Source organism: Pipra filicauda, unplaced genomic scaffold, assembly GCF_003945595.2.
Source record: "Pipra filicauda isolate LSUMZ 115617 unplaced genomic scaffold, ASM394559v2 scaffold35_size7292922_pilon, whole genome shotgun sequence".
NCBI lineage: Eukaryota > Metazoa > Chordata > Aves > Passeriformes > Pipridae > Pipra > Pipra filicauda.
In genome coordinates this window covers 3,715,457-3,836,500 of record NW_024104487.1, presented here as the reverse complement: position 1 = coordinate 3,836,500, position 121,044 = coordinate 3,715,457, and the positions used below count along the sequence as shown (strand labels likewise).

At 39.3% G+C, this 121,044-nt stretch overlaps 1 protein-coding gene and 1 long non-coding RNA gene across 6 annotated transcripts; one reads left to right on the top strand and one right to left on the bottom strand.

The window, feature by feature from the left end:
- Window positions 1–29,242: 29,242 nt before the first annotated feature.
- Window positions 29,243–40,327, bottom strand: LOC120323871. The gene is made up of 2 exons (XR_005564784.1): window positions 40,248–40,327; window positions 29,243–29,720 (listed from the first exon to the last, which is right to left on the bottom strand). It is a non-coding gene; the product is annotated as an uncharacterized LOC120323871 (long non-coding RNA).
- A 2,467-nt stretch (window positions 40,328–42,794) lies between these two features.
- On the top strand, window positions 42,795–113,066 carry ZNF366 (zinc finger protein 366). Of its 5 annotated transcripts, XM_039384543.1 has the most exons (8): window positions 42,795–42,825; window positions 44,682–44,798; window positions 58,063–58,295; window positions 90,881–90,950; window positions 95,253–96,581; window positions 98,665–98,856; window positions 104,404–104,578; window positions 107,127–113,066. In XM_039384543.1, the coding sequence occupies exons 5-8, from the start codon at window positions 95,283–95,285 to the stop codon at window positions 107,660–107,662; spliced, it is 2,202 nt and encodes a 733-aa protein (XP_039240477.1). In that variant the 5' UTR covers window positions 42,795–42,825; window positions 44,682–44,798; window positions 58,063–58,295; window positions 90,881–90,950; window positions 95,253–95,282; the 3' UTR covers window positions 107,663–113,066. The 5 variants fall into 5 exon arrangements, with proteins under 5 accessions (XP_039240477.1, XP_027565534.1, XP_027565528.1 ...); XM_027709727.2 differs by lacking the exons at window positions 42,795–42,825; window positions 44,682–44,798; window positions 58,063–58,295 and adding an exon at window positions 75,394–75,477; XM_027709729.2 differs by lacking the exons at window positions 42,795–42,825; window positions 44,682–44,798; window positions 58,063–58,295 and adding an exon at window positions 76,599–76,685.
- Window positions 113,067–121,044: the final 7,978 nt, after the last annotated feature.

Below are 121,044 nucleotides of genomic sequence, written 5' to 3'. Positions count from 1 at the left end.
TGTAGACTGCAGTGAGGTCTCCCCTAAAGCTTCTCTTCTCCAAGCTGAACAGACCAAGTGACCTCAGCTGCTCCTCATACAACTTCCCCTCAAGGCCCTTCACCATCTTCTCTGCCTTCCTTTGGACACTCTCTAAGAGCATATATAACTTATATTGTGGTGCCCAAAACTGCACGCAATATTCAAGGTGAGGCTGCCCCAGTGCAGAGCAGAGCAGGACAATCCTCTCCTTCGACCAGCTGGCGATGCTTTCCCTGATGCCCCCCCGGACACGGTTGGCCCTCCTGGCTGCCAGGGCACTGCTGACTCATATTCAACTTGCCATTGACCAGGACTCTCAGGTCCCTTTCCCAGACACTGCTTTCCAGCATCTCATTCCCCAGTCTGTAGATTTATCCAGGGTTGCCCCATCCCAGGTGCAGAATCCACCACCTTTGCTTGTTGAACTTCATATGGTTGGTGATTGTCCAGTCCTCTAATTTATTGAGGTCTCTCTGCAGGGCCTCCCTGCTTTCAAGGGAGTCAGCAGCTCCTCCCAGTTTTGTGTCATCTGCAAACTTGCTTAGTATCCCTTCCAGTCCTCTGTCCAAGTCATTTTTGAAGATGTTGAAGAGCACAGTGCCCAAGGTGGAGCCCTGTGGAACCCCACTAGTGACAGGTTGCCAGTCTGATGTCACCCTCTTACCCTCCGTGTCTGACCTGTGAGCCGATTGCTCACCCACCACATGATGTGTTTATCCAGTTGTGTGCTGGACATTTTGTCCTGAAGGATCCTGCGAGAGACAGTATTGAAAGCTTTGCTGAAATCCAGAAAGGTTACATCAGCTGCTTTCCCTTGATGCACTAGCTGGGTTACCTTGTCATAGAAGGAAATCAGGTTTGATAAGCAGGACTTTCCTCTCATGAAACCACGCTGGCTGTGACCAGTGATTGCATTGTCTTTCAGACCTCCCAGAATAATCTTCTCCATAATTTTAGCAGGCACAGAAGTGAGACTGATGGGTCTGTAGTTTCCAGGGTCCTCCTTCTTGCCCTTTTTGAAAATTGAGACAATGTTTACCAGCTTCCAGTCATCTGGAACCTGTCTGGAATCCCAAGACTGCTCAAAAATCATCAAGAGAGGTTTTGCAATGACATCAGCCAGCTCTTTGTGGATTCTTGGATGAATCCCATCAGGCCCCATAGATTTTCAGGGATCCAACTGGAGCAGCAGGTCCTGCACAATTTCAGGTTTGACTGGGAGTTGATTGTTCTCGCGGTCATGGTCCTCAAGCTCAGGGCACTGAGACCCCCTTGGTCTGTGATCTGTGTTGAAGATAGAGGCAAAAAAGGCATTAAACACCTTTGCCTTGTCTCTGTCCTTTGGGAGATGACCATCCTCATCCTGGAATGGGCCAATGATATTTCTATATTGCCTATTGCTGTATTTGAAAAATCTCTTTTTATTGTCCCCCACATTTCTGACACAAATTTTCTCTCTACAACAGCAAGTAGCATCTCTGAATTCTTCTCATGTCACTTGACCTTGCTTCTACTGGGCATATACCTTCCTTTTGTGCCTTATTTCCAAGAGAAGATTCCTGTTCAGCCAAGCTGGCCTTCTGCCTCACCTGCTTGACTTCTGACATTTGGTAATTACCTGCTCCTGTGCCCTTAGGAGGTGATGTTTGAAAAGTGACCAGCACTGATGGATCCCAGCACCTGCAAAAATATTTTCCCAAGGGACATTATTTACTAATTCCCTGAGCAGCTTGAAGTCTGCTCTCCTCATGTTCACAGGTGGGACATGTCCCATGTCCTGGGTCCCACCATGCTCCGAAGGCTGGGATCCTCTCCCCACTCCATCTTACGCCCCCAACCCTCCAGCACCGGAGCTCCACAGGAGGTGTCTGACACATGTGCCTAAATTCATAAAAAGTCAAAAATGAAGCTATAGGCTAGACAGCAAAGGTACAGCACCCTGGATTTCATCCTAGGTAGCCAATGTGAGTGCATGGCAGGGTCGTCCTGGACTCCACTGGGAGTGAATGGATTGAGAGCAGCCCTGTGGAGAGGGACTTGGTGGTATTGGTGTATGAAAAGCTGGACATGAGCTGTCCATGTGTATTTGCAGCCCAGAAAGACAATTGTATATGGGCTAACATGAGGGCCAGCAGGTTGAAGGAGGTGATTCTCCCCCTCTGGCTTCTGCACTCAGCTCTGGAGTCCTCACCACAGGAAAGATATGGACCTGTTGGAGCAGGTCCAGAGGAGGGCTGGAAAGACAATCAGAGATTGCCTCTCCTATGAAGACAGCCTGAGAGAACTGTAGTTGCTCAGCCTGGAGAAGAGAAGGCTCTGGGGAGACCAGAACTGTATACCTATAATATGTCCATCATCTATTCCAACTCGTCAATTTGATAATTTTCATGGGATGTCTTGTGATCTTGCAAGTACTAATATTTCAGTACTGTGTCTAGATCTCCTCAGGCTGCAAGATCTATATGTGCATATTCAAAAGGCTTCTTCCCTCTGTTGAAACCCCTACTCACACAGTCAAATTAAATACCTGTTATTTTTCTCAAGTATTATTTTGCTGTGTAATGTTCTGAGCAGACTGTAATGTAGTTATAGGCTGTATTTAGTTACACTGATTTATGTCCTAATACTTACACCTACAGCAATCACTGTATATTCACAATCTCACAATAAAACCCAATCTTTCAGCTAACAGGAAAGTAGGTGTGTAGGGCTGTATCTTCCAGTTCAGCCTTCCTGAGTACAGAGACATATATCCTATAGCTTACCTCAAGATTTGCCAGCAGTCTGCTGGCAGAATCCTGGCCTGCTTTCCTCCCAAAAAGATTCTATGTGATCATGTTGGTCTGGATGCCCAATCCTCTGCTATTCTTTTCCTGACAGTTTTCCACCTTTGGTCAACTGCAGTCAAATCTGACTGACAGGTGAAGGTCTTCAAAAGATAATGAAATTCACATCTTGTGACAGAAAGCAGGGAGCTAGGTATAGAGGAGGGACTGTGCTAATGACATGTTGGAAACAGTAGAAGGAAGGGACAGTTTCTGCCTGTTAGATATCCTGCCAGTATATCAGTACCAACATACTGGTGAGTCCACCCTATGCATGTAATTTAAAATGAGACTTGCAATACTGTTTCAGGCCCTGCTGTCTGCCCAAAGATGTGAGAAGGAGCTCATGGTAACACAGGTTTAATGGGAACGGGGGGAGAACTATAAATACTCAAGTTGTGGTGCATGTCCTGATACCTGATATAGGCATTTTAAACCAGTTCGTAGTACAAGAAAGCTACAAAAGTAGCATAATCAACTAGTCAAATATTCCTGCTAAGAAGGACAGAGAAGCCAGTGTGGCCACACTGTCACTGTACTTCACAATCTCCAATTGTAGAACAGCCTTTTTGGTGGCCATCACAATTAAAATGATACAGGCCCAGTGTATCCTTCTGCTCGCTAGAGACCAAGAGGTTGAAGAATGAAAGATGATAGTTACCTTTGCCTGACATTAACCATATTTAAGGTAAATACAGACTTCTAACTTCCTGACAACTTTCTTAAGATTTCTTTGTTTTAATAAAATTAAATACTACAAGGAAGCAATTAATTTTCAGTTAACTAGGTCCCATTGAAATGCACTTTTCATTGATGCCCCGGGCTTCTGTACTTAAACAAAACCAATAAAACTATATGTTATGTATCGATTTTGCTCTAATGATAGACTGCAACACAGTAGCAATAATTTTGCTTTCCATGCCCACTTGACGTGATCTATCAAAGACATCTTCCATGCAAAGGAAGGTTCTTCCCTGGTAGTCCATTTCACATGCTACTGATGTTCTATCAACCAGAAGTCCCAAACCCCCAAGATTATATCTGCTCAGGTTCAGGTGGGAATGCCCAGTACCTCCCCCGGGGGGATGTTTCACATGGGTGATTTAACTCTGTGAGTCATGGGATATTTTTGGAGTCTGATGGTCTAGGTCGTTACAGCTGCCTATTATGCCAGTCCAGTAGTGCCCATTAGCAGAGATGACCCCTCAGGCTGAGTGTGAAGGTGCTAACGCCTCTCCAGAGGGAGTTATCGCAGTTGAGTCATTAGTGTGAAACAAAGAAACACTCCTTGCAGAGTTCTTTAACACCCAGCTTGTAGCTTGAGCTGTCAGGTGTGCCCTGGGCAGCTGCTGCAAATGATCCATTATTAACAGTCCATCAGAAATGACATAGAGGGTGTAGAATACACAATTTTTGTTTTACCCACATAGTGGGGCCCGGCTCCTGTAACTAGGACAGTGCTAAACAATTCCTAGGTTTATCTGAAGCCAGTTCAATCATTGCAGTGATGGTGCATTATACAGACACTGATTTAAATTTTCTTTTCACTTAAGGCTGCAATTCTGTGTAACTGCAGTTTTGGTTTGTTTTTTCTTTTTTTTTTTTAGAAGCAGTTATTTTCACTATCATTTGTTATCCTAATCAATAGCTTTTTAAGCACCTGATTTTCCTTGGTAGGATCAAGCAGTGGAGATAAATCATCTGAATGCAAGAGCAGTTTTCTTAGTAGTAAGGGAAGCTGTGCAGTGCCCATGCAAATTTGTCCTTCAGCTTACAAAGGATGAATTAACTGAATTTTTGGGTTTTTGAACAGAGGAATAGGAAACAACCTGACGTGCTCTACAGATGGTGATAATGTGTTCTGTGATTCCTCCAATTTTTTGTCTTCTATTTATAAGTAAGTGTAAAGTTAGGACTGAATAAAACCTAGAAATTAATGTAAGGATATTTTGGTATTTGCATGAGTTTGCAATTTTGAAAGCAACAGGTGGAAGAGGTGTTACTGTCCAATATGTATCAGTGAGATGTCAACATAGATAGTCACGGGTGTTATTTAAATGTTATTTAAATGTTAATATTACTGTTTTCTTGATTATCAAAATCAGGGAAAAACAAAAATTGTGATTCTTCATCATCTAGTTGCTGGTATGTTTATTCTTGCTTAATATTGGTAGTGTTGTCAGAAATAACTGAGGCAAAGAAACCTAGCAAAGAAAAATGAGAAATGTGACAGAAAACTGCTGCCATACATAGGATTGAGAAGGTGTAAATGTGAATATTTGTGTTATTACACTGTCTTTAAGGTAATAAGAAGAATAAGAAGGAAGGAAGGAAGGAAGGAAGGGAGGGAGGGAGGGAAGGAAGGAAGGAAGATTTAAGTAGTTAATGAAATATACATGAATGTATATTATTCTAATAAAATAAAGCAGGATTTTTTCAACAATATATAGTTTACGTCTTTTGGAAGCATTAAAAACATCAGAACAGAGTAAGAGGAGAAACCTGCTAAGATCAAATCATTAACTGTGAGAAATACATTAAATAATTTCATGGACAAAATGTTCCATTGAAGTTCAGTATGTGCAAAGTTACTTAGTTAACTATTTCCTCGTCTGAGAGTATAAAAATATCACTGCTATTTTGCCTATCCAAACACTGTTTCTTCTTAGTGTAGTTCGTGAACTATCTCTATTAATGTGGGGACTGAAAGAACTCACTGTTAAGAGAAATTACATCTTAATTTTTTATATATGATCATTGCTTCTGAGAATGTTATCCACTTTTTTTCAGCTAAAAAAGTATTTTTTCAACTACATACAGGCAAGATGGTGTTTAGTGTTAGCTGTTGAGGTCTACTCTGGCCTCCAACCAGGAGGTCTGGAGACACACCATCTATAACGCTGCTGATGCCTTTGAGAAAGCACGCAGGGTCACTCTTGAGGAGAAAAGGCAATGCAGGAAGAATCGTGCCCTGCAGAATATACCACCTAAGGAGTCTTTCTGCTGTGCCTTTTGCAACCGGGCATGCCTGTCTCGTATTGGCCTTTTTAGCCACCAGCGTGCTTGTGACAAACGTGGGTAGAGCCCTTCCCAAATCTTCGTTCGCGAAGCCCAGCCATAATATCTCAACTTAGTTTCTGTTTCATATCACTACAAAGGAATAGGCTGCTTTCCTAAAGGTTTTGATTCACAATTGAAGATAAATTTAGTAGTGGCAACTGAAGATCTTATTGCCTGAAGCAATCTACCCCAACCATTTCTCTGAGATTAGTCATAGGATGCCAAGTACATTTTAAATGGAATTTAAAATATAAATGCTCTGGAATAAATCTAGAAGTGTATTGATTATAATGTGTTTAAACTGAAACAAATTAAATATGTGCTTTAAGGATATGGTTTCACTAGGCAAGCAGAAGGTCAGAAAGGTTAAAAGCAGGTATGTTAAATAAATGTATAGGAAAGATATGTGAAGCAGGCCATCAACATATAAACCAAGGCTGGTGGCAGTTGCAGACATCATCATCATCATCATCTGTCTAGGTACTATTTTTAACAGAAAATTCTTTATGAACATTTTCTGAAATCTTCATGTTGTTCTTAGTTGGCCAATGAAGTTTTTTCAATAGAACACTGAAACCTATTTGATTCCTGTTTCCTGAAGTTGCTGTTTGTCCATCTGGAAACAGCAGGAATTTTTGAAAGAAATCTTTGGAGATCATCGGAAGGAGCTGAATGAGCTGTGTGGAGAATGTCATCTGTTACCACTGTGACTTTGTTTTTTTCCAACTCCTTTGCTGTGAGTGGAAAAGAGACAGTAGTAGAAACAGCAGAAAGCATGTAGGAGCTTACCTGTCGAAGATTTATTACATGGGGATGACAAAATTTACAAAGCGGTGTATAGACACAGGCGTAATCATCCTACTTTTGTCTTTACGGTGAGTGAAGGAAACAGCAGCAAAAGGGTGCTGAAAGTCCCTTTTCATCTTTTCAGGAGCAGTACTGCTGACTACATTAACCAATTGTGAAGGTCTATATGTGGGCTATCTCCAAGATAGCTGTGCTGGAGGAGATAGAAAGAAAACGTTATGAGAGGTTAGAGATTGACCAACTTGAAAAAGATGAAAAAAATTTTGTAGTAGAGAACTAGAGTTAGTTAGTGAAGATGTCAGGTAGATATCAAAGATTTGTGAGCAGTTGAACTGCGGGCTCAGTAAAAGGGAAGAAAAGAGGGATTGCCAGCTTCCTCATCTTCCTTTTAATTTACCTAGTTCTTTCTTACAATAAAGTCTTGTATAATTTAGTTTGTTGCTCCTTGTTTTACATTTTTATGAATTGTTATAACCTAAACCTAAAGGGAGTTTAGTTTCAACACATTTCAACAGCAAGACTATCAATCTTCAGTAGTTTTATTTGTTTGTTTGGCTCAAGCTTTAGGATAGGATTTTCCCATATTTTCAGTTACTTGTTTGTGATGATTCAGTGTTGCAGTTAGAATTATGATGCATGACCACTACTAATCAAAAAATTTTTGAATTTACCGATTTTTGCAATTCCACGTTGACTAAATGGAAAGCTGGAGAGGAAATGGAGATCTTCCATGACATTTTTGAGAGGTTGGTTGTTTTAGTGCCCGTTTTTGTAATTATTCAAGATAATGGATTTGCTGACAACAGCAACAAAAAATTATTATGCCTCACTTAAGCCTAGTTGAAGATGTCCCTGCTCATTTGCAGGGGAGTTGGACTAGATGACCTTTAAAGGTCCCTTCCAACCCAAACCATTCTGTGATTCTATGAAAGCGCCACTTTCCAAATGGTGAGGTCTGGAGTGTACCTGGTGAAGCTGTCTTGGCCCTGAAGAAGCAGCCTGGGTACTCCTGGGACTGATGTGCTGGGGAGGCAGGGCATACCTGACTGTGATGCTGATGAAGGGTCCTGCCTGCCTGCCTGGTGAACCGGGTTGGGTGAGAATTCTATCAGCACCAGCAGTACAGCTGACAGGGTAAAGGAGAGGTGGCGACAGGTATGGGATGCTGAGCAGGCGCTCTGTGGAATGCTACTAAATTTTTTAAGAGTGTCTTTGGCTAAAAAGTTTGTGGGAAAGGGTGGCCTAGAAATTGCAGAAGCTATTATTGGTTTTTGTGATAACTGTTATGTCCCACACAGAGAGAATACGCTGTCTCTGGGGTCTAGAGTGAATATCAAATACTTTATAAATGGATCGTGGTCTAGATACAAGAGATACCCAAGGACACATCTGTATGTGCCCCAAAATGTTCTGATAAAAATATATATTGCATTATTTTTCTCAAATAACAGAATAATTTTATTTTCTTCTCACAACTCTGCTCAAAGACATGGCAATGAATCTTCATCTAGTGAAAGAAAAAAAACCTCACTAAATTCCATCTGTAGACAAGTCAGCTAGATTTGTGCTAGCTTTGACACAGCTGTGATTTGTGTGCCCTCTTATACATAATGTTGTATTAAGAAGAAACACAGTTACCGATCCATTAGGATACATGATCTCAAACTTCTCAACCATGATGACATAAAAATAGAGAAATCGGTTGCTTACGTTCCGGCAAGTCATGTTTGTAAAAACTTAGTACTGAAAGCCAAAATGATGACATGACAAATGTGACTCTCATGAAGTATAAGAACTATATTATTGAACATCTCAGTATTACAAACAAGGCTAGGTTGTTTTTCTCTCCTGTTTAAATTGAGGCTTTTTGTAATGCTTGCAAATATAAAGAAGAAATTGTATGTGTTTCACAATTACAACTTAAAATATGTTACAATATTCAAGTCATATTTGGGTCTAGGTAGTCAGGAAGGTTGTATAGTAAATATAAAATTATGACATCGTCCCTGACTAACTCTGGCTTCATCAAAGGCGTTGGCAGCATTCCCACATTTTATGTGGTACTAGGAATTTACTCATTGCCTAGTGTAAACCAAAAGGTCAAAGAGATGAATTTCTCAAGGGTGTCAATTTTTTCAGTATGGGAATATCCACTTAGATATAATCATGAGGATAAATATGTAATAAAATGCTTGTTTGACTTCGAAAAATAATTCCAAAGTACTGCTGTGGCAACAGTTCACAGTAAGTCTAATAGCATCTGTTGAGACAGGCACCATCGTTGTAATTTAAAAAGCGGCACTCTTTTTTCTCCCCAATAAAAATGACTGTTGAAACAATCAATTTAAAGCTGATTAAAAAAAAAAAACAGTATTATGAACATGTTAACTGTGAGAGAAAAAATTACTCCCTCACCCTAACCCCACAAAAGACAGAGAGATTAATTTGACTTATGATTGCTTGGGTGTTGGAAATTTGTCGAAAGACAAGCACTCTGGAATGCTTTTCAGTACAAGATGTAAACATTCTTGCTAAGGAAGCATGTTTGGAAATATGTTAGCTGACCCTTCCTGGACAAAATATACTGTTATAAAATATCGGAGATGAGCCTGAAAAAACCTCACAGTTCTTAACAGACGTTAACCAAGCTAAGTTAATTTACAATATATGAGACATTAAGTTTGGCTGAATGGCAGCAGAGCTCTTGATTTGACATGTATTTCATCATGATCCCCAAAGGCATTCTGACTGCTGGCCAGAGTCATCCCAGAGATTACTAAAGGCATTTATTGCACAATCCCTTTTGCACTCACTGTTGCAGTTTGAAAATATTATAATTCCACTGTTTGTGACCAAATTGTGTCTGATCTCATTGCAGATATAAAATGAGAGGTGGAAGCTACACAATGTGCTTTTATTCCCTTTGCATATCTTTGGGCATGGAATATTTCTAGTTCTCACCTCCATCTCAAAGGTGGAGGAGGGAGGAGAAAATGGTAGCTGTGGTCCTCTCCCACATGCCTTTCCAATGTATCTAAAAGGCTGGGCATTGAAAGGATACTTCCAGGAAGACACATGAGGCTCTCAAGAGTGGTATTTCATTCTGCACTGGGTACACTTCCCTCGGAGATGTGGGAGCTGAGGAAAGGAATGTGCTCCATAAGGGATGAAAGTCAGCTGTCTGTATCTTTCAATCTTAGCAGCACTGTGTTATTAGATAATGTTTTCATTTACAAAGAGAAAGTCTGTAAGCTTAATCTATTTTTATGCAACGTCTGTGGCTCTCTTTCACTGGCGTACAGTAAAAGGCTCCCATGATCTTCATGCAGTGCTATTTTCTAGTTTTGATTGTTGAAAAGAAAAACAAACAGCCACAATGGGCAAACTTTTAGAATTCTGGATTTTTTTTTCTGTTAGGAAATTAATATAAGCATAAAAAACTTAGACACTAAAAGTTCTAGTTTGAAATCTTTCCAGGCTGTGAAATCCTATTTCTCTTTTGTAAGTTATTAACAGGTACTTTTCAGTTCCAAGAGATTCTCCATGGGAAAATTCTTTAAGTATCATGCTTTATCATATTCAGATTATGAATTTGGTTTATATGTAGATCCTTTTGCCATAAAGGGACATCAGATCTCTTTGGAGCTTGTAATAATTTTGCAGACCTTAGACTCTGTCAATTTCCTGACATTAATGAAAATGCTTTCCCACAGACTTTTTAACTTGTGCCAGCCCTCTAATTTTCTTGCAGCCTTTTTTTTCTGCACAGTTCAACATTGCATTTTTAAAAGCCACATTTGGGTTTTTGCTGGCTTATATTGCTCCCTATATGTCTGTGACCAGTTATCATGACAACGTGGATCATTGGTTGTTTCAGTTTAGAAAACATTTCCCTGGACAGCAGTTGGTAGCAGAGCTCAGCAGCCAGCATGCCTATTCCATAAGAAATACTGCATACTAGTGAACCTATTTGTTCCTCTCTGCACAGGGAGGTGAACATCCTTTCTGCCTGCTATCTTTAAATAGCATTTAGAGTCATCAAATATATTCACTTCCATAGCAATTGAAAATGAAATAGTTACTGAAGTATCTTCTCACAAGATTTATATTACTGCCCAGTTGAAGAAGTATTTCTTTTTCTTTCTTGCTAATTATTTTTCTAGCTATGCTAATTATTTGCTTTATAGATATAATTCTTCAAGACTGACTTACCATGTTTGTAACTTTGTGCTACATCCCTTCTGAAAAATAATAAAAACCCCTCAACATACCTATCAGAAAAAAATTGTTAGGAACCAGAAAATGTGTTGAAGTACAATGAATCAATTTACTATGTTTTTTTCATTCCTTTGATATGCTGAATTTTAGAACTGACAGATAATTTGCTGTCAAGAGAAGAAACATATGGCAGTTCTGGGTCAAAAAAATCTCATTTCTGAATACGTAACAGAATATGATTCCATATGAACTTCAGAAATGGCTTTATTTTCTTTTGGAGATATTTTTCAGATCATAATGTATTGGATACACAGAATGGTTGAGGTTGGAAGGCACTTCTGGAAGTCGTCTGGTTCAACCTTCTTGCTCAAGTAGGGCCACGTAGAACTTGTTCCCCAGGACCATGTCCTGATGGCTTTTGGGAATCTCCAAGGGTGGAGATTCCACTTACTCTCTGGGCAACCTGTGCCAGTGCTCAGTCGTTCTCACACTAAGATAAAAGTGGTTCCCTACATTCAGGAGGAACCTTCTGTGGTTCTGCTTCTGGTCCTGTCACTGGGCACCACTGGAAAGAGCCTGGACGTGTCCTCTATCTACTCTCCCTTCAGGTATTCCCCTTGAGCATTCTTTTCTCCCCTCATCATGTTCATGTCCTTTCTCTGGGTTCCCTGCATCCCTCTAGCAATGCACTACCCAGAATTGGACACAGCACACTGGATGCAGTTGCAGCAGTGCTGAGGAGAGAAGTATCACCTCCCTTGACCTGCTGGCAATACTTCTAATGCAGCCCAGGATATCATTAGCCCTCTTTGTGGCAAGGTCTTTACATAACAAATAATTGTCTTGCGCTGCTTTTTTTGGGGGGGACTTGTCTGTAGAAAACTACCTTTTTTTTTTCCCCCCAGCATTTAAGACATTCCTTTTGTTGTTGCTGTGCTTTTCTCAGGGACAATGTAGTGATAGTAATTTCTCTAAAATCAACCATAAACAGGATCTACTTCATTATTTAACCTGTAGTACATAGTTTCAGATAATTTCCAAGTAATACCACACCTCTAGTGCATCAGTTTTGTAGTTCAGCACAGCCAATAATTTCCCAGAAAAGAATCCGTGAATGAATTATTATTGACACGCACAGTGTAATGTTGTCTTGGTGTTCATATAGTTCATACAGATTTGGAAATTTGTACCATGGTAAAACTCACTTTAATCTATCAGATCTGAGACTTGCACTTTATAACCACAAAACTATGGATGCTTCATTATCTGTCATCAGGTTTCGGCCATTGTCTTTTCTTGTACCAGTGTTGTCCATTATTAAACAATCACAATATAACACCTGGCAGATGCTATTTGTGTTTATGTTTTTATTCTTTGCCTTCATCACCGAGACCAGTAAGAGTCTTAACACTTGTATGCCGTTTGTCCTTCAATGAAGGCAGCTGATGTACATTCTTCCTCCACTTAGATAAAGAGCAGTTTAATGAGATTTGTGTGCTGTTTCTGGTAAGAGGCCAGTAACTGATTAGTGAACTAGCAGTATACTGACCTCTTCCTTTAACCTGCTTTATATTCATTGCATGTTGACATACCAGTGTAAAACACAGAGCCAAATATTTAATGATGTTTCAGTGATTCCACACCCAAATTTTCACTCACAAGTACTTTAATGAATGCAGAAGGCTTACTGAATATTGATATCAACAGTTCATCTCTGAAACAGAATATATAAACATAGAGGCCAGTTGTGTAGAGATTCTATGCCTCACATTCTAGAAATTATCTTTGATTTTACATATTTCAAAGTATCTTTAAAATATTTTGATAATTAAGATTTTTTAAACCTTCTTTCTTTAAGTGCTTAAGCATGACTTGAAAAAAATATTTGAATTTTTCTTCGAGTGATGAATCATACCTGTGCTGGTATTTTATCTTATTTGAAAGATAAAATTTCAGAGGTATACCAGAATCTTGTAAACTCCACTAAACAGATTTTTAGACTTGGCTTGTGTTAAGTAATGGATAGAAAAGGGTTACAGTGGGATACATCTAAAAAAATTCTTCTCTAAATCAAACTATGCTGGAATGTAACAGTTGCTGCCTTCGTGTCAATGCTATTTGCTGATGCAGCTCAGTGCAGTTGAATCACCACAAGGGAGACATTTCAAGAGCTCGGTGTTCAAGCGTCTCTTGGATGAAATCCATAAAAGAGCAGACATGAGCTAGTAATAAATCCTGTAGACGTGTATGCTGGTGCCATGAAAAGGTAGTAGTAATCCTATCCACAGTAGCAATTAAAATATCACAGCGCTAGTCTACCAATATTTTTCCTTTCAATAAAAATTCTAATAATGAAAGCATCAAAGAAAGACATGACAGAAATTTTTATGTAACAATGATGTTCTATTTCCAGTTATTAGTATGTCATAATGGTGAAATATCTGATTGCCTCTCTATCTCTTTCTTTCTGTAAAAGCTGAAACATAAAAAATATGGCAGTAAAGACCAGACCATTAAATTTTTTATGCACAGAGGCAAGCACAAAAGATTCTGCATATATCCATTAATGTGCTGGCAGTCTTAAATTCCGTAGGAGTGTCTAACAGCTGGTAGTGTACACTGCAGATTGAAGGCTCTTAACTCATTAAAATCTACAGAAGACTTTCAAGCTTAAATAGCTGGAAAGCTGCAACCTGGTTTTTGCAAGGCTATGAGTCAAAAAACATTGGTTTTCAAGCCTGAGCATAGTGGGCAAATAATTCGGAATTTCATAACCACTGTTAACAGGCTTTTATACAGGAACAAATCCATCCCGAGCCACCTGTGACCCTCTTGGTCTCTCCCAGGACTTCTGAGGCTGCTCTGACAGCTGTCGTCTTTGACAAAGTACTTCCTAAAGATCACATCTGAGGATATGAAAGTTATTTTGCCAAAAACATAGGTAGCATGCAAATTAAAACAAATAATAGAGAGAATTTTCAATGGTAGATATGTAAATGGTAATTAGATTGCATTTCAAATAAGGAAATCCTAAATCACACATTGGTAAATTATACATAGCAAGAAGTTACCAAGTGTGTCCAGAAGAGTTTTCAAATTGTCTCCATCACAAGCCATTAATGTGTTTCTGTATTAACCTTGCTAACCTACAGATTATGGGCAGCTATTATTTGGGCAGGAGAAACACAATTCCTTTCACATGGAATATTTAAAGATTAGGAACAGAAAGATATTATTTTCACCCATTTTTCATGTCATTCAACTTTCTTTTCTGAGTGGTTCACACTTTTTTATTGTAAATTTGACTGAACTAAATTTGATCCTTCATTTCTAAGTCAGTATTTTCATTTAGTTCCTGTAGTGGGCTGGAGTCCCACGGCGTACATTCCGAGCAGCACTAATCATCTCTGTACTTACATTTTCCTGTACATATGCTTTTCAAAAAAGTGATATTAGAAATGCCATCATAACATAGACCATGTTCCTAATGCAAGGAAATTTTATACTTAGTTTCGAATGTGTGTTTTGATTTATCTTCTAGTCCCTCATTAAAAAGGTAACTCCTGTTACATAATAGGTGCATGAAGGATTTCAACGTCTGTGTGTATAAATGCTAAGATATGTGCACAGGGCAGGACTGTCTTCACTACTGTTTTGTTTAGTAATTTCTTCCCAAGAAATGCAGAAGGATCAGTGGGTTTTGCAGTTGGCTGCTTGTGAGTAGGGTTATTTTATGTGCCAGACTTTCTTGGAGAATCACTTGGAATGGACTTGCTTCCTCTGCCTAGCACATGAGATCTTATGGAAGGGACAATTTGGTTCACAAGAGGAACTCCAAAGGGATTCTTTCCCTTCAGTACAGTTATGACCTGTTTACACTGAATTTCATATAGCTGGGCAGATGTATGAACCTTTTTCTGCACTATATTCCAGGGAGAATCAAATCTCCAATTTGCCAAGAGAAAATGAAGTTGGCTTTGTTAAAAGTGTTGGAAGAATGTTGGAGGAGGGAAAAATGGTCAAGATAAAGATATATTTGAAATTCATTTGGGTGGAAAGGGTAAGGACAGCAAAACCCCTATACCAAGACTGCTCAGTATAGTCAGTGCAAGATCCTTTAGGAGTTTGAGTTTAACTAATCTTTTCACGCTTCTCTGTATTTATGATGAAATCCACACTGAAATCCACAATGACTTAAATACATGTAGGCCAACAGTTGTTGTCTTGACTTAATAATAGTTTTTGTAAAATCTGATTAATTTTTAATTTGTAACACACCTACATTTCACAGGGGTAATCACATAATCCTGATAATCTGGAGATAATCTCTTGATGACCCTAACCCAGACTGCACTGTGTTATATTCTGTGTTCCTGTCCATTCATGAAGCTATTTTTAACAACATAATTAAGAAAACAATCTTTACTATAAATAAATAGGCACAGCACCCCATCGCAATTTAAAAAAATGGACTTATGCTGATAATAATTAAATGAAATAAAGGCTGAAAGTAGCCAATCAGGAAAGCCATATGACAGCAACAAAACAGTATTTATGCCTTTTATTTATTACTGAGCCCCTTGTTCCATTTTATCAGTTAAAGAATGCCTACTTACATATTTTTTTCTTACGTAACAGTTCTTCTACTTTTTGAGTCAGGAAGAGAATATTTGGCCATGGGATAAGAAGTAGCTTCACTTTCTAAAGATTAACTTGTTTTAGCACATACAAACATATTGACCTAATTGCTTGGATACCTTTTAGCCCCAAGATAGAATAGATGACATTTTGAGACAGTGTTTAGAGACATGATAATGGATATGAAAAGTAAAGAAAGAGAAGAACCACCATTTGTTTAATTTAAGAAATTAGCATTATTTTATGGCCTAAGAGATTGCAATTAAATAACTAATTTATCTTTCTAAGTGGTCTGCTGTTTCCCTGCAAGTTAATATCTGAATTATCTCATCAAATCTGACAAATTGACTCTGTGGTTTGTTTCTTGGATCAATAGTTCAACTATTTTTTCAATAAATCTAGGACACTTAAAATGGCGTTTGGATTTGCAAATGCCTGACTGAATTTGAGAAATCAATATAATAAAAATACAATAAGAATGCAGGACAAATTTACCTGAATTTTGGGATAATTTTGTGGCATAACTTCAGTTATTAACTTTGGGGTATAAAAGTGCAGTGCTGATAGCATCATGAAGTGCTTGTTGAAAATGCTATATGCTGATAAAAGCAAGTTTTTCCTAATTTATAGCTATCTGGTAATTAACATGGCAACCAAAGCAAGCTTGTATACTAAAATGACTAGTTACTTATTAAAATTATAATGTAGTATCTTCTGCAGAAGTTTCTCTGGAGCATAATAATGAAAAAGCAGTTTCATACAAGCTGATTATTTTTCTGGTTACTTTGCTTAAGAAGTTTGCATTCGCTCTGTGCTAAAGGATTAATTGAGTCTTTGGGGCAATCAGAGATGAGCTGATGAGGTTTTAAATGAAAATAGAGTGAAAATTTTAAAGTGACGAACCATTCAAATGTGTAAAGTTCCATCTGAAGAGAAATGGTTGGGAATAAATTAGACAGACTGTGAAGCAGGTGTACATAATTACCTAGACTCAATAGAACAAAAAGATATATCTTTGCATTACTGGGAGAATGAGCCAGAATTACCATCCTTATCTACCGTCTTTTCTTTCTCTGTTAGTCTTTTCCCCACCAATAATGTGTGAGAGAGTAGAAGAGCAGTAAAGGGTAATAGCTACTGCAGTAACAAGAGTTCTGTTTCTACTGCCATTTTAGGACTTGCATGGTAATAAAGGGCATCTCAACTTCCATTCTGCCTTGATGAGTATAGAGGTGTGTTAAAAACCCCTGTTCATTCAGCCAATTTCCTGGCCTGCCAAAAATCACATGGTGTCTGATGCTCCGGAAGTTGACTCCTTTAGCTATGCTGAGCTGGAAGTTTACATGAGAAAAAGGAACAAGTGAAAACACCCACTACAGCATTTTCAGCATGGCAAATATAATACCATTACCTGCTTCCTGTTGCAGGGAAATATTTATTTTGATATGGGCAGACATGGCCAATGACAAAGGATATTCTAGGACAAGAGATCTCCAGAAGCTACTAGGTAAATCAGGGTGAATCCTGGTAAGGAAGTGGAGAAATTTGCACTTTTCCAAGAATTTGTGCAGGAGCTGCAGTCAGAAGTAAGGCTGAAGGTAAATCAGCTGCAAAGCCAACATACAAAACAGGTTTCAAGATAAAGGGAAAGACAGCACTGAAGTCAGGAAATCAGAAGGAGATACCAAGGCTAATGAAATAGAAAGGGGAGAAAAAGATCAGCAATACCCAGATGGCACACAGTATTTGGGAGAAGAGTGTGTGGCTCATGGCCAGTATTTTGTTCCTCTTCAGCCAGGTCTCAGTTTTCAGGTCTTATTCATCACAGGTAGTAAGTGTAGCTAACTTGTCTGTTGCCAGGCAGATTAATAAATATGCAGTTGATTTAAAAAAATAATCCGTATGCAGGCCTGGTACTCAAGATACATACAGAAAAGTGAAGCTCTGTCTTACATATGAAGAGTGTATGTGTGAATTTTTGGGACGGGGACACTGAAGAAAGCTTCCTTGCCGTAAAATACTGGCCCAAACCAAAACAAAACCACAATAAAACAAACTAAAAAACCCCCAAATCCTAAGCCACAGGAAAAAAAACAAAAGGAGGCTAGAAAGATTATTCTATTCTATAGTGTCTTGTCTGTGGTAAGCAGAGAGGCTTCCCTCGAGTAGACATGCTCTGGTTCTTCATAATTACCATGTGGAAGGTGGGCAATTTCACGATACTGCAGCAACTGACCCCACCTAGGTGTTTCCTCTGCTGAGATGGAAAAGCTTACCTAGACTCTGCTGCGAGAATGAGTTCTGACATACCCATGTTTATCTTACCCATTTTTCTCTGATGAGGAATGGCCTATGTGTACCTTAGAGTTAGACCTGCCACTACAGTCAACATCCACTATGTGTGTTGGAATATATAGAGCGCAACATGTTTGTACTGTACCCTTTTCTGTTGTTTTCTTAAAATGAGTTACTTTTTAGTAACTTATTTCCACTCAATGTATTGAAAAACGTGTGTACTTTGGGAATAATACAAAATCCACTATTTTAAGTATCTCCTATGAAAGTATTAAATATCAAACACCAACTAGAGGGAAGTGTCTACACTTAGGTTTTAGGGTTAGCGTGTAACTCCCAGGTTTATGCATTTGAGCTGAGTTTTGTTTGTTTAAGCCATTGCTTCAATTGGCCATACTCTACAGAATTTCTGTGAATGCTTCACATGTTTTGCTGTGGCTCTTAACATATTTCCCAGATTTTCCAAATAAATCAGTTGTAGTCATCTGTAATCCTCATAGTCAGCAATCCTGATAGTTCAGCACTTTCTGAAGTACAAATACATGATATCACACAAATAATCGCACCTATGATCAAAACCATGGTACATTACTGTGGCGTTAGCACCAAACAGAAGGGACTTCCCACTGGAAAGCTGGTGCAAGTAGGCTCAGGCAGACTGTCCGTCTATCCAATGATTTATGTTGTGTATCATGCAAAACCGACACAAGAATTTGTTAATAGGCATTATGTCACTTCAATATACCACTACAACCATTACTACAAGAGCACATATGTACATCAGATTGTAGGAAACACAGAAGACATGTTAGGAACAAAATTTGTGGCCAGCAAAGTTTATCCTAAACTCACATGTTTAAGTATCAAATAAGAATTATAAATACTTAATATAACTCTCTTATCTCTTTAAATATCAAACACTTTTACAAAAAATTCTTTCAACACTACTTCAGGGAAACTGACAGAGAGATAGATTTAAGTTCAAAGTAGCACAAATTGGTGTCACCACAGACAGAAACAATCCCGTTCTTTCTATATTCCAAAAGGTTTGTACTACACGAATGGGTAAAAGTGAGGGGACAAAAGCCTTGCCAGTCTCTCTCAAATGCCAGTAAAGCCGCAACTAAATAATGAAGGAGAAGAGTTGCACTTTGTATTTCTGAATATTTCTTCCCACATTTTCAACTGTGAATTAATTAGGTAAAGCAGAGTAGTAAAATGCTGTTAAGGTATAGCACAACAAAAAGAAAAACATTTAATTTCTATGCAGTTAGTTTCTGTGACAGGATGAGGGATACCAAGTTTATGCTTCTACAAAATATGGAAAAAATACTTCGTATGTTAAACCCATCACTGCTAAATGTCACAGTCCTAGGAGATGTTGTCCTTGTTTTTGCCACAACAGAGTTAATTTGTTGACACCCAAGTCATTGCTGGGGGCGGGGTGCAGTGGAAGTAGGGGATTCTTGCTTCTGAAATGGAGGGGGTTGTGGCTCATGGTCAGCAAGAAAAGTGTGGGTGCAGAGGGTCAGTCCCCCCCATTTTGTTCATTGTCTTGGGGTTGCACCACACCAGGTTGGTCAGTTGGTGAGCACTTTTTGCATATAAATCACTCTCTTTTGTATACTTCTGTTAATAGTATTGTTGCTGTTACTGGTCATTTTCTTAGCTCATTGCTGTTTCCAGTAAATTGTTCTTATCTCAACCCATAGTCTCTGTCTTTTGTATCCCCAGCTGGAGTGGGTGAGGGGAGGGGAGCGACAGTGCTGTTCTTAAAGCACTGAATCGCTGGGCATCCAGCTGCTTCTGGAGTCCAGCGTGAAGGGATGTAACAATGAACACTTGAGAACCTGTTTTGCAACTCCTAGCCTGACTCCGATCCGGTGAAATAGCCACAAGTCTATGGGACCAGTGAGATACATCCCAGGGTCCTGAGGGAACTGGCTGATGTTGTTGCCAAGCCACTCTCCATCATATGTGAAAAGTCATGGCAGTCAGGCAAAGTCCCCAATAACTGCAAAAATCTTTCCATATTTAGAAAGGGAAGAAAGGAAGATCTGGGGAACTATAGGCCAGAGAGCCTCACCTCTATGCCTGGGAAGATCACAGAGAACATCCTCTTAGAAGATATGCTAAGGCACATAAAAGACAAAGCGGTGATCCAAGGCAGCTAACACTTGACCAATCTGGTGGCCTACTACGATGCAGTGCCTGCAACAGTCAACAAGGGAAGACTGACTGATGTTATCTATCTAGGCTTCTGTAAGGCCTTCAATACAGTTCCACGTGACATTCTTACCTCCAAATTGGAGAGACATGAATTTGATGGGTGGATTATTCAGTGGGTAAGGAATTTGCTGGATGGATGCAGCCAGAGTTGTGGCCAATAGCTCTGTGTCCAGGAGAGACTGGTAAGGGGTAGTGTCCCTGTAGTGGTTTGAACCAGATTTTCCCCCTGAAGCTAAGAAAAAGTGGTAACCCCCAGGGGGTGGTAACCCCTGGAAGTTTTGAAGTTTTGTCCAATGGGTGCTCCTGCAAAATGTAAACATACCACAAGTAAACGGAAGAGATTAGTTGTAGTTGGGTGATAGAAGGCGTAGCCATGTTCTGACACCACGAGGAAGGGGCTCTGAGCCCCTTGGGGCTCTGCCCCCCCCCCCCCCGGCCCCTGGCTGGGGGGACTGCAGAGACTTGGAACAGTGTTAGACTGGGCTAGGTGTCTGTAGTTATGCTGGGAGATGTTTTCTCCACCCTGGGCAGCGGCAGGAGTAGTGACAGACCAACACTGACCGGAGAAATGGTGGCACAGAGCCAGAAGAGATAAGATGAAGCAACAGAGGCATACAGCACCTTAGAGAGGACTCTTGGAAGGAGAGTTGAGAAAAGAGAGTCAGCAGCAGAGCTACAGAGTTTTGGGGGTAAGAACTGAACCAGACCCCCCAAACTCCCTTGAGACCTCCAAGAAAGGAGAGGAGTTTTGGACATGCAGCACTGGAGAGAGAGAGGAGCTAGAAGCTCAGTCGTCCTGAGAGCTCAGCCAGGACGGTGTGGGAGGTTGGCCTTGGGGGCCCTCCCTTGCTGCAAGCTACAAAGAAGCTCGCAGCCATCTTGAGGCAGGGCGCAGAAGCTCTGCAAGGGACTTTGAGTCCCCTGAAGATACCAGACCACCACGAAGACCCCCTGTGTTTCGTGGTATGACCGTGGTGGAACGACCTTTGTCTGGGGTAACGTAGCCCACGGAAGACCCCTTTGCCTGCATCAAGGGGCCGAGGGGGATACCCCCCCTCGTGAGTGCTGGCAGAAATCCAGCTATCAGCTGCTGCATGTGGAGAGGACAGATGACTGCTGCTGGAGAAGATACTTCTGCTTAGAGACTGGAAGGGATCTGTTCTTCTTCCCTCCTGGACTTTTATTTGGAGGGGAGAAGAGATCTGATCCATTGTAAATACTTATTCATGGTAGAGATAGTTGTGACTGTGTATAATGTATTATAATATTTATTTGTACAGTCATTCTAATATATTCCCTTTCCCCCATTTGGAGTCTGGTGTGTTTTGTCTGGAAAAAACCCATCTCACATTGGATTGAGATGTGACAGGGGGCTAGGACTAGGGAATTAGATTTCTTGGAGATCTCAAACCATGACAGTCCCTTAGGGCTTTGCCTTTAATATCTTTGTCAATTACATTGATAGCGAGATCAAGTGGACCCTGAGCAGGTTTGCAGATGACACAAAGCTGACACACCTGAAGACAGGATGTCATCCAGAGGCACCTGGATAAGCTTGAGAAGTAGTACTTCATGAAGTTCAGCAAGTCCAAGTGAAAAGTGGTGCACCTGGATTGATGCCATCCCAAAGATGTACAGACTGGGAGAAGAAGCCATTGAGAGCAGCCCTGTGGAGAAGAAGCTGGGGGTTCTTGTGGATGAAAAGTTGGATACATGTCCAACAATGTCTGCTCACAACCCATAAAGCCAACCACATCCTGGGCTGCATTCAAAACAGTGTGGCCAGCAGGTCGAGGAAGGTGATTCTGCCCCTCTTCTCTGCTTTTGTGAGACCCCACCTGGAGTACTACATCCAGCTGTGGGGTCCCCAGCAGAAGAAAGACATGGACCTATTGGAGCAAGTCCAGAGAAGAAAGCCCTAAAGATGATCAGAGGGCTGGAGCACCTCTGCTATCAAGACAGGCTGAGAGACTCAGGGTTATTCATCCTGGTGAGGAACAGGCTTTGGGGAGACCTCATTGCAGCCTTTCAGTACCTAAAGGGAGCTTATAAAAATGAGGGAGGGGGACTCTTTATATGGGCAGATAGTGCCAGAACAAGGGGGAATGGTTTGAAACTGCAACAGGGAGTGTTTAGTTTACATATTAGGAAGAAATTATTTACTCAGAGGGTGATGAAGCACTGGAAGAGGCTGCCAGGGAAGTTGTGGATGACCCTTCCCTGGAAGTGTTCAAGGCCGGGTTGAATGGGGCTCTGAGCAACTTGATCTAGTGAATGGCATCCTTGCCCATGGGAGGGGGGTTGGAACTAGATGATCTTTAAGGTCCCTTCTAACTCAAACCATCCTATGATTCTGTCCTGACTTGATCCTGGTCTTCTCCTGTCTGCCTTTTATGCCCTGCTGTTTTCACAAAGCATATTTTCAAAAGTAGTGATTTAGTAACCTAAACTGTCAGAACTTTGTTTTCTTCTTTCATGTCTTCTTTGTTTCCTTCCCTTTCTGCAGGTAAAAACTTGTTGTAACAAATTCATCTTTCTGTAGAACTTACTGTATTCTTTTTTTTTACCAAAATTAACTTTTGGTTGTTCACTTCGCTCTGGCTTTTAAACAAATAAAATGCATTGTTCTATGTTTAGATGACTAAAATGATGTTTCAGTTATTTATTAATAATAGAGAAAGCAAGTCAGTACAACAAGCTTCCTTTTGACAAGAAAAGCTTTTTTCTTCTGAATGAATAATGCAAATTGGAGAAATATAACACCACTCCTGCATTTTATGTGTAGGCAGATAATGTCCTATCTTTCAGCAAATGCATTAGGCAAATGAGAATGCTTTGGGGAAACAGTCGTCTCCCAGAATAGAACGTTGTGTTCTTACCACTGGAGAAAGGACTTTCCAAGTAAGTTACAGTGTTATCAACTTCATGTTTTAAGACTTTGGGTGCCTTGCCTTTGCAGTCATGCAGCAGGAGGTGTTACAGATTAATAGTCCTCCATACTGTCAGCAGAAGCAATTGGCTCCGAAGGGCTTATGCCATCCGCAGCAGGTAGGAAAGGAGGATGATGCTTGATACTGATGAAAACAATGAAAGAAAGTTACAGGGAGATGCATCAATGCACCGCAAGTATATGCTTATACCAGCCTTTGTCTTATTTACTGATAGTAATCTTCCCATCAGGTCCTTTAACTTCTCTGGAAAGAGACAAGTTATGCCTCCTTTCACTGAAGAGATTCACTTTGATTTGCAGGCTTTGAATGCCCAGAGGTTCTCAGATTCCTAATGGGCCTAGGTGAGGAAGTCCACACTACCTCAGCTGGCTCAGCATATCCTATTTCCCAGAAAAGCCTTCTTAGGCTGGCATTAACGCCATGGATTTTATACATCTTGATAAAGAAATAACAGTATAAAAACATCCATAAGCCTCACCCTACAGACTCTCCAAGGCAGAGAGTTTCATGACAAGAAGTCCTTTATATAGTCACAGCATATAAAAGAATGTGCATAGAACTGATGAATTTCTTAACTGTTCTGAAATACATAGTAATTCAATTATTATTACTTACATTTTTTAGGTTACGACTGTATTAAAAAAACCCCAAAACAATAAGAAAACCCACCAAAACCAAAACAAAACCACATGTCTATGTCTCTGCCTGAACTATTTAGGAAATAAATGCAGACAAGGTAGAATGTTCTAACACTCTCTTAGAAAATGTCACCATTTTTCTTTTCACTTTCTTCATCTTAAACGTGTGGGTGGTAAAGACAACTGATTACTGTGCCTGTGAGATCACAGACAAACTAGGTCTCTGGAAAAGATGTAAATAGAAAGAAAGCAAGAAGGCAGTATGAACAGAGACAGCAAAACAGAAAACTGGAGAAGGAAATAAGTTGATGCTACTTGACAGCTCCATGATGAGTGTGGGGATCAAATGTGACCTGAGAAGGGCTGTATAGAAGATTAGATATTCAAATGTAGCTTGAAAAATACTTCAGTGCATTAGAAAATTAATCGAAACCTAAAGTTTTTCTGTGAGAAGGTATACTATATATGTGATGCATGTGACATAAAAAACCAGAAATAATTTGGTCACTTAGAACAATTTTCCCCACAGGAGCATAATGAGAAGTATATCCACGCAGAAAACGCCAGGTGTTATTAATGCCCCCTGGAAATCCACATCAAGGGGTGTGGTTCAGTCATGTCCTGTGAGTTTTGCATACATGGTCATGAAGATACAGTGTTCCTTTCTCCTCTGGGACAGCAACTCCTGTCTGCAGCCATTTGCTCAGTACCATGGGCTGTGCCACTGTAGTCTAGTGACCTACTGGAGTTATGTCTGGGGTCTTGGACAGGACTACAGCATTACCTGGTGATCATTTCTTGGCTCACTGCCCAGACTGAAGATTTATTAAAGATTTTATGAGAATTTAAAAGAGACTCTTCAAAAGGAAAATACCCTAGAAGCTCTGACTATGATTCATGTTTTTGAAACTCAGGAGTCAGAATGAGGCAGAAGAGACTGAGAACACACCAGTGAAAATTCTTCCGTGTTGTTTCTCACTTCGTTTAGCAGGAAAGTTGCCACAACTTGATTTTTTTGTCTCTATCACAGATAAACATGATTTTCACCCTGACTTTGGACAAGTAAGGCATCTGGCCAGCACATAAAATCTTCCTGAATATCATGTTTATCCCTGAAATACAGAGGGAGAAAAGATAATGCAGCTGCTAGTCTTGTCCATTTGTATTGCTGCAGTGCTTAAAGACTCAACCAAGTAGTCTCAGCTGAAGCACAGTTAGTCAGCTACAGACTGGGCACAGAAGTCTGTGCACTGTGCGCTCGTCTTTGTGCCTCAATTCCATTGTATTACAGAATTTCTCCAGCTGAATTCACTTTGTTATGAGTTATTTCAGGGCACTGTCTATGAGGATCAAACCAGAAATGTAAAAGCCTTCATATATAACCTATCATTTCATGATAATGTATATGAGAATCAGTGTAGGGCCTTAGTATTCCAAATGGGTTACAGTGTTTTACTATTAAATGTCTTCAGCAAAAAGAAGAGTTATACAAGGATGAAAGAGTATGCCTTCTTACCAATTGTCATCAGAAATTTTGCATTTTTGCACCTCAAGTCTCCCTGCTAAAACTAGAAACTAATTTGAGTCTGTGCGTAAGTGCTCCAGTTTTCTATTTTGTTTATTAGCTATTTTGTCAATATTGCATTTAAAATCTGATTTCCTGCAGTTAAGTCAACAGCAGGTCAGATTATAGCATTTTTTGGTGGAATTAATTAATCTAAAAATGTGTAACACAGGTTTATTTTACACAAATAAATTAAGTTCTGTGAAATAAATCTTTTTATAAAGGGCTATTTGGAAGGGCTAAAAAAGTTCTGTGGCTCTGCTTATAGTATGTTTTATAGCAAAAAAACAACTTCTCTCCCTATCACAGCTCGCATATTTTCCTTTTGTGGCTACTCTTAAATACTATGACATTTACACTGGTAGTGTTTTATGTGGAGCTATAGAGAACTGTCCAGGAGACAATTTTTGAGAGCTGAGAAAAATATGAAACACCTTCTAATAGTAGAACATATGTTCAATTTCTGTTGAAGCAGACCAAAAATATAATTATAATTGGTATGATATGATGTCCACATAATTTTAATAGAAGAAATTTCTAAAACTGCAAAATACCACTGCACTGTACCCCTGAACTGTATTGTTATCACTCATTCTGACTAGTAATTACTCTTTGAAAATACTGGAAGCACTTTACAAAGAACTGCTACTTAATCAGAGTAATGCGTAAGAAAAAGGAGGAAACAGTGTGTATAGTCAGTCCTGAACCTTGTAACAGGTGCACAACAGTGCAGTAGTTGTAGAGATAGGGGTTTTTTGGCAAATGTTCAACAGCTCCAGAGCTGTTATTGGCTGGCAGCCTTGGCATTTACAGTGGCCTAAGCTGTTGTGAACACCAAACCTTGCCAACAGAAGCAAATCAAGAGAACATGCAACCTAGTAGAGCTTAAAGTTTGGAAAGGTCCCACATTTCATCAGAGGTGAAAGGTACAGCTGTGCCCAATTCTTCATTTTAATCTTTGCCTCAATAAGTTGTTTGTACTCACTGTACCAAACAAACAAGGTGCTGTAGAAGACCAACCTGCTCTGAGTTGTACATTAAAATTTAATGGAAAGTTATCTGTAATCAGGGCTAATTTAAACCAGATTGTGCTCATCATATTTCAGCTATAAGCTCCTAGAGTGGTATGCTGATCTAGGAGTCAGAGACTAAATCATGCTTATCACAGCAGCTGACTTTCTGCCCACTTGAAAGAGTGGCTTGAAAAGCCAGTTGCTCATAGCCTAAGTGATGAGTCACTTATCTGCTAATGCAGTGGCAATGAAGCATCATTACAACTAGCAGCAAATTACTTAAAACAACACTTTATCTCAGTTTAATTCCATCACTAGCACAGACAACAGCCATGTTCACCTTTTCTAAGTACAGGAAACTTTGGCCTGTCTAAATTTGCCTTAATAACTTGCTCATCCAGCCTACATTTAATTCCCCGATGTTTCCCAATGCCTAGCGGTACTTTTAGGATCTCTGAACTTCTGAGGCCAATAGAAAATTCACTGCATGGCTCAAACCTGGAGATTTTTGTATCTATTAGACTAACTTTTGACCTGAACTTATGGGGCAGCAAGTGACATCTGCTTAGGTCTCTTGCATCTGATGAAATTCAATGAATCATATAGGTGAGCCTCCCAAAGAAAGTATGTTGTAAACCAGAAGTATATAAATGGTACCTTTCTTGTGCTTGAGCTCTGTGTGCTCAAAGCCATCCAGGTAAGGATAATCCTTACAGAATGAAACCAATTGGAGCAGGACCCTGGTGGGAAGCAGTGCTCCACAGCATCATGTAAAAGTGTAGAAATACAGAAGAATCTCTCCCATTTGGGCAGTGGCATATGCCCAGTGTCCTGGTGGGAGGCCAGAGTCCTGGATAGATCCCAGCTTACAGTGATCCAGGGGCTCTGCAGACAGAAGCACCCCTCAACCCTGTCAAGGTCTTCACAAACAGACAGACTTGTGCCCTGCATTATTTCAAATTGTGAATGAAACAAACATACCTTGTTAGGTAACACAGAGACGGTATCTGCAATGGATTGTGTGTGGCAATGAAGATATTTCTCTCCTGATGTCTACAGCCAAGTAAGGTATTAGTGACAAAGAAGAAAAAGAAATAATGTGTCAAGCTGTTAGGTGCAGTGATGATAACCTTCGGATTTGCCCAACAACAGTGGAGAGGTGATGCCGGAGGGGTCTTGTGTTAGAGACAGCATGTGGGACAATTTCCTCCATAGTTACTTCCACTTTCTTCTGAAAAAGTAGTCATTGGCTTTGTCTGTGAAAATGTTTTGCTTTTAGAGGAAGTCTGGCATTCTTAGCTTTATATGCACTCCTCCAAGTCACAAAACCATAATGTCTCAGTTTGAAGAGACTAGAAAGTTTGCTAAAGAGGATGAGTTATGAGACAAACCAAACTCCTCTCTCTCAGCAATTGTGAATTCAAAATTAAGGGGCTTTAATCGAGGAAGTGTGGAAAAAAACAGAAGAAATAACAACCCTTTATGAAAAGATATATGTATGTTGGCAAGAACAGTAACAGAACACAAAAAAACTAGGCAATAGTCCTGTACCCCCCAAAAAAGTCCCCTTCAAACAATAGAAAGAAAAACAACCAAAAAAAATCTGAACGAATACTTCTCTGTCTCTAGCGCAGTTCTAATCACGGCCGGCAGGGGGCGCTGTTGGATCGCCGGAGGAGCAGAGCTGCCGTGCTCGGTGTTGGCCTGCAGGGGGCGCTGTCGGGCTCTGGCGGTCACCGCGCGGGAAGGGGGTCTGGGGGTGGTCTCGGGTCGCGGGAGAAGCCGAAAGGAAAACGGAGACCCTTCCCCTAATGGGAGAAGGGTAGGAGGAAAAGCAGTCCACCCCCACAGGACTCACCGTTGTTCTCAGATGATGGCGCCCCAAAGCTCCTCCTTTTCTCCCAGCGAGCACGGAGACTCTCCAATGAAAACCCAGTAGGTCCCAGCTGGAGTCACAAGGCAGCGCGTGAGCCAATCGGGGCCGGTGGTCAGGCCTCACCAGGATGAAAAGCCAGAAAGACCGGCTTCCAGGCCCCCTCTCCAAAAGTGCCCGGACACAGACTCTGTCTCTGTCCCAGAGAGAGAACTCCCCAATCTGATCTCTCCCTCCCAGAAGAGCCAGCCACCCCCTCCCAAAACTTCTCCCCTCTCCCCCCAGCCTCTGATGGGCCATTCGGTAGGAATGCAGCTTGGCCAGCTAGATTCTTTTGTAAGGCTAATTGACTTTTTTTCCATTCGGACTCTGTCTTTCTTACAGTGGGGGACAGCGGGAAGAAAATTTTCCTAGATTTCTAGCCTATACCACATAAACTGAAGCTGTCTTAAATATTATGTGAAATACCTTTTTATCTGAGAGGGAAAAACCATACAAAGAGATAATGCAAATATAAACTGCTTGAATCCTGTCTGATTTGCAGGTAGCATGTTAAACCTGATTATTGTAGTGACTTCACAGACGAAGATACTTTCACTTAAGCTTAAGATTATTTTTCAAACTATGATGTCTGCTAATCCTTGTGAAAGGTTATATATATATATGTGTATATATATATTTATATATAAAGGTATGTTTTTAGTGATTCTGGAAAACAAGACAAATAGTTTGCCAAGCTACCAAGTTACACAGCTGGATTATGTTTTTAAATAATCTGCTACCAAAAGTATTGAACATCTCTTTTACAGTGCTTTTCACCAACTACTCAAGATCTTGAGGATGCTACCTGAGAACAATGGAGGATTTCCCATCTCTATCTCAGTCTAGACTCAGAGGTCCAGGAAGATCAGGAAGATCCAGGCAGAGAAGATTATTTTCTTGTCTTATTTTTTCCTGATTCCTTCAGTTAACTTTCTTTGGTTCCTTTTTATTGAGCCTTTAATTGCCTTGTTTGGCTGTCCAAACCTCTTGTTAAAGGGCAATAAGCACTTTATAAAATAATTCCTCTTCATTGTTAATTCAGAAAAGGAAATGCACAAGGTACAGAAATCTGTTCATGTTTTCAATTTTATCACTACATTTATTAAGATCAATGGGAGAAATACCATTAATATAGAAGTTGTGTTTCATTAAATATTTAACCTGGTAAGATGACCTCCATTCTGCTTCCCATTGTTGCTCTAAGTGATAAGTTATTCCGTAAAATCCTCTGGTTTTTTCTACTGAACATTTGGTAAAACAAAATAGGAAAAATTATATCCACAGATGTTGGACCAAAAAACTTTTTCTAGAGCCCTACTGAAATCCATCACCTGCGGAGTCAGCTTGGCTTGCTGCTTCAATCTTTGTTGTTGCTTGCCCTATAGAGGTCCAAATTCCCTTTGATAAATCATGGAATCATGAATCAGCCCATTTTGGAAGGGACTTCAGAAGTTCATCTGGTCGAACCTTTCATAGTCCCTGAGCAGTGTTGCAAGGATCCAAAATTTGGCATAAGGTTAAATTCCATTGGTATACCACAGCTCATCTGCAAAGCAAACAGGAAAGGGTGATATTCAGTTTTTGAAAATGCACTTGCATTTATAAAAGTAGTGTAATGGGTATATCTGTTATTGTTATTATGTCAAAGCCAAGAAATTTCAACTAGTTTGGAATCCCACAGAGCAAAGCATTCTGCAACTATGCAGCACGCTCTGTCAAGAGCTTGGGACTTACATTATTATCTAAAAAGAAAAGAAGGAGTAAGGGAAAAACACAATGGCCATGTGTTGGAACAGCGGCCAAGAAGATTGTTCTTCCAATTTCTTTTCTATGACTTCATCTGCCACATTATCTCATCAATATAAGCAGATGAAGTTAACATCTTGTCACATGAAACTTCTACATGTAACTTTGTATGCACATGGAACTATGCAGACACATCTTCGGTACGTGTGATATTTTGCCCATGAGCTTTGACTTTCACAAGAAACAGAAATACATTGGCTATCTCCTTTCAGGATAAGTTGTGGTTTGATCTTATCCTTTCTATTTCTTGTTTATTTGCTGCTCCAGTAACTTCACTTGTCTTCTGTTGTCTGCAAAACTGTAGAGAAAAAACCAGTCAAAGCAGCAGCACTTCAATAGCAAGCTTGATGCTACCTCCTAGCAGCATGATTTTTGTCTTACCTTGATCTCTACTTTTTTTCATTATATTACAACTATTTACACAGAGGTTATATCACTGCCCTTGCCAACATACACAGGCATGTGCATATGTAAACTCCAGTATTAATACTTTTGAAAATGGTAAGAAAATTAGGTATCTCTTTGCATGTTTGGACAATACATATTTTAAAACTCTGATTATGATATATCAATATATAATTTCTGTAATACATAAAATGCAAGACAGAATTGGTATGATTATCAAAAATATTGACAAATTCATATATGCAATTATTTGCCTTAGGGGAACAATGCCTAATGTTTTAAAAGCTGTAACTGGAATAATTAGTATAGAAACTTCCTGTCAGTGAAGATGTAAGAACTTTCACAATCCTCAGTTCTCGGTGTTCAAGCTATCACTGGAGATCTGTTTGGTGTGTGATGACAGGAGAACTACTTTAATCTATTATAAGGTTAATGACATTCTTGATCTCCTCCCGTCTGCTCTCTCGCATCTCAACTTCTCTCCCAGCCCCTCATCCGCCACCTGAACTTGAAAGATGAATTTGTACATACCATCTTTGAAGGGCCCACATAGATACCAATGAGCTGAAAGTGCACAGATTCCATTAGCTACGAGGATATGTACTTAACCATTCAACATAATGCTCTATTAAGTACTTAAGTATTTACTTAATTTCCAATTACTAGTATAACCAATTACTATATAATCAAGAACTCTTTAAGAGTGTTTTTCCTAGTAGCACACCCCTAAGGTGAGACCAAGGGCCTGCATTTTTAGAGGTATTACTTTGTCCTGTGGTGCAGCGTGGGCGGGTGCACGGTCTTCCCCCTCCAGCGTGCAGCGCGGGCAGGAGCTCAGCCCCCCCCGGCCATAGTGTTGTCTACTCTCTTGTGTGGATCCGAATCATGGGTCATCTACCGCCACCACCTGCGACTCCTAGAACGCTTCCACCAGCGCTGTCTCTTCTCGATCCTAAACATCCACTGGTCAGATTATGTGACCAATACATCTGTTCTAGAACAAGCAGCTGTCACAAGTATTGAGGCCATGTTGCTGAGAACACAGCTGCGCTGGGCAGGGCACGTCTCCAGGATGAAGGACCACCGCCTCCCTAAGATCCTGCTCTATGGTGAACTTGCCACCGGCTGCTGCAAGAGAGGAGCCCCGAAGAGAAGATACAAGGACTCCCTGAAACAACATCTCGGCCTTGGCCATATTGATCAACATAACTGGTCTACTCTGGCCTCCAATCGGGAGGTCTGGAGACACACCATCTATAACGCTGCTGATGCCTTTGAGAACGCACGCAGGGTCACTCTTGAGGAGAAAAGACAACGCAGAAAGAATCGTGCCTTGCAGAATATACCACCTAAGGAGTCTTTCTGCTGTGCCTTTTGCAATCAGACATGCCTGTCTCGTATTGGCCTTTTTAGCCACCAGCGCACTTGCAACAAACGTGGGTAGAGCCCTTCCCAAATCTTCGTTCACGAAGCCCAGCCATGATGATGATGATGATGACTTTGCTCTGTATAACTTTGACAACTTTTTTCCTTTTCCAAAGAAATATTTGGTAGCAGGATTCCTGCAGATTTGGTCACTGCAATAATCTCCGGAAAAATCTCAGGTGCTTCTCCCTGAGCTGCCTAACCCTGTCCCTCTGCCAGAGGCTTATCATCTGCAGTGCTGACAGTGGGGATGCGGGTTTGTGAGGCTCACTACCACAGAGGGTGACATTTACCAGGCTGTGACAGAGCTGGTCCAAGTCTGCCAAAACCTGTAGGAGGAGGCGTTAAACCACCTCTCAGCAACTCATGCTCTAGGGAGTCCTGATTGCTCGCACACACATAGGCACACTCGTGTGCACATACTCAGGTGTGCACATGTAGAATTTTTCTCATGAATTCTTACTGTGGCTGTGGCTCTCCACCAAATGAAGTTCACCAGCTTTGAATGAAGGTGCTGGGATGGAGGCGCTGACAGTAAATTAACCAACACCTGCAGGAATTGATAGCAAAAATTTACATGTAATTGGCAAGTTGAGGTCATGTTGCAAAGTAAGTTCCTGTTTTGTTCCAACATGACTTGGCATTTTCATAACTTTTGTAAGCAATTACCGTAAAGTACAACTTCAAGAACAAAACATATAATGATCATGAAACTCTGCAGTACCTTGTGCTATTGAACTACACTGTTTTGCATTTCTTAGAAACGTTTACCATCTGTTTGAAGATGAGGATACCCTACAGAATTTTTTTTTTCATTTTGGTGATGGAAATAGCATAATGATTCAGTTCAATATATCCTCTGATGGTAAAATACTGGCATGCAGGAGCTGTGAGAAAAATTAGGTTTGACACCTCACTGTATTCTGAAGTCCACAAAAAATAAAAGACCTGTGAGGCTTATTGAAGCAATAGCAAATGGTCATAAATGATTAAAATGAACATGAGCACTGACACTTCAGGTGTAAAAGCTGAGTTTGAATATCATGCTGTGCTGGTTTAAGAGTTAACCAGCAGGGGAAATGAACTCAACTCAAAGGAGAGATTATAAGTCAGAATAACAATTTACTAAAATAATACAGTAGTACAATCAATCAAACAAACAATTGGTCTTAACCCACAAAACCCAAATGTATAACCCAGTACCCTGGGGCATGAACAACGTGGTGTTCCTTGGGCCCCGCTTGAGTCCAAAGTAAAGGGAGAGGGGAAGAACCTGCTGGTGGGAGAGCTGTTGCAGTCTGGTCAAAGTGGTGATTGCAGTGAGATGCTGGGGGAAGAGCTGTTGCAGTCTTTCTCTGGATCCCACAGAGTGGTTGAAAAATGTTCCAAGACTCCAAGATTATATATCCTCCAGTTCAGGCAGAAATGCTCAGTGCTTCCTTCAGGGCGGGGAGTTCCACAAAGGGTGTGAGGACAAGAGCATCCTCCTATCTCACAGGCCTCTTAACACCTAGTTTATAGCCTGAGGAGTCAGGCTCTATGGGCAGAGGGTGCGAATAGTCTGTTGACAACAGTTTCTGGGAAATGGCATGGAAGGCTATAGAATACACAGTTTTGGGTTACACTCATGCCATGATGAACTGGTCTCAGTTGTCCTAACTAGGACACATGCTCATATCAATACATGCTCCAAAGGCTATGCTTCAGTTGCTCGAGGACTGGAAATTTGAACTGAAATAGAATTGTATTGAAACTGTGGCTATTTGGATTTAATGAGTGTGACTTATGCCACTATGATTGCTTCTGCTTTTGGGATACTGCTGCTTTCTGTGTCTGAGAGGTCTGTTCTGCAGAGATTAGTAGCTGTTAGAGGGAGCTGTTACAGTCTGCAGCAGAAGACATAGTGTTGATCCTATTCCTAATACAATTGAAAATGTTTCATGTAGAAGTTGTTTGCTTATTGTAGAGAAACATTTGTACTGTGAGCAGTGATCCAGATAAAGATGTATACAACTTCAGGTATATCTCCAGCTAAAGTGGATTTAGATGTTATATCTTATGACTAAAAGTTGCTGTCTCTTGTGATATAATTCTCTTTTCAGATTTAGAAAACATTAGCAAGAAATGTTAATCAGTTTAACTATCTGAGAATTTTACACCAAAATTATGTTCATCAGAAAATGTCAGCAATCTTACACATATAGTTTTTTTTCAGGACAAAATGCTTTTTTTGTGATTCACATTAAAATTCAATTTTACTGCAAAGAGAATATTTTCTGGTCATCCATACATGCAATGTTTTATTTTGCTTAAATTTTATTTTAAAATAGCTGTATCAAAAATATTTTTTCCAGAATTGTCTATAACTGGGAATGACACTAGAAATGAACATTAAAATCTCAAAGAAAAAACTAGGAAGGTGGTTATATGTTGAGAAAATCTTAGATGATGCAGGACATATACTGCATCAGGCCTGCTTGCACAATTCGGCCTGCGTGCTGGACGGTAGGGACCTGTGTTCTCCAGCAGCAGATGTGTGTCCTTGAGCAGCAGATATCAGAAAGCTGCATAGAGGAAAACAAGGAAGGATGTTGTTATCCAGGGTGTGAGAAACCAGAAGATGGGGGGGCCTGAAAATGTACCTTGGCTAGTAGAGCCAATGAAGTTATAGATATAGTGTGTGAAAGTGAATGTAACCAATAGAAAGTTAGAATAGAGCGTGTGAACCCTGTAGGACCCTTGATAATGTGTGTATTTTTGGAATAAAGTTAGAGCATTGCCTGTACCTCTATGAGGATGTGTCTCTGACTCTCGAGCTCGTTTTTTGCATCTTCTTGTTTTAGTTATAATGATACTTAAAAATCTCTACTTTTTAAAAAAATAAGCACCACAGATATAGAGCGAAAACTGATGTTTTCTACTAAGCTGTTGTTATCAGGAGTTATAGCAACGACTTACAGAGCTTTTCTTCTTAAGTCTGAGAAACATGTGTTGAGTTTTGTTGGTATTGTTGTAAAGCACTATCAAATTCTAGGACAATGGTAGAAAAAAAGGATTTTGAAAAGCTTTTATGAACAGAGTGTTTAAGAATACTGCCACTTGTGTGGTCCGGAAGATTGCTTTGATAACTATAAAAGCTGAAGATTTAGAAACAGACTGAGTGTTTAGACATCATATTACATACTTCATAGCAGAAAACAGTTCACAGTTTTGCATTGCAGGTCTTTAATTAGTGGACTGAGGATGAAACAGCTCTGAAAAGATATAGAACATCAGCAATTAAAGGGTTAATGCCAGTGCTATATGTGTGCAACTGTGCTAACTGTGATGCAACTGCCAGTCAAATGAGATGTTAGTGATAATATACTTTTCCTTTGTATAGTACATCTTCTTCCCACACAGCCACTTTAAAAAAACTTTCTAATATTAGGCACTTTGTCAGTTGGTTCCTATGTTTTGTTAGTAATATATATGCCTGGGGTCTATGCCATTTTTCCAGCTGACTGTTCACTATCTCATATGACTTGCTGTCAGCACATTTTCTCATCTCAGGTCGAGGGGGACTAGAAGTGAATATACTGGTGACTTCAATGAAACTTCTACTCTGAATAAAGGCTACAGGGCTTACAAAAGTCAGTGAACAGGTTGCCCAGAAAGGCTGTGGATTCTCCATCTTTGGAGATACAAAAGACTGAACTCTGCATGGCCCAAGCAGGCTCCCCTCAGTGATCCTGCTTTGAGCAGGAGGACCCTTCTAACCTCAATCATTTTGTGACTCAGCAGACATGCTTTGGCTTTCACAGCTCTGAAGGTAATTGCATGACTTAGGAAATAAATGCTGGCATCCTGGTAGTCTCTCACTGCATTGAGTAAATCCTCAAAGGCTCCAACAGCCTGAAAGCCTAGACCTTATAAGGGGATCCGGTTTTCAAAATAGGTAAGTAATATGACTGTGGACATTTGGGAAAACAGATCAGGAAGCTGCTCAACATTTTGTCAAATCCCTTCCATGTCAATGATTTGTCTTAACTTTCATGGTCCTATGTTTTTTGTCAAGAACTTAAAAAGATGGTATTTTTCTTTGCAACTATGATTAAACACACATAGATATATATATAATTATGTAAATATATGTCTGTAACTACAAATCACGTTGCCCACATTTGGTATAATAGGCCTCAATACGTGACTCCTGTGGTGCTGTACCACACAGAGTTGTTCTTAAATGAGACTTGTAAGTGAGCAGCCTCCTTTAGACATATAGTAAGTAAAAAATAAAACTAAGATGCTCTAGGTTGTATTTGTGTTGACTACTTAGATAGATGGTTTCATCTGAGTTAACATTTAAACACATTGGTTTCTAAGTACACTGCTCCATAGCAGAGTTGTCTCCTCTGTTCTTAACAACTACAACAATATAATGAGGTCTTTGCATCAGCAAATACATCATAATATTTTGACTAAAATATTTTCTTTTTCTTTTTTAAAATAGCTAGTGCACAGAGCTGGTTTCATATGAATAGTACTTTGCACATTGAATCAGAGATTGCACTGCATGGGCAAGAAGGCACAAAAATAATAAAAAAGCCAGTTTTAGTAATGAAAAGTGAACATTCAGGTCTTGAGCAGCTGCTGGGAGTCCTCCTGCAGAAGAACTGGTGTGCATCACAACCTCAGAGTTCTTTGTGATTGCAACACATGGGCATTTCACAAGACATATCTTGTGCTTCTATTTTAAAGGAAATTGTCAGGAAATCAATTAATTAAAAGATTATTGTGTAAAATGAAATTCTGATGAAGGTTATCTTTGTATCAGCAACAATTTTTTTAAAATTTATAAAAACAGTGAAATAAGAGCAGAAAATCTGTCCTACTCCTAACATAATAAACTTAAAAACAATAGGCTATCCTCGAACTGTTGTCAAGTTAGATCTTAACAGCCCAAAGAAAAGTATAGGTGGTGTTGAAAGGTATCCTGTGAAGGGAACCTTATCTGCTGCCTATCCTGTAGCTGAGTCTGGAAGTGAATATATTTCAAGCTCTGCCCAGACTTTGCAGCAAATTAAAGTGGAATAACTGAATATATTTGTCAGTATCAGAACACTCAAGCACTCAGATGATCTCTATGTTGTGTGAATTTTCTAACTGGTGTGTGGAATTTGGCTGCTGTTACACAGAGTAGTTTAAGAGTTGTTTTCTGGATTTAGTCTAGTTATAGGCAAGGCTGCTGCTCTTGTAAGTCATTGGAGTGTCGTGAAAGAATCTTTGCTGGCTGACTAGACCAGTAGGGCAATATAAAGGGCTTTAATCATGAAAGTGGGGCCCCCTGGTGGTCTAGTGGTTAGGATGCAGCACTCTCACCGCCGCGGCCCGGGTTCGATTCCCAGTCAGGGAACTCCCCCGGGCAGATGGAGCTCGTCAGCCCTGTAAGGCCATCCATCTAAGAGAAGGTCACTCTAAACAAACCTACGTCCAGAGGACCTCGCTGCCACTGTCCAAGCTTGCTTGGCCTCGGCAGATGAACCTCAGGATTAAAGGTTGGGCTCAGTTCAGCGCACACTGTGTCTCACCTAAAAAATCCACTGCACAGGCTCGAAGGGTAAAGACCTTTCCCAAATCTTCGCTCGCAAAGACTGGCCATACAGTCATGAAAGCTCTTCCCCAGTTAAAGAGTAGAAGAAACATATTAACCACTGCATCAGCCCTGACAAAGCTGCTACTGAGTTTTCTTCATATTTCTGTTCTCCATTCTTCTGTCTTGCTAATGTTCATAAAGATCCTGTGTTTCCAGTATTTAGACAATGTAAACAGGTGAAATGTGAAGGCCAATGGGAGTTTTGTCTTTGCTATCCACCAGTAGCCCAATGGTCACTATGCTAAATTCTGTTTGGGATGAATTTGGCACAGAAGCAGATGCACAGCCCAACTGCTCATGTCTTGGGCCTTACCAGCACAATGCATTAGATAACAGATCCTGATAGGAATGACTCAATGCCATAGCCCCGTGCAAAACAAAAGTAGGCAGATGGGAATATAACTAAGTCACCAGCTTCAAGGCCACAGCTCTTTCAAAACTGTCCACAGGTGCCTAGGATTCTAAGCTCCCTGTCTCACCTTACAGATCATCCACTGGGAATGCTTTCAGATCAGCAGAACACCATTGTGAAGTACCCTGCTCATCTCCCCTTGGTCACCCTCACCATGCAAAGGTGCAGCATAGCTCCTGCCTTGGCTTGTGCAGCTAGAAGGCTCAATCTGACACCTTCCTAAGGAAAATAGTCCAGAATGGGCATAGTTGAACTTTTTCTGTGCTCTGGCTCCTCTTGTGGTCACCTTCATGCTTCACCAAGGGTGAAGTTGTGTGGTTTAGCTCGTTCTGCCAAAGGGGACTAGAAAAGTACAGTGTCTTCTCAAAACTAATAAATTTTCTGGACGAGTTCTCTGTATGAAGCACAGAAGGTGGAGAGTGTAGAAATCTAACTAACCTTACCAGATAAAAACTGTAGCATGGGTAACCAGAGAAAGTATTTTCTCTGCAGATTACTAGTCTGTGAATTAGTCAAACTCTCTCTGCACATTTTGTTAGCAGACTTCATAGTGTAAAACAAAATTCACACATAAAATAACTTATTGGAAATTTAGGGTTGGAAGTGCTTTACAGCATTCTTACTGGCAACAATAATCACTCATATAGAAGCCTAAACTCTGAAAAAAAATCACAGAAATAGTTTCTCGAAATCAAAACTGAACTAATTTTGCCTCGTGGCAGTCTATTGAGAGTCATTCTCTCAGCCATTTTTTCTAGAATATCACAACTTACTGGCAGTGACTCTCCTTGTAAACCACCTTCTCAATTTCAATAGTGAAATTATCCTTTAAAGAAATTCATCACTACTTTCTAGCAAATTGTTATGTTATTTTTGCAACCATTATTTTTCATTAAATTATCAGATTCCTTCAAAATATTGCCCTTTTTCACTGCACATATAAACAGAAAAATGAATTTTCCCTCCTCTAGGAGAGAAAAGTATGTTCCATACTTTTTTCTCCACAGAATAATAAATTTTTAACTTTTTAAATGATAGGAGTTAATAGAGTAACTCAATGGGATCTAATGGATCATACATAATTTCAGAAATCTTCCTCTGTGTGTGGTACCCAGATGAAATAGTTATTGGTCTGACACATATTTGTATGAATTCAGTATTTCTTAAAACACCCATGTGATTAAGCTCTCTTCCATTAGATCAGATTAGATTATGAACATTCCTTCCTCAGAGGTACTCATGTTATGTAAAATGCAGAGGACAAAATCAACCAATGCTTCCAGGCACTGGAATGAGTACAAGAAACTGAAGATACAGTTTCTGTGTCATTCACTTATCATGTGATCAATAATAAGCATAATGTAATATTTTTTTAAATGTTAAAAAATTTTGCTTTCAAATAATAATTCATAATGAATTTTTAAAAAAATTTGGATTAAAGTAGCTTGGACAAAGTACCCAAACAGATACTTCAAAAATCACAGTGACTATAGTTTTAAAAAATACAGTAAAATTATCAGAATAACAGAACTCCTATTTCAAAGAGGCACTCTAGGAACACATAGTTATTATATTTTGTAATACAATACATATATTACTAATTATATATATTATGCTATATATATACTAATTATTATATGGTCATAACAATGAGGCTTTCGGTAAGGGTCATATAGTTTAATATTTCTCTATATGAGAATGTGAATGATGTGGAATTTTCTTTCCCTTTCAAGATCAAAAAAGTATAACAGAGTATAACAAGAGAATATTTGAAAAATAGTATCCATGGAGTTGTAGCAGCAGGATATAAGCTTCAGTGCGTAACAGAATGTTCTCTTTCCATATAAAAAATGATGATTCTAAAAGCATCACATTTTCTAGCAACTGATCCCATCCCTTGACACTGGGAAAAAACCCCAGTGTTTTGGAAAATCGTGTAAGATCTAATAATGATCTATTCTTAGAAATCTGATGATGTGTTGCAAGAAACTTAAAAAAAACCTATCAATGATGAATTGTCAACAGGAATATAGAAGGACTTTTGTGCTCCTAGGGAAGTTAAAGCCATTCTTTCCTCTCTATTAAAACAAAGGGGAAAGTAAACCAAAAATTGAACCAAAGCCTGAATCTTTCTAGTCACTGCAACAGTCATGAGCATGCTGAGCAAACATGAACACAGCTGTTACAGCTCTGCTGTGTAAGAGAAAAAAAATCATCTGTACATTTGTTTACACAGTCTCTGCTCTGACACTTGGCCAGGCCACACAACTCCCAGCTGAGGTGAAATACAAGCTGCTGACACGCTCAGTACATGAAGGTTTCTTCCCCACAGTCAGCCTTCCTGTGCCTCACATATAAACAGGCAGAGGACTGAAACCCAATTAACCTACCATTGTCTTAGCGCAGCAACTCCCAGTTCAATGTCCAGGAGTCGCCTTCTACTCTCCGATGTGTTGCTGGTGAGGGAGGGCCGTGGGAAGTTAGAGGAAGCCACAGCAGAGCTGGCTGCAAAAGGGATGTGGGGCCCTGAGAAAGGGGCCAGAGACTCATGAAAGGCCCTGAGCTGCACCCTGGCTGCTGGCAGAGGGCCGGGCAGCATGTGCGGGGAGGGTACGCATCTCACTGCCTGCGACCAGGGGTTACGTGGGGACTTTGGTGTTTTTTACTGCTGTACAAATCTATCCTCAGGCTGAGTGTGCTGATTAGAGTGTTGTCCCTTAAAAAAGTGGTCTCCTGCACTCCAAAACTAAACCTTTAAATGATTTCACTATTTATTTCTGGTGCCTTGTCTGAGAAGTAGTATTTATTTCTGGTACCTTAATTTTGAAGTAGCACAAAATGGAGAATTATGGTTCCACAGGGTGCAGTTTCAGGATCCCTAAAAGTTTTCCAGAGGATGTTGAGAGAATATAAACCTATTGACTGCAGAGATGACATCTTTAACTCCTTTTCTCAGAAACCGTAGAAATAGTCCACAGGTCCTCAGGGTCTACAGTGCGTGGATTAAGTGTTGCCAGAAAGAAATATCAAACCTACTTCTGCAAATGATTACATCTTCTCATTCATTTTAATTTGTGTCTGTATGTTAGAAAAACAACCTTGATTATATCTATGTCTAAAAAGTTCCAGCTACTTGCTATAACATCATGGCTGAGTTATTTAATTCTTGGACACTGTTCAGAGAGAGGCAAAATCAACATCCACTTGGTAGAATTTGTTTGTTTTTCTGTTCATCCCACCATTGTTTTTCCAGTCCATCAAGATTTCTACAGGAAAATGGTATTTGTTTTCTTTTGGAGTTGACAGAAAGTACAACATGTTACCCATAAAATAAGTGGAGGCCTTATGTGTTGCTGTTTTCCTGAACTTCATGAGCCAGATTCCATTCACAATTAATTATGAGTAAGTTGAACCTATATATTGTTTGTGCATGCATACCAGCTCTCCTGCCCTCTTTAAATAAATTGACTGTAGAAATAATATGGAAAGTATCTTAACAAAAGTGGTCCACTTTTTCTCCCCCCGCCCCTCCTGATTTGTTTCGAATCCTGTAGGCTTTGATCTACTTGCAGAGAAAGAAATGTATAGATCAAAGCAAAACCTGAAATGAAATTCTAATAGCATGATGGGTCTACAGGTCACATTAAGCATGCAAGCAGAGGGAGAGAATTTGAATATGATTTTAAAACTTGTTGATCAGAAAATACATAAATGTGCTTATATACACATGCTTTTGCTCAATTCCAAGACACTTTTAGCTCATTTAGAATTACTCTGGAGACTTTGTGGTGCAGTAGATCAGATTCTAGTTTAAATGACATCATGTTGACCAAATGGTGTCAGTGATTAGTATCTAAATTAATGTAGAAAAAAATTGTAGCTGAGAGGCCAAGTATGTTAAACCCTTGAAAAGAAACGATCTAAAAATCTTGTCTGGAATGTGGTGATTTTACCAGCCCCTGGGTCAGAGTCTGCAAACAGTTGCAGATGTAGAAATCGGTTTATGACTATATGACAAAGTACTCATTTGACCACAGACAGGTTCAGACTTGGCATGAGGAGGTGCGGAACTGATTCAACCAAATGGAATTGCACCAAGGGGAACTTTCTCCCCAGAGATGCAGAAAGGTCCTTGGTAAGTATACTTCAGCTAACAAAGCTATGTTCATTCACAGCTGGGTTTTGCTGATCTCGCTCTTGCTCTTTAGGACGCTGGCATCTCATTATATTTCATGTATAAAGTGGAAGCGTCACACTGGAATCAGTTCTATGGACTGAGTACTTTTCCAGTGCTTGGGCCTGGGAAAAGGCAGCACAGCCTGGGAGAGAGGTCCAGAAATAAGTTTCTGATAAAAACAGCTGACAGAACATAAATATGCAAGGTGGATCTCAGGACGATACATTTATGCTCCTTGTAGTTGAAACAGATTCACGAAAACCTTTGTTAATTGTGCTTTTAATTTAATGTGGTGTATTTTGCAGCATCAAATAATAAATGTCCTACTTCAATGCTCAATAAAGAAACTAATAAAAGTAGTGAGGATGAAGAAGAATCTGAATGACAAAATGACAGAAGAATCTGAAATAGCTCAGGGATTGGGCTTGTCATTCTTGACTTAGTGTATGTCTGTTGAGGAAAAGACATGATATCAATATGCTGAGATTATTGAAAGTCGAAGAAATGACCCAGAATATACATAGTATATGCAAGCATTAAATTTGTCTTTGTAGTTCAGGACTCAAAGGCAAAACCTGCCATCAGTTGGACACAAATTACCAGGGCAATTGTTATTCTATGAGAGTTTTTCTAAGTGCACTAAGAATGAAAAAGTGAGATTTATATAATTCTTCTTTCCTTTGTTCAGAGGAACAGCTAACTGCTCCTGCCATATCTTTAGTGGAGTCGTCTGGGGGCTGGGCTGTGCGGTAGACCCTCCTTAGTCTCTGCAGAGAAGAAAAAAGGAAAAGGTGGGGAAATCGTTCTGCAAAATATCATCCATAGAGTGTCTTCCAGGAACACCTAAACTATGTCACATTGTGGTACTTGGTAATGCTGAACAGAGATGAGCACTGTTCTTCCTGTCAGGGTGCTGACTGCCTCTGCCCAGCCACAGATTTGGCTGTAGGGCTAAGGGCACCATGCCTTGGCCCCAGGGGTTTCTGCATTCCTGCTGCCATGCCTACACCCAGCCAAGGCCCTGAACCAAGTCCTCACTTCATCCCAGCCTTAAACTTTTCTCATCCTCCAATGGATGGGATATCACCTTGGATCCCCTTACTATGCCTGCCTCCCCAGGTACCTCTTCAGAGAGCCAAAAACTATAATGAGATAGATGTCTCCTTTTACACTTCATAATTTCAGACAGTTTGGATTAAATGTCCTTTACATCACTACTAAAAAAGTCAGTACAAAATCTGATAAAGAGAAACAAAGAAAATAAATTTTGCTGTCAGAAAAAGGACAATACTCACTAAGCAAACGAAGGACCTTAACTCCAAAACTGTCAAACAGTGAAGATTTGACCTGAAAAATATATGGTCTATGTTTTACCATTTCCCTCATGGAGAAAGCAGTCCTGAAAATTATGGCTATGTATTTCCACTGCAAGTATGAAATATCTAAAATCTATTATTTACCTGTGGTATGCATACTGAGAAGAGATTAATTCCCACAACTGTCAACACATTTCAAAGTTCAGTGTTTACATTTGCAATACTAAGGGTGTAATGATAATAGATGGAATATAAGGAAGGTAAAGGTTTTTTGCTTCTATGCAAGGCTAATGGCAGAAGGATATGCTGAAAGACAGGTCAAGATGGTTGAAGTCTTTCAAGAGAAATGAAAGGTCCAGCTGATCACGAAGTGTGCTCTGGCTCACATAGGCACTTGGAACTGTAGACTGCTGTTTTAGTTTCATTTTCTTATATTCTTTAAATCTGTTGCCCTTGCTTTTCAATTTAAAGAAGAAAAATGTAAATAATTTGCTCTTTAAGTTATACACCTCTGATAAAGTGAGCAGCTAATTGTTTGGATTTTTAAATTGTTATTTCAGATGTTAATTATGGAACTCCATTGAAACAGAGGAGGACATTTGAACAGATAAGCAATCTTTTCCTTTTGCTGCAAAATCATCTGATCAAATTCACTGCATCAAAACTGTTTCAGTACCAAGGCGTGATTTTACAAACACAAGATTAAACATTTGCTGCCAGATTATGCAAGCACAACTCAGCTAAACAGTGTGGTGCTGTGGTTGTCTGTCTCTGCAGTCGGTTTGGCCCCAGGGCTTCATACTATAGGCTGGGAATTCCTGATGTGAGGAACTATCTGTCTGTCTGTCTGAGAGATGCTTTAGCCTCTTTATAAATAATAAATAAAATCACATCTAGAAGCCTCAGGGAAGTGGAATACTGGTTGTGAGAGAGATGGTCTTTGAAAAAAAATACAGAAAACTAACCCCCTCACTTCAGCTCTCTTACAGGGACTCAAAAATAAAAAAAAAATAGCTGAAGTATTTATTATGTGTATTGGTTTTTAATTAGGCCTTTAAACAGTGTGTATTTAGGTCTCTGGAGATACTTCAGCATGGGTGCCCCAGACAATGAGATAGTCACTGATAGATTATCCTACAGATTTCAATGTGTTCATCAGGTTTTGGGTAATGAAGGAAATAAATATGGGAAAATCCTTTATGGTCCCTTTTTCAGATGTTTTTGGCAGAGGATTTACTGTGAAGAGTCTGGGAAGATAGGTGACTTACAACTATCTTCTGGGCAATGTGCCTCACCGTGATGTGATGCTGATGAAACCATCTCCTCTCCAGGTACCATGACCACCCTGGTACATTCCCAGCTGGAGGCAGCTGACCAACTTGCAAAGCCACCTCACACAGTCAAATCAAACAGCCAAAAATTTGCTTTGACTCATCAATACTGAACAGGTAAGCAGTGCAGCTCTTAAGAATTAAGTACAATCTGTCACATTTTCCAGGGATTAGTAGAATTTTTACTCTAAATTTAAATAAAATAGAATGTGGGAAAGAATAATCTTTATGAGGAAATGAAGGTTTAGATTCTTGAACTATAACATAGGCTTTTGGTGAATAACCTAGCCAAACAGGCTTTATCTGTACTATTGGTAGTACCAATCTCAAGACATTAGCAGTCTGGGCAGCATGACTTTCTTTTGGAGCACCCTGAGAAAACAGGTGAACAGGAGATTCAGTAGTGTGATAAATACAAGCAGATCACAAAGCAATGACTTTAAAGGAGTGAACTTGTTTGAATACTTATTAAACAACTGTATAGAGGTTGCCATATAGTCACCAAATTATTGGTGAAATTTTGCAAGAGCCTGCTTGCTGCAGAAATTACTAAGAGACAGTGTCTCTTTTTCAGCACAGAAAAACACTATGCTCAGAATTAGGTACAGTGCAAATTCCTCAGGGCCAAATGTAATTCTAACTTATTCCCATAGAAAATGTTAACATGAAATGTGTTATCTATAAGGACCTCTGGAATAACATGTACAGTAATTGTTTTGAGACATATAGAAAATTAGAGACAGATAGAAAAAGCAATACATTTACAGCTGTGAAGACAAGGACTACTACGGGATTTCAGATCCTGCCACTGTGTTTTTTTAATCTTTGAAATTACATGTTAATTTAGAAAATGTATTAATTATCTTATTTCAATTTATGTGACCTCAGAAAAGCTCTGAAAGCCACAGAGATCTTGTGTCAGTATTTTTCTACTGCCAAGAGTGTTAATTTGGACTCTCACACAGAGCTCCTCTCTACATCAATGTGTTGTAGAGCTGTGTTAGAGACACACAGCACCTCCTTTCAGGTTGTTTAATCTGTTTTTATGCATGAGTGTTTTATAAATTCAACTTTGAAGGCCTAGGGAAAAGGTGTTCTGTGTTTTGACATATGAATATCATTAAACACTGGATGAATCAGAAAAAAAAAAGTGTATTAGATGTACAATGATGAATTAAGCATATTCTTCATTATTCTTGAGTAGCAATTGTCAATGAATCACTAGTAATGATAGTGATTCAACTACAGAACTGATTCAATCATATAATGTCAGACAGGTGATACCTCTAACTTATTCTTTTCTAATAATGCAAAAAGTGCTACTATACGTTAAAGTGAAAAACACAACTGCTGAAAAAAACCCCACTTGCTCACGACATATAATTTCATTACTGATCATCTGATCAAATCATCTGCCTTCCAGAGTGTTTATAATATTTTTTGAGAAAAAGTAGCCTTTTCCACCACCCTACAGAACAGACATTTAAAAAAAATCCTTCTGCTAAAAAAAGATACTTCAAAAGAACAAACATTTTTTTTCTATAGATAATTTCAGAGAAGAATGGAATGTAGATTACTGTGAGGGGAATAAGAATTCTGTACATCTCAAAAATAAAACACTATCAAAAATATGTTATTAGTAAAGGATCAATAAGATCAAGCCATTCAATCAAAGAATTCAGTTCCTTTTGCTGTAATGTCCAAGAATCAATTTTTCTCAAATTTATTTAGCCAGTTTAAGTTTGTGCCATTTCCTTTAAGGATTTCGCAGAAGTAAATTAAATCTAATCCATGTTACTCAGTTGTTATGAAGCAGTGAGATTATAGCAGTAAAGTTGTTTCTGTTCCCAGTTGTGAGACCATTTATGGTACTAATTATAAAATTCAGTTTTTGCTTAAGCGTGCAAAAAAGCAATCTTACTTATGAAGTATAAAGGGAATAGCTTATATAAAGAGAACTCCATACATGTGTAAAAATTCATAGGTTTTAGTTTTGAATTGAAATCAACATATAACAGAATTTTTGTTTTGGACAGGAGGATGTGTGTGGGGAGACTCGTTTGCTTTTTTGTTTAGAAGGGTGGCTGCAATTTAATTTTGTGATAGCCACAACAACATTTTGGAACACAATTTGACCAAAAAAGGAAGTTATATTATTTGATCTGAAAATATGTACTTATACAGGTATTAGTATTTCAAATAATCTTCTACAGAAATCAACTCAGGTATTTTAAGCTGAACTAGTAGCTTCTGCTCTGCCGCGGCATTTGTTGAAAATTCTCTCCACTTTCATCTGGTCAAAGAATTAAAAAATAACCAAACCCAAAACAAATCACCAACCCAAGCCTTTCATGCATCCAAGACTGCACTGTTCTTGCAAAAAGGCAGAGAGAAGCAACACAGTTTATTCTGCACAGTTTATACTGCACCCCAGGGTGCAGTACTTGTAGTTGATTTTGTGCTTTTATTGCCAGGCAATAGGAGGTTCACTGAGTGTCTCCTCACTATGAATGTCACTGTGCTCCAGGCTTAAAGAAGTTGTTCATGACTACAATACATACGCACTGCAGTCTTTGTGTCCAGGATACTCAGAAGGACAAATTTGAGAATGAGAAGCTGACATAGAATATTGCTTACAGTAATAATATGAGACGATATTGTGGTTTTGTGGTCAGGTGCAGGCAGAGTGCTTTCTATGAACTTCACAGCCTCCCTCCTTCTTTTTCCTTGTGTGTGAAATGGGAATAATGTCTCACTGCTTCAAAAGAGAATGAAAGAATTAGCAGGGTGTCTGTAAAGCACTGTAAAAATGATAAAACACAGGCAGTCAGTAGAAAACCAAGTTAAATAGCTGTAGAGAAAATGAAACAGAAATCTTTAGAAGGAAGTTCAAGAAAAAAACATCTGCCAAAAGAAGCACGGGAGGCCTGACAAAAGGAAAAGAAAAGCGGCATTTTTGGTTTGTTTTTCCCTTTGTAGATCAAACCGACATGTCAGATGCAATGCAATCTGTTGTTTGTACAGGAGAAATTGGGAGAAGAAAGAATGGGAGTATCTGAACAAAAAAGTGTCTTAAGAATTAGCTGTGTTGTACCAAGAAGTAGATGGAGGGTGTGGATGGAAATACAGGAACTCCACCAGTCTCCCAGGACAGGGATACTGTCAGCTAAGATCCAGGCTGGGCTGATATAAGCAGTGCTTGTGGGTAGGTGGAAATAGCTTTTTGAGTCTTTAAAAGTATGTGAAAAAACATGGCAAAATGCCTAACATCCATGAGCTCAGCTTCATAATATAGTGGTTGACATTCAGGTACCTCAGTGAAATGAGCTTTTAGAGATTGTACAGACTTGATTTTTTCCTGTTGCCTTCTCCCCAGGCTCCCTGTTGTTCTTACTTCAACTCCAGCTCACCTCTTTCGCTCTTGTCTTTTATAGTTTTTCATTTCTCCTGTACTCTTCCTTAGTAATGTTCTGTCCTATTCCTCTTTTTCTCCCTCTTTTCTCCATTCCCTTGTTTATTTCTTCTTTTAATTTCACAGTGTAACTACGTACTGATTTTCCTGAAGTCTCACCATGTGTCGTTCATTCAGTAAATGATAGCAGTGACAGCTATTTAGCCTTGGTGCTCTTCTCCAGTTATCTTGCCTGTAGGTAATGTTCCTGTTAAGGAAACCAAAACCAAACTGATGACCCAAAACCTACAGCTATATAGTGTACAAACAGAGACTTCACTATTAAAAAATTGGCACTTGATGTTAGACAAAATAAACAAATTAATATTGTCAGAAGTGAACTACAAGGGAGAAGAACCCACCTGTTGTAGATGCCACAGTCAAGAAGACAGATGATTAGACTGATCCAAGGCAGACCAGAAGAACCTCTAAGAGATATAAAGAGTAACAAAACATAAAGAAGTGTCCTGTTTTTGGGCATCGAGTTAATTTTCTTTAAAGTGGCTAGTGTTTTGGACTTCTGCTGAAACATATTGATAACAGACATGCTTTTGTTATTGCTGAGCAGCCCTTACACAGCAACAAGGCCTTTTCTGCTTCTCATACCACCATGTCAGTGACAAGGTTGGGAGTGCACAAGGAGTTGGAAGGGACACAGCCAGGATAGCTGACCCCAAATGACCACAGGGATTTCCCATACTATATGACATCATATTCAGCAAATACAGATGGGGAAGAAGGAGGAAGAGGGGAACATTTGGAATAATATCGTTTCCCAAAACCCTGTTATGCTTGCTGGAGCCCTACATTCCTGAGAATGGGTGAACACCTGCCTGCCTATGGGAAGTGGTGACTGAATTCCTTGTTTTGCTTTGCTTGTGTGCATGGCTTTTGTTTTACCTATAGAAGTGTCTTTGTCTCAACCCATTAGTTTTCTCAATTTTGTTTTCCCGATTGTCTCCCTGATCCCACGGGTGGAAGGGTGAGCGGGCAACTGCGTGGGGCTTAGTTGCCAGCTGGGTATAACTGATGACAACTGTGACAAGCAGAAAAGAGTTTGTGCTGAAAATCCAGCACGGGCGCACTGTAAGAGCATCATGAGTGATCAGATGTGGGAGCTGATCTTGTAATGGGAGACCAAAAGACTATAGAAGACCTGTGAAAAGGAGGATGCACAACTTCTGTTGGAGGAACCAGTAGAATGAGAGGGCTGAAATGATTTAAGTAGGTTGGTAGTCCACTTAAGGTTTTTTTCTGCTTCTTATAGTTTAAGCAACTTTGAAAAAGAGAAAAAAATGAACAGTTGGATTCACATCACAGTATTCTTCCAAAAGTTATGTCTAAATTTAGCACCATATCTTGTGCAAATCATAATAGGAGAGCCGAAGTCTGACATGAAGACGAAATTGTGAATGTTTCAGTGTAGAGTTGCAGCTGGATATAAATTTTTCCTAAATAAAAAGAGGACAAAAAAGACATGCAAAATATCCACCTTCATCTGGAGCTATTCTGTAGGATAATGTAGATGGAAAATACCTTTAGGCAGCTTCCCTAGAAAAGGTCCTTATGAGATAGTGTATGTGTTTCTGGGCCACTTGTCTCCAGACTTTTTCCAACAATGTGGCAAGCCCTTTTCCAGTCTTGTCAGGGACAGTCTAATGATTCCAAATGGCATCTCAGTGCAAAGAAACTGCTCAGAACTAGTCTAAGTCTACTCACCTATTCCATTCAGCTCAAGGTCATGTCCCCATCATATCAATGAATTTTATTACCCTTTTCCCTATCTCACACGACTAAATTGATAGATTTAGAGGCATCAGGTCAGCCTGACAACACATGGGCTTCAGAAATCCTGTCATTCTTATCTTCTAAAGTATAATAGCTTTAGTGAAACTCTGATTCTAATTCTGTCAAATCCAGACAACTTTTCAAAGCAAAGATATTATTTAATCTAAATGGGATAATTTCTTTTCTCAATATCTCAATTGTATTATTTAATGTCAAGCATGCATGAGTTTAGCAGCACCTCCTCATCAAACTCCCAAAACAAGAATGGTTGGCAATCAGTGAAATACATGAAAATCAGTTAGATGTTCTTGTACAAAGAGCCTACTTAGATTAAACATACAGTGTTTTTTTAGGTGGAAATCATACGAAATGAAACATCAGAATCAAAGCTAAAAGCCTGTAGTAACTCTATGTCGTGAGCTCTTAAGACTCATTAGCATCAATTGTATGAATAGTTCAAAGATATAACATACAGAATATTTAAATTAATGTAACTAATTGAAATGAAAACCTTAATGTGGGCAATGAAAATATTAAGGATCTTATTCTGCAGTTGCTTTCTCATCTAGTTAACTACCCAGTCACAGTGAATTTAGCTACATGCAGGAGGGCTGACTGAGTCAGGCCCTAATTTTTGCAGGTCAGATCTGTCCTTTGTATTAAAGGAAAATAGCTAACCTTGAAATTATGGTTTTGGAAATACGCTTCTTGGCTATTTTTAACAACACAGTTTAATCCCAATGTTTATCTTTCCTTCCATTCTCAGTTACGATGAGTAATAAGTAAGAAGAATATCAATATGTCACATTTACATAATGCCCTTCATTTGATGATTTTTAAGGGCTTCATGGTCATGAATAAATTAAGCATTTAGACAACAGTCTGCAAGTAAGTAATTTTGTGGTATAAGGAAAAAAAAGAAGTATAAGGAGTGACATCGATCATCTAAGTTGAGTCAGTGACTGATTGGGAAGCAGAACTTGAATGTCTGAGCCCTTATTTTCCTTCTAACCACTAAGCGTATTTTCTGAACTTGATCACTTGGACTGTTACACCAAAAAATCAAAACAGAAACCTTATCAAAGTGTTATGGACAGAAGATAATGAATCTTGAATCAGAAAACATCTGGATTGTGAGAGCTTGAGAAGACTGCCTCCTGAAGGTCTTTCTAGGTACCTTTCCCAGGCAAGAAGAGAGAGAACCAGAATCAGCTATTTTCAAGAAAATGCCATAAGACTCCCCCTGTGGTTTCCTACCTTGCTGTTCTGAAGACAGTTTTAAAGCAAATTCTGCACAAAAGTTGGAGATGAGTGTCTGGAAGGGAAGGGGAGGAAGGGAAGCTATGCACTCACCCACCCATCATGCTCCTCAGAGGTGCCACCAGCTCTTCACCTCACTCAAGATGAATGAAAAATAATCCAGCAATTTGTTTTTGTTTTAAGCTCAGGTTTACCTTAAAACTGAACTTTATATAGAGACCTTCTACTGAAGGACTGACTTTCAGAGTTGGCCCAGTACCACAAAGTCCTCAGACTCCTAAGATCTGCATTAGTCTTTGTTCCAAGCCGTACGCTATAAAGAGGCGCAAGTAATGCAGGCTAATGAAGTTCTAAATTGTTTGTGAAATGTACAGGCTTAGGACAATATAACTTCTGATCTTGTTTAATGGAAAACATTACACTGAACTTGACCTTCTGACTGAATGCAATGCCGCTCTAATTACATGTCTTTCTCATTTGTATTGCTCCAGGACATCCTGCTTTCTGTGACATTAAGTTTTATCTGTGCCACCAATCTCCAGCCAAAAGATGTACAGAGGCTCTGCTTCTGTAAAAATTTTTTTTCTTATTATTAATGCTGAACATAACCACTTTGTACTCGTTATTTTCAAACTTTATCTGTTCATTTTTCTGGAACTTGAGAAAAATATAGTTTTTATGCTTTATTTAACGAACTGTGGTTTGCACTATAACAGAACTGCAAACGACTGTCAAATCACAGAGAGTATGCCATATGTGATGTTATACTAAGCTGTTGGGCCAAATATTCTGGTATAAGTCAGCACAACTTAATTTATATGAGCAGAGCCTTTCAATCAAACTCAAAATAACAAATCCATCCATTCAAATTATCTTTTCCTTCTTCCAGAGCCAAAGTGCAGGCTTCAGAAGTTGTATTACAACCTCTGGAAGTGTGAAAGCACTATGGCAGAAAAGGAAAAAAGGAAAGAAATCAAATCAATCCCTTTTAAAGAAGTTCATATATACCTTAAATATATTTTTTGTGCTTTGTCTGCTTCTAAACATTAAACTGTTCAATCTGTAGTAGAATTTTTATCTCCAGTCATCAAAATTTAATGCATGATTTAATGCAGTCTTTCCATTTCTCAGTGTGATGAGGGTTCTCAGGGACAGGCAGGGAGATAGCTGTGGACAGAAATTGTTCAAACAACCCACAGATCTTGCATCCCTTCCAGTGATGGAGATGTTTGACCAGATTCACAGCAGACACATGTTGGCAGAACCAAAATTTTGGTAAATGTTAGAGGCACTTCCAGTCATTGGATAAGAGAGAACATGGCTTTGCAGTGTCAGCATGGGATATTGTATGACCTGTCTCTGCTATAATATTTTACACCCTGCCTTAGTCACAACTATTGTCATTATCAGGCATTAACAATGATAAGCACAACACGGATGCTGTGCTGGACTGAGGCAAGAAAGTCACAACAGTTCAGCACTTGGGCAAAGGCACAGACAAGTAAGAGATAACCAGCACATGAGAAGAGAGCAGCACAAATGTGTTCAAAACTTTCACAAATTCTGCAATTTATAGGAAACTGGAAAATATTAAAAAAAGACAGTAATTTTTTTTTTGGGGGGGTCTGATCTAGGACCTTTACAAAAGACACAACAGTAATTACAACAGTTAGAGATACACTCACAGTCTGATTAACACTCATCAGCGCTAGAAGTTCCGGACAGAGAGAAAGTGAGAACTGAAGCCCTGCCATTTTTATCATCTAAAAAAAAAAAAGCTTTCCTTTCACCTTGCAGTGTATCAGCACAAAGAGGTCCGTGTCCAAGCAGTCAGAAACACATTGCCAACATTCAATCAATGTTTGGAAAACTGGAAGCTTTAGGAAAGAAAGGATGGGAAGATTTTTCCACAATGTTTGGGAATGCTTGGTATGCAGAAAACCCCTGCTGACTGCCTGCTATCCTGACAGAGGGCCAGAGGACAGAACTGCAGATTCTGCTGATAACATCCAAATGTGTTAATTTTGCTGCTGCTTTGAGTGTTTTTCATCACCCTTTCCTAAAGCAAGAGAAAGACAGGAGGGACTTTTTCCTGTTTCCTTTGAAGCCTACAGCAAGTTTCCTTTCAATGGCAAAGTGTCAGGACCTGTCCTTGATCAAATAGTTTTGTATTTCTGCAGCAGACTGCATTTCCCTAAAAGCTCTTGATTTGAGCCATAGATCCTAGCCATAATCCCTTGACACCGTAAGAGCAGATTTTGGTCCTGGAGCCGGCATCCTGTGCAGACGATGCTTTTTAACTTAGTCTCACTCTGCACAGTGAACCCTGCATATCCTATTGATGACAATGCCCTCCAATTGTCTTTGGGGCCGTACCTTCTCCTAAAGTTGTACTTGGCCCTTCTTTTTTTCCTTTTACACTTACACTCACAGTGGTGCACCAGCACTGGTTGTAATAGCACCTTGTCATGTCAGGTCAAGAGGGATCATCAGGGTGGGTAATCTTCCTTGCAGACCCCTCAGTTCTAGTTCTGTAGCACAGTATTGCCTTGCAGGGAAAGCCACCACAAATAGTGTCCTTATTGAACCCTGCTCTGGTTCTAGTGCCACAGGCAGTTTGAAGGATGTGACCCATGAACTGTGTGCCCTAAGGAGGCAAAGGTTTCTCAAACCACATGCACCCAGAAAGGACACTGGTTATGTTGACTGGAAAAAATAAACTCCAGCCTTGAACACCATGCTCACTCTGGCATAAGCAGACTGGTTCACATCTATATGCAAGGATTGTGCATGCTCCTGTGGTCCCTCCCCATTTTGGCAGGAGGAATCTAGGAAAAAGCCGTAAAGAAGAAAGCCTTTAAAACATCCACCACCAAATTTTCAAAGTAACAGTTTGGAGCTGCTTCCTGCCTCACTGCCATGGGCAATCAAGACAGGAGCAATGGGAAATGGTAACACTCCATTTTTAAGCTCAAAAGCATCAAGAGGAGTATGGCACTGAAATTAAAAATAATATCTGATTTCTGCCCTCAGGAGATGTATGCTTTTCTACTGGGGAGATCAAATTTGAATAGGCACAAAGAAACATTCACATAACAAGAAGGTATGCTATTTCTTACAAGACTGTAAGAAGCAGCATAGTGTAAAGGCAATCTGTAGGCCAGATCTGAAGTGGCTTTGATTTTCTGGTGGTAGCAATACTCAAGCAAATAAACCACAGGGCTCTGAGAGCACATACAATATATACATTAATGCTTAAGGTGTTCAGATGAGAGAAGAAATTAATCTATTGGAGTTATTCCCTATCTGAACAAGATGCAAAGGAGTAGAGTTTGCAAGATGCTTGTGTGCTCAGAGCTAACAAACACAATCAGAAAGCAGGAGGTTCTATATTACACGTTTTCACAATACATGTCATACATAATGCTTTATATCATGATGTGATAAATCGCTTGTTTGTATCCACAGACTCACATACTTTAAAACAATCAGCAAAGGACTGCATTGCAAAACAGTTTGTCACTGCTGATTCTCCAAGCTTTCAATGACCTCTGTTTGGCCAGGTTGTTACTGATTGTCCTTTTAAAGAACATGTGGCAATATAGCAAATATCAGAGCAAGAAGAAAGGAACATTGCTAAGCAGAAGTTTAACTGTGTCAATCCTTTCTCAGAGCAGACCAGGTGTTAGACACCTGCAGCCTGGACTTTAAAGCACTGCACCTTTTCCCTTCCTCCCTTAATATCATGTAACTCGCAGAGGTATCTAAAGGTCTTGCACCCTTCTGCAGGCTATGGTCCCATGTTGTGTCTCTGATTGTTTAAAGCAAATAGAATATGTGTAGATTTTTCTTTCTGCCTTTTACTGTAGTTAAAAAATACCAGGTAGCAAGTCAATTTTATTTTGCTTTTTATCCAAAATTTCATGCAAATTTACAGACACAAATCTCACAAACCTCAAAGGAAAGAATGTATCTGTGCATTTTGTCAAGAGGAAAACACATGAACACAGAGGTTAAAAGACCTAATGAAAAGCATACCAGAAAATTACTGACAACATCAAGAATGAAACAAAAATAAAAAAGTCCTATCTTACCAGCCATCTTTTACCAGCCATTGTACCACAGAGTCTCCATCACTGTCCCTGTAATGCAATGCATAGCAGTATACAACTGCTTCCACTGACACTCTACCGTTAACAGTTTCATTACTTAACTTTTTTTATGCAGACGGGAAAATATTGTGATCCAATTTTTCAATATAGATTATTCCCTGCCTGTAACAATTATGTCTAAAATCCTCAAGTGATTCTTCAGTGTTCTATGCTTTGAAAGCGCCTTCAGCAAATTTTGCTGCTTGAGCAGGAATAATGTAGTGAAATTTTTTTTGTTGGGGGGTAAGATATTATGATGACCAGAAAGGATGACCCACTTCTTAAGGAAAGTCTAATAATGACCATAATTTTCTTAAATTATTACCATGCAAGTTGAACACTAGGGGTCATATTTAGATAACTACTGACATACTGCAGAGCATATCCAGGAGAAAAACAACCACTCTCTCACTCACTAATGACCTATGAATGTTTAACAATTAGCAGAGGAACGGTTGTGATTTTCATAGTATACAGTGCAAATGCTGCTTTGCTGTGAAGTGCTAGGTTGACCCTTGTATTTCCGTGCTTTCAACAGAAATCTGAAAAAGAAATAGGAAGGCTTGTAACATACTCATGGCATCAGATGAGTTCTATCTTTTTCCATAATGGGGAATGCCCCTGCACAGACATCTCAGGGCTGGTGGTCTTTTTGTATTTTCAATACCACAGTAGTTCCAGTTCAGGAAAAGTGGGACACAACACTTTTGTTGTTGAAACAAAGTGCTCTTGGAAAGGCCACGAAGCTCATTTAAGAGCCAAATTCAGAGGCAGCAACATTGGTTTTTTCATTAGTTTTACTAATCTTTTGTATACTTACATTTCCTGAAGTTAAAATTCACCACCTATAACCTCCAAACGGAAGAGAACTGGCTCCAAGCAAAGTGCCTTGAAATTAACTTTTCACCGTTCTTACAGCAGTCGAAATAGACCACAAGGAGATATGCAGATTTGTGGAAATGCAACTCTACTTTTGCACAGTCATGTCTCTACAGACATGTTCCTTTTGTAACCAACAAGAAATGCTAGAAGTGGCCTGGTGAGTGTCTTTGCATTTCCACTAACTCCAGCGGTGCTGTGGTTCCCTGATGAATGTGGAGGGCTTGTATGCTCATGCTGTTATGGATTGTCATAATTCTGGTTAGATCTCAACTTGCAGTGTCATGCAGTTCCAGGCAATGAAATGCAGATGTAGAATATAAGCATTAGCTCATGCCTAACACCCTTCTGTCTGCATGGCTTGCTTGTTTTCAGCATTTCCTCTAGGAGACTATCTCACAATTTGAAATATCTTGCTGTGACAGAGGTTTTCCTGACATCCATCCTAAAATTTCCTTCTCTTAATTTCATCTCATTATTCCTAATTAAACACCCTCCCACAACTACAGCCAGGTTGTGGCTCTTGTTTTGTGCACATGCTGAAGAAGAAACAGGGAAACTTAATTTAACCTAGTCCTGTGAGGTAAATGCAGAACCAACAACAAGAGACTCTTTAAAGGAAATTCTTTCAAATTTGAAGTGATAAGCATGCTAATACAAGCAGTTTAGTTTGAACTCAGATGCTGTAAAAAACGTGAATCCAAACTGAAAATAAATAAGCAGTTCAAGACAAATAAAAGGTGCAGAGGATTTTCACCTAAAGGCTTTTTAAGAACCTTTACTGCTCTTTCATACCAAATATATGTCACATGTATGTCTTTCAATCTTTCTTTGAAAACATACTGCCACACTTAAGTATCCCCACTGTTTTGTGGAGTTTCTTGTGAAACTCCCTGACCAGTACAACAACCGTCTGAAGTGGTTAGCAAGTTACTCCAAAGCCTTATTGCTAGTAACTTATTAGTAACAGGTTATCCCTCAAAGCATGGATTTGCACTCAGACATGGCTGTAAGAAACCCTGGATGCACAGATTTGACTAAAACTCATCATCACTTTGTGCAATAATAAGAGATTATTCCATGTTGTCCTGGTTAAATTCCAATTTACCTCTATTGTGCTGACATTTAGTTCTCCTGTAGTTTCAAATTGAGAGGGCTGCTTTTAATCTCCTTTCTCAAAGATGGTTGCTAGTACATAACAGCTAGTTATGTTACATCTGTTGCAGACATTGAGCCTCAACGCTGAGTGGAATAAATGGTGAGATACTTCAATCCCTAAATACTCTACAGGAAGTCAGAAAGTTCTATCCACCTAGAAATTTAGCTGTATAGACATCTTTATGTTAAAATATATAGCTGTTCACAAAGTTTGTTCTTCAGAAACCCATGTTATTAAACAGAACAAATTTATCTATAATTTGATTTCAGAAAAGTCAGAATATCAACTGAGACCCAAAAGGACTAAACATTTCACGGTCAAAATCCTACAGAAACAAAAAGAAACTTCAGGAAGTGCTCCAAGTCAAATGAAATAACAAACATTTCAAATGTTCTTTTTTTCTTTAAGACCTCTGGGAAGAAATCAATGTGTCTTAACAAACGGCTCTATTTTAAAAAGCACATCAAAGCACAGCAAATACCAGCTATTGAGTCCTAAGTCTGTTGACTGGGATACCAAAAAAAAGTTTTATTTTCATTCCTTTTCCTGCTTGGAGCAGAGAATCTCCACACAGCTAATGGCTGAAACACAGCCTTTCCTATACCATACATAGCTGGATTTGTGTATTTGTTTGTAATCCTAAGACACACAAAAGTGCATTGTGTAACTATCCACCCTATTTCATCTCAACAGGGTGGATTTCGTCTGGCAATGGGCAGTAACATGAAGCTGACCCTGATTTCAGAGTGGGTGAGGAAAGTACACGTCCAGGTCACGGCCTCTGTGGATTGCAGGTGGAAAGCCTGATACGTGGTCTGCCAGTGTGTTGCAAAGGGCCTTGTCTGGAGAAATGCCAAGCAGGCAGTGAAATAGAAAGAAAACATCTGGTTTCTTGGAGTCCTACAGACAGTTCATGTGCAAAACAGGTATAGTAATAGCATAATTTTATATTAAAATTTTTCTTTCTTGGGTGTGATGCAACAAGGGAAGCATGTAAAGAGTGAGGCTGGTAGTTGAAACAGTATTCTCATGTGAGTTTTCACAAGCTTTATTGGTAGTACTTTCATGCTGGTAGGTTTTAAAATGTTTGCTATACTCTATCATTGTGACCCATTTCAAATCATAAGGGGTGTCTTGTTAATTCTGTCAAATGTCATTTCAAAAAGGGAAAAGTTTTACAAAACACTCTCCGAAGTTCTGTGTTTTGTTACATCTGAGTCTCAGAACTAGACTTTTAATGCTAGGATCTCCACCCCATACTACTTAGAAAATTATTTTCAATGAAAAATTATGTTTAACATAATCAATTTCTATAAGATGGACCATAAAAAGAAGATAAATATTAAGCTACAGAGTTTCCATCCAGTAGTGATAGAGAACTATTTTTATCAAGTGTGTAACTTTGGGACAAAATAAACACCTGGTGTATTAAAGTAAGGCACATGGGACAACTTATCAGAGGCAGGTCAGAGGCTGGAAGAATTAGCATAAGAGTCTTATACAGATCACCTCTACTTGATATGTTTTTGTATTCCAATAGGAAATCACATAAACAAAATCTGTGCACTTAAATATTGAATTTTGTGTTTCAAATCACAAGCTAAACACATTTTAAAAGCTGGTGAGAATGACTTAGCTTGGGAGCAGCTTATGCAAAACACTGAAGCATGGGCACTTGCTGTGGCAATGAAGAGAGTGACTCATCTTTGGAGTAGCAGCTTCAGTATTTGACTCTTCAAATCACAGTTTCCCTGCTTGGGAGTAACAGAGGCCCCTACAAAGCACACGACTGAACATCCTCACTTCTTCTTTTCAATGAGGATTGGTGAATTCAGCACCTTGCAAGAACTGGGGGTAATGAGGAACTACAGTGCTGTCTTTTGTTGTAACTTGTTGTAAAAAGCTGAGAAAACATTCCTTCAGTAAACTGCGGTTGGAGAATTATTTGCATACTGCAAGTCAAGTTTTTGATACTGTAAAGCACTAGGACTATACCCTGCAACCTACATATCTGGAGTTTTGTCCCAAACACATTATTAAAATTTACTGATTCATTAGGGAATGCCCCACCAGTATATTTAATCAAATGTAACTGTTCTGCTTTAGCAAACAAGGATATAAAAGTAGGAAGTCCCTACATTTCTATGGGCTTGTCCCAAGACACAAGCAGCAAATTAGTGAGACAGCTCAGGATAGGGAGAATTAAAGACCAGTTGACTGTGGACTTGCTCAAGGGAAAGAGAGAGTGGGAGTCTCTGGTAGTCCCAGGAGCTCTGTTTGCTGAAGATGAGGAGCTGTTGATCAAAGTCTTCTGCAGGACTGCAAGGTGGCCTTGGGATGAGGGACTAAAATGTCACCTCTCCCCTTTCTGCCACATCCACCTTTCAGAAGGTGGTTGATTCATGAATCTGTGGCTTCCTGCCATGACATTTTGGTGGCAAAGCCTGCTCAAGGTGTTGACACCCTCATTGCCCCACGCTACACTCATGACACCTGGCAATGCTGCAGTTTCTAAGAGACCTGGAAAACAGAGACCATTCCTTTGCTTTGGGATGGATGAATCATTGCTCCAGGAATTACTTTTAACCATAGAGTCTATACACCTCAGTATGGCCAGTGCAACCCTTCCTGCCCAAAGCACTGTAGGTCTATCTTAGTTTTTCACTCTCTCTCTCAACAGTAGCTCATTCCTGCCCCACCACAGCCCAGCTGGAAGAACAACTGCTAACACTGAGGAGCCTTCTAGGGAGGTCACATACATACAACAGGTTCTATCATGCTCCTCTTCATATTCCAGGGCATCCCAGAGCATAGAGACATTTTAGGGCCAGATGAAGAGAGAAGTGAGACAGCCATGAGAAAAATGGGGGGTTTTGTGGGTCCAGTTTCTCCTTTGAGCTGCGTTCAACCCTTAGGATGCTTCATAAGACAATTAGAGCTTATCTAAGACAACATAAGCTCCCTGGAGATGTGTTCACACTGTTTAATTTTAGAGATTTAATGTATGTGCTCTGACTAGACTTCTGAACAGCTCTGTCTCTCTCTCCATTAACTCTGTCAGGAGCTCAGGCATCCAGGCTTTCCCCTTCTACATTGTCTCTTGCTATTACAAGCCCCAGGTGGCCCAAAGTATTGAGACCACACATTTGCACAAGTGCCACTTTCCTAAACTCCATCACCAGGAGCTGCTAGCTGGTGCAGGAAGTAAAATACCCCCAGAATTTCTTCTCCTGATGGACAAGACCCTGCTGGGGGAGGAACTGGGGCATGAGGAGGTCTCCCTGTCAGCAAGCACTGCTGTGTGTTCACATCCACATGTTCTTTGTGATATTCACCTGGACAGACCCTTTCAATATGAGCAGCCATCCTCAGTCGTCCAAGGGAACGGCAAAAGTACCCATGACGCTAGGACTATCAAATGGATGATACACAGGATGCAATAAAAAGCCTAGAAAATGAGCATTTTTTTGTCCTTTCTGAAAATGAGTGATGTATTTATGAAGTGCTTAGCTGCCATTTTATTCTTGAATAGGTTGTGATCTGTCTTGCAATTGCAAAGTGCTTCGAATCTTAGTCTTCAGTGACATCGTGTTTATGTGAAAATGAGATGCACTAGGGACTGAAGCCTGTTTGTTGTAAAAAACAATAAATGATACAGGTTATATAAATGTTCAGGTTATTTATAAGAATAGTACATCTGATTAATTCTATTTTTCAGAACTGAATGAAGATGAGTACTGAGAAAATATTAGAAATAATGAAAAATAAATGGACTTGAAAAAATACCAGTTCGAGGACAAAATCACAGATCTGCGAACGCAAACATGGTTAACTAAATTTACTGTGAAAATCTCTGACTGCCCCTCCCTAGAGAGCAGGGATCCTCAATAACACTGACACATAGTGGCATTCCCATGATACCTGCTACTTTCCACCTCTGGCCATGCATGTTAAAGGAGTGGTGCCGCTGTTGTATGATGTGCATGCAAGGCATTGGTGTGCTGTGGGCAGCTGTCCACCAGAAACTATGACCCTTTGTCCCCGCCCACTCTGCTTAGAGTGGCACCGAGCTCACCAGTGACTCTAGCTACTGGGGAAAAAAAGGTCATCTCCTTAGAGTGTTTTTCTCTTAATCCTGTGCTGAAAATGCCATTGTCTGAAAAGACATCCAAATCATATGCTTCTACAAGAACAGTCCCTCTTTTCCCTGGAAGGATTTGCCTGATCTTAACTGCCTTTCCACCCCTGCAATATGTCTTGATTTGAATCTGATTTAGATCAAAAGATCAAAGTCTGATATTTTTCTTTAGCTACATTGGTCCTGAAGATATTCAGATAGTATTGTGAAAACTGAATTTTGATATTATTCTCCTTCATTCAGATTTAGGGTATATTTGCTCTTGTTCTAAGATGCTACATGATGAATTTCACCCATGGAGAATCTGTTTTCTAGGGTCTGAACCTGAATCAGAACAACTCTAAACAATCTTGCCTTTTAGTTCTCTTCTTAGCAGAAACCTCTCATTTCCCTCCTGGGACCTTTCCCCACCCATATGTGGAATGTTTAAGGCTCTAGGTTTTTTCCAGTGTGACTCTAGAAGTGTTCTGTTTACTTCGAGTGAAGAAAATAAAGATATAACCAGAATCAGGCATTCATTTTCTGATTTGATCTCATCATGAATGCATTTATGAAAATCATCTATTTCAGTAAATTCAGTTAGCTTTTTCATCATACTTTTTTTCATCAAACAGTTTTCATCATACAGTTTTCATCAGCTGCCTAGACCAGCAGTTGGAAAAGCCGGCAGTGTTGCTCTGAGTAGTTTCCAGTGCACACATGAACTGGAAGATAAATCAGAACAGCATAGAACTTTTCGGTGAGCTCAATCCCCACCAAAAGTAGACATCCAGACTGGCTAAACAAAGATGTCCTTCACCAAGGGCAAGTCCTGTCTGAGTAACCTAGCGGCATTCTATGATGGCTTGACTACTTCAGTGGACAAGGTAAGGTCTTCCCTGGATTTCTGCAGAGCCATTCACGCAGTTCCCCACAGCATCCTTCTCTGTAAATAAGAGAGAGAAGAATTCAATGGGTGAACTGTCTGGTGCATCAGAAATTGGTTGGACAGTCATATCCATAGGGTAGTTGTCAATGACACAGTCCTGATGGACATCAATGACAAGTGGTGTCCCTCAGGGTTCATACTGGGACCAGTATTATTTCATATCTTCATTAATGACACAGAGAAGGGGATCAAGTGCACCCTCAGCAAATTTGCAGATGACATCAAGCTGAGGGGTGCAGCTGACATACCAGAAGGTGGGAGTGCCATCCAGAGGGACCTGGACAAACTTGAGAAGTGGGCCCATGGGAATCTCACAAGGTTCAGCAAGACGAAGTGTGAAGTGCTGCACCTGGATTGCAACCCCTGGGGCAACCCCTGGTATCAATCCAGGCTGGAGGATGAACAGATCGAGAGCAACCTTCCAAGAAGGACTTGGGGATGCTGGGGAATGAGAGGCTGGACATGACCCATCAGTGTGTGTTTGTAGCTCAGAAAGCCAATTGTATCCTGGGCTGTGTCAAAAACAACATGGCCAGCAGGTTGAGGGAAAGGGTTCTGTCCCTCTATCCCAGCCTTATGAGGTCCTACCTGGAGTGCTGCATCCCACTTTGGGGTCCCCAGCACAGGAAGGATATCAGGACATCAAACTATTGGAGCAAGTCCAGAGGAGGCCCACCAGGATGACTAAAGGGATGGAATAAATTTTAGCTCTTTATGTTTTAGCAGTTTAAGTTTAAAATTTTGTTCACCTTACACTTAAAAGAATGAACAGCAAAAATTTCTTAAATGATTAATCAATTTTCCACTAGAAGTAATTAATTCAGGAGCCGAAGAAAACCTGGATTTATTATTATGTTTTTTCTGAAGTATAAAATAGGTTTTTAATATCTGCAATTTTATTTTCTTGAAATGTAAAGAAAAACAATTATTACAAGAAAAACAACTGGTGACAATTTTTGCGATGTTTGAGCAGCAAAGTACATCCAAAACTCTTATTAAATCTTTAATACTTTGATGGACTTCATAGGATTCCTGCTGATGTAAGAGATTAGGATTATCTTCACATTTAGGGCAGGCTGGAACCATCTTGCCACATATTAGAGAAATCTTAATTCACACTATAACTTCAATGCGTAAAATGAACAAAAGCAATATTGCAGCTGAGCACAATAATTATGTAACTTCCAGTTGTACCCCATTGACAATTATTCATAGTATGACCTTGAGATTGCTGATTCACTCCCACAGCTTGAACTGTGGTGTTAAAGTTACTAAGAAAAAGAACAGAGAAGAAAGACACTCCTTATATTATGACTATATGTTAACTCTCTGATTCGGAGTCACTTGGTCATGTACTGTGTGGATATATCCTCTGTGGATGGGATGGCTGCCCAAGCAGACAACATCCAACCTCTCCTCCCCTTTTCATGCTCACTGCCTGGTGAACATGAGTCACTGCACTGTGCAAGCTAACAAGCTAACAAACCCCACAAAATCCTGCTTGTTGTCAGCCACACACTCATACACGGACACACACACACAGAAGCTTCTACAGAAATATTCAGGAACTCCACAACACTGTTGACTGAGTAATAACTTCTCAGAAGGGATACTCTGGCTGTATGCTTATACAGAATGATCACCAGCAGAGCTGTATCAGGGTACGCTTTTTGGTGCATGAACTGTAGCGAGCAGCCCTGATGAGCCAAAGGTGAATGTACAGCTGAAGAAATCCCACTGGCAAGATTTCTAGTGTAGTCTGAGGTTTTTCCTGTAGATGTTTTTTTTTTTTTCCTGTGCTTTATATTATAACCAAATGCTTTTCTACAAAACAATAGAAGCCTCAGCAAATCTGTTTTGTTAAAATAAAAAAGTACGGGTCCAAAAACAAAACCCATCTAAACTTTTTGAAGAAGAGAGGAAATCTAACAAACCTAAGAGGTCTGCTTTTCTTTTCCCCTAATTATTCTTGGCTAGTTACCTTAACACTCACTTTTTATTTACTGGTAACAGCTTTGAACTCCTGTGAGTTCATGTGTCAATCCACATGGTCTGTCACACACGGTCAACTAGTTTACATTGTTTTATTACTGACTGTAGTCTTTAATACATATGGGACCTAATACAATTATCTCCAGTTATGGGGAAGTCTTATAGCAGTCAATATAAGCAGCAAATGAATGAGAACTGCAGGAGAACAGTGTTTATTCTGTCTACTATTTCCTAAGCATCAAGGTACAAAACAAACCCAAAAATACATGAAAATCTCATGGCGCTGTGGGCACGGACCGCGATGCTTGGGGTGACAAGTGTCCAAGTCAGCTTTATTGAGAACAACACCACCTTATATACACAGTTTAAAAAGTAACAAACAATGTTCAACCAATCACATACAAGTATTCCACGGAGCATGTGCAATGTAGTATCAGGAACTACATTTCCCAGGATGCCTTTCAGCATCCTTCCTGTGATGCTAACCACCACAGCTCCCCTCTCTTTATTATAATTATAACAAAAGACAGAACAATTATGAATATTATAACAAGTGACAGAACAATTCTTAACCTTTTTCCTAAACTTATCTTAACCGTCTATGTAATCAGGGCCTAACGTGATAAGGCCTTTATTGAAATCGATCATATACCTTTACCGATAGTGTAACTTCTGTAACTCCATAAACAGTGCAACCTTTATCAGCTTAGAACCTTATAATAAGCAAATTCACTTAGAGCCTTCCACCTGAGGTTTTGTGTATAACTGGGTAGAAGAATTAGTTTTATTTTTCCGAGGGTTTGTATAGAATTTTATTTCAAGGAAAAATGTTTCCTCTGAGTTGTATGTCTTGTTTTCAGTTATCTCTCTGATATGTCAATGTAACTGAGGTAGTATTTTTATACTTATTTAAGGCATCTTTGCCATAAAGTGCATTTGCGTTCACACATACATATCTCCACACAACTTTTCTCATTCACACCAAGGTGGCCACCTTTTCATTCTCACCTCATACATGCATACTTAAATCTTGTATTATGTCTCTGTTTTTTAACCATTTGGTTTATGTTTACCAGTAGTCATTAATTATGTGTTTCTTCATCTTCTGTTTCTTCATTTGTCATCTCTGCTGTCCGCTTTTGCTCCGAACGAGGGCTGATGTAAGGCCTAACACATCTGGAGGGGATCCACTTTAGTTTAGTGCCTGTGGACACACAGGCATATCCTCTTCCCCATGTCACAAAATCCACTGATCCTAGCCATTGCCCTGACATTAAGTCTTTTATCATGACTGGTGGTTTGGGAGTTCAAATTGTGTTGGCATTCATATTTACTGTGATCTGTGTCATCACAATTTAGGAAATTTAGGACATATAACGCTTTCCACAGGCGTTCTTGTGGGCTGTATACCAACTCTCCCTTCTTTTGTTTTTGAAGCATTCCTTTTAATGTGTGGTGTGCCCTTTCTACTATGGCTTGTCCTGTGGGTGAGTGTGATATGCCTATGGAATGAAGGACTCCTCAGTCTGCAAGAAATGTTTTGACTTTTGCAGAAGAATACACAGGACCGTTATCTGTTTTTATATTCTTTGGAACTCCCAAAGTTACAAAGCAACTAAGCTAGTGTCTGATAATGCCCTTCACCTTTTCTCCAGCATGTGCAGTAGCATTAATGTATTTGGAGTGTGTGTCAACTGTGACATGAACAGATTTTAACTGACCAAACTCAACTACGTGCGCGACATCTGTCTGGCAAATTTCATCGGCTGCTAGGCCTCAGGGATTAACCTCTTCTTCAGACAGCATTGGGGTGAGTTGTTGACAGTTAGGACATGACATGATTATATCCCTAGCCTGGTTCATTTTAAGTTTGAACTGCCTTTTCAATGAGTGTGCATTTTGATGAAAAAACTGACGTGATAGTTTTGCCTGCTCAAGAGTTTTGGGGACTGTAGCAACCACAGCAGTGGCATCTGCTCTTTGATTGCCTTCTACTATGAGCCCTGGCAGTTCTGTGTGTAATCGGATGTGCATTAGGTAAAAGTCATGTTTTCGGTGATTGACAAGGAACCACATAGTATGTATTTCTGCAAATAGATAAGGATTAGTGACATCTCGAAGAAAAGAGGCTTCAAGACACAAAACTAACTCTGCAGCATGACATGAGTCAGTGACAATATTCAGTGGCTGATTACAAAATAATTCAAAAGCCCTACATATAGTAGCAAGCTCTGACTTGTACAGACTCTTGGACTGTGATCTGTACTTGCTTGTCCCAATGTCCTGTGACAGGATTGATCCATGTCACGGCAGCCTTTTTTGACCATCCAGATGCATCAGTAGAGACAGTGACACCTGACATGGGCTGTGGCCGACAACGACATGTGGCCATCAAACGTAAATTCCCCATCTCTGCCCAGAGTCTGTGTTTCAGAAAATGAATGGAAATGTCACCATTGCAGTCTGCCAGAGAAGTTTGGAATCCAGCGTCCTCCACGATGAGCCAGTCTAGATTGTCTTTGGTGGCTGGAATGTAGATGGTCTCAAGATCTCGTCCATCCATCTCCTGCAGGCGTCCTCGGCCTTTAATGATGAGATAGCAAACATGCCATTAGTAGTCCATACAGTTCTAGGTGGAAAGAGGGGTAGAAAAAGCCATTTCAGAATTTTTAGGGGGTCAGACTCCACCTGATCCCATTGGGAAAGGACGGCAAAGGGTTGGAATTTGCTGGGAACAATGGCAAGGCAGATGTGTAGGTCAGGGTGTCGTCATCTGCCCTGCCTGTTCTCAATAACCTGGGTACATATTTTCAGAGCCTATTTTGCTTCTGTACTTAGGGATCAAACAGAGTTTAAGTCTGAGTCGCCTTTAAGAAATTCAAAGAATGGGTGCAGTTCCTCTGTCGTAATTCCCAAAATAGGTCTCAGCCAATTAATGGCTCCCAGCAGTCACTGTAAGTCACTTAGTGTTAAAGTGTCCATTACCTTTAAAGTCAGTGGCTGTGGCACGATCTCCTGATGCGTAATCCTCCATCCGAGGTAGGCCCAGGGTTGAGTTTGCTGGATCTTTTCTGGTGCAATCTGCAACCTTACTTCTAGAATGACAGTAGTTAAGGTAGTCTTAACAGATTGTAACTCAGTCTCTCGGGCTGCAGGTATCAGGATGTCATCCATATAGTGATATATGATAGCTGAGGGACAAAGCTTTCAAACGGGCTGTATGACATTTGATACAACTGACATATTATTGGACTGTTCTTCATGCCTTGTGGCAACACCACCCAGTGGTACCTCTGCATAGGTTCTGCATGATTAAGGGATGGAATTGAGAAGGTGAAGCGAGGAGCATCATCCGGGTGCAGAAAGGTAGTAAAGAAGCAGTCCTTCAAGTCAATTACCAGCAGTGGCCATCCCGCAGGAAGCATAGCGGGTGAAGGTAGCCCTGGCCTCAATGCTCCCATTGGTTCAATAGCTTTGTTGATTGCCCTGAGATCTTGTAGCATATGCTACTTGCCACTTTTCTTAGGGATGCAGAACACAGGAGTGTTCCATGGGCTAGAAATTGGTATTATGTGCCCAGCATCCAGCTGCTCCTGCACCAGGCCTCACAGGTGGACTAGCCGTTCCGTCTTTATGGGCCATTGGTCTATCCAAATTGGATCCTCTGTCTTCCACTTTAATTTGATAAGTTCCTGGAACAGCTGACCAACAACCTCTATTGAAAAACCTGATCTCTCCTTGTCACAATCTGCAGGGTGGTGCCAAATTGACCTAAGACATCCCTTCCCCACAAGGTACATGGGATAGGAGCTATGAGGGGTGCAACCCTGGCAGTCTGTCCCTCTGGTCCTATCACTGCAAGCAAATGTGCACTCTGCCTAGGCCTCTGCATACTTCCTACCCCCAGAATAGTAGAAGCAGGGAAGATTGTGGGCCAATCGGAAGGCCATTCTGTGTCCTTACGAATAGAAACGTTTGCACCAGTGTCCATCAAGTCCTCAAACCTACGCCCATCTGTTTGACAAACCAGCATAGGCTGAGAAGCAGTAATAGTCTTAGCCTAAAATTTGTGGCTCGCCTATGCTTCCAAAAGCCCCTGAGCCCCTCCTGGCCTTTTCCTGTGGAGTCACACTGTAAAAGGGAATTAGTTGGGCAAGCCTCTGTCCTTCAGGGATAAAAAAGGTGGTACAGCAGTCCAAACCATAATTTGAATTTCACTTTCAGAGTCTGAATCAACCACTCCAGGCAAAACAAACAAACCCATCCTTGTGGTTGAAGAACGGCCAATTAGTAAGCCGTGGACCCCTGGTCCCAAGGGTCCCCACACCCCAGTAGGTATTAATGCCATGGCAGTGGATGTTATGGTCATTGGCTGTTTGGAGGCCAAGTCCAGGCCAGCGCTGCCCATGGTGGCTGCGAGTCAGTCACGAACTGATTGTTTAACGCTGAACTTGTTTGATTCGCAGGGGCACGCAGCGCCCCTGTTTCCCGGAAATGCAGGCTGCCTTCTACAGTAGACTTTAAATCAACACTCTCTATCCCAGTGCTTCCCTTTGCTGCAGCTATGGCAAGTTGTCGAAGGGGGTTTTCTGGGGCAGTTTTTAGCAAGGTGATCGGTTGCTCCACATCGGAAGCAGCCGCTATTCCCTTTCACCCCTTCATATACCCATAACTGGGCTGCTAAAGCCATAGCTAGAGAAACCATGTGGTGGTCGACAGACCTCACGTTCTGGCAGGCTCATACCATTTTGGCAATCGTGCAGCTTTCTCACTTAGCGATAGATTGCAGCGCCCACCGACAGTCACTGTTGGTATTGTCATATGCAAGCTGCCTAAAAAGCAACTCTCTGGCTTCTTCATTTTTGATTTGTCTGCTTAGAGAAGCCTGCAACTTGTCAAGAAACTGCGTATAGGGTTCTGTAGGTCCTTGTAGGACCTTAGCAAAGGACAGATTACTGTCTGTCTGTGCTGGGAAGCTTTCTTACTGCTCTCAATACCAATATCGTGATAACCTCATAAATTTCTCGTGGATAATGAACCTAGGAGCCATGTGCTGTGAAAGCTCCTTCTCCCACCAAATGGTAGGGACTGACTCTCCTCTGTGCGCTCTTTAACGCTTCCATGACCTCCATCCAGGTAGTAAGGTTTCTAAATGCCTCCATGTCTCCCAGTATTGCTCTGTCTCTTAAAGTCTTTCCAATTTTTTGCCAAGTAGTCACGCTTAGAGTCCTGGACAGCGGGAACCCCGGTACAGCTCTGTTAATCCATTTTAATAGCTCAACTAATTTGGCTTCCTTGATTTCTTGCAAGTACTTTTTAAGTATTAAGCTTAAGGCTTCAGCATTTTTCTCTAATTCTCGGGAAGCACTCTTCCCCATCTTGGCTGCTTACCTGGAATCCAATCACTGAAGCCATATTATCTTATTTTTTCTCTGTAACTTGATTCTCTTAATGCAGGATTCCTTCCTACCGACTCCAGGTACTATGCGCGCAATTCTTTTTAGCAACTCCTTTCTTCTTTTAGTTCAGCCAGGGGTGCCACTGATAGACATCCACCTGATGTCTCTTACTTAATATCCTTGTTGCAGGGTACCATTTGATGGCACTGTGGGCAAGGACCCTGACGCTTGGGTTGACAAGTGTCCGAATCAGAAAACAACAACATCTTATATACACAGTTTAAAAAGTAACAAATGATGTTCAACCAATCACATATGAGTATTCCACAGAGCATGTGCAATGTAGTATCAGGAACTACATTTCCCAGGATGCCTTTTGGCATACTTCCTCTGACACTAACCTCCGCGAAAGTCCAAACCCAAAACCAAACCCAAAATAAAAAACCAAACACTCTCAAACTCCAACTAGAAAGAATCTTCTTTCCTTCCTTCCTTTCTTCCTTCTTTCCTTTCTTCCTTCCTCCCTTCCTTTCTTCCTTCCTTCCTTCCTTCCTTTCTTCCTTCCTTTCTTCCTTTCTTCCTTCCTTCCTTCCTTCTTTCCTTCCTTCCTTCTTTCCTTCCTTTTTTCTCATTTTCTTTCTCTCTCCCTCTACCTCCCCCTCTCTGAGACTTTAAAAAACCATTAGAGACACAATTTATCAACATTCACATGGGTATGGAGTACAGATTTCCCAGAAGGTTTCTTGTCTCTACAGCCTAGCAGCTATAAATCAGAACTGCACTACTATTTTGCTCCCAGGAAGGGCCTGAAATGAAAAGGGTCTGAAATGAAAATGACAGCAACTGGACACTGATTAAAAAAAACCCACATAAATTCACATTAATTTCTAATTAATCTTGAAATAGAATATCAGGTTTACAGAAGAAATAGTTTTATTATCAGAGCTAACAAAGTAAGAAACATCACCACACAACAAGAATATGCAAACCTGCCTTTTCCTGAAGAGTTACACATTTTACAACACTAGATGCCCAGCCTTCACCTGTAAGTGTATTAAGTAATTTCAGGTGCTACAATACACTTATTAGACATTAGAACGCATGAACACACTTAATTGAGCAAGATAGCCAAGAAAGACTAGAACAAATGCTGGATTTATTACCCAGTCTAAGTAGACATAAAACTGAAGCCTTTACTGCTGTCAAATTACCATTTTGAGAAACCACTAAAAAACTTGGTGCATACTTCGGCAGCTTTCCATATGTTACAGATCTTCAATGTGACATCAAATTCAAAGATACTGACTAAAGCCAAGTTCTTGTCCACCTCTGACCTGAATAGGGCTCACAATCCTTCTTTCATAACTTTATGTATGTCAAAAGATGAAAACACATCCTCTTAATCATGCCATCATACTTTAAAATAGCTTTTGATGGTATTGTTTTAGTAAAGGTAGTTGTGATGATTGCTTACAGGGTACAGGAAAAGCATGTCCTTAAAGACTGCAGCCAATACCATTTACCAGAAATGAGCTTGGCCCAGGATAAGTTATAAAGGCCACTTGAAATTATAATAAGGTGTTTATTGCCAGGAATGCTCCTCTCTTTGATAAAAATTCCCACATTTCTCTCCCCAAAACAATTGACAAATGTGGTTGGTCCAAAGGTTATAGTCTGAAAACGCTAATAGTTCGTTAAAGTGATGGTTAGGTACTACCTGTCTCAAAAGTAAAAAAAAAAAAAGTAGATTCAAGAATAATAAATTTGGCTGTACAAGCACATACTCATGAGAATACTCTGATCATACTATAATCATGAAAGACAGGCAGTAGCGTAAAACCTTTGGAACATCTAACATTCTAATATTTTATAGCCTGAGAAACTGAACAAAATACTTATCAGTGTACACAGGCTTATTGTGTTGCAATACAGTAAGTTGCAAAACATAACCTTACATTGACACCTAGGGCTATGTTCTCCACACACTGCAGAACATAAGAGGAGAGTTCTTTAGGCTCGGCTCTGGTTGTCTCTGGTCCCATTAGTATTCTGCCAGCTTGTTTCTGAATGATCTATGGTAAACAGGCAATACAGAAAAGAAACCAGGAAAAGCACAGATGAGAGTGACTTATGAAAAACAATTATGTGTCCTTCAGGTTTTTTGTCTCTGAGAACTGTATTATTTTTACTCAGCTAAAATGCCACAGGTATACTGTAGACCGGAAGGAAGATATTAATCTTATTTTTTCACAGACAGTTCAGATATATATGGTTATTGTCCTAAAGCAATCAAGAAAACCAGTAAATATTTCTGGGGTTTGCCTCTGTTTCTTTTTCTCAGGATAAAGTGGAATACTATTGCTGATGCAGTTACCTCTGTGTTCTCTCCTATTATGCTGGATAGATGCTCATTGTTTTTAGCATGCTGAACTTGTTTATTTCATTCTTATTTTGAAAGCATCAAAATAAGGAAATAGGAAAAATAAAAAGCATCTCTGCTGTCATCGGAAAGAGATTGTGAAACACAATCTATTCCCTACTGAAGTAAAAAGAGTAAGAAAGAAGGAAAAAAAAAGAAATAAGGACCTTAACTTCTCAGATGTCAGTCTGATTGAAGATCTATTCTGATCATATAGAGTGCTATTAGAGGAATCCTCCAGGTCCTCAATACTTACTGAGATCATGAACACAAGAATGTTTTTTTTCGTGGCCACTCCTTACAAGACATTATGTATTGGACCCAGGAAATACTTACACGTGATGTTGTTCATCAAACTGCATTGAGGCTGGCACTGTATCTGTCTGACTTTGTACCAGTGCCTTCATTTTGGTAACAGTAGACTGAGAAAAGGTAAAAAAAAAACCACAAACACTTCTTCCAGAAATATATTCTGAAAAGCAGATTAACTTGTCCCTTAAAACTTGGCTAAATATCATAATTTAATCTCTTATTACATGATTTGCATGACTCTAGATTCCATTGGTTTTGGTCATGCTTTTTTTTTTCATCTGCAGTAATTGCACAGGCATGACCTTGCAAGGTATTTTTCTGGCATGAAAATCACAGTTTCAGTGCCTCTTCCTCCTTGGGTTGTGATTTTCTGGCAGCAGTTGGGAGAAATTTACAAAAGTAAGAACAGGTCAAGAGTTTCAGTGGCTGCATGCTGAGAAGCAATATTACTTTACCCAGACTTGGCTGGGCAATTAAGTTAAGTCCTGACCTCTTGAATAGTGGAAAGGCTGCTGACAATGAGACCCAAGGTAGCGTTAAGTGAAAGAAGACCTTACATCTCCCGATGTCCTCGCTGAAGTAAGGGGTTCCCACAGTCTCCTTCAATCAGAATAGCCAAGTCTTATAGCCTGCTGTTAGTGTGGTAGTGCAGTACTGAAGATGGAACTGCTTCTCTACAACCAATTCAGGTTGAGTTCTGTGAAAGACAAAAAAAAAAAAAAGCCTTTTCAAATGGCCTTATCATATACACTCTGCATCCAGACTTTGCCCTGGGAGTAATAGCTAGGTCAATGCTGCTGAAATTTAGTGGAAGGACAAGAAGCTTTGTAGATATTTGTGTCCATCTGCTTAGTTTTGCAGTCCTCAAGAAAGGGAAAGCTACCCTTTGAAGAAGTACTGCTGTGACAATTACGTGCTTCATAGAGGACTTCAAAGACTATCACACACCCTCAGTGACTTACTTAAGAATGATCCTAACTTGACTAGTATAGGTTTTCAACTACACTTCTGCAATGGATTCCCAATGGAGAGACACAAAATGTTACATAATGGCAGTCTTCAGGGTCTCATTAACCTGTTGTGCCTGGCAAATAAATAAATTAAACTAGCTAAAAAGGCCTGGAAGCTGCAAATATCTTCAAGATCTTGAAAAACAATTTCAAAACACAATGACAAGTTTTGAGCTGTTAGACTGACCCCGCAGGACAATACATTACTTTGGTGGCTTTCCATGCCTCTTCACTTTCCTCGTGCTCAGTATGCACAGGAGATCTATTTGATTAGGACCTCCGCTCCCAAGGGAGAATCAAGGACTTCATTTGCAATATACAACACAAGTGCATTGCATTCTTTTGCTTTTAAAATTCAGCCTCCTGTTATACTTTTGCCCATTTCAGAAAACCCTGGTGATGTGGTAAGGCCAGAGATTGGTCATAGCACCTGCGCTGCTCTGCCAAGTACTGATACCCATTATCAAAGATTTCAGATTCTGAATATTAGAATAAACCCCAGAAAATTGCTTATTATCTAGCCAAATAATTGCTATATATCTTCCGGAAATAGTACCAGTAACTACATGAAGGAACACAGGTGCTAAAGAGCTACTTCCTACATTGGTTTACAGCCTGTCAATATTTATTATTCTATAATAAAAGAATAAGGTACCAACTTGTCCTTCCACTAAATTTCAGCAGCACTGATCTAGCTATTACTCCCAGGGCAAAGTCTGGATGCAGAGTGTATATGACAAGGCTACTTGAAAAGGCTTTTTTTGTCTTTCACAGAACTCAACCTGAACTGGTTGTAGAGAAGCAGCTCCATCTTCAGTACTGCACTACCACACTAACTAAAAACATAACATGACTTCGTGACAGTGTGAAGGTGTTTACTGGCAAGAACGTTAGAATAAAAAAAGTTAACGGGAAAAAAAAGGGAGCATCTAATCACTGTAAGTGACCTTCAGATGATAGATAAAGTTAGGGAAAAAGATACAAGCAAACAAAACCACAGTGGAGCACAACAAACTAAACTTATCCCAAGTATATTTCCAGGCAGCTGGCCAGTATCTGTTTGTCAAAATAAGTTCAATGGGGAAAGAAAGAAACAAAATAAGGTATGAAATCTGTTCTAGAACATAGCACATTGGTTTTGTTTGGATAGATCAGGATGTCCTCTATAATTCTTTGAGATAAATTACTTGTTGCTGTACCTCCAATATCAAGCTATGAGTATTAACATTTTTCTCTCCCTTTCACCCCTCCCCTTTTTTTCCCACAGCATTTTATAAACACCCAATGTGATATTTTCCTGTGGTCAGAGTAAAGAGGGGGTTTAGGCATTTTTTTACCTATCTCACCATGGAAACAAGATCTGTGTATTCATCTATAGCCCGTTTTTCTCCAGAGTAAAAACCTTCATTATCTATGCAAGCTTATGGCTAATTGTTCTGCATAAGAGATGGTTGTCTTATTCCTACCCACTATTTTGGAAATTCATTTCATGTAGTTGCACATAATGAGCCGTAAAGAAGGTTTTATGAAGCCAATAATGCAGATATAACACTTGAGGAATTCCTTTTGGATTGGACATATTTATTTTTCCAAACATTTTGTTTGAGAGAAAACGAGATTGCTATCTGCTGTTTCCTTATTTTTTTGCAGGAAAGCAAAGGGTTGTTGACTTCCTCTCCCCTCCCTTCCTTCCTTCTTTCTGAAGGTACTGTACTCATCTGAAAAAAAGAGAACGAAATGATTGTTCCTGTTCTCTTTCTTAAGTCATTTGAAACATTGTCCCTGCTAGTTTTCTAAGTTTACTGCAATCTCTGCACGGGGGGAGGGAGAAAGAGGGAGAGAGACACAGATATTACAAACTTGAGAACAGGTAGAGTTTAGGGCAAGACTCCTTCCAGCTTCAACAATTGGTAAGTTAAGTAAAATTCTTTTATGGTTAACTTTTTAGAAGTGCAATATATATATGCTTTTGTATTAAGAAAAGGCACCGATCAGATACACATTTAACTGATAAAAGGATAATAATCGTATGCATTGACAAGCAGTCTATTTATGCTATAAATACCTATTGTCTGGTTTTTAGATACTGGTGCTAATACCATATGGTTTAACCAGAATTTCCCAGTAAGGCTAGAAACAAAGCATAATCTGCTGTGAATTTCGCATATATAAGTCCTACCAGAATCTTGTTACGGGCTTCACTAACTTTATCAGTGCAGTTTCAGCAAGAGTCACTGGGCTGAAATATAGAGAGGAGCTGTGTCATAGGCAAATCAATGTATTTCATTTCTCTACTGAAGTCTGCTCCAACCCACCAACCTGTGCTATATCAGGAGAAGAATTACCAGGGCCATTGGTTTTTTTTCCTTCGAACTGTATTGTGTTTAGGATTACACAGGTTTTTCTCTACTTATCTACGTATATGATTAGTCCAGAAACAGTAACATTTAAGAGGTGTTAAAAAAAGTTCCTGATTCTCTTGTGGAAAAAAAGAAAACAAAAAATTCATGTTGTGTAGTATATAACAACAGTGAGGCTAATTACCTGCATCAGTAATAGGATGGACTCAATTGTTTATCTGTTGTTTGCATTGTTTTAGACACCAATAGCATTTTTCATGTTGGTCATTAATGTATCACAACGATCAGAACTGTCATGTGAAATGAGTGATTGAATGCAAGGGTATGTTTCAAATACTGGAAGAGAAAAATCCCCTCCTGCACACTTTTATAGGAGCAGAATGCAGAGGTGGGGGAAGAATTGGGACAGGTGTCCATTTCTTTGCAGGAGAGTTATTCATCTTATGATTCAGTATTTCTTCAAGCTGCATCTCTCTGAAGTGCAGGGTCCTCTGCAGAATGGCCAGAGCCCAGATAGAGAGGCTACAAATGGTGAGCAGATAGGGCAGAGAGCCAGCAGGCAGCTCTAGCTGCCCCTCTCCAGCTCCTGCTCCCACCAGGGTACCTGGGCTGTGCTTCCGCCCTGTGACAGCCTTCTGCTCCCACCTCTCACTGAACCAACTAGTGGAAAGGACTTTCTGCCCCACTCTATCTGGCAGCTTTGTGTAAGTTTTTTCATAGGAAGGAATGATCTACCACAAATTCAGCCCAGTTTCTGGGTAAGTTGTAGATTCTGTTTGCTTTGGGAGCAGCTGATGGGTTCTGCCAAAGGAGATTAAAATAGCTTGTTTCTTGAACTTCTTAGCTTAATGTTGCAGCTCCGTTTAGTTTGGCACCAGTTATTAGGTTTATTTCATTATATTTAACCCACAAAGAATCCTCTGCTAATAGAAAGTGTATGCCAGGCATTGCCGTGAAAACCACTTACCATATTTTTTGCTTGGGATATCTGGGTTTATTTTTTTGTGACTTATACTGACCCAAATTTAGTAGATTATTTGGACATCTATTTTGACAGTTACATGTTAAACACCTGGAATACCACTTTTTACTTTAAGTGAGAAGTAGAAGAGTCTTCCAAACACAAAAAAAGAACCCCATAAGCTCTACATTTGTAGTGGTATTTTGCTCAAACTGCAGGGTGTTACTCGGGATTGCAATCACTTGTAGGTTTTGGTCTGGTTAGTTCAGAAGTCTGGTTTGTCATATAGGTAAGAGTCAACCACAGCCTTTAGGTACAGACTTTGTTTCTGAAGATGATAAACATTAATGTATTATTGATTTAGGACGTGTATACAACAAATTCTTTCTCTCAGACATTGTCAGAAATATATAAATAAGAACACGTGTGTTCAAAATCATAGTAGGTGACCAAAAGCAGTACATACTATTTTAAAACCCAGTCCTCAATAATGAGCACAGAGAAAAAACATTTTTAAAGGAATGCTTAGTAATTTGACAGTAAAAAGTAGAGCTTGAATTTCAAACTTCATTCTTAGATTTTACCTCTTGGCTTTATTTTTCCTTCAAATGATACACTTTTGCAGTCATCTGGAGTTTATTTGTTTTCACTTTGTGTAATTTATTGCTGGGAGAGCTCTAACATGATTCAGTACAACAGGAATTTGTAACAGAACTAATATCTTTCTTGAGGTATCAAGAAGATGATTCTTTTGCTGACATGTTATCCTTATCCCACATTGCTGAGATACTTGCAAGCAGAGAAAGGTATAATCTGAGTCTGGTTGGAGTACAGATCTACGACCGTCTTACGGCACAAATTAAATATTTGTGAAATGAATTTTCAATTATTCACCTCATCATTATAAAAAATATTGGCACAACAACCAAAACCAAAAAGAGAGAGACTGTGTTTATTTTGCTTCAAGTGTTATTGCTTCTATTGCTAAGAGCCATATTTATATATATATATAAATAAATATAGCATAAATATATATGCTATATTTATGTATATAGCATAAATATAGTCACTCAGTGTATGTATTTTCCCAGAGTATTATTTAAAGCCATTATTTCCATTTGATTTGCTCTCAAGTATAATGAAATAAAATGTAGAGGAATTTTCCTTTTTTTTTTGGAAATAGAAAAATAAAACCACAGAAGTAATGGCAAAGTTGTTACAGAAACGGGTTGTAGCCTGTGGGAATCTGAAGGTAACATATCTAACTCAAACAGCGCAGAAGCTGAGAGAAGTCTTTATGTCAGTTGCCTTTTTATGTTTAGGACCAGCTTCTTTAATGGTGAATACTATTGAGAATGGGAGTTTTGGATGCAGAATAGTAGCACTGAGTTACATTCCTAGTAACATTTTGGCATCTTTAATGTAGAGATTTTGACCAGGAGTTAATTTGAATCTTTGAATCTTAGTGAGGTTTGGTGTTGTGGTAAGTTTTTTCATTTTTAGTTGGTTTTGGGGGTTTGTTTGTTTGTTTTTTGATTGGTTTTGATTCTTTTAAACAAGCTCATCAATAAGAACCTTGCCTTCAGACTATCTGGATGCAGAGCAGATACTGGTGATCTGAAAGCCATGATGTACATCTCACAGATAAACATAGTGTCATGTATTTAAAGTGCTGTTTCTAGTAGTGACACACAGATATACAGGATTTAGAAGGGGAGAAGCACAAGGGGAGGAATCATGATAGCAACACAAGATAAGCCTAAAATACAGAGGCAGAAGAGTATGGATTACCCCAGAGAATGCTTAAGTTGTTTCTAATCTTTGAAATTGCAAAGACACAATGATGCAGAAAAATGTCCGTCTGGATGAATAACTTCATTCTGCTAGGCACATCAGCGGAACAGCACCATGAGAAATAAAAGCCGTAAAGGCTGCATAAGGTAATAGGGTAATACTATGGCTGTAGTTTAAGGACACTAATCAGGTAACACTGTGTAAGGAAACATGAGCCATAGCTTTTGAGCACTAATGTATGTTCCTCAGTAGCAACTCATGCAATGAAACAAACTTCTCCTTCAAACAGACCTTATAAGTGCTGTGAGACTGCTACAGATTTTTCATTTGTTTGATGGACTAATTTTATACCCCAACCTATTTTTAAAAATAGACCGCCTGTTAAAACCAAACAGTGGTTTTCTTCTCGAGTGCAGTAGTTATCCTCATTCTAGTTTTCCGTTCTAGAAGACCACTGAAAAGGAATGAACATCATCTTGGACAAGAAAGAATTAGATAGACGCAAATAACGGAAAGTCTTTAAAAAGAAAGAAATAAATCTGGAAAAAAATTACTTGGGATTATCTTTTTTCTGCTGAAAAGCTGATATTCTGAAACTGAGACTGCAGCTTTCCATTGCTGCGGATAGAATGGCTTTTTGTGGGTGATATTCAGATTTTTATTCAGTGAAGAGGCCTAAGTTAGTACTCAGCAGTTATTTAAAACACACATTGAGCTGCATGCTGGATATCTGGTTTTTGTTTATGTATATGGCAGGGACTAGTCCTTCTTGCTTGGCTTCCAAAATGCTAATGATCCAATTAAAAATGTTACTTAATATTTGGTTTAGTTCCTTCCAAACTTAATACCTTTTTGACTTGCTTTTGTAAAACAAATGGTTTTATTTGAGCATTACTCTGCTCTTGATAAGCAAAACGCATAATTTTCCTTCTAAACCAACAATGCTTAATGTACTGTAAAAACTTCTAATGTCATTGGTGGTAATTAAACTAAGAAATTATATAGTAAAAGAAAATATTTTTCTGCTCTGGAGGTTATGGGAAGAAATTATGTGAATAATTGCCCCTTTTTTAAACTTTCATTCTTTATTTCCTGCTTTTTATGTTAGAAACCACTCCCCCCCCCCTTATTAACTATTTGAATGAAGGATGAAACACCCTATTTTTAATTTTTCTTCCCTCTCTCCTCTACTATGACATCTAAAATGCAGACACATTTTTCCTTCTACTTTGTGGGTGTGCATGAATTCATCTGATTTAAAGGAAAAAACCTATTTTCCCCTTGCCAATCTTCAAAAACTCTAAACCTGGAAGCACCTAACTTTTCATCTGCATATGGTAATTAGCGGTATCAGAATTTAGAGGACACTGAAAAATATAAATGTTACTGAATTGGAAGATTTATTTAATTACAAAAACCTACAAGGTAAACTGAGTATCCTACATTGATAATATCCCCTTTTGCTAATGAATTTGCAACAGGTACAACTGATTTGAAATTGAAAGCAGGGCTGTAAGAAGGGTCGTGCATTTTCAGTGCTAGAAGGAGAACTAGTGCAGAGCAAGTAGGCATTACCCACGCAGTCCTCTGTCTGGAGGCCTGATGAAGAACAGAAATCACCTAATTTCCCTGCAAGAAGGAACTTTGAAAGGTGGTCTTCCTAGAATGGAGGAGCAGGTGTGGTGGCTCTGGAATCCCAGAATGAATCACAGAATATTCTGGGTTGGAAGGAATCTGCAAGGATCTTCAAGTCCAGCTCCTGAGTGTCCCATATGGGGATCAAGCCCACAGCTTTGGTGTTGTTAGCACCATTCTCTAACAGCTGAGCTAGTCTCAGGGACGGAAGCATGTGATTTTGCCCCTTTTTGGGGAGCAGCTTGTTCTGACAGCAGCCCCTCCGAAAAACCACAAGTGTTTTGGCTGGGAGGGACAAAATGACTTCCAGCCTTCCTCTTCACTAGTTTGTTGACGTTTGTGACTGTGCAAAAGTCACTTATACTTCAGTTATCCCTGTTTAAGCTTGCAGTGTAACTGTTGGGCTCTTTTTTCAGTGACGAAAGACCTTCTGTTTTGTGAAGGGCTCTATGCTGGATCTGCCAGTAAAGACTTTGTAAATTGGAAAGAGTATGTGCTCTTACCAACACACAATACACTGGATTTAATCCAAACTTATACACACTCTAAAGATATCCAGGGAGATCATTTTAGAATGTAGTTTCAGGTTTAGTCGTTTCTCTGTGCTGCTTTCTAAAGCATCAATTGTTTCAGCTTGCTACTTTTGCTCCAGGTAAAAATGATTTGAAAGCACTATTTGAAAATGGGCTGTCTGTCACACAGTACTTTCAGTTAGCATATTATTTTTCTACCTGTCTTTTTTTTCTTAAAATTATTTAGAGTATATATGTAATTAAAACAATATCAGGAGGGGGAAAAGGAAGGGATGACCTGTCTTTAGAGCATCTGTCAGCTTCTAAGGAACACCAGAAATTGTTTGAACCATCTGGTAGACACTAGCCCACGCTGGGTCAGTTCCTTAGTGCAGATTTCTGAAGCTATGAAGATCATCCTGTATTTGTCCAAAACTATTGTCCTTTGATAGGAATTCAAGAAAATTGTAGTGAACCTCCTAGAAGAGCAAGATGACAAAAATGTGCTCATAAGTTCACCAGAAATTAAACCCATTCATTTATAAATGTGCAGGAAAATATTTTTTCCACAGCACCACAGCAGGGAATCACACTAGCATGAATGTTATATCAAACAGTTTTCCTGTATAGTGCTGAACTCACAATATGAAGTCACCAAGATTTCCAGAATAATTTTGTATGTCTGTAGGCAGCATTTTATCAGGATGCTACAGAAGTTGTCACATACATCAGAGGAATGGTGCTGACCAACTCTTCTTTCCTCTGCCAGAAAAATGGAAATACTAATTAATGACCTTAGATTCCAAATACATTAATTGATTTTTTCATGTTCCACGGAAAGCAAACCCCACCTGAACTTCAGCCATAGGTAAAGAGTATCACCAGATATGACAGACAGCACTGGATTCTGTAGGCATATGATTGGGACTCAGGATTTACTCTAATGACTTGAAGTGGAGATTTTCACTAATTTGTTTGCTACTTAAAAATACATGAATAGGCATCCAGTGGAAGGCACTGAATATGATTAGGAGAGTAAGTTGTAACAGAATTCAGTGGGTAGTGTCACCCTGCCCAGACCACAGCCTTACCTGCTACTCCTCCCAAAACACAGCAATAATTTCTATCAACTTTTCCTGGTTTTTATATGTAATACTTGCTTTTTTTCCCCAGGAAAAATTCCTGGGTAGAATGACCGGGGGTGAGGTCATGGGGATGTGGGCAGGGATTGATAGAGAGATTATATTAATGTATAGGGTGTTTTTTTACAAAACTTTATTTTATATTGCTGGCTGGCCATTCTTATTCATGTCGTCATGGTGTAGAGTCACAGTGGTTTGATGGGGTTTCTTGGTTTCCTTTTTCTTGTGATGAAAATCTGAACTGAGTTAATATCCAGTTCAAGTCTTTGTAATCACCCACCACGAAGGATTAGTACGAGACTGGTTTGGGAAATGTTCAGAATCTCAGATTTCATACTACATTGAGTTTCTTCTCACTCTTTCTTTTTTTTTTCCCCTTTGGCAAAAAATAATTTCTTGTTTGTTTGTAGCTCTAGTCTCTGTTTCAGTATCTGCTGATGACACTTGGCTAAGTTTGAGCTGTCATTCCCGTGCCATATCCTAGTTTATTGAATTCAGTAAAATTGGCATTTTATATCTGTTTCAGCTTAAAATAATTAATCTCAAGAATTTTTTCCTGTATTTACCATAGAAATTTGTTTTCCAGTTGATGAAAATCACGGAAGCAAGATAAACATTTGCTTTAAATTTCAGATTTTCTGTAGTTGTGGCAACAAACTAATGCTTATTTTTAAAACTTTCTGGAAATCAAAAAATAATTAAAGGCAATATGCAGGATTCATTTTGGGGATCACAGAGGGAAAGTGTTTTTGTTGTTTTTTTTTTTGCTGTTCAGTCAAGGAGAAGATTCTAGTTTGGCATCACAGGTAAAGAGCAAAGACAGAGAGGAAGGTATCTTAAATTACTTCCTTGCAGATGTTTCATATGATCAGTCAAGAATACCATTCTGTGCTGGGGACTAATAATACTCCTCTGTGTTTAAGAAAAACTAGACTTTCACTAAAAACTAATGTGTTTTGGAAACTTTCTATGAAATCTCTCCCATACAATCCTCCTCAAGCGTGTGTGCACATTTTACATGGTATGTTCTTTTTTGAGGTACCTGCAATGCCCAGAACAAGCAATTTTGAAGTACATGCAATTAAATGCTAATGCAATGCAGCTGACTGGATTGAAGAACCAAGTTGAAGGTGGCCCTTAGCTACCCTTTAAGATAACAAAGAGATAGGAGGAGAACAGACCATCTCTCTGGCCTTCATATATGATAAGGACACTGGGACTACAGGAGGAAGAAAAGCCCAATGCATTTCCTTTTTAAAGGTCATGAATGCCAGTGAAAGGTTTACTTTCAAAATAACAGCACAAGCAGGACAGCATGAGGGTTATGGAAGGGCATGCCTTTTTGATCATTCTAATTTTGGATGTTCTGCATAACTCTGTTATTTTTCTTAAAATAACACACTGTAGAGCTCAAAACCTCTCTGTTCTCTTTATAGTGTTTAATGACTGTGCGTCCTTAAAGGACTCCACACTGTATTAAAAATCACTGTTTTACTACCAGATCATTCCTAGTATTTATAATACCTATATGGTGAGAAAAGTTTCATTAATGTTATTTGATAATTTTCCAGAGGAAAAACTATTTAATACCTAGGAATCCTGTGGTGCCAGAAACATACTATTTTAATTTGCAGTGGCAAATATGTGATAGACAGGAAATAGGGATGGAATGATAGGACTTCTATAAACAGTGATTAAAGTGACTCCACATACTTTATAAAGGAAGGGACACATCCATGGTTCCAACCTATGACATGAAAATTCCTTATTCATTTAAGAAAAGGAAGAAATTTGTCTAATTGTCATCACCTCATAACTGTCAAATACCAAATCTTGTTCTCAACTATACCACAGATTTTCCATAATTATTTCAGTACAACACAGATCACACCAGAGAGAGAATTAAGTCAGTTGCTTACGATGAATTGTTTAATTGAATAGTCAGCTGAGCTGGCCAATCCACCATTAATTCCAATTCCTAGTCAGAGCAGGATCAAATTACGTTTCCACCCTGTCTGCTGGCACCAGTTAAACTGTGCATTTAGAACTCTGCTACTACATGTGCTTCAAACACCATCATGGCCAGTTTGATCTTGTCAGCCCTGAACTTTGGTCATGATCTGAAAACTCAGTACATCATTGCCCAAATGCTCTTGGGGACCCGGTCCTGTAAGAATATTTATATGTAACTCAATATACACTGATGACATCAAATTCAGGGCAAAATATAACAGGTAAAAGACGGGAGACTTTGATTCATTTCCCTCCTCCTTCCTGATGAGTTTGGTCACACATCTCTATTCTCTTAAGGGAGTGTCCTAGCTAAAGCCTGTGAGGGTGACCCTGGTTGTCTTTGGCGGGAGCTGGACCTTTAGACAGATAAAAGTGCAAGTGCCAAGGGGCGGGGAGCAGAGAGAGGTCAAACGTGTTTTTTGAGTGCTGCGAACTCCATGCCTTTAGAGATAGGTCTGTTCTGCTCCCAGGTGTCACTTCTTTAGGTTTATTGAAAGTTTAAGGCACTTTACCATCCTGAGTGATTGCATTTATAGCTTGGCTATGGTGTCAGGCTTCTTCCAGTTCATTCTGCCTTGTAACCCCTTCTCTGCAGTGCTAAAACTCCAGAAGAAGGGAGTGAGGATCCAGTATGGGTGAGTGAAATTTCTTTAGGTACATCCTCATTCTAAACTCAGACCTGCACTCATTTCCTGGAGAACAGCTCTTGGCACTCAACCTGTCTTTTCTGTTTTATTTTCAAAACAGGTGTAATTAGTCTGGAGTAATTAGTCTAATACAATTTCTTCTTGAAATGAACATAAGAGCACCTTCAAATGCAGCCCAGTGCTACACACCTGTCAGCCTTCTTGAGGCGGTAGTTCACCTTTGCATATCCTCCAAATTTCTATTCGGAATATGAATATATTTTGCTTTCCTGTTTTTGTGACGGTGGGGGGGAAACAAAGGAAAAGGAGAGGAATTATACATTTAAGAACCCTAACTAATAGAGACTCTGCAGCTGAACCGTTACCAGCAAAAATGATCCATCTTTACAGTGACAAAATAATGGTTCCTAAAGATGGAAGCAGGAGAGGGTCTGCTGTTCAGAGAGTTGGTAGGGAGATGGAAAGCAAGGCATAAGCAAAATAATCTACAGTATATTTGGGCTTCAGTGGACTTTAAGATAAAAAAATAGAAGCGCTTCAGGGAAAGGTAGATTGAGAAGAGTGCATGTGGGCATATCATCTCCTGCACAGTGCAGCTGTCAGTGCCTGGGCTCCTCTCTAAATCTTGGAGGCACAAGACTTTCCATCAAACCACTGAGAGGTATGTCACATCCCCAGAACACAGTACCTAACTCTGTATGTCCCTCAGCTCACAAGAAACAGTTCTTCGTGTTTTTATCCTAAATAACTTTTATCCACATCCATGCTTCATTGAATAAGAAAAAGTCAGAATGCAACATCTTTAGTTCAGGAAAGCACTGAGCCACAGATCTGAGAACCTGCCTGAAGACCATGCTGGAAAGTTGACACTATGTCCTATGCCTTGTATTCTTCACAAGACCAAGATTTTGAGTTAGCTACACTGCTAGCCTGAGCTGATATGTATGGTTTTACATCTTCCTGTGCCTTACCAGCTACTCTGTTTCAGGATACACTTAGCAGGTTTCTGTGGAGGAACAGAGAAAGACAAGAGTTTGGGCCAGAGCCCATCCTGCTGTGAGCAGAGGTAGGGCAGGGCTGTACTGTGAACCCAGAGGAAGAGATCTGCTGGTGAGCAGCTATTCCCCCTCCCGCTTCCTCCCCACTCTAAAGCAGCCTTGAATTCCATGATGGTACCAGCAAATCAAGAAGATGGAGGTGCTTAGCTGAGGACAAATAATCTTTGTCCCCTGACATACTTTTAGATCGGATGATTTGCTCTGCCTTGTAGGCTCCTGTCATGTGTAGCTGTGGTTTGGTGTGGCTGTGTATAAACAGCTAGCACTTCAGAGCCTGTGGACTTAACATCCATGTCATTATGCAGGTTGTCTACGTGTTGCTGACCCTTTTAGCAAACAGAATAGAGTGAACAACAAATGGAATACAGAAGTGAAGAGGTAAGGACATATAAGAGAAGAACTAAGAAAACTCATAAAGAGGAAGAAAAAAAAGAAAAAAATAAAAGAGAAAGGAGGATAAGAAGAAGAGAAATAAAGAACCAAAACAGCAGTGAGCCTAAACTGTACTCAAAACCCACTTTGTACATACCCAGAAATGACTAGAGAGGTCCATGAGGCTAAAGTACTGCTAAAGGTATTGCCAGTAAGACCCTAGAGTTAGGCCTAGAGTAATGCCCCCAGTGGTTAGCCCAGCCATTCTGCTCTGAGACCTTCATCCTCTGTCCTGTTAGACAACAGAAGAATAGTGAGAGTAACAGCAAAGGTTTCCCTGAGGTAAGGACAGAGTGCACATAAAAGCAGCGAGAGAGAGAGCAAACCATTTTGCGAAACTGACAACATGGCACTCATAGTGGAGAGAAGAAATACATCTGCAGCTACCTCACTATAGCATCTGGCAATCTTTTTTTTTAAAATCTAATTAATGAATGATTGAAAAGCAAATTATGCCATAAACTACTCTATAAACATATCTGATACCACAAACAGTGCCCCATCTCTGGCAGCGTGGGTAGTGGGACAGCTCCAGACTTTCAGCAAAGTCTAATCTAATCTAATTTAGTCTAATCAAAATCTAATTTAATGCTTTCAATAATTACCAGAACAAAAATGATCTGTAAGTTATGGGAAAGTGAATGTGCGTTCATTTTAATACTATTTTAGAGCATTTGCTCTATTACAATGAATACCAAGATAACTATACTCCTGTGATAGTGCTTGTAGTGTTTTTTTCTCTGAAATAAGTACAAAACCAAGTTACATGCATATCCAAGATGACTTCAAAATCTACTCTATAGGCAGTGCAGCCAAATGAGTGTGCTTACTAAACTTCTCTATTTCCTAGCTAAAATAAAAAAAAATTGTGCAAGTTAAAATTTGGGAATAACAAAGACAATGCAGGGAGGCTATTTCTATTACACAGTTTTCTGTATTTCTTTGTATTGATGTCATCTTGCAGACTATATTAATGCAGCTACACTGGATAGGAAGCCCTAGGAGCAAAAGGAATATCTAAAGTGTTAGAACTTCAACCATGAAGCAAGAAAGATGCCAAAATAGTAAATGAAGGAAAAAAATTATTTAGTAAATAAGGTGTCTTTGAAAGTTTGTTGCTTGTTTCATCTGTTTGCTGTGTCATGTTAAGCTGTCAGATTTTTTTAATCAATTAAGTTTCTTTGTTGTGTGATTGTATGATTTACATTAAGCTTGTCTGCAAATGTTACCATCTGCTAACTTCTGAGGATATAAATATTTTTTTCGTTTGGTTGTGCGATAGATGGGTTCCTATCTCATTGGACAATAGAATCCATAACAAAAAAAATTCTAAGAATTACTTTCAGATTTCACTGGAAGTCTTCCCACAAACCTTAATGAGCTCTGATTATGCCCTAAGAAGAATTATAAAGATGATCACTTTACCAAGCATTTACTGAGAAAAAAACCCCCACATTTCTTGGTGGAAAGAAGAAGTTTTAACTTGAAGTCTGATACCAGCAGATGAAGGTAATTTCCCAGGGAGAAGTGAAAAGACAGCGAGCTCCTTGGTACTATCATACTAATGTAGGAAGAAAAAACCTGATCTAGTCCACTTCTCATTTTCAGTCATTCCAAGTCATTTTTGTGAACAATTGTTTACTTGTTTTCAATTCTAAGTCTATTAATGATGGTAATCCAAAAAGGGAAGAGGGATATATGTGACAATACTTTTATCTTGATAGTGTTCTCCATTTAAGCAGACATTTGTCTCACAAAAACATGGGGCAAGAAGCCTTATGTCAGTAGACAATTATGCTAATGGTTAAATCATGGACTTCATTTGACACCAGGTCTACATGCATGTGAAAGTGAGAAAACAAGTGTTTGTAGAAGTGGTATAGAAAAAGATTTGACTAAACTCAATGTCTGTTATTTCCAGCTCAAGCCTGTTTTTCTAAAGGCTTCCACAACATTTGTGTCTCTCTATAATCAGTATCCACAGTTATTGATTCTGAACACTTTCTCTAAAACCATATTTAATTTTACAAGGTAGTCCAAAGTTTTGTCTTCTCCCATCTCCAGATTGAGGCAAAAAAAGTACTCTCTTAATTTAAAATGTAAATAATATTTTAGGTTAGCTTCAAGTACCGTAGCATAAAATCTTCAAGGCTGATTTGTGAATGTTAACATATATTTAGTTTACATATAACATGCACACAGTTTATATACTCAGATAGAACATATTAACATACACTCAGTATACGTTAATAGAGTCAATTTTTCAAAACTGTGTGCTTGAAACATGGATATTTACGCATGGAGAACATGGATAGAAAATATAGCTTGCACGGACTTCTCTAAAGAATAGGACAGTAGGGTTGACACTGATTTTAGAGAAGTTCTGTTATGGGTTTGAACACAATCTTTTACCTTCTGTCTGGAAGGGTTCATACTGCCACTGAAGGAAAATAGCAAGGAAAATTATAAGGAGGGATCAGATGTGTACTAAATGAAAATACTTGATTACCAGTAATGGATATATTCACATTTATATAGGTATTTTTGGCATTTTCAAAGTCTGACAAATAGCTCAAAGCAGCGTGTCATTGAGCAGAGAGCACCTTCTCTCTGTTGAAGTGAAATGAATTCATCATAGTATAGTTTCTTTGTCAGATCCTGAGACAGATGCAAGTTTTGCATCAATAGTAAATGAGAGAAAACTGTGTAAGTAATTTGGTGCTTAGTTCAACAGTTGTATGACTGAATACATTTAAAAAGATAATGTATTTGGAAGTACAGACTGAGAGCCCATTAAACCTATTAAGATAATGATAATTATCACCGTAATAACGATTGACAAAAAACAGTGATTGAGAAAAACCCAGATGGTAGTTCAATAAGACTGAAGCTCAAGAACTGCTCAACTTTAGCTCAAGAAATGTAATAGTGTTAAATTTGTTGCTAATACTTCCCACATCCAACACATTTTTTCATTTTTTTCCTTATAGATGCCAATATTTCAGTTCTCAAGAGGAGAGCAAACATGCACTGTTACAGGTCATGGTTCTGCAGTCCTACACATTCAATTAAACATGGAACTTCTCTTCCAGTTAAGAGAAGCTTTTTAGCCTATTAAGCCACCTTTAGACTTCCTCCATTTTCATGTGTTTCGCCTTCTTCTGAAAGAACAAATATAAGTGCAAACGTTGTGACAAAGTAAACCATTTCCTTTTGTCAGAGGGTACATACCACTTTTGCTCACCTTGGCCTCATCCCTGGTTTTATAACTGTGTTGCCCAAGAGCAAGATCACAACAGTAATAGGCAGTGTTTAACTTTGAGAAACTTCACAACCTCACATTGTTGTAGCTGGACACATTATTAATCTACAGATAGAAGGCATTTTCATACAGGAAGAAGAATCTTGGTTCTACTGAAATCTAAAGAAAATTTGCTGTTGACTCCACTACCGAATATTAGCTGGACACTGTAACAATCCTTGTAGAGTGAATAGCAGCATTTGCATACTTTTTTAAATCCTTTGTCTGTAGAAGTGAGCGAACGTGAGAAAGTAAATGGTGATTCATATTCTGTATTAAACTCTCTACCTCCTTCATGGAAGTTAACAACATTATTAGCTGCTGCATAGATATTTTATTTTGGAAATACCTCAACAACTATCTGAACTCACTGTCACATTTCTTTTGTTGTTTTGAAAGGACAGGAAGAGAGAATTTTTGGTTCTATTTTTCAAACTAGTGTATTTCCAAATATATATTTTTTTACATAAAGAAAGAAACTGTGAGGATGCTTGTCTCTTCTAAAGAAATTGACTTTTTAGTAAGCTCTGGAGGGCTAGGTTTTTTGGAGGGAGTGTTATATTTCAGTGACAATACAGCATGGAAAACTCTGTCTCAGTGAGTTTTCCAGACCAAATTTTCAAAACCTAGGAGCTGAAATATTATTGATGAAAGCTAGAATTTTTAATGACCATCCAATGTTTAGAATCACACTACATAGCACTACATTTTAAATATGACGTTCTGTAGAAAGAAGGATACTTTAAAGTGCTTGTATAAGAAACAAGCACTTTATAGAAGACCCGTAAGTGATATTCAAATATAAAAATATTTAAATAATAATAAATATAAAATAATAATAATAATAAATAAATTCACCCCCTCCCTCCTAATTTGTTGTTGAGTATTAAAATGAGAGCAGCTACTGCACAGTTAGATAGAAAAAACGTATTGGGAAACTATTAAAAACTTTGAAGTTCTCTACTGAAATTGTTTAAAGAAGAGGGACTCTCCTCTTATTTCACAGAATATTCTGAGTTGAAAGAGACGCACAAGGAACGTTGAGTCCGAAATGAATGGCCCATACAGAGATCAAACTCATAACCTTGCTGTTATTAGCACTATGCTCTAACCAACTGAGCTAATCTTAGTCTTTCTGTTCCATAACTACTTCTTGCATGGTGGTCACATCTGTCATCTCTTCTATGGTTTCATCAGGACTCATGTTTTCACGGAATTCAGTTCTGGACAAGGTTAAGATCACAGCTCCCTTCAAATTAGCAAGGTTTTGCTGCCAGAATGAAAGAAGAAAGCATTAATTTATATGTTATAGGTGCTGGTAGATTCAAGGGGGAAAATAAAGCAGTAGGGTGATCCATATATATAGACTTCCCCTTTCCTTCTGAGTGCTCTTGTGTTGGATTATATAGCACCTCTGATTGTGCTGGTCACTGACTATTTAAACACTTTCCTTTGTAGGCTTAGTCCTGTGATGCATGTAGCTGTGGACAGTGAAATCAACCCCTATGCTCAGTGAAAGCACTGAAAGGTTAGTATCACAAGGAAATTATTTCTTTCTAGTAATTTCAAGGAGTTCTGCAGCCTCTGCTGTAACTGCGTGTTCCAGAAAGAATGAAACCGCACAAAACTGGCTGTGGAAGAAGGTAGTGATGGGCAGACAAGAGAGCAATTAGACACAACTCACTGTCATCTCTGTATATTTTTGGCAGCATTTCAATAATCCAACAAAAGCAGTAAATAACATAGCTGTTTCTCAATTGCTACATGCCTTTTGAAGAATTTTATACCCATATCGCTGGGAAAAAATAAGATACACAAGTTGAAAGATATTTGAGGGACAGACCCCAGAAGGAAAGATTTTGGTCTACAAGCATATTTTATGTTCAAATTGTGTGAGTTTAACTTTGTTAAAAATTATTTTTAAAGTATGTTTTTCTTGTGGAAAGAAGTGAAGAATTTTTCAGTATTCAGGGGATTCCCTTGCCTTTCTCCAAAAATTTTCAAGATCTAACTGTTCCTTATTTTGATCGGGGAGTTAGGGTGACAAGGAAACAGTAGAATGAACAGTCGATCAAAGTCCTCTCTGATTGAACATGCATGCTATGTATGCATACACACAAATATAGGTGTGCAGCTTTGGATGCCACAATACAAGAAGGATATAAAGCTATTAAAGAGTGCCCAAAAGAGGTCTATAAAGATGGTGACAGGCCTTGGGGGAAGCCTGATGAAGAGTGGCTGAGGTCATTTTATTAGTTCACCCTGAAGATGAGAAGACTGAAGGGAGACCTTATTGCAGTCTACAGCTTCCTAGTGAGGGGAAGAAGAGGGGCAATCACTGATCTCTTCTCTGTGGTGACCAGTAACAGGACTTGAGGGATTGGCATGAAGTTTTGTCAGGGGAGGTTTAGGTTGGATATCAGAAAAAGGTTCTTCACCTATAGGGTGCTTGGGCACTGGAACAGGCTCTCCGGGGAAGTGGTCACAGCACTAAGTCTGTTCAAGAAGTGTTTGAACAATACTTTCAGGCATATCATGTGATTCTTGGGGTGCAGGGCCCGGAGTAGGACTCGATTCTTGTGGGGCCCTTCCAAATAGGATATTTTATGATTCTATGATTCTATATTGTGTACATATATGTATGATATTTCCAGTCAGTGAGCTAGAAACTGAAAGTCAAGTTGTGGTACAATTATTAGATACTTGTCCAAGATGTAACAATTTTTTAATCTTTTTCCTCTATTGGATGTATTTTTTGAATCGTAAGTTTAGAGATCCTTCAATTTTTGCTTCAATTAATACCCCCTCTTCATGTATTGTTTGATCCTTTTGTCTAAATTTTCTGTCTTAGAGTTTCGTCATTGAACCTTTAGCTTCACACTTTATCTCAATGATAATTCCACAGTCTATTCCTTCTAAAAAAACAATGTGTTTGCAAGAAGTTTTTTAAGATGCCTTCTCTTCCCCGTGGCCTAACTAGGTTACAGAGATCTGCTTTTATCTATCTTTAGTAGAAGGTTTATCAAGCATGGAGCTTCCTGAAAAAGAAATAGGAGTGTATATAGTACTCCATTCACCTTCGTACTCTCCACCCAGCATTTCCAAGAATGATGTTATAAATAGCATCAACATGTCACAGATGATAGAGGGAAAATATGTCTAGTTTTCCAGCCTAATCTCTGCCTGGTTGGCTAGATACATGTACACAAACACACACACATTCATATAAGTGTATCCCTCAGGAGGGCTACAAGGATGTCATGATGTTATGCAGGGAGAAAATTGGAAGGGCCAAAGCCCAGCTAGAACTTATTTTGGCTACTGCCACAAAAGACAATTAAAAATGTTTCTGTAAATACATTCACACCAAAAAGTGGGCTGAACAAAGTCTTCATTCTTTATTGGATGTGGAGTGAAACATAGCAACAAAGGATGAAGAAAAAGCTGAGGTATTTTGTGCCTTCTTTGCTTCAGTCTTTAATAGTCAAACCAGTTGTTCTCACTTAGACCTGTACAAGTCTATGGGACTGGATGGGATCTGCCCATGGTCCCGAAGGACCTGGTGAAAATGCTCACCGAGCCATTTTTCATCATTTACTAGCACTTCTGTCTATTTGGGGAGGTCCCAGTTGACTGGAGGTCAGTAAATACGACTTTCATCTACAGGAAAGGCTGGAGGGAGAGTTATGGAGCAGATCATCCTGAGTGCCATCACACAACACATACAGAGCAACCAGGGGATCAGGCCCATGGGTTTAGGAAAGGCAGGTCCTGCATGACCAGCATGATTTCCTTCTATGACAGGATGACCCAACTGGTGGATGAGGGAAAAGCTGTGGATGTTGTCTTCCTGAACTTAGTAAAGCTTTTGATGCCATTTCCCATAGCATTCTCCTGGAGAAATTAGCTTCTCATGGCTTGGACAGGTGCACTGTTTCCTGGGTTAAAAAAGAGCCAGGATGTCCAGGCCCAGAGAATGGTGTTGGATGCAGTTACATCCAGCTGGTAGCTGGTCACCAGTGGTTTTTACCAGGGCTCAGTGCTTTGTCCAGCCCTGTTTAGTATCTATATTGATGATCTCAATGAGGGGTTACAGTGCACCCTCAGTACATTTGCTAAGTTCTGTGGGAGTGTTGATTTGCTGGAGAGTAGGAAGGATCTGCAGAGCAATCTGAACAGGTTGGATTGTTGGGCTGAGGCCAGTAGGGTGAGGTTCAAAAAGACCAAGTGCTGGGTACTGCACTTGGGTCACAACAACCCCAGGCAGCACTACAGGCTGGAGACAGAGTGGCTGCAAAGACACCCAGCAAAAAAGGATCTAGGGGTACTGGTCAGCAGTGGCTGAACATGATCCAGCAGTGTGCCCAGGTAGCCAAGAAGGCCAATGGCACCCTGGCTTGTACTAGCAATAGTGTGGCCAGCAGGACCAGGGCAGTGATTGCTCCTCTGTCCTCAGCACTGGTGAGGCCCCACCTCAAATCCTGTTTTCAGTTTCGGCCACTCACTAAAAGAAGCACCTCCTGGAGCTGGAGCTTGTCCAGAGAAGTAAAACAGTGGTGGGTCTGGAGCACAAGTCTGAGGAGGAATGCCTGAGGGGTCTGTGGTTTTTCTAACCTGAAGAGAAGGAGGCTCAGAGGAGATCTTATCACTTTCTACAGCTGCCCAAGGAAGTGGTTGAGTCACCAACCCTGGAGGTATTTAAAAGATGTAGACATTGGTGCTTAGGGACATGTTTTAGAGGTCGACTTGGCAGTGCTGACTTAACGGTTGGACCTGACGATTTTAAAGGTCTTTTCTGACATAAAGGATTCCATGATTCTATGATTCTAGAAAGACAAGGGAAAAGGTAGCAGCCTTATTTAAGATGAACCAAAACTTATAACCAATGTTTTAGATGAATCCCAAATCCAGAAAAAGACATCTGTATAATCAGTGGGATATAAAATTTTGCCAGAAGAAAATTATTAATCTGCCTCATCACATTGTATCACTAGAAAAGCTCAGAGCATTCTTAGTTGTCAATTACTGTGGAATCTCGGGGGTTTGTTGATATTAATTCTATATTTGGTTTTACAGTGGAGATTTTGCCCACCTGTTTAGAAACAAAAAAATCCCTATTAAACTGAATGTAATTTGGAGAGTTGTCAAATGTCTTTCCTCCCCCAAATCTGCCAGGTAAATATCTCTGGGATTAAAACAAAGAAAATAAATTAATCTCCGCCTTCTTATTACAATACAAAGTGAGAGAAGTCAGGAAACACGGCGCAAAATCTGATGGTACACAGTGTCCTTAGATCACTTGGCCATTGTTTTCTCTCACAGTAGCACATGTTAATGATACAAAGAAGTTTAATATTTTTTGGCTTTGGCTTTTCATGTCACAACCATAATAAATGTCCACATTGCTGTTTGTATTGCCATATCCTTTAGATGCACCGCCAATTTCTCAAGACTGTGCAAGCACAGCCAAGGACAGAATTTTGCCCACAAACAGCCTGTCCGAATTAAATTAAGCAGAAACACTGCCATATAGATGCAGCTGCAGAGTAGCTGTCACAGTACAGAATATTTATGTCGTAAGGATGCTGTGTGAGTCAAACTTGATTTAAACAACCAAATCTCCTTCAGGAAGACCAAAGCCTTTTTGTTCTTCACTAAGAAACTTAATTCTTCTTCAAAACGCCTTTGTCTTATACAGGTCTAAGACATTCCCGGTTGTATTTAATTAAAAAAAGCCAACAACCTTCAAAACAATAAAATAGTCAATAAAATGTTAAATCCAAAAGAATGGGAAGAAATTAAGAGATTTTGGTTTTTTGCTTATTTTAAGGAATTTGGGCCACACAGAAAAAATTCAAGTATGATGAAGAACGAAGAAACGGATTTTAATGTGGACAATACCCAAGCTTCTCCCTTCTCCCGCTGCCTGCAGCCACTCAGCCCTGTTACAAAGCCACACAGAACAACTCCATTTGATGAAGAATTCAGAACACATCTTTCGCATTTCCGCTATGGTCCTCCTCCTCTTGAAAACATGGAATCTTTCCAGGGGTCCTTGGAAGGAGGGTCTCGGAAACGCAAGAGCATGCCAACAAAAATGCCACCTTCCATCACCCTTGAGGATTCCTCATCACCACCAGACAGACCTGACGATCACAATGACATAGGCTCTTCCAGTCTCCCCTTGGTGTTCCAACAGCCAGCACAGCCCAAGTACAGCTCCCAGATGATTGACCTCTGCAACTTTGGTTTTCAATTCTACAGAACTCTGGAGCATTTTGGAGCCAAGCCCATTAAGCAAGAACCAGTGAAGCCCAACATGGCATGGCCCAGTAGCCCAACATTCATGCAGGCTCCTTACCCTTATTATCCTAAAGTCCACCCTGGTTTAATGTTTCCTTTCATTGTACCACCAAACTTTCATTTCAGGAACCCCTTTCAAATGAAAAGACCTCCAGAACCACCCTTCAGGAGGGCTGAAGTAAGAGAAAGTGGTGAAAACAAACAGAAAGTTGAAAGAGTAGATGTCAACCTTCAGATAGATGACAGTTACTATGTTGATGTGGGGGGTGAACAGAAACGCTGGCAATGTCCCATGTGTGAGAAGTCCTATACATCCAAATACAATCTGGTCACCCACATCTTGGGGCACAGTGGCATTAAGCCACATGCTTGCACCCGATGTGGCAAGCTTTTCAAGCAGCTGAGCCACTTGCACACGCATATGTTGACACACCAGGGCACTCGGCCACATAAGTGCCAGGTGTGCCACAAGGCTTTCACTCAAACCAGTCACCTTAAGAGACACATGATGCAACACAGTGACATCAAGCCTTACAACTGCAGGATCTGTGGCAGAGGTTTTGCCTACCCTAGTGAGCTGAAAGCACATGAGTCTAAGCATGAGAGTGGCCGAGAGAACATTTGTGTGGAGTGTGGTCTGGACTTTCCAACTCTGGCCCAGCTGAAGAGACACCTGACCACCCATCGTGGTCCTATACAGTACAATTGCACTGAATGTGATAAGACCTTCCAGTACCCAAGTCAGCTGCAAAACCACATGATGAAGCACAAAGACATCCGCCCATACATCTGCACTGAATGTGGCATGGAGTTTGTGCAGCCCCACCACCTGAAACAACACTCCCTCACTCACAAGGTAAGCGTGGGTTGCTCTCTGATCTTGCATCTGAAGGTAGCAGGAGGGTTACAGGCTGCTAAGGTATCTACCTCCTTGGAAAGAGAAGAGACTATACAGCCTCATATGGCCTTTTGCCAGCTTTTGCCATACTTACACAGAGCAGAACCCCCAGCACTGCTGGTGGTACTATAATCCAGGTGTCTCTGTCAGACTTAAGAAAGTACACACAAACCGACTTCATCATAAACAGGAGTTCAATTAAACTCTCCGTATTACGTTCCAAAACTGTATTCACATCTCTCCGGTTTCTGTCTTCGGAATGACCTTCTGTAACATAACATAATTTTGCAGGGCTGTATAATAAACACCACCACCCCCTGCCCTGAAAATTTTAAAAGAATTTTTTTTACTGAAATCCAGTTCTGCTGTTTTGTTCTCCTAATTAGGAAGTAGGTGGGTTTGCAGTAGACTGCAGCAAAAGAAAGTATACTATTACTCATCATATTTTGAAGAACAATTAAAATGAGACAATTTAAAAACAAAAAATCCTAGGAAAAATTCCCCTTCATGCATAAGTTATCCAGAATGCCAGTTAATAGAAATGGGCAAGCAGGACCATAATCGCAGCCAATTCATATCAAGTAGCAGTCACACCACTGCTGACAATAGTGACAACAGAGTCAGTTTAGGGTAGAAGCAAACTTTGGAGCACTTCCAGAAAGATTGCTTTCAGAAACAGAGAAAGTGTAATTGTTCTGTTCAAGAAGCTCAGAAATTGACTGTCCACCTTTACAAAAATATTGTTAAAACAAGATAAACCCCCTCATTTAAAAAAAAATTGCTTTCAGATTTGCATATTTTTCCTTTAAATCTTGAATTTTGGCTTTTATATGAAAAACATTAAAAATACAGAAAGCTACAGCATTTCAGTTTTATAGACATATTTTCTTTTAAAAACCAACAACCTCTACTTCATATGTGCTTTTTCTTTCCTGCTGAGTAACTATAGTTTTTGCTTTTCTTGAAGATTCCCTGGTCTTTGGATTTACCATGTAAAATCCCACTAATTGAAGACTTTAGTCACAGGAAATGAAATGTCCCTGCGCCTTTACAGAGCTTCTGCTTCTTTGTCCACAGCTGCAGGTGGATTCTGCTGTGAACACAGTTTACAATACTTAGCTCACCAAACCAAGCCTCACATCAGATAAGCAGACACTCAAAGCTGTTGCTGATGTTCACAGTTTTAGCTTTTAAATTAACTGTGAAAATCACTGACAGTCCTTTCATGTCTTTGTGAAGAGAGCCTGCAGGAGGAATAATTGCTCTCAGCACCTCACTAGTAAATTCCTATACCTTCAGCAAGTCATACTCAAACTATTAAGATTTTTGGTGGCAAATTCTTTGATTTTCATAATATCTGAATCACTTTTTGAGAAGCTGACATTTAGACCACGCAGGTGTAAAAAGACTGATTCATGCATTTTGTATTGAGTATATGGCGTAAAGCATAATAAAAATGCCCTATAAACCTCATATAAAAGGAGATCATTCACTAGGGTTACTGCAAATGCCACTAAGAATATATATGTTTTTTCCTCTTCTATGAATGTAAAATATTTAATCTTATTTGGTACCATTGCTTGACTACTTCTCAGTTACTTCAGACTATTTTCTATAGCTTTCTGCAGAACAGGGTTATGACTTTTTCATAATCCAATGATGCTCAATTATCAAAGGCAACTACCACTTTAGTCTTATAACTGCCTAGCTTTTATTCTTGGTCAATAAATATACATATTTGACCAATACTTTACTTAAGCAGCAGAGTAAGACACGGAAGCACTGACACTGACTGTCTCATTGATTTGTAAACCAACTTCATTATTTCATTAAACTTATATTTTGGTTTACTTCTCTGCTTCTCAGAACCGTGTAAGAATTTCTCAGGAAAAATTACATTGATACCTCTTGAACAAATGTTAAAAGTGAAATAATTTATTATCTACTTTTCTAATATGGAATGAATAATTCATAAATCACTGTACTGATGATTAAATTATCTAAAAAACTTTCCATCTACTGAATTTTTCTTTTCTTGCAGGGTGTAAAAGAGCACAAATGTGGAATTTGTGGCCGGGAATTTACTCTGCTGGCCAACATGAAGCGACATGTACTGATCCACACCAATATCAGAGCCTACCAATGTCATTTGTGCTTCAAGAGCTTTGTGCAAAAGCAGACTCTCAAGGCCCACATGATTGTTCACTCTGATGTCAAACCCTTTAAATGCAAGGTAAGTGCATTTGGTGACAGAGGCGTTAATCCATCAGTTAATCTCTGATATTATCATCTTGTGATATCAAAGAATTAGAAAAACAAGACTTGTTAACACCTACTACATTTAAATCAGCATAAAGCATTCTGGTTTTCTTTATTTATCCAGGTTCTTCTTATGTAGTACAAAATAATAGAATTAAATACCTGTGGTTTAGTCCCTTCCTCTTCAATACCAGTAACTTTCATCCTCACGTAGTTTTGGTTTTGATTTGTTTTGTGAGCATTTAAGTGCCACAGAGGTTTGAGGACAAGACAATATTTGACATTTGCTTTGTACAACCATCCAAACAGAAGTCTTAGTCCTTAATATCTTGACACACTGACTAAAACCATAAATCAAGTCATGCACCCTGCAGAGGAAAAGCAGCAGCCACAGCTTCACACAGTGAGGCTATGCAACACTTCAAGAAAGGAGACAAAAAAACCCACAGCAAAATACAACTACAGAAGGGATTTGGATGGGCCAAATGTAATTACCAGACTGAAATTCAGGGCAGGACATCAATATGCTAGCAGAACAACCTCTGACACCATCTGGTTTTTTTATGATCCTTTGCAAACTCCAGTTTGCTGCTTCTCTCCAGTACATTGGAGGCTGACATTTCCTTTCCATCCTCTCTTCTCCTCCCTCCCCATAAAAATCTAAGAGTTTCTTGACCCTGTTTCTCTCTAATATATTCTTTATGGATTATTCATGTTTATATTCTTACTCAGTATTGGACACTATGTAAGTTCCTTTTTCTACCTATATGGTTCCTTACTATAGTCATACCTTGTGAAGTCAAAGGTTGTAGATTTTATTCCCAATTTAATTTGCTCTAATAAATAACAAATACAGAGTGGAACGTATTACTCAATTTATATATAAGACTGATTTGAAAGCAATTTCTAAAACTCTTTCATCCTACATCTTTACAGAATTGAATATTTTCTTAAAAGGAACATTTCATCAAGAAACAGAGATGTATGAAAAATTTTAAATGGAATGATTTCACTTCAAAAACCATAGAGCTTTAAAATGCCATAGGAATACAAAATATTTGGTACTAATTTTAATAAGAAAATCTAAAAGAAAATCTTTCTGACTTCATTTTGCTTTGTCATTTTATTTTGAAAAAATAGCAGCAAAGGTTTCTAACTTTGGTGTTTTGTTTTTTCCTAATTTATGTCCTATTAAAATGCTATTTTGTATACTTGGGCTTACATTATTCTATATTGATAAAAAAAAATTTTACTGAAAAGCTTGGGGAGTTTCATGTCAAGTCTGCTGGAGATCTTCGTTCTTTGACAACATCTGGAAACCTGCCTTTTTGTTCCCATGTGGTCAAAGTCCTCTTCTGACTCCTCAAATTTCAGAAAAGAAACTCAATTGTTTGATCAGCTGCTGCGGGTGCAGTATGTGGACCCATACAATTTTTTAGGTACGTGCAGATTAGCTGGCAGGTTGTGTTCAGCTTAGTGTTTGACGATGGTAGGCTATTAAAACTTGGAGATGGCAATAACTGGAACTGGGAAATGGAGTATCACTAGAATGTTTTCCAGCCAGTAACAAAAGCTCTGCAGGAACACCTGTTTTTCTTATTTTTTCACTTTTCTGTCCCCACCCAGTGTTCCTAGGAGGAAAGAAACAAGTAAGCACAAGTGAACCTGTTTCTCCTGTGGCTGAAGGGGTATGAATCAACATCAGTGCCCCTGAGAGTGGAGATTGCAGCAACAAGCAAAGGCAGAATCAGGAATTGCTCTTGGTCATTAGGAACATCCTGACATTGCCTCTCTGACAGAGCCCTCAAAACGCTCTTGAAAGCAAATATTTCTGGTTGGTACTTGGAGGGTTAAGGCAGTGACCAGATAGCAGCCTTTTGGCACCAAGCTCCTCCTCAGCAGAAGGAAGGATATAGCTGTATGAACAGCCTGCTTAACAATGGCTCACATGTCCCCGGGGAACCGCCTGCAAATAGATTTCATCTTGCTTTCTCTTGTACTTTTCAAAGCTTCCTGTTTTCTCACGGTCCTTTTGGACAGTTTACAGTCATTCTCCCTCTCCCTCTCTCTTTGAGGAAAGGAACACCCTTCTTATGAAGAAAAAAAAAAAAAAGAAGAAGAATGCAAAGGAAAGAGAGCACAGCAGTAGCCTTTCTATTTCACCACATGCAATGGTTTTCTTTACCTTTTTCTCACAGCAAAAGAAAACATGAGCTTTCCTATGAGTCTAATCACAGCTAAGCACAGACTATCAGAAGTGAGGGAGCAGCAAATAGTTGTCCCTTCTGTTTCCTCATCCAGCTGCAGCCTTCATCTGTGTTTGATTTCTCTTTGAAGAGTGAACTTCTCTGTAACATTTAAAGTCCTGAGCCCATGTTGCCGTGTTTATTTCTGTTAAAGAAAAAAAAAGACTGAAGAGTTATGAAGGTGTTACACCAACTGTTGCAACAGCGCTAATTCTGACTTGTAGAGGAAGGTTCCATGAAATTTACTGTTGTTTTTAGTGCTAGAGTAATCAGTGCTTCAGGCCTCCAATAAAGAATGCAATGGATTTTTTTCCAGCCCAGCCAAATACACTTCGCAGTGGACGTTTTGAACTCTACTTTTTTCCCATCTAAAATCATGTGTTTTAATCAGGAGTTCAAAACCAAACAAAATGTGAGAGAGAAGTACTTTGAGAAGAAACAAAACTGGCTGACAAATCTAGAAGTGTGAGACTTCATGTGGTATCTTAGGAAGACAAAATCTACCATTGAACTAATGCAGGATTCTTCTAGCAAACTGTACTGAAGTCCATTTCACCAGTGAGTGCAACAGTGTGTTCAGCAGACTCGCAGCTGAGGTCTGTTTCTTCAAGGCTATAATTTTATCTTATCTAGAGTAGACAGCCCAACAAAAAATCCACAAGTTCCTGACATCCCAAGTTCTCTTGCATAAAACTGCATCATCTCCTGTCATGCCGCAGAGAAAGAAAATCTTGTACAACCTTCTAGTTTGATATGCAGACTCAGCCTGTTCATTAAGCATTAGCTGTGTACCCCAACCAGCTTTGAGTTGCAGTCTTCCAGCATGTGAACCAAAAACCTGCTTCCTTTACCCTCTGGATCATTCATCCAAAAGGTGTCTTGCGCCTTTTGAAAAGGAGCAGTTAAACAAAGACCACGACACACAGAAACATCATTCTGAAACACAATTTTAATATCTGCAATTCTTTAATTTTCCTGCCACACCTCTCCCTTCTAGTGCCATTTCCTCATGTATCCAGAGAAGATTTCATGGTAAGAACACATTACACAACCCTAAGCTACACCTGACTTTGGGAAATGGAAAAATCTGTCACCTTTATTCAGAGACAAAGAACTTTTATACTGTAAAGAACTATCCTTTATGAAGTCCCTTTTCTTTTCTTTATGAAGAAAGAGAAATAAATATTAACTTCACAGAAGAAAATAAATGCTCTTACTAGATCAGTTTTAATACTCAAGAACCTATAAAGATATGGATTTGCATGAAGTATTCTAGCCACTCGCCTATTCAACTTGGTTTTCCTTGGCCACCAGTTTAGATAGAGAAAAAAAGACCTAGCTATAGGAAAGCAAGATCTGGTGACAATATAGGTCAGCCACAACATAAGCAGATAACCAGAAGCCTTCATGTAAGAGGTATTAGAAAGCTATTATTACTGGCATTCTTGTAGCAAGAGTAATATTGACATATTATAGGTTGTTCCAGCAGCTGTCAGGATACAATCAGCTGCTGTTATTCCTTGTGAATTTTCTGGGCTCATCAGTACTTTTCCTCTTTGTTTTCCCTCAGCACTTTCAGAGTATTTTTTTGGTGCATTCATTTCTCTGAATATAATCAATCCTGCATATTGTCTTTGTTTGAATGCAAAGAAGAGATAATGGTCTTTCCTAAATGGATGGATGACCCTTGGGACCAGATATCCTTATTTTAAAAATTAATAATTCATTTCCAGTGGCTTTTTTTCCCCCTCCTACTGTCTTGCTGATAAATTTATTTGCTAGAATGTTCATTTTAGCAAAATTGCAGAGAGAAAATCATGGAAGAAAACATATGCAGCTGAAGCAAATATTTGTTTTAAAAACAAGTGAATATTTCCAGAGTCTTTGTTTTTGCAGCACTGGTTCAGATCTAATTTTAATTGTGAAACAGTACACCTGCAAAGTTTTGGTATAAATGAACTGATTCAATTTTCCCTCAAGAGACAGTGTAAAATGCAAAACACATAGTACTGTTTCACCAATGATAATTCCACTATCTACATTTCATCCAAGTGTTCCAGGTGATGACTTTCCGAATATGAATCTACAAGTAGCATATCAGATCTTCTACAATATCAAAACAAATAAAATCAGAATTCCCATTATACAAAAAATGTGGCGGAATCTTAGTAATTTCTTTTTAGTAATTTTCTGCCAGATGATTACCCTGCTAGATGGAAATTTCAGTTACTCAGTAATGGTGATTCTAGCTCATATAGAAATAAAGATCATTTTAAAAAATTAAAATCTGATGGTAGAACCAGACAAAAAAAAAAAAAAGGAGCTGAAGTAGAAAGCACATACAGAAGTTTGCAGAGGATGGAAATAGCCACTTGAACATGAATAAAACTATAAATCCTGATAAGGAAAGACCAGAAGGCAAGTAAGACTAGATACTTGTAATAGTGATGTCAAACTCTCATGTCTTGAGAATACATTTGTTTTATAAGAGTCCAGACTACAAAAGGACTCATCTAGATAAACAACAACAATGAAAAAACCCGACCCTTATTGTTCCATCAAAGGAAAAATTGCAGGATCAATGGCTTGAGCTGGCAGGAACATGCTTCAGGGAAAGCTGAGTCATTCTTGCAACCTCATGACTGTTTACATTCCAGCTTACTCACCAGAGACATCAAAACACAGAATTTGATAAAAAAATGATAAAGGGATCAGAGAAAAAAGGGTGAGCAAGAAACAAACTAAAATAAGGAATTGCTTTTTCTAGCTTTAAGCAAAATATGCAGCTGTTTAATTTCCACTTAAGGAGAAGTAATATTCTGTTTGACTGTGTCACAGAAACCCTTAATTGGTTTTATTTTTTATCTCCATCTCTGCCTGACATTGTTCTTGATTAAAGGCTAGATTTATAAACTACAAATTAAATGCTTCGCCAGGGCAGAAAGTTATACTTTGAATGTCATTCAAGTTAAGAGCCTACCAGATTGCTCACTTAAGTCTCTCCCCTCCTTACAACAACATTGCCTGCTTTTGGGGAATCCTTGACTATGTGTCTTGGTCACCAAATTAAAAAAAAAGCCAGCAGTGCAGAGGGCTCTAGATACTCAAACACATATTCTTGTCTGTAGGATTATTGCCTGGAACTTTGAAAAACACATTGCAGCCAAAAGCTGCCAAGGCTAAAGTAGAAAAGTGTAGGTCTTACTTACTTTTAAAATGTTCTCCTAGTAAATACTGATTCAAACTAATAATTCTCATTTTTACTGTTTTTACAGCTGTGTGGAAAGGAATTTAACAGAATGCACAATTTAATGGGACACATGCACTTGCATTCCGATAGTAAGCCTTTCAAGTGCCTCTACTGTCCCAGCAAATTCACCTTGAAGGGGAACCTAACCAGACACATGAAAGTCAAACACGGGGTCATGGAAAGAGGATTTCATTCGCAAGGTAATATTTTTCAGAAAGGTTGTTTTCTGTGATATCTGAAGATGCATATCAGTGAACCCAAATGGGCTTTGTACTACAGATCCACGAACTTGTACCATGGATCCTATGCTACTGCCAGTGATAGAATCCCATAAGCCTGAGAAGTTGCTATTAACTATATTACTACAACGTTACAGATCAGAGATTCCCAATAAATCATAAATTAATCCTAAATTGACAGAAGCAGAAAATCTAGAACATTTATGGGTCTTGCTCACTGCATATTGGATTCCAGTCTGGAATGTGGATGGAAGGCTGAGTGTCTCTACATCCAAGAGCCTTGGTTATTCTGTACTGTATTGGCATAGCTGATGTCAGGTGAAGGCCATAGGCTCAAGACCCAATTTACAAAGGAGTACATAAACAGGAGATACTACTGCCCCATTTCAAAGTACAAGGATTTTTGACTACCCAGGGTATCCTGCAAAGCATTTCCTGTCTGCCATCTGCCATGTACCATTCCAAAAGTTATCCTTATGTACGCACACATGTCAATGCTAACTAAAGAAGTGGAGGAATTAGGGAAGATTGTTTTGAGAGTTTGATTTTCCAAGATATGTTTTTTAAGATTTTGTGCATAAATAATTCTTTAATGGAGAAGATTTATTAGTGTTCCTCAAATTCAAGCGTTAAGGCAGTCCAGTACATATGTAGAACACTCTAATTACACTACATTACTCTAATGACATTCAATATAAAATGTACAAACATCTTAATGGGTAATGAAATAAGTGTGTTTTTTCTGTAAACCTCCTCCAGCACCATGCTAGTTAGACAATTACTTGGAATTGGAGATTGCTAAGAGCTTTTCATTGTACAGGGATTCTGCATCCCTTGAGGCTTATCAGACACAAGATAATTTGTAAGGCCTGCCACTTGCTTATGAACCATTTTAACCAATACAGTCTGTTGCAAAGTAGCATCTGTTATCTTGTGAGATTGCATAGATTCTTCAGAAACTGGATTCAATTACTGAGGGGAAAAAAAAAACACCAAAGCAAACAAAAGCAAGTAAAGTACTGACTTTTGTATATATTTACTATGGGGTGAAATCCTCGCCCCAGTGCTGTCACTAGTCTTTAATGAAAATGGTCTATGCCTACAGTATCCCGATCTTCTTCAGTGCCTCCTGGTGCTTGCAGCATATTAGAGTACACAGTTGCCTCCTGGGTAACATCTATATTTCCAGTAAGAGGAAAGACACTCTGACAAATATTAAGGCAAATCAGATCCAAGAGTACATGCAGATTTACACTATACTGCTCAAAATCATTATTTGTTTATAATGATTTCCTCAAGCTGAAGCGCTATATAGTGCATAGAGCTTTTCAGTTGATTGGTTTCTCAGTGGATGAAAGGAAAAATTTAGGAGAGTGGAGGTCATAGACTGCTGAGACTTTATTGTCTTTTCATTCTTAAAGTATTAACTTTGAATTGGAGTGTCCAGAGAACAACTACATTAACACAATTTCAGTATCTTCCACTCCTATGGAAAAATAATATATAAAACCTGAACTTGGATTATGGACTGTGATGCTTTAGATCAAAGTTTTCATTTAAAAAAGAATAGGAAGGAGGAAGTGGGTAGGTTCACTGGTAAAAAATAGCTTATAAAAGGACAGACCATTTCACTTTTTTTCCTAGCTGCCTCATGAAGAGTCTGGCATGTATAACACAATGTTTTGCGTGTCCTGACCTGTCTGTGAAGTGTATAGAATAGCACTCCTTTTTGCAGCATCTCAAAGGAGATGCCATGAGATGCAAATAGTGAAGTACTTGGAGGTAGCTGGATGGAAGATGTTGCCGTGGTATTTTGATGCTGAAAAAATCTCCAGAGCAATTAATTAGGGGTGAGATAAGAAAGGGTTTATTTTGCCAAGGCAGTAGATGTTACATCTCAGGCGCCGGCCGTGCCTGAGATGTTACATTTTATAATACCATCCATCCAATCCCAGATGTGTCCACCCTGTGGCCTTTACTCTGGTCCACCCCAGGTTCCACCCCCTGAGAAATGAGTCTGGGGGTTTTGGGACCCTTTATTCATCCCATCTTCATCTTCATCAGAGCACAAAGGGTACATAGTTACCTAATTCTTGACCGTATTCTGTGGTTTAGGCCCTGATATGCTGTTTTGCCAACAATCTAGGCCTTGCCTTGACAAAAGACTAAACATCTCTGCTGTATTCAGGAGCAGGATTGATATAGGGGGCATAGAATGGGGTAAGAGGGTTAAGGAATGTATAAACAAGGGTGCTAGAGAAAGGGAAAGGAACAAGGGACAAAGAAGGGGGGGGAGGTTGATGCTTTTAAAATCTACTTCCACTACTTATAAAACGTACAAGTCTTACAAATATTAGAAAAATAAAAAACATTAGGGGCTTAAGGCATGAAAGACAAAGGTAAAGCATGAACTAGAAGGCCACCTCAGAATCTGTTTTTTAGCCATGTATCAAGTACTAAAATTTCCGATATATAAATTTTTCCTCTTCTCCCCTCAAACTGCTGCAAGGTTTTGGAAGAGGAAGAATTGCTCTGTCGCAGACAAAAGTCTTGAAAAGTTTGGAACAGGAAGAGCCCTTTGATCTTTCCCAGAAAAGCCAAGGGAAGGGAATCTCATTTCATTCTGATGGCGAGAGTGCCAAGGGAAGCTCATGCCAGGAAGAAGAGGAAGACAACTGCTACGAGGCAGAGCGGTACAGCCCTGTCATGTATCATCATGATAACAACAAGCTATGTGTGGCTCAAGATCTCTCTGGCAAACCCGAGTCCATGATGAAGGACTTCAGAGAGTCCTCCTGCAATGAGAAGGAAGAAGTGCTAAGTGAGGGAGGACTGAGGAAGAGAATAGGAAATTCGGACAAAGAGGAGAGCCAAAGAGAGGGAGAGCTTGCAAACAACAAAGAACGTCTCAGCTTTAGATCCTTTGAAAAGGCCAGAATTGGCCACTCTTTCTCTGATTACTTGTATTTCAAGCACAGGAACAAGAGTTTGAAAGAATTGCTGGAAAGAAAAATGGAAAAACAAACAATGCTGATAGGCATGTAAAATGGACACTTTGAAACAGCTGGAAAATGGGAACCAGAGAGTTTTTAACATGAACTGTAGTTTACCAAGACCTGAAGTCTGTAGTATTCTTTAGAAATAAACAAGCCAAATAGATAAAAATAATTTAGTGTAAAACACATACATTAAAAGCCACTGAGAAATGCAATAGATATTGAACAATAACACTTTTATATTTATCCATTTGATGTAAAAGCAAACAATGGGTTAGGTACAGAAGTTTATTTTCTATTATATGGGGATAGATACTTACATGCAATTTTCTAGTTAGCAGAAAGCAACATACTTTAGCATCTGATTTATTGTCTGACTAGATATATATGAACACTTCTAGCCACATGTCTCAGAAACATTTGAAAATACTAAATATTTCACATTATAAGCCAGAGTACTATTAAATGTGACACGCATGAAAATGCTGTCAACATTCAGAACTAACACAGTCCAAATACTTTGATTTACTGAAGTGACTCTTAATTCAATCAGTTATAGTGAGAACTGGGAAAGAAATTAAGAAGAAATACTAATGTCTTGGGAGGCAGCGAAGGGCAACTCTGTAAGGCTTTGAAAGGACTGGAATTTATTACAAAAGCTCTTCCTCTAGCACAAGGAATGTTCCTGTTTTGTTTCAGTCAGAATGAGAGTATTCAGTAATTCTTCAAATGAAATAGCATAGACTGTGTTGACATTTCATTCTACTGCCTGCTCAGACCAATACATCTAATGGGCAGCAGCAGCATGCAACATTCACAATCTTGCTATAATTACACATAAAGAAATATGAGTAATTGCACTGAAAAAAATATGCAGTTTTACCATTTATCTCTTCATTTTTTCATGACTAGGAAGGATAACTTTGAAATACACAGGTCTGATCAATTTTTATTTTAGAAGGTAAAAATAACCCCTATAGGACAAGCAGTACCTCACAGAGTAAAACTGATTTTCGATTTCCTCTTATTGGAGGCAGAAATTTTCCCTTATCAATGCGTCTTGAGGAGGGTCCAGGCCTTTCAGAAGAATTCACTTACACTGTTTTTACCGTCACACCCAGCTTTGCATCCTCTGATTCCCATACAATTACACGTTCATAACAAAGATGCTTAAAGCATATTCCGTTCAACTTTTCATTATTTGCATGAATAGTTCGGCCAGCATACTAATTTCTGCATCTTCAAGATAGAAAACAAACAGCCTTGCATCATGCTATTCCTTATAAAGAAATAAAAATTTAAGAAGTCATAAAATTTGTCTTATGTCCCTCCCACATCCCAGCTTAAAAGGTTAAAATTCTCTTCCAAATACTACTGCCTTCTTCACTTACCTGCCAAGTTCTTGATTTGAAATACATTGCTATTGTGTTCAACATATAGCAAGTTATAATTAATATAGTCATATACTTATGTTTTGCTAAGACTATAGTCAAGTAGCTGCAGCTCTCTGCCACTGTAAGAAAACACATACCTTTCAAACTAATGATTCTCATACCCACCAGTTAATCAGCATTCACAGCGCAGAAGTCTTTATTCCTCGAATAAAACTGGATTTGTGTAGTCCAAGGTTGGAGAAGGTGGTTTCACTTTCCAAGGCTCAAACATGGCATAATAAATATTCTGAATGAAGAGCAGAAAAAGCTGTTGATAAAAGAAACTGTAACATACAGGTGATTCTTCTAAATGTCATTAACTTACATAATTAAAACTGATGTGCATACTTTTTAAAATATAAAGGGTATGCCAAATTGATGTGGAATGTAGGTCAGTTTAAACCTAGAATTAAAGAAGACTTTGAAAACTGAGTGTATTTCAGTTATAAATACCCATGATTTTCAGGAATGAACTGTTTTACCGTATACACTCTTCCTTGCCGCAACTGTGAGATGACACCTCTTGAAAAAGGAGCCATCCTTCTTTCAAGGAAGACATTGTGGTCACGCAGAAGAAACTGAAAAAAATTTTTTCATTATTCTGAAAAAAATTCAGAATAATGAGTATAACTGCATTCTTTCTTAGACTGTGGGGAAATGATCCAGCAAAAATTCAACGCAGTCTAGGAAATGGTCCCTTAGAAATGGGAACAACTCCTTTGGTTACCTTCTTGTCACTATCTTGTCTCTGTCAGACAAAAGCTCCCATTTGAGAATGTATGCAGCCAAAAGCTGGGAGTCACTGAGTCTTAGAATTGTCTCTGTCTCAGTGGTGTAGTTTCCAGCTATGCATGATTCCAGATCAGTCCACTCCACTTTTGCAGCCATATTAGCTCTCATGATGGGAAGAACAAGCAAGAAATCAGAAATCTCTTTGCAATTTCTAGAATGGTAATCGTGCAGATGGGTTGAACTTAACAAGTCCTTCACTTCTGTGGTGGGTAAAGCAGGAAAGCACTCAGTCCTTCCATTGCAAAGCCTTGTTGTCTATTCATTGGAGCGTGCTATGGGACAGCTAACCAATCCTTACCAAGAAAGAAAGAAACAAACGATTTCGTATCAACAGCAGTCCAGGCAAATGGAACAAAGGAGAAACTTTCAGCAGAGTTCAGCTCACAGAAACTAATATCATAGGATGTTATCTACCTGGACTTTAGCAAAGTCTTTGATACTGACTCCCATGGCACTCTCCTGGAGAAGCTGGCAGCCCACAGCTTGGATAGGTGCACTCTTTGCTAGGTTAAAAACTGGCGGGATGGCTGAGCCCCGAGAGTGGTGGTGAATGGAGTTACATCCAGCTGGCAGCTGGTCACCAGTGGAACACAGTACTCCCCAGAGTACTGGGGGGCAGCCCTGTTTAATATCTTATTGATGATCTGGATGTGTTTAATATCTTATTGATGATCTGGATGAGGGGTTCGTGTGCACCCTCAGTACATTTGTACGTGACACTAAGCTGTGTAGGAGTGTTGGTCTGCTGGATAGTAGGGTGGGGACAGAATGACTGGAAAGCTGCCCAGCAGAAAAGGACCTGGGGGTGCTCATTGACAGAGGTTGAACACTATCCAGCAGTGTGTCCAGGTGGCCGAGAAGGCCAGTGGCATCTTGGCCTGTATCAGCAACAGTGTGGCCAGCAGAACCAGGGCAGTGATCGTTCCTCTGTCCTCAACATTGGTGAGGCCCTACTTCAAATCCTGTGTTCAGTTTTGGGCCCCTCACTCAAAGAAAGACATTGAGGTGCTGGAGCAAGTCCAGAGAAGGGCAATGAGCCAGGCACCATCCCTGGAAATGTTTGAGAAATGTTCAAGAAATGACTGTGTGGCACTTAGTGTTACAGTCTAGTTGACCTGCTGGTTGGACTCAATAATCTGAGGTATTTTCCAACATAAATGCTTCTGTGATGCTGTGATTCTATAACCACAAGAATTATGTCTACTGAAAGCACGCAGTCCAGAGTTCCCTTACACATGTTGTAAGAGAATGTGCCAGTTGTGTCCTTGGGAAAGGAAATCACTGCAAACCACTCTGGTTTTCTAAATGGTTAACTTGAATTCTTTCAACCACACTGTCACTGCAGTCAATTTACCCTCTTCTACAAATGCACTTCTCACTGGAGCAGAAGCATCTGACAACCACATACTATTTGCAAATAATTTGTAATGGGAGTCCCTTTTTTTGCATTTTTCCTAGAAAGCAGAGAGTATTCCATTACAATGAGATACTGAGATTCTGCCCAGTCACAAAGTCACACTAAGCTAATTCACAAACACCCAAGTGTAATTCATGCTAGAATAGTAAAGAATTAATCTAAAACCATAAGTTACCATAAGAGGAGTTGCAAACAAAGCTATTACTGAAATAAGGAGACAGCGCCAAGTGACCCAAGCAAAGCGATTAGATGACAGTCATCTCTCTGTGGAACATAATGCAAATGGGTCTAAGACACTTGTTACAAAGAGGTCCCAAGGGACAAATTAAAAGTGAAATAACAGCCTTCATTGTGAAGCACCTTGCTTTTCAAACATGAGTTATTTTCATGCTATTTACATTGGCATCGCTTTAGGAACAGACAGTAACAGCCTTTGCTTTATAATAGCTTTGAAAATGCTTTAGAGAAATTTGCTCTCATAATGAAGCTATTTCCCATTTCTATTTTTCAAGGGATTAGCTTCCTTATTTTGCCTTGTATAGAGGCTCAGAAGTCCAGTAGAGACATTACCTGTGTCCTGGACCTTGGGGGATATATTTTCTTCTTTTTCTGATTTCTGAGTTCATCTACCTTCTTCTTGCTATGTTGTGGGAAAAAAAAAATATTTATCTTACTGTTCTCTGCATTTGGGTCTTCAGTGTGTGGTAACACGTGAAACTAAAGCCCAGCCTCTAACATCTCTATGTAAAATTACATACATACCATTTCCCTGCATTGTTAGATGAAGTCTAGCTTCATCCTCTTGGAGAGCATAACAGCAAATAAGAGTGGCCACAAACTCATGCAGCTGAGATGCTTCAAGAAGTCACACTGAGGAAAAGTAAATTGGCCCTATCATAATGAGTCTGGGCAAGTGAAGGCAGGTGGTTCGTTAAATTAGAGGCTTTTCTGATGTTAAGGGCAGCAAGGAGAATTCTGCAAGACACTTTAGAGTACAGAGTAGGTGGAGGAAAAGCTAAAAGCTGAGTTACTAAAAATTAAGGATGAAGATAGACAACGTATTTATGTGGAAAGAGAAGTTATAGGTGACCCTGGAACAAGATGCTTTGATTCTAGCCACTAGGACTCAGTCATCTCCTTGTGAATCAGAGTTTTCCTGGCTGCCAGACAGGTGCTCTGTGTTCAGAGGCTCAAAGCATAAAACACTTCATGATAGTATTATAATTGATGTTTATCCTGTGCCGTTTCTTCTAAAACAAGTTACCAGAAAGACCAGGTAATGCTATTGCACCCACCCTTTTACAACTCTGTGTTTCTCTACTACCTATTCTTTGATATCTCTCTTTATATGGTGCTGCTGGACTCTGCTGTTTTGAGTGTACAGTTAAGAAGTAATATAAGTACTGTATTTATTATTCCAAGAAGTTTTTAATAATTATTAACAGTTTTGAAAATAAGTCATGTCTGCTTAGCTGAACAAGATGTAACAGAGCTAACATTTTGTACTCCTAACAGATTTTGCAAATAATGTGTTGCATATTTATTTCACATAGAACATTGAGTTCCTATTTAAAGCCACAACTCAAAAAGTGAACCAACTATATGTGAATATTTAGGTTCTGGCTTTCTATCTCAACAGTAAAAGCATGTATGATGTATTGTATTAATTTAAGCTAATAAATACATACTGAAAAAACTGCTGTACTTGGTATTGAAATGCATCTGGGGTTCTTGGCATTCTAGGCATTTTATATAATAAATGCATGGGGCTGGTCTGACGAGGTCATGCTTCACTCAGCCCCACTGAAGAGTGGTTCTTGTTAAAGGGAAGCCTAAATCAATGATGGACAGTTAGTTAGAAGACCAGAGCAGAAGAGCTACCAGGTCCTCTGAGGCAGAGATATCACTTTATTATTACCAACTACACAGAGGACATAAAGAATGCTCTGGAATGCTTATGTTATTTGTCAACTTGTCTTCAGACAAGCTAAAAAAGAAAGATTCTTATCTTAGACACATTTGAAAGACCTGCATGACGTAAAAAGACGGGAAAAACCAATCAGATATATTGTAAGATTGAAGTTAAGAAAGTAGGAATACTTATATAGATAAAGGAATAAGCAGAAGACTGAACTCAGAAACCCATTGTCACTGTTTTTAAAGGAAAGCATCACTTTTAAGTGATGATCAAACTCTTGAATTTGTTTGTTTTAATGAGATCTTGATTAAATTGGCATTATCAGATTTCACAGAGAACATTTCTGTTCTCTGAGCTGTTTCTGAGCACAGAGAGAAAGCAACTGGAATGTTTGCTATAAAGTAAATCAAGTAATAACAAAAATAGAGATATTCTGTTTCTAATTCTCTGAGGTAAATGCCTTAAAAAGTGCAAAAAGACTTATGTAAATGCTAGAACTACATGCAGGAGGCTAAATAAAACAGAACGAAGCCTTTATTTTCTTTCCTGTTTTCTTATTTTCCTTTTTTCCCCCTCATGTTTTGATGCTAGGTAACAACTACTATTAGGATTATAGACAACCTCTACATAAGGAGGACAAGGATATGTTGGAGAGTGACCTAGTTTATTCCTATGGGATGAACTTCAGTATCACTGAATCTCAGATTCCCCTTTGCCAGTCAAAAAAATTAATTTAGAAAAATGTATGTTTGGTCTTTTTCATAAATTTCCAGGTGAAAAATGAGCTATGCTCTCCTATGTTTTCAAACAAACAGAAATTAGGTAGAAGAGAAATTGAGCCTCTCAGACATTTCCAGAGGGCTTTTCTGTGACTGTAGTGACATGGTGGAAGGCCCACTCCATCTAAAGGTATGGAGACAGACAGATCAATATCAATGGTATGACAAGAAGTGTGGATTATTAAAAGGAAAACCAACACTAGTTCAATACAAATGATATGAAATGCCTCTGAGAAGAACAAGTCACTGTCAAATTGCAGTGTATTAGACTTACAGATTAAAATCCTGGTTTAAGTAACAAGTTTGCATACACAACCTCTTACCAAATTTGTTCCATTCATACACTCTTAGGCTCACGTAGTGTGACATGACTAAGTCTGTTTGCCCACAGGCTTATAAAGTGAAAATCTGATCTAAAAATATATGCAGGATGTCAGTCATTTCACCACCTGTATATGACGAAACATCAAATAGGGCTCACTGCTAGTGCTGTTTCCAGATATGATGATATATGATATAATGTTGTATTGGATCATATAGCACAAATTTCCCAAATGATCAGCCTGCAATGAAAATACAGTTGAATAGAAAACAGCCACTTTACAAATAAATCTTCTGGTGTCCTATCATTCTGTTTAAATACTGAATACTTTGAAAAAATACTTTACATCCAATCCCATCATAGAAGTGATTTAATTTGAATGGAGCCAGACTTTCCCTTTACTGAATTACTTCCTGGACTAAAATATCTCTTGTAGTGGAAACATTTTCATTCAAAAGACCTCTATAAAGTTATATCACTAGAAGATATTGGCTTGTGGTTTTGGAGATGGGATTGTCTGTTTGTACTGCACTTTTTTCAGTACTTAAGTACCCTTACAGTTCTGAATGGAAAATCATTAAAGAATAAATTATCTTCAAAACATTAATTAGGCAACTAAAAAAAGGGTTGTAGTAAAATGAGAATGATGGAGTTGTGTGAAAACTAGAAATGCATTTTATCCTGTGGAGAGCTATTATAAAATAAATGGAGACAGGAACTGTCTAAAAATGTCAGAGAAGATGTCACAAAATGTCTCTAAAAGAAATAGAGTTAAATAAGATAAGTGGCAGATATAAATGCAGAAAAATATTTATTGATACAGAGTCATATGCTGCAAGAGAATTCTGCAAGCTGCTCAATTCTTTACAGACCTTGCTATTTTCTACTACAAATTATAAGACTTTTTTGGAAACACTAACTCTTGATGGTTTTTATTTGTTCCATAGGTAAAGATAATTTTTCAAAATCAGTGTATAAAGCATTTGTGCGAGATAGAGAACCCACTCTCCAACCAGCCCCATAAATTTAATGAAAACTGACAACAGTGGTGAAGACCTGCTGTGCAAAAAGTTACACTAAAATTGAAACAGCATTGTGCCTAGTACAATCTATCTTGAAAGTCTATGACGGCAGCACCAAGATCAGACAGGTCCAAAATTATATAGGTTGATAAATGCACTTGCAAACAATGCCTGGAAGCTTAGAAAGAAACGTGATCTTACTTAGGCGGAAAACATTTAAATCTGTTCCCTGACGAGAATTTTTATTAAACCGGGATTAACTACATTGTAAGGTCCAAAAGGATTATACGAGACAGATTTCACATGAACAATCAATTAAGACTAGACACGAGCAAAATTAATTCCACTGAAATATTTCCTACAGAAATGTCTGGAGTTGCTCACAACCATATTGGGTCATACATGCTTGTTACTACCACTCTGTGGGAGGCACCACACCACAGCCAGCTGGAAGGATGGATCATGAGAGAGGATCATGCAAATGTCGCCCATTCCACTGCAGTCAGTTGATTTTAAATGTATTATCCCCAGGTTAAGCAAACCTGCCTAATTTCACTCTGAAGGGGATGAGGCGTGCTCGTGTGGCCTGTTAAACACACTCTTCCATAACATGCAGTTATGGGACAAAAATATTTTAAATAGCTACGTCGATTTCACTAATGAACATCTGATAAGGACATACGCTAACTCTCCCGATTTCAGCAGTGAGGTCAGTGGACTTGTATTAGCAGATACAATATCTGTACAGCATGAAATCACTCAGCTACTCATTCCCGTTGGATAATATAGGATCTTTTAATTTCCATCATGTCAGTGGTTCCACTGCAGAAGCCTAACAACCTTATAGTTGATAGTTTGACCTATTTCCTCAGTTTCTTACAGTCACACACTTACAGGTTTATTTTACTCCAGGGCTTTAATTATGCATTTTTAGTCTTCAATGTAGAATTAATTTCTGTGTAGATCCTATCATTCATTTGAGTAAAGGTGAGTGACTACTTGTACGTGTTTTCAACAGATAGGGGCAAAATAGAAAGTTATATTTTATTATTCTTCTGCTTTTTTATTTTGTATTTTTTTTAAAAATGTTTCTTCTCTTTTCATTTTACTTGTTCTCATTAATTCTTTAAGACTGTAGTGCACAGATCACTGATTATCTTTCTACAGGGATTTTAAGTGTGTGGCAGTGAATATAAACAACACCCTCCTGGGATGATGGAAAATGGAGAATCCTTTATTAATGACTGACCAAGTTCCTATATTTGAAAAAGGCTTGGTTACAAAACGTGGGGGGGGGGGGGGGGGGGGGCAGCGCAGTCCTGTCCAATCACTTTAAAGCTTCTTCCCGGGACACTTCTAATTGGTCATCTTTTTGCAGGCTTCCATCAGACCTTCAACTCCCAGCATACACTGTGACCATTACAGAACAAGCGTCCCATATTAACTCGCTCATAACCCCACATAGGTGGTCGTGGTGATCTCTGAGAACACTACTGCAGAGCCGTTTCCATCCTGTTCTTATTAAATGCTTGAAAGAAAAAAGAACCCACTGCGATGGACGAGCAGACAGAATGACAGACCCATGTGCACTGAACATAATTTCCAAGAGCCAGTACTGTGAGTGCAGCACATTAGTCCTTGCATCTAAGCAAGACGAAAATCTGAATATTTTTAGATTAATTTTAAAAAACTATTTCAGTGTTTCAGGGTTTGCACTTCTCAGCTTACAGACTAAATATGTGAGCAATAGCAGACAGTGGGAACATACAGGTTCACCTGTAGTCGACAAAGATTGTTAATCTTGCTTTTATTTTTAGGTCTCACGAATTAACAGTCAGCCACAGTATATTTATAATGCACCAATTTACACATGCAAAATGCTTTAAGGACACATAAAAAAAATACCTTTGGATTGACAGCAACCATAAAATCCTGCAATCAGGTTATGAAGGGTGGTCCCATCCCATTCGCATCATCCCAAAACAATAGTTTTATAAAGCAACACAATCAGCAAACCTAGACTCACTTTTGTTATGTAAATGTGGGTTTGTTCCACAGTAAAGATCTCTTTGTCCAAAATTATCTGCTCTCTCTTTTCTGCAGCTCAGTTACTGTGTTGTCTAAAACAGAGCAGCAATTGCCTGTACATCAGATTTTCCCCATTTTGATTTTTTGTTTTCAAGAGTTTTAACTTTCACTCTAAAATCGTATCCCAAATTGCCATGAGTCCTCCAAAAAAACAGCTAGGAGACCTGGGAAGGACAACATAATAATTTTGAAGATCTATGTTGATTAAAAAAAATAAGTAATCTTACCAATATTAAATGCCTTCCAAATGTATATTAAACATCTCTAAAATTTCTCTTATTTTAGAACTGTTTTGAAGACAAGGCCACCTGCCCAGCAAGTAGAAAGCTATCCTACACTGTTCAAACCTGAAAGCCCTCTAAAATAATTTAGTTAAATGAGTAACTTTCCAAGACTTACACTGCATTGTTTTCTTTGCTATATTGTACTTTCCTATTTCTGACCCTCCTCCTGCTTTCTGATTCAGTTACACAGAACAATGCCTGGAGGCAGGGCCATCAGAGGAATTATATCTCCCTTGCCCTGCAGCCCTATCCCCTGTAGCCAAGGGGATAGGTTTTTACAATCTGGTTACTGATCAAAAGCTTTCCACCTTGGTCTTGTGGAGTATAAGCCATTGCAGTAGGTTTTACAGGAGAGATGCTATGCTTTTCCCCACTGTGATAGAGAGTGACAAGCCTCAAACAGACCCCATGGCTCCCAGGGACAAAGTGGCCAGAATTGCCCAGAGGCACACAGTGAGACTGGAGTCAGCCTCCCACTAGTGGAAAAAAGGATGCAAAAGGTGTACAAGAAAGGACTACATCTGTATGTCATCACTACCACGAGTCACTGCTTCATCACCATTTGTGCCACAAAATTCAGTGTCAGTGGATGCAAGAGACAGGGTTTTGATCAGACCTGCTCCGTGCATTTGCTGGAATTATTTTAGGAAATGTGTCTTTCAGGAGAGCATAAATACACACAGGACCAGTCAGCTGTGTTGAAAACCAGCCCCAGAGCTCAATCAGGGGAGAAACATGCAGTCGTAACCAAGACACAGTTGTGTATCTTACTACTTCTGGCTTCTCCCTTCACTTAGCTCCACCTCCATTTTCTCAGGAACCTCCAGCAACCATTTTGACAAGGATATCCAGTCCTTACGCTCCTTCTCTCATTTTTTTTTACAGATTTCCAATATCAGTAAAACAAACCTGCCAAAACCTCAGTATTAGCTGCAAGCACTGGGGAAACTGGACTTCTTCCTTCCAACTCTCTTGAATGCCCCTCTCGACCTTGCTGCTCCCACTGACTAATCTCCGTTACTGAGTGCATAAGCTCTCTTGGTTTCCATGCTGATGGGGGCACTTCAAATGATTCCTTGCCTGGTCAGAATCCATCTCCTTGCACCTTCTTTATTTCTGCTAACCTTTGGGTGTTTGACTTTACAATCTGAATAATGTCCTTTTAGAGTATCCATTTAGTTGTTATGGAGCTCTCCTTTCTGAGAGGAGGAACAGCATTACTCATCTCCAGTGCCATTAGCTGTCCTTTCTAGCAATATTTTTTCCCTTCTGCTCTTTCTTCCTTTTGCTTATTCTTTCCTCTAGGCAGCTGCTACTGGCACATCCTCTTGACAAGTAGGAAGCAGTAGGTGGTTATGTTAGTCAGACCATAAGACCAAATATAGAGCAAAACTGCTCTATATGCAAATATGCTGCTCCAACTGTGTATGTTAAGGTTCACTGTGCAAGAAAGTAATAGTAGCTTCATATTTTTGGTGAATGTGATTGCACTTTCCATCTTTAAATGAAAGTTTTACTCTTGTCTTCTGCCGTCCTATTGATGCTGTTTTTAAAAGGGTAAATTTTAAAACCATGATCTCTGAGTCTGATTTTTAGAACTGACTTTTGCTTTACCACAAACCAAGTGTAACACATGTAAGAGTAAAAAGAACTTCATGGACACAGTTCAGAATGCTTGAACAGCATCTCAGGTCTGTCTCCTCTCTTTAATGGGCAGTAGATTTGGCCTGACAACCAAAGCAGTGGCTACCTCATCCAGTGGCAATGACAACATCAACCTGAGCTGTGTGTCCTTAGGCAAGGCATACAGGCTGAGCTTGCAGATCAACACAGTCCACCCCACAGTTCAAATGGAAAACAGCTTTAGCTGTCAGTTGAGACTGCTGCCTGAGGTTTATGCTTTCAGCCCATTAACTGAGGAAGGGATGTACCGAAAACAGGTGCCACTAGACCTTTCAACTTTGAATGCCTGACCAGCTGCCAGTTGTCTATTTACAATAGAAGATAAAATAAGGTTTCTGACAGCCAAACTTCCTTTGCTCTCTCTTCCTACTCCCATGGCTGAGCAGACTCTGATCTGAAAATGCTCCTGTGCTGGCTAGACAGCATTACCCTGGTAGAGTGCAAACCTGACCCAGTTTGACTTGGCTGTTCAATTTTTAATGGCATATAGCCAACTTGCTACCAGTTAGGCTATTCATGCTGCAATAGGAAGCAATCCTCCTGACATGCAAACTTCCTTCTCCTTCTGCCTGAGCAGCAGTGCACGCGAAGATGCTGAGCTAGATAAAGAACAATTTCACCCTGTAAAGATATGGGTCTTGAATAAGGCTTTACTTTGACTTCATTGTGCTAACCAGCTGCAAAAACCATCCTTACCCGTGGCAAATTCAAAAAGACAGGACCAAGTTTTTGAAATGGAGAATCACACCTCATAATCAGATGTAAATTTGTGGTCCAGAAATCCCTGGCAAAAAATGGACCATGAAAAGTGGTAATCAAAACAGGAATTCAAGGTGCCACTGCAGAGTTTGATTACATTTAGCTTGCTGTCAGGAATATGAACCTATTAGAAAGGCTTTATCACTTGTTTAAATTGGTTATATGAGATCGCTTTCTTCCTCTCCTTTTCCATCCTCATGGACATTCTTAATCCTATTAAAAAATAAGCCTGCAATGGGTCTCACTAATCAGTTTCTGGTCACTTGAGCTGATATACCGTGTTCTTTCTGGAGGACAGCAAGTTAGAAGAATTATCTGTTCCAAGAACACCAAGACACCTATGTAAGTCATGTCTGAACAAGGCTCTCCTTAGCTCCTTGTCTGAAGGGGAAGGAGAGGCTTGGAATAGCAGTAGGAAAGACATGGGTAGCCTTTATTTTAGTTTTCAACTGAAACAAAGATATTCTGGTACAGTCTACACCGCAACACTCTCATATTTTTTACTGTTGTGTTAGTTTAGTCTAGGCCTTCCTTAGTGACCAGTTTGTAACCAAGGAAGTGCCCAGATTTACCCCGTATTCCCTACGATTTTTATATAAGCCAGGGTATAAGAAGAAAGGAGGAAAGGCCTTCGCTCTTTCCTTCTGGCAGCTTGGAGGTGCAGGTTCCCTGCTGTTGAGTCTGCCGTGTTGGGGAGCGAGGCCTGGTAAGGCCTTGCCGACCTTGGGAGGCGGAGGTTGCCGGCGATCGTTCCAGCGCGACTTTCTGTTGTCCCAAGGAGAGTAGTAAGATATTCTTTTGCTAATTCTTTTAGTTGTTAGATCTTGGGCTATTGATCATGTGTATTTTATTTTGTTTATGTTCCTTTTTCCTTCCCCCTCCCCTTTCCCTTTTCCCTTTGAAATTGTACATATATTTGAATTGTATATAACTG

Bases quoted from the DNA above. Each gene is read 5' to 3' on its own strand.
- ZNF366 (XM_039384543.1), top strand. From the start codon at position 95,283: ATGATGAAGAACGAAGAAACGGATTTTAATGTGGACAATACCCAAGCT. The intron at 96,582-98,664 runs GTAAGCGTGGGT...CTTTTCTTGCAG, and splicing joins AACACTCCCTCACTCACAAG to GGTGTAAAAGAGCACAAATG. The intron at 104,579-107,126 runs GTAATATTTTTC...AACTGCTGCAAG, and splicing joins AAGAGGATTTCATTCGCAAG to GTTTTGGAAGAGGAAGAATT.